This window comes from Vanessa atalanta, chromosome 7, assembly GCF_905147765.1.
Source record: "Vanessa atalanta chromosome 7, ilVanAtal1.2, whole genome shotgun sequence".
Taxonomy (NCBI): Eukaryota; Metazoa; Arthropoda; class Insecta; order Lepidoptera; family Nymphalidae; genus Vanessa; species Vanessa atalanta.
The window spans coordinates 10,200,744-10,321,507 of record NC_061877.1 but is presented as its reverse complement, the minus strand read 5'-3'; the positions used below and the strand labels follow the sequence as shown (position 1 = coordinate 10,321,507).

Below are 120,764 nucleotides of genomic sequence, written 5' to 3'. Positions count from 1 at the left end.
TAGTCAAAAAGCGTTCGAAAATAAATATCTTATAAGTATCTGTAAATATTTCTTGTTATTGCCTTAATACACAAATTATTTTAGTCATTTAAAATGCAAGAGACATTTAAACTTTACCACATTCACATTAACAGCCTGTAAATTTCCCACTGCTGGGATAAGGACTCCTCTCCCTTTGAGGAGAAGGTTTGGAGGAAATTCGCTCTCGCTGTTTCAATGCGAGTTGGTGGATACACATGTGGCAGAATTTCGTTGAAATTAGATACATGCGGGCTTCCTCGCGATCTTGCAATACGAGATGAATTATAAACACAAATTAAGCACATGAAAATTCAGTGACGCTTGCATGGACTTGAATCCGCATTCATCGGTTATGATGCAAGCGTCCTAACCACTGGGCCATCTCGGCTCTTAAAATTTACCGATGTATATTTATTTTAAATTTTATTTGCAACTTTTACCTTTTAAATTTTATCAATAATCTCGTAACGACGACAGGTGAAACTGTCGAAACGTTGGACAATATTAAAACCCGAAATAGAAATGGTTCTTAATTCAAATGTGTCGATGTATTTTGACTTTTTTTTATTATATTTTATATATTTTGATATTTATTTTTATACTAGCTAAATAAATTCACCAAACACAACACAACGGACTGAATAAATAAATTAATGTTCATTTATTTTTTCGGTTTTCGACGGATTCCTTATATGCGTGTTTTCTATGAACGCAGCGGATTAACAAGGTTTCTTGATCATATTTTACTCTTGTCTTGAGAGAGTAATTATTTTATCATTAAAACGAAATATTTTTGAGAATGTTAAACACTTTACGAGCGTTCGCAATTTCTCTCTGCTTACATATAACTTGGTGCATGTATTATTATCAACATAAAATTATTATCTTTTTTAACTACCTACTAAATACACTGTAAAGTAACTATTATTACAGATAAACTGTAGACAGACACAGACCCTACTCTACTCGGAACACAGACTTCTAGCGTGCTGTCAAATATAATAAATAAACTAATATAATGAGATTTAGACAAAGACAGGTAAATGTTATATTTCTACCAGTGATATGATGAATAATACAAACCACTGTTTATTTTTTATATTTAATATATAAGCAAAGATAAACTGTTAAATAAAAGATTCCTCTCATTTTCTTCCGCTAGTTCTTCTCGGATCAGGGTATTTTATTAAAGCAGGTGGTAGTTTTTAATTTGACAATCAATAAGTAAGTGTCATGCTTATATAATGAATAAAGGAATTTGATTTGATTTGATCGACTATGGTATACTTTCTTACTTATTATTATTCCAAAATTAACTAAGTATTGTGAACAGTTAAATAACACAGCTTTTGTTTAACCAACTGACAGCCTGTAAATTTTAGATTACTGAACCTACTAAGGCCTATTTGAAGAAGGTTAAGAGCTTATACCACGATGCTACTCTAATACAGATTGCTGGATACATGTGACAGTTTTGGTTTTAGCCGAACACGAGATAATTTATAAGCACAACATGTCTAGATTTATACCCAATATCATCGTTTAAGATTCACGTGTAGTAACCTCTGGACAATCTCGACCCTGTTTTCTTCCAATGTAATATCATTTGTTTGTTTTTTTTTTATTAATGTATGTAGACAACATCTTATTTCAAACATTACATGATTACATAAAATTAATTTCAGTTTACCTTTGGCCCTAATTAAACAATGTAGGTATATATTACTTATAATCTAAAACATGTGCAATAAAACTAGAAAATGAATAATTCAGATTATTAACGATTTTGTTTTTTAATAGCAAATATGCTACTCTGTGTATAATGGCTATTTTAATTTTATAAGCTGTTGTCATGTAATAGACCATTATTTCTTTAATAAGATAGATAAGCAAACTGACGAATAGGCCATCTGGTGATAAGTGGTTACTACCAACAATAGGCAGTGGCGCAATCAGAAATATTAAAACCACTAAAACAAATATGCGGTATTAAGATGTTTTATCTCTTACTCGTGCACCCTTCAAACTGCAACACAACAATCCTAATTACTGCTGTTTGACGGTAGAATTATCAGTGGGTGGTACCTACGCAGACGGGCCTTCACGAATCCCTACTATAAAGTTAAAGTTGTAAAGTATTACAGTAAATGTAACCGTAATTGTAAATATCCCACGGTTTAAGTCTGGCTTTGTAACTCCAATGCGGATTAGTCGATGTATCAAGATATCAAACGATGGTAATAACTTACGTCAGTTTTTACAACGGTTGATTCTTATTGATCATCGCTAACATAATTAATTTAGCTGTGAAACAACCGCAAGCAAAGTGAAAACTTTTGTTCTTGTAAAATGACAGCTATGCTGACATTAAATATATTACACTATTAAACACTAACATTCATTATTCAGGGAATCCTTATTAATAATAAAAATTAATTGAAAAAAATACATTCAATACTATCTCAAAAAAATACCGTTTAATTTTAAACGTTATTTATTGTACAATATATATTGTTATCTGAATTCATTATCCTGTTATATGCAAATTAAAAGAGAGTTAATAAAAAAAATATAATAATAAATAAAAAAAAAAAAAAACAAAATAAATATGAACAAAAATTATTTCCCGTACCGGGAATCGAACCCGAGCCTCCTGGGTGAAAGCCAGGTATCCTAGCCACTAGACCATACGGGATACAATGTACAATGTGAAATTTTAAAATATTTTATAAATTCAATATTTTGAGTCTACAAGTATATAATTTTATTTTGATATCAATTTATACATTTTATACGTCGTACCGATAATTTTAAGAAGTTAGAATTAAGCATATTATTCTTTTTTCAGAGGGATACATAAAGCGTACCTTTGTTAATATAAAAGTAAACATTGAGACATTCTCTTTTTAATCAAAGATCTTAGTAATCTGCTTTAAAGCTATGATGAATCCAATTTCTCTGACAATTTCTCAATGACGAATGAAGATAAAATAGTTATTTTCATTCATTCTATGAAAAAATGTACCGGCTTACCGTTAAATCCATCAGTTGTCCCAAATTCAGATCTTGCTTATTCAGCTTTTTGATACAACGACAATTAAATAAAACGACTCTATATTTATTAGACTAGTGACATTTGTTTCGTAAAAAAAAAGATTACAGACGTTAACTAAGAACTATTTAGAGCCGCACTTTTTTTTTGTTAAATCAAGCTGATTTCCAATTTTAATTTAAAAAAAAAACATTGTTTGACGTAATTTTATCGTTACGGCATCAAAAGAATGCTCGAATGAAAACAGATTGTCACATAACTGTACCGTAAAATTGCGAATAATTAACGAAAATATAATGCACGTCGAATCATATTCCACGAGGACATACTTTATAAAACTAATATCTGTTGTCAGTCATTCAATTAGAATTTTATATCAGCGATAGAACGAACAGCTGCGAAGTAGCCGTACAAGTACAAATGTTATGGATAAATTGATACCTGTTTATTCTTAGACAAATATAAATCAAATCTTGGAAACACACTCAATACAAATCATATGAGCACAATATATTGAACTCAGCCCGAAACAACGTTGAGAGAACTTTATTGAATTTGAAATCTTGCAGAATATATGCAGTAGGGTATAAACGTGTTTTCTGAAGTTGTTATATGTATGTTGTGATATTATTTATGGGTAGCATGAATTGTATTGAACCATCTGTTTAACTTTTTTTTTATCTTATATTTATTATATTATTTTTTTTTTTTTATTTCAAAGGTGGCAAACGAGCAGGAGGCTCACCTGATGGAAAGTGACTACCACCGCCCATGGACATCTGCATCACCAATCTATACCAGATTGGCAGACGAGGAGATGGGCCACCTGATGGCAAGTGGTCACGACCGCCCATAGACAATGGCGCCGTAAGATATATTAAAAATTCCTTATATCACCAATTTGCCACAAACCTTGGGAACTAAGATGTATTTTGTGCCTGTAGTTAAACTGTCTGAGTCACCCTTGAAACTAACAGAACTGAGTACTGCTTTTTGGCAGTAAAATATCTGATGAGTGGGTGGTACATACCCAGGCGAGCTTGTGAAAAGCCCTACCACTTAGGTATGAAACAGAGTCAGCATTTATATCGTACTGTTTTGTAATTGCTGTTTCTTTCATTATGTAACGAAAACATAAAAGCAGGCTTTTGAATAAGCAATTTTGAATCGTAATATTACAAAAGCTCATAGGTGAGTGAAATGTATTCGTTCTATTATTTCAAGGTTGTTTCAACTGCAAAAGTAGCTTGTTCTGTCTTGGCAGCTACCATTATGTGCCGACATTTTCATGTTATGTCAACTCAGTTTCTTAAATGAAAGTTTTTGGCCTCTAGTAAAGTCAATTTGGCGTCTTTTAGAGCCGTTACTGACATTAATAAGCCTGGCATCGCCCCTCGAGGAATTCGAAGAGGCAGGAATTTATAGACCAAGGACTCTTAGTGCAACTGCTGCAATACTAGGCTTTTCCTTAGCGATGAGAGTATGTTTTTCTGGATTGACAGAAATGCCACCAGATTTGTTTTGATGCGCATCGCTGTTCCAGATGAGTTATTCGTCGAAGGTTCTGACTTTCTGAGGTTGGAGGCCTTGATTACATTGTACGTCGATGCTCGCTGAGACATCTTGGTTTTCTTATCAACAAAATTGCAAGAGCCGCTCGCATAGTCCGCTATACATATCAGGGAAAAACCAGGAGTTACCCGTCCTGAACATGTCCACACAATTTTCATGTCAGGCGTTCGCCGTACTCAGCAAATACTACTAAAAAAAACCAAAGAAACTGCTTATGCCCAAGATGCACAGGTTTGAATTGTATGGCCGTTCTTAATTATCAATAAATATACATAGAATAAAATTGGAGTGTCTGTTTGTAATATTAAAATAACCCATTTTTACTAAATGCATACGTATGTATACACGGTACATATACCAAAATAACATTTTTTACAATTTTTGTCTGTCTGTTTGTTCCGGCTAATCTCTGGAACGGCTGAACCGACGGGACTTTCACTGGCAGATAGCGGATGTAATAAGGAGTAACTAAGGGTAATTTTATTTTAGAATTATATATAGAATAAAAATAAAATCACGCTACAATATCCAAATAACTTAAATTCAAACAACGCGCACGAAGTCGCGGGCACAGCTAGTTCTAAATAGATTTGTTAACATTGAGTGGCCGTTTTTAATTATTATAATTAGAGACTATATCAAAAGCCGACTGAGATATTATATATCTCATTTAAAACAGCTCATATTTTCCACTGAATCCGAAAGTCAGCTACTACACGGATTAATGTATTTTTTCGCTTTTCGACCAGCATTAAAAATAATTTACTTGGAAAAACCCAGTACACTTATATATAAATCTACAAACAACTTTTGTCGTAGTAACAATTCACCCGCAACTAATTTCGAAATAAACCTATTTCTATACCAAATATTTATTTCGTGTAAAAATATGTTTACCTTTTGTAATAATTAATTCAAGTCACGCCTCTATAAAACATTTACAAGAATGTATTTGAAAATTGGCATTTGTTTTGGAAAATAGACATTTTCCTTTGAAAAGATAGTATTTTAGGGACCTATCATGAATAGATGATTAATGGTTTAAAGAGACTATCCAAACAACATAGTCAACTAATTAGCATCGGTCCGATTTTTTTTCGTAACTGTCCTTAGTCCTTTTCAAGTCATGCAAGATTGGAATATATAATTTTATACTAATAATAATATAACGAGGAAAGATTTGTTTGTTTGTAATCGTAATTTTAAAACTATTTAACCGATTTAAGAAAAAATCTTTGACCATTAAAAAGTAGTACTTCATTCAGAAATAAAATGTACTTTATTCAGTAATAATACGTAAAACCTTCTCAAACCCAACCCCCTCGCGGAAGCATCGGGTTGAAACTAGCAAATGATATTTATCCCGACGACGTATGAATGTGCCAACGTCCATGTATTACCAAGTCTATGTAGATGGTTATAATTTATATTGTGCTACTGCGGCATATTTACCGCGCACTGCCCGACATTTACTTAGTCACGTTTATTGATGGCACACGTGCAATATATAACCTGGGTAATTTGCTCTACCACGAGAGGTATTTACTAAACTTTATGGAGGGCTGGTAACCCGGTTTACAACTGAGTATCGATTTAATATGTCATTTTATGATATACTTACACATTGTCATCTACATATATATATAATTATATATCTAACTGATTCTAGGTTCACGTAAGACATACATGTACTTAGAATCGATTACGATAAAGTGAAAATCTGTTAGTAGAATTGGCGCCCTCTACTGAAATGTTTTCTTACCTCAGTATTCCTACTGGCCAGAATAATTGGTAAAATTGTTCTCTATTTAGACAATTTACACGAAATAATATATCAATATAAAATGGCACTTTAATTGTTTTTTGCCCATTTTGGCGGCTTGATTAAGAAGTTGTTTTGAAGTACGTTGTTTTATACTAAGCCCCTTGAGTGACGCCCACCAAAATATACCTACACTTTCTTCGACTCTAATATACCTAACGATCATAACATCAATCGCTAGGAGAAGATAGATTACGGTTAAAAGGTTGGTAGTGCTAGTGCTACCACACCAATGGATCGATCAACCTTTAGTTTGATAAATGTAGCTTTTCAAGATCAACTGGCACTAAGTGATAAAAATTCGATTAAACATCGATCGACACGGGCTTTATCATCAGTATTACTTCAAAAAAAATCGATAATTTGTTTTATAAAAATAGTGGACCTATCAACGACACTGCCAATAAAACAGACAACATCCATCGATCGACAATTGATCAGTTGTCCTGTTAACAATCTTCTCTCCCATACCTATGAATTATAACCAATTTCAATACCTTAAACTGCCTTATAGTCATAGATATTTGGAAAAAGGATGTATTTTTTTATAAACATTGTCATTGGTCAGTAATTTCTTCGTTATATTATAATGCAACTTACACGCTCAATCACTGGTGTTCGCCCACTTCCGTCATTTTTCACAAAATAATTTGAATTAAATAAAATTTTAGGATTGAAACCTTTATATTTTACATTTTAAATGAATACTTTCGTACTAGTACTTTATAGAAGATTATTATATAGCTTTTAGTAAAGTGTTTAGTTATTAGTCCATAAAAATTTTATAAGAAAATTAAACTAGGCAGTTTTACGTTTGCACGCTTTTAATTAAACATTAATAACCAACGACAAAGTTAGTCTAATGGAAATTGAAGCAGATGGTGCAAGGGTTGGCTGGTGGCAAAATAGTTTGTGAGATAAAGAACTTTTTCAATATCTTTGAAACTCAACAAACTTCGTTGCTTCTTTAGCCAGTAAAACCAATCTCACGTTGATTTTATTGTTTGAAAACCTTTTAAAAAGCCTTTTAATTAATTCACAGTTACGAATATGCCTAATTAATTATAAATATATGTCTATTTTTAAATATATACACGGGTAGATTTTCTACCTTGGCTGCATATACCGCCTCATACTTCCTGTAAATCGTATGAAGATAGTAATGGAAAGCATTACTCGGCCTATAATACCTACGGCCTTGAATATATATATGTACCTACATAATGTCAATTTTATACACTACACCAGAAGGTTATGTATGGTGTAGGAGCTATGGAGATGCCCTGATACTGTTAAATACTTACAGGAATATGAAGTGATTAATATAATATAAATAATCGTGATAAGAGCCTTACTGTGACAAAACACACCACATAAGATTAATAAAATCCCAAAAGTGAAAAAAGACTTACGTCGCTAATTGTCATTCTTCTCTACATAAGCATGTTTCAGTTATTTATATAAAAACTATAGCATATTTTACTTTATGAATATGACGATATATGTAGGTATATAATGAGTTGGAGTAAAATCGGTAAGCCAATAGAAACAGTTTTCTTTGCTTCAGAAAATCAGTAAAAAAAGGTGGTCTAATAAATCGGAATTCATTCGAACACCTTATTTTACTTTTTGATAGTAAAAATAATACTAGTAAAGTCTTAAGAACATAATAGACAACGGTCTGTAGTAGGTAAATCAACTTATTTATAATTTCACGAATTTCGACTTTTTCCCATTTACATTTTTTTTTATAATACGCTTATGAGAAGTCTTATAGTAAGTGGACACAACGTCAAATCAAGATCATGATTTTAAAATTGTGTCCCTTATGCCTAGATACACTGGCTCACTTAGCCTTCAAATGGCAACACAACAATACTAAGTATTGCTATTTGGCAATAGAATATCGGTTGAATGGTTGATACTTATCCAAACGAGCTTGCACAAAGTCTTACGACCAAGTTCAAAATACAATGAAGTCATAAAAATGTCTTAGTAATGTTCAATAACATTTATTTATAAAAAAATAAATAATTAACCACCCTAAACATCATTAGTGATTGCTAATAATTATATATATATAAATATAGATATATATTTAGTTGCTATTCAAGGCAAACATTAGTATGAAAATTTTCAAATGACTGACTGACATACAAAGCACAAGCTAAGCCTATGAGTCTAACGGGATAAAATCTTGCACAACAATACATTAATTATACAACTAAACCTTCCTCAAGAATCACTTTGTCCATCAGTGAAAACCATATAAAAATCCGTTCGGTAGTTTTTAAGTATATCGCGCAAAAACGCGGCGGTCGGACTTTAAAATATGTAGTGAAGAATAACGTTAGTTGTCCCATGGGAATATCCCATTGGTTACATGACTAGTCCTTTATCATGTATAGAACCTATTTAATATTTAATATCAGTAGCGCTGTTAAATTATATAGTTTTAAAAATAAAAAAGCAAACTGATTTTTAATGAACCTGATTGATTACAATAAAATTTTAATGTTAACACTGAATTATAAACTTGCGTTAATTGTATGATGAGTCAGTTCAGAAACAGTTATACGTACACTTTATCGGATTACATTATAAAATATAAATAAAATGCGGCATCTAATTGAATGTACGAGTGTGTGAGTGTGTATTTATATAAAATGTGTTTGTGTTAGAGATCGCGTGCTATGTTGTAGTTAATGAGGATGTTACAAAAGAATATACGTATCAGTAATAAGTATAATGTTACGTATTATTACGTCTCAGTATCTTCGCAATTAAGGTATTTAAGCCATTCTTTATACAAACAAATAAATAAAATTGAAGTGTCTGTCTGTGATTTCAATATACCAGCATTTCCAAATTTAATATGTCATATTAACTTGATACTTGAACTGCATATAATATATAAAAATTGATAAAATCGATTGAATCTACCAAAAGCTCAATAAACTAAAAGCTTACGTAAATATATATTATGTACAAGAACAATAAAACATTTAACGCGGGTAAAACCGCTTGCTCATAATAAAATCGCAAAGCAGATCTAACAGGTTCTTTTCGATGTATGTAATTGCTGAATTATAATTTAACTGAAATTCGTCCGTGATATTGTACAAAGTTAAGAGGAAGATGTTTCAATGCAATTATAACTTCAGCGGTGAAATTGAAATATCATGACGTCGACCGAAACCCCTCGGCATAATGTATGTAAGGTTTCCATATAAAGTGTATTGAGTCAGAGTTATGTCTACAAACATGTTAAGATTAATGATGCGTAAGATTAAGGAATACAAACGAAAGCAAATAATCGCTTTCAAGTGAAGCTTTGCTTACTTTCACTTGATTTATATTCCTCGAATTTTAAAATTGATTAAATATTATCCCTTAGGACACGAAGAAATCATTGTGCAAGAATAAATACGAAGCTACGTGAGACGATAAGGCTGTAAGAAATTGCAGTTATCTGGCAGCAGCGTTATTAACTCTGACAGCAACGTTACAAATGACACTTCTTTAATTGTAGATTTTTTTTTTATAATTTTTTTTTTTATAAATAAATATAGGTTCCCACTTTTTGTAACCAAAATTGATAACTGAATACATATATCAAGACTTTAGAAATCAAATTCCTTAGGAATGGTTAATTTTACTGGTGGTTTCGGCTTTTACGGTCCTACGGATTAAAACAAATCTCACAATTTAAACTGTGGTTAAACTGTGGTAGTATACAGACAGAGTCTACGGGCAAATAGCTCGAGCAACTAATGTACCTATATGGTGTTTGTATTGCCAGTCCTTGACAATATTTATAGCCGTATATATATTCATTATAATGTGATTATTATGATTACAATACTAAATATGAACTTTTCAAATAAGATTGTTTATATCAAGCCCTTAAACCCGTTGAAGTTATTTCAAACACAAAAATTAAATTCGTATAATATAAGTATCTTTTGAAGACATTCATTTCCACTGTTAAGAGTCTTTTTCACCAATGCTTTTATTCAAAGCGACAACCTTAAAAAAACGTTCTCGATTACACGTAGAATAGGGTAAGGCTGTATTTACGTTCTATTCCATTAAATTGTTTGATGAGGCGACGCGGCGCGAATAACACGAGACTTGAAAGAAAAATAATTGCGAACCTCGACACGTCATCAAGATAAAAGGGAGAGTCTGATACAAAAAGTATTATCTACATATTCACAAAGTACTATTTACCTGTTTTATTTGTAATTATTACATGGGATCATTATTATAGTACATTTTAAAAAGAGGATAATATTAACTAAAACAAGGTGTGTTTTAATAATAAATATCTCGTTTCAGATTAATATCTTTGTCTATTTAGATCATAGTCATTTATTTTTCTGTTAACGGCGTCATCGTTCTAAATCTAGAGTCTTATAAGGCTACAGATCTAATAGTGCATGTTGCACTTGTCGTGCTAAGCTACTTAGTATAATGAACGACACTTAGTGTAATGAACTTGGTTATCGGGTTAATTAGTCCCTGTATAATAACCTAATGATTTATTAAGTAAGTCATATGAGACTAAATATTATGTACCTAATTAGTAAATTATTCCATCCGTTAATCAAATTGTGGTAAAATTTTATTAGTTTTGTTCGGCATTGGCCAGTATTTCATCATTTGTTAGAAAAGCGTAAAATATTGCCGAGAGAAATATACCTGTGCAAAAGTTTAAATACCTTCGTCCAACGTGAATAAAAACATTACTTTTAAGTTTTTCGATCTTGAAGTCTGGTAAAGATGGGATAAATAAGAGCACACAGAAAGTTTAAAGTATATCATAAGTATACGATGAGAAATGGAGGCAAGCCTCACTGATGTTTTAATTTTAGTTATTCGAGACTTAAAACTTCGCCGTTAGTACGCTTACATTAGACTTTAGTTTTCAGCTGGTTTTAAACTCAGACATCTTACTTATATTTAAATCTTTAGTAAGTTATGATAAAGAAAATTGTAAGGTTTGCGTTTGTACATTGGATTGGTTTCATATAACACGTATTAAATAAGATTACAAATCCAAGGTTTTTTGATACTTACATATACTACTAGAGGTATTGATTGTGATAAATTTCATTTTACCTAAATCTATATAAATATTATTCTATTATTTAATAGGCCCGAGACTCTATTTGTAGGTTTTTTAGCCTTCCCATAATAAAACAACCCTGAAATTAGCCAAACCATAATTGTAAACCTGTGTGTCAAATTTTCATCGTTCGTATTGAAAATACGCAACGAATTGTATACAATTATACGTAAAGCCTCTCTTTAAGAAATATGCGAAGATCTTCCGGATAATCAAAACTCTCTTTACAACTTAAAATTTACATAAATGAAACACGAACTCATTTAATCAACATGTATATATCGCAGATTATAAAACAGTTTTTTTACACACAAAATTAAAACACTATTATGTCCGAAATAGGTTCCTAGTAAAAAGTTATTATTACATTATTTAGTAGCAGTAAGCAGGCACCACAGCGAAAATTGCTTATAATGTGGTTATTTAGAACCGATACCTGTATGTTATTATTTCAATTTTAATTGTTACCAAGAAAGATATAACTTGTCTTTGATTGACCTCGTGAAGCGTGGTTACTTTGCTAAGCGCTAAAACTCAAAAGAACCGCGAGTTTTTATTTTTGTTTGTTGATTTTTATATATATTTTTTTAAACCATTCACAGTATTATTTATTCAGAAGGGCTGCATGATAGGACTGTATTATCTTGCGATATTTTAGGTCTGTGTTGTGAGTGCGAACTGAAACAACTATTGAAAATGATTTGGGATGAAACAGTGTAAAATACTCCCAGAATGAATCTCATAAAAATAGGTAAACTAATAACACCTAGTTCTCGACAGCGCAAAGTTAATACATCCTTCCTGGGGAACGGTATTCGTTTCTATAATAAAATTCCACAGTTATTTTTAAATGTAACTATTAAAGCTCATATAAAAAAAAAACCTTGATAAATAAGGCATATTGCTCAATACAAGATTATAATAAAGATAAAAAAGCGTGGACTCAGTGTTCATTACTAGGCAAGATATATAAAAAAAATATTGTTCTTTACTGGCATACACTGTAATTAAAATATTGGAAAAGAGTAACTACTGAGTTTCTTGCCGGTTCTTCTCGATCGTATCTACTTTCTGAAACGATGGTAGCTTTACATTTAATTCAAAACTGTAGAATGACGATTCAAAACTGCTGTTATGAGCGTTCTTGAATAAAGAATACTAGTGGGTCGCCCTCTTTATTTTTCTGCACGTCTACCGCTAGAGCTCTTCAAAATGAGACCATAACCGAAATAAAACAAATTATGTGCAGTTATCGACCCACAATCACTGGGACAAAAATCGGTTTACGCTATTAATATATAAGATTTTGATTTTGATTTCTTGAATAGACAGTGCCAAGTGCAAATAAGCATTGCCCTCTGCTTAGTGCTGCCATATGTTTGTTTGTTTGTTATTTGTCTGTCATGTGTGGATGTATATGTATATTTGCATCTTTGCCTGTACCAACATCATCATCATCATTTCGCCAATACCAACAAACACCCAATAGCTAACAATTAGTTATGTGAAGTTACACCATAACGTACGGTCTACTTATTATTAGGGTCAATAGAGATTATTTTTAATTATAAGTACTCAATATTTTTAAAAATATTTTCGGTTAGAGAAAAATGCCGAAAACCTAGTTTGGATTGAAAAAGTAAATAATTTTCGTTTTATCTATAAGTAGTTAGGTTGATGGTTAATTCTTTATTTTCACCATGAGCTTCTTATGACCATTATTTTATAATGCCCATAATATTTTGTAATAAATAACATTAAAGAATACTAAAAAATAACTTCAGTCAAGTACACATTTTTTTTATTAATAACGGAAGGTCGAATTAACACATTTTAATATTTAACATGAAATATAATAGTATGGACAATGTTTATTTATTTTAATTATTTAATATTCAATGGGCCTTCTGGTTTCTACACGTTAAAGGCACATCAAACCTATAATAATTTATTTTGTCTATGATTTACGCACACACGTAAACTGACATTACACAATAAAATTCAACATGGCTGTCTACCACGGATGGGTTTCTTCGCGGCTATTTTTTCTCAATTTCTGTTTAATCTAGACGTTATCGTTTATGGAAATACATTGTCTTATTATAAATAATGTAAGTCAATGTGTTTAATATAGTTTTCTGCGTAAGTATGCTGTATATCAAGATATTTGATTTGTTTTCTCTTGTATCCTTGACCGATCTGTAGAAGGCAATGTAGTTTATATTTTAGTGTTCATATAAGGTGTCTTTACAGGTATTCTGAAGATGCCAGTTAATTCGCTGTCGGAAACAAAACAGGGAGTTCAAAAAGCTAAATTTTCACTATCACTTAACAGAAATAATGCAAAAGAATTAAACAACGAAAATAAGAAAGCTACTAATTTAAAACAAACCTCTTCCCAAGAGTGTTTCGAAAATAAAGAAAATAAACCTTCGAAGAGGCCATTAAATAACACTTACTTTAATACATTGAATGCAGCCAAGAGATTAAAACCTCTGATAGAAGCAGTGAAACATACAGGTATTTTTGACATTTATTTCATTTGCTATTCAAGAATATCAATGTAATACTAATAACGTAGTTAATCTACACTAAGGGACCACTGGAATACTAACATTATTTTATTCAATAGTCTCACTAGAATAATATTTTTTTATTGTTATTACAGAAGTGTCAACCAAGTCCCAGCTGATTGTGCTTGAGCCGTCTCTAAGTAACTCTGCCATGTTGAATGGCCACCACCCATCAGATAACCAATATGGAGGGAGTACACAATGGAAGACCCCCATTGCCACTCTCTCCAATCTTGGAAACACTTGTTTTTTAAATAGTGTGCTCTATACTTTAAGGTAAATAATTTAAATAATATTAATGATTCTAATAAGAAACATATTGGTCGGTATATTTTATATGTTAAATTCTGTAGATATACCTGAGGTAAAATTTATTTGATTTAATAATCTATATACATGTAAAAGTCAGACATCCTTGTTTGATAAAGATTTAGAATATTTTGATAATATATCAGTAACAACTATCTAAATCCTAATACCATTTTTGATTGATTAAGATAAAATGATGTCTGCAAATTTTGAATAATCGAATTGATTTGTCTTTATTTTATATTAACAATAATTACAGATATGCCCCACAATTCGTCCACAACCTTCATCACCTGGTATCTGATCTTAGTAGAGTTGAGCAAAAACTAGGTAGTATCAGATTAAAAAGCTCCTCCCTGGGTCGAAGTGCAGCAGGTCTTGCTTCATCTGGAACAAGATCTTGGAGCAGCAAGGATTTACTTTCTTTGGGACAGTCTGATAGTAACGCTGGAAAGAGTAAAATACAGGTAACAACTTTTTTTTATTATTATTATTGGTGTTCAATTCATTGCCCTTATAATATGTGACACGTCTTATAATATAAAAAATTAGAGAATGAGTTCTATGAGCCCCAATAATAATATTTAAATATTTTATCTATCTACATGTGTTGTAATATATACTTATAAAAATGTTGAAAACTACTTTATTGATATATTTTTAAAATATTTCAATGTGACTATTTTATGTGTGTGGGTGTGGACAACTATATTAATATTAATTATTATCATTGTAATAAAAAAGGAAATGCCTAAAAGTTGCATTAAGCTTGTTTATTTTAAAAACAATCATAACTGCTTAAATTATAAAAGTATACTTCATTCTATTTTTTTTCACAGTTTTATTTAAATTTGTAATAGCATTATGTATTTATAAATCATGTGATGAAAAGAATTGTTTATTTCAAAATATTTATGGATTACTGGTTTTGTTGAGATAATGTCAATAATATGTCTCTTATAATCTGATAACATTTATTTATGTTTATAGAACAAATACAAATACATTTTTTTCTACCCAAATGATAATAATGCCTAATAAATATGATAAAACAATATTAAACATTGTTAAAATTATTATCGTCAAAAAGACCATACAATTTTCAAGAAATTGTATCTAGCCGACTACTACTAGGATGAAATATATTTATTTAGTATTATTAAACTAAGCCTGGAACACAATTGCAGTGAAACAATTCTCTCATCTAAACCATCCACTCTAACACAACAAAAATACATCAAAATAGGTGCAGTCAAAAGAACTATAAAGATAAAACGGAGACAGTATTTTTTCATATTCATTTTGATTATATGCCATACAACCTTTTGTTACATTCTTGATTTTATTGATGATTGTAATGATAGCTTATATATAAATAATGTAACTTTCATAGTAGGACGTTGAGTTGGCCCCGTCCATGTAGGTACCACTTACCACATATTCTATCGTCAAACAGCAATATTGACTACTTTTGTGTTCTATTTTAAAACCAATTTAAGTACAAGCACAATGGACATAATATCTTATTTCCCAAGGTGTGTGACACATAAGTAATGTAAGGTATAGTTAATATTTCTTACAGTGTGCAATACGGCGTATGGCAGTAGCTTTGCCAGCCTGCCTATCTATTTATAAAATAACGTAAATCAACAGATAGCAACAGAGAAACTTCATGAAACTTACTTAAGCTTGCGAGCAGCTGAAAGTAAATGTCTGAACAGCAGTGCAGCAGATGCAAGCCCTGAACCTTATGCTGCGGATGCCTTTCTTGCAGCACTGAGAGAAGTAAACTCAACTTTTGAAGGTACAACAAATATTTATAAACTAGCCATTAGTTGTAATTTTATTTTTAAACTCAGAGGTTTTTAAAAAACCCATAAAAGACAAGATTGTTGTTATGATGCCAACAATCATAAAAATTATTTCATATATTTGGATAAAATCAACTATTGAGATGATTATTTTATTGGTAGGTAACCGACAACAAGATGCGCATGAGCTACTGGTGTGTATTCTGGACAGCATCCGCGAAACGTGTCGCGCGCTTAGTCAACGAGCTTCACGACTACCCTTACAGGAGAATGGAGATAGGTATGAAGTAGCATGTTTCCCTGAGCTTACACACTTATTCGGATTTATAATAAGTTTATTTTTACTTTACTCTACATTATTTTTTTAAAATTATAACTAGAACTTCTTGAACTTGAAAGTCAGATGCATGTCTCAAATCAAGGATCTTGCCAATGTAATTAATTAATTGTAGAGAATTATAAATTTCACAAGAGGCCTAGTTTTCAAATATTACTACATAGTACTATATCTAAATTTTATTTGCGAGCCTTAAAAAACATCATATTTATAACGGCTTACAAACATTTTATTATTTTAACATTTTGTATGAAATCGACAGCAATGGGTTAGGTCGCCAGCCATGTCTAGATGGTGACGGTGGGAAGACGTTAGGAAACTTACGCAAGTCCTGGAAGAAACGCAAAGAAGTTAAAACAAACGATAAACGTAATTCACCTTCAGAAGAGCGAGCACCTTCACCTGATCCAGAAAAAGATGAAAGATCACGACCGGGTTGGGATTTTGTGGCAGATGATTTTGAAGGTTTACCAAAAACTTTTATATTTTTTGTTTTAAAATTTTCAATCACAAGATATCAAATGTACATCAATGGTACTGTACAAGAAACCTAAGAAATGCCAACTACAATTCATTACAAAGTTTCATTTCGATGAAAGAAACATACAGTTAATTTTATAAATTGGATAAATTACTATTTATGAAGTGGTTACTATATACCAGTATATATAAATGTTTAAGACTGAGAAAATAAAGTTTCACAAACGAAGTATCCCAAATTTTCAACATGGCCTATATTATTACCAGGTACAATGGTAGTGAGGACGATGTGTCTTGAATGCGAAGCTGTTACGGAAAAAGCGCAAGCGGTCTGCGAGCTGTGCGTGCCCGTCGGCGACGACGACGCACCCGACGAGCCCTTCCGTGCCGCATGCCTCTCCAGCGAATATTTGCGTGATCAGAACAAGGTGAAATTACTAACCTAAAATATAAGTCGTAAAAGAATTTAAAAAAATAAAACTGTTAATATTTTGCTTGCAAATTCTATTAGAACCTTTCAGATAAAGTGTTTACTCTATTTTTATTTATTAATTAATTAATTAAAAATATTTATATATATTTATTTTCAGTATTGGTGTGAACGTTGTCTACGTTACAATGAGGCGAGACGAAGTGTAGCATACTCGCGATTGCCCAGGCTATTGGTACTCCAACTAAAGCGGTTCAGCGGCGGCATGGAAAAAATCACTCGACACGCTCCCACTCCACTACTCATGCCATGCTTTTGCGAGCCCTGCGCTAAGCGACCACCAGAACACCCACCTACTCATAGGTAATACTTAATAATATAAATAATAGGTAATATGAAACATAAGTTGTTAATCTACTATAATCCATTATACGCTATGGCTTACAATAATACATATTTAAATTGTAGATACAAAATATTTAAATTATAAAGAAGTAGCAACTCTAGTGTTGCGATTTGAATTGCAATGCAAGTTATATCAGTATTGATTAGTGATTTTTCGCCGTTTTTAAAATATATCTGTCGTCTAAAGTAAGATCCATTATTGTAAATTATTTATTAAAAAGCCACAGACTTGTTTGTTTTAGAATTACCAAAGGCTTTTTTTATAATACATAACATTCGCATAACAGACCATTTAGTCAGCCCAAGCAGGTAAAGCCTTGATAGTGGTTTTTCTACAAAACTCGTTTCACAATACCTTAATTTCAGACAAAAAATATAAATTATTTTTAATATTACTGAAGAATTATATAGAGCATATGTTACTTCTTGATCACTCACCTTTCTGATTGACTATCTGAAGAATTATTAAATAATGTTCATATTTGCTATTTATTTTCGTTTTAGTAGTTTCAGACTTTAACGATTACAAAAAAATAAATCTTTCCCCTTTATACGTATTCCTATAGAAACCGTGCATTTTTCCGAGATAAATAGTAGCATACGTAATTCCCTTACCTCCTAAACTCACTTATGCTAAAAATCAGTTGATACCTTGTTTTGACTAGAAAAACAATTCAGGTCAAGGTCAATAAGTATTATAAATATATAAAATCCATAATTTCAGATACATTCTCTGGGCAGTTATAATGCACCTCGGCCAGACTCTCACCGGCGGTCACTACGTGGCGTACGCTCGCGACAGCTCGCACGGAGAGAGCAAATGCGAGCGCGAAGGCGGTGGCGACGCGACCAGCGCCAATAGCGGCTCCAGTTTCATGCGCACACTGTTCAACCGCCAACGGCCGCCACCTGCCGGCTGCACCGCCAACGAGTGCTGCGTGCCCCGCCCCCGACCTGAAGCCTGCTGGCTCGCCTGCGACGACGATCTCGTTAAGCCGATATCCAACGAAGAGTTCGAAGACCTCCTCTCTGCGGAGCCCAAGATGAGATCCGCCGCTACGCCCTACCTCCTGTTCTACGTCAAAAGCGAAGTCGGCTAGTCGTCCTCGTCCCGACTCGGTCGAGATTCCAACGACGTAGCAGCTTTAAACGAAATAGTCATTTAGTCGATTGGTACATTACCAATTGGTTACATCAGTCGAGTTGAGGAATAAGTGTTACGCGTATTTCTTGTAGATTTATTTCATCATTTTTTTTAATAAAAAGCGACTAAATATGAACATTATTGTAATGTTATGTTGGTTCAAAGTATTTTTGACGCTTAAAAAGACATTTGAAGGTTGACACAGATTATAATTAGTGTCAGCCTGACGTGATATTATGGATGTAGCAAAAATGTATTAAAATTAGGGTACTACAAAAATCTTATCAATAGATATATTGTAAAATATAGATATAAAAGGATTTCACGCTATTTTCAACTGTTACAATCAGACAATATAAACTAAAGTGTAAAGGTTTAAACTATATAATTTTATAAAATTTATACCTTTATGATTGTATCGACCTGTATCGATTACTTATATGCGAATGTATTACTGTTAAAATCAAATTATATAAAAGGTATACATTTCTATGCTCTTCTGATATAAAAGACAATATAGGCCTAAACAATAAACATATAATTGAATCATTAAAAGTGTTTAATATTTACTAATTAAAAAAGTAATCTCGTTAATCTAGTGACAGACTGACTGACCCTATATAGCTTGTTTGTTCAATATTACTTGGCCTTAATCTTTGTTTCTTATTGAAATCATAGTTCAAAAATAGAACAATATTTTAAGAATAAAGGAAATTTATATATTATAAGTACAGTATTACCACGAATATTGTAAGTGCACTTTGTGCTTAGAAAAAATAATTAGAAAGAAAATATATAAAAAAAGTTATTCAATACTTCATTTCAATAGAATTTATACAATCATTTTAAATAAATTGAAAGAACATTTTTTTAAGCAAGTATTAATATATTGATATAACTGATATATTATTGTGTTTAAAAATATACAACTTGGAAGTATATTTATTTTTATAATCTGTCTCATGTCTATTTTGTACAAATTCTTTTGAAATGAAATATACACAATGAAATGTCTAGCATTCTCTAATACCACTGATTTTCGTGGTAGCACTGTTTAGTCGAACACCAAAAATGTTCAATTTTCACCTTGTTAACATTTTACAATAAATTCTATCATTGAACTCATTTAGTTTCTCAATATGCTCATTATGTTAAAAACATCGATACTTAGATATAATGCTTGCTTGAAAAGGACTGCTTAATTTATACAATTTTAAACAATATAAGAATTACATATGGTTTAAGATGTTGCCTTTCATACAAACAACTATTTTTCTACTTGGTCTGTAAATATTTTCCATTTTCTATGAATCTTGAACACATATATTTGTTTTTATATATCTATGTATAAATATGTCTCGAGAACTTGAAGTAAGCAGAATAGAAGAAGCTTAGTTTGAACATCTGTTTTTATTTTGTGTAAGAAACCTGAAAAATCTTATGAATACTTAAATCTATGACAATATTGTTACAGTAACTCCATTTCGATAAAATACATGAACAAAATGAAGAGAATGTTGGATTTATATTATGTGTTTAAAGAATGAAATAACAGATTATATTAATTAAAAATTCATGGATTTCCATAAGTGTATAATTTAATTGTATAGCATGTAATACATCTCAGTTTATGAAAATTGCTTAAGAAGTTTGTATGTATCGAATGTACCCAAGTGTCATTATGTAAGTAACAGTCTTGAAACAAAAATCATTTTCAGGCAATGTTAAAATCTTTCAAAGAGATCTATTTTGTCAAACTTACATACAATGAATGTGTTTATCATTGAATTACTATAAATCACGCAATTAGCAATTTTGAATTATTAAATTTATTGTCTTAAAACAAGAAACAAGTTTCGCCAATTGAATAACTTCTATATTTATTAGGTGTATATTTTTGTGGATGCCATTCCTAAAACCTTTAAAAAAGGTAAAATTCTTGTCAGTAGTTATATATTATTGTGTTAATTTTAAACAAAAATGTGTTATGATTAGTTTTCATTGTAAATTGGATGGAATAAATTTAATTTCAATATACATTTTTTGTTCTAATTTACTACATCGATTTAAATTAATTAATAATCTCTTAATAACTTTAGTTGGTTACATAAAATTCCATAGTTAAAAACTTGAATAGTTGATTGTCTTGACTTGACCGCTTGATCCGAAAGGAATTAAAATAAAAATCCCTATGTAGTATTTTCCTCTTTACCTGAACTTATTCATTGTTACCTAATATCTACACATAGAGCAGTAAAGATAACTAATCAACGGCTTAGCTATACTAACTGATCGGCTAAGGGTAAAGTTTATTAACAACCAATGTAGATAAGCGGAGACTCATGAATTTATCAATAACGCCGGTCAAGTGAGGCGAATCACGCAGAAGACATCTTGCTGTGTTTTGATTTGGACGTTTAATTAATTCAGTGGATCAAAATGAAGGCAATTGAGAAGAGAAATATGTTAATGAAAGTAAGTATGTTTTTATTAAACAAAATACAGTTTAAAATGTTCTTTGTTACTATTGCTTTTAATACTATTTTTTGTATCTAAAACGACATTAGTTTATTAAATCAATGTCAGATATTTTAATATTAACTTCTTTTTTTTTTTGAAGAAATCTGTATTTCTTAAATGAGAAAATATTTAGGTACATATTATTATTTGTGTATAAACTCTAAGTGCATACTTATCACAAAATTACCTACCTTTATAATAATTAATATATTCTGTTGCAAATTATCAATGTGGCTAGCGTAAAAATGAAATTGTGCCTGTGACATTGTAATGACCTTAGAAGTCCTTCGTGAATATCGTGACTTGCTGTCAAACTACATATACGGCTAGATATCTCTATAACGAACTTTTATTCTAATTAATTGTACCTGGTATCTTCTTTCACAATGGCATTTGTAAGTGAATATGTTATACTAATAGTTTATAATTTTAAGAATGTAATTGTTAAATACGGTTTGTTGATTTAATAGGTTATATTTAAAAATATATGAGCCGACACAGTTTTAACACGTCAATAAAATGATATTATTGTTTTTTAATATATTTTGCTAGTGGCTATTACAAATATTTAATCTTTAGACAAAATTTACTCATATAATATCATTGGTATTACATAGTAAGTACTAACCTTTGTTTTTAATAATTAGCGGCTCAGTTTTTGCGATATCATTAAGAGCTCAAAAATACTAGGTACTAACTATCAGTGCATTATTAATAACAATGTATGTATAAAATATCTATATGGTAGCACAATGTTTTTAAATAATTTACGTGGTGTAAACGGGATATTTAGAAAATTGATCGTCAGTAATAAACTCTGTCAAAGTAACTTCAGATCAAAAATAATTTCCCGTGATGGCCTGTTTCATTTCTATTATTGAATAATTAGAAATTATTGATTTCACTTGTCATATTGATGCTTTTATTGGATCCAGTAACTAACTAGTACTGTTCAGATTTACTGTTTAAAATCATTCTATCTTTTCGGAAGATACGCCGGTAAATTATTTATCTAAATGCAAATATTTATTTATAATAAATTTGATGACGTAGGCTCATAAAAGCACATTTGAATCGCCATGTCACAATATTGAAATTAATATGTACTGATATAAAATAATTTACTTACAACCTTATTTTTTTTTAAATAGAATATATTTGTTTGCTAATCTACCTTAGCAAACACGAAAACTCCACTTGGTGCATATATTTTTAATATAAGTTCTAAGTTAGTGGTAACTAAAAGGAAGTTCATTGAAATATTATTGATTAACATTATTTTACTGTGATACCATCCTATTTATCATTTATATATTTTAATTTTATCGAAGGTTGACGGCATATGATCGGACATAGGAAGTTACGGAAGTGGAAAAGAAAATCCTTAAAATTACCGGAAGTCTATATGATTCTACATCTACAATAAAGATGCAATGATTAATATTTGAATATATTTAAATTAAGCGGGTAAAGAAAATCTTTCAGGCAAATAAATAAATAACAACATATGATTATACGCTCCCTGTATTGGCAACCGTGTTGGCACTTTTACAAACATTTAAAATTAGACTGGTTAAACGTGAAGATAAAATTATTAAATTATTCTTGTTTTGAATAGAACTTCTTTCGTTTAAAATTTTACAAAGGAGGGTGATTCTGGGAATATTTTTTGTAAAAGTTCCCCTCGATTATCGCCCTAAATATATTTGGGTGGGTTTGGTTGGCGGCTACGTTACTCACCCCGCGCGACGTCGATGCGCGCGCCGACGTTCGTGATTCGATATCCAATACGCAAGTCCGCATTATATTGCAGCCGAGAGAAGTTTTCCACATTAAAGGGCAGTTCAAGATCACGAATAGCGCCGGCTTTACCATTTTATTATATTTCTGAAAAAAATTATCGTAATACTTGTGTAAATATGGTTTGGCCAACAATCTACGATGGCAAAACTGAGGTAATAAGTTTCTATTTTCGTCCGATGCACAGTGTTACGTGATTATTTAGTCGCTTTTTTTTTATTTTTAATGATCTATATGCTTAGGTACTTATCATCCGCTTATTTGAGACAATTTAAGTAGGTACAGTAATCAGCATTAAAAAAAACAAAAAAAAAACAAACTGAACATATTGAAAGTGCTTTGAAATTAAACCTATCCATTTACATAAAATTAATTAATTTTTTACTCAGGTTGTTATTAAAAATATAAATAATACTTAAAAATAAGTTATGAATAATATTATGAAAATTGTTAATAAAAAAAACTAATGTAGCACTTGAATATTAACATGAGTATTTTCCATGGAGTGTTAATGATGTCATTATATTTATTTCAGTGCATTTAACATTATCAGTTTTCAATAGTAAATAAACATTTAATTTCCAACTTACATATTACACATGTAATATGATTGGACTTTCAGTTAATTTAACAACTATGTTCTACATTATTCTGCTGAAAGAAAAAATATAAATAATTATTTATAATTTAGGCATGGGTAATAAAATAAAACTATATGATAATAATCAATTATGTCTAAGTTTGATAAATAAATCAGGAAATGGCTTTGTTTCAAAACAAACAATTAAGTATATTATTTTAAGCATTTTTTTACATTATTTGTTTGAGTCAAATCTTGCAACTCAATTTTGAACCAGTTCTATTTTTATCCAACTTATTGTATTGAAATATGCACATAATTTATTGATGCTGGTGAAAAAATATCTGATAGCATAAATATTGTAATTACAAATCGATGCCAAATAAAAGCTTGTTTTTGGAAATATTTTTTATTTTTAGATTTTGCAATTTGAAATCAATATTTTATTTTTAGTTTAACTCATTGCCAAGTATATTAGCAGCTGTTATTGTATTGTAAGACCTTCACTGATAGTCATCCATTCTTACTGTTCACTTTAGCAGAACATTTTGCTTCTTTGTAGATAAATTAGTTGTAATTATGTGGATAGTTGCAAATACTTGCTTATTCACGCCGCCAATATTCCACTAATAGTATTGCATATTGTCCAAGCAATAACTTTTTAAACTGTTATCCATAGATATTATGTTAATGTTTTTGGCACTTATAATTTATGCACAATTTTTTTCCAGCTTTTTTCAACTCCAGCTTTTTACAATTTTCTTAATATTGCATGACACCTTTGAATTTCAAAGGAAATTGCAACAAGGATTGCTTTTAGTAATTAAAAATATTGAAATACAAACAAAAATCATTCAAGGGGAGGTATTAATAGAAATTTATCATTTAATAGATGGGGTCTGCAGACAAGCCCTGCATGCAGCTGGCTGCATCAGACGCGGGCTCGCACCTACAACACATGTGCTCACTCGACATCGATTCCAAGGCCTCGTACGTCCGTCTGTCGGGCATCATCTGTACTATTGGTATATTTATTTCTTTATGTTTATGAACTAAACACATACAATAGTCAGGTGTTTGTTTACTACGACGATACTAATATAAAATATGATAACACGATGACGATAATCTAAGTATGTTAATGCAATGTCTTCAGGTACAGTACAACCATAGGTACTGAATATATGACGATGACGTCATCCTGCCAATCTCGGTAATGGAGTAGGCAACTACGCTAGAAATACAGTAGTGTGCACCTACACTTATAAATTGATGGGATGGCAATCCGCATCGTCTGGACAGAGTTCAAGCACACCAACAGTTTTACGTGTTTTTCGAGGCACATTGTTAGTTTATGTTTCATGGACTGACAATGTTAGTTACCATTTGTCGTAAAACATATTTGCTCGTCTGCCTTAAACAAATATATAACTCAATATTTACAGGACCGGCCTCCCGAGATGTCGGTATGCTGGAGAAGATGATGGAGACCGGCATGAATGTCGCACGAATGAACTTTTCGCACGGCTCGCACGAGTACCACGCGGAGACCATCAGCAACTGTCGGCAGGCTGAGAAGAACTACAGCGCGAGGCTCAGCGCACCCTTCTCGCTGGCCATCGCTCTGGACACCAAAGGGCCTGAGATCAGAACCGGCTTATTAGAAGGCGTAAGTACATAATATTTAATATCGTAGTCGCTTTAAATTTATAGACGGTGTGTCTAACTAATACTACCTGAAGTTAATTTGTACTAAATGTCTATAAATATTGTATGATTACTGGCTGTTGTTGAGCCTAGTGCCAGTAAACAGTATTGGCCTTATGAGATGTCAGGTCAATAGTTCGCGCCTATTGGACGTCTGGTTCGCAAATTATTTGATTGAAAGTATGATATAACTCGTGGGTTCTATGTATGCAGCAAAATTTATTTAGTATTCTCTTTTGTCAGCCATATAAGTAGCCGATAAAAGTATATAGAATTGAATATATAATATAATAGCTTGAATAATTCTTAAAAGGAAATGTGTAAGGGCAGAAATGTAAAGTGACATCTCACGATCAAGTGGCCAACTTCCCTATAAACCTAATATCTTACGTATTAAGTAAAAGTAACAATTTGGTAGAGTAATATAATTATAAAAATGGAAATATTAAATAAGAGTCATTTACTTTAACAGGGAGGTTCCGCAGAAGTTGAGCTGAAGAAAGGAGGTGTTTTAACCTTAAGCACAGACCCAGCATATCAGGAAAAAGGAACTGCAGATGTGGTGTTTGTGGATTACAAGAACATTACTAATGTTGTTAAACCTGGCAATAGGATTTTCATTGACGATGGACTTATTTCAGTCATCTGCCAGTCCGTTACATCTGATAAATTGGTCTGCTCCATTGAAAATGGAGGTAAGGATATACTGTTACCAATCATTAATTTTTATAGTATTGAGTATTTAAACCCAAGCACAGTTGACATTCTAAGGTAATTTAACAAAATTAGATTAAATCCAAGTATAATATTTGTAGTATAGTTATAACCTAAATGACATATTTATAATTTTTCGATACCAGGTATGCTCGGATCAAGGAAGGGTGTGAACCTCCCAGGTTTACCAGTAGACCTGCCAGCTGTTTCAGAGAAAGACAAATCTGATTTACTCTTTGGTGTCGAACAGGGCGTGAGTATACTGATACTGATTATTAAAATACCGCTACGCAAAATATCTATTTAATATATTACATTCAACAATAGTGATAAGTCAAAATCGAAAGTCAAAAATCTTTTTTCAATATAAGGGCTACATTTGCTTATGTCATAAATCGATACCAATCGAGCCTTGACTTCTACCATTATACGATTCTAAATCATATATTGTTATCTAGAAACACAATCATAAGACTTATAAGCAATGTGTAAATGTTTGCTTTTATTATACATTATATGTTTTAATTGCAGCACTTGTTACAATATTACAATCAATAGTATAACAATGAACAGTAAGTAGTAATTTATAGTCAGAATTACAATATTTTTATAATTAAAACACACAAAATAAATTTATAGTTAAAAGTAAAGTAAAATTAGAACTCAGTTATTACTAATAAGTTATATATGTCTAGTCTGTCTAGTCTCTATAAGTATAATCATTGACCTTTATAATGCACGGACAGACAGGAATCCTTATAATACTATGTACATACATTTTATGTCATTTTGTAATAGTTTACCGACAATGTAATTATGTTATATGTTTCACATGTGGCATAATTTCGTTGAAATTATGCACATCAGGTACCCTGACGGTGTTTTCCTTCACTTCACAGATTAATTATAATATATAAATTATAATTCAATTAAGCCCATGAAATTCGGTAGTACTTGCCTGGAATTGAACCCGCATCGGTTAAGATGCACGCGTTCGTATGATATGATCTGATGACCCGATAATCATTGGGTTATATCATATTCACGCGAGACACAATCATGATAGAAATTACTAAACACAATACGATCACGTGATCTCATCACGTGATCATCATTATCTAATGTTTTATTTACTCTAACAAATCTAACTACTTAGTTGTATACCTACAAATTACAATGTTTAGAAATACTAACATTTTTATTAATTTTCTTTGGAGTAACACTACAATGTACGCTATTATAACATTATATATATATGTACATACATTTCTTTTTACATATAATTATATAACTACATGTCTGTCTTCGCTTAATAATATTAGTTCTTGACAAATTATGTAACTAGTGTGTAATAGACTTTATATGCATATAAATAGTGATTATTGTTATCAAATAGTGCTTAATAGTTATTATCAATAATTTGCAATTGTAATATTGCTAGGAAGTGTAACACTGACCTTGCACACATATTCTTTATACATACACGTATTCTATGTACATACATAAATGGTATTGATACATATGCGATTTATTTTTTATTTTAGCGCAAAAGTTTGTGGTTACTATATATTTGAAAATTATAAAAATACGAATTATTTTAACAAAATTAAAAGTATTAATAACATGAAATTAATAATTAATTATTTAATAAATAGATATATGTATATTGCTTTACGTTCAAATTAAATTATATATATATTTACCTAAAATTACATGCATTACTATTATAGCAATAAGTTTACAATTTACCAAGCTCAAGACAAATTATCGAATAAGACATGTCTTTTCCTCCTCCAGGTGGACATGATCTTCGCGTCGTTCATCCGCAACGGCGCCGCCCTGCAGGAGATCCGCGCCATCCTCGGGGAGAAGGGCAAAAACATCAAGATCATCTCCAAGATCGAGAACCACCAGGGTATGGTCAACCTCGACGAAATTATTGCTGTGAGTTATTTTAATTTTGCGATATAGACACATTAATTTTATTTTAAAGGATTTTTTTTTTAACAAATAACAAAACTAAATTTGTGTTACAAAGACGTGTAATTTAATAAAAATTATAAACAGTATCTTAATTTTTTTTTATATATTATACGAGGAAGGGTAACTAAGATATAACTTTTATAAATCACGTAAAATATATGACTGGTTTGTATATTGGTTTACGCGGCACATGCCAGTAATACTCCCAGTTGGTTTGATTTTCTTACATCCTCAACAATTTTCATCATATTTCAGCCAATTTATACTAAAACCTAATGAATTAAAGACCTATACCTCCCTCGAGAAACACTGTCTGTAGGTGAAAACGGTATAAAAATAAAATAGTTTTTGAGTTTATCATGTTCAGAGAGACGAAATGGTAGGACTTTATTTTATTTAATGATAAAATTGGTATCTCTACCTATTAAAGAGTCCATTATCATGTTCAGAGTGCTTCAACTTCAAACAAACTACTTTAATCTAGTTGCAACTGGTTTGCGAGTCTCCTGACATTACCTAGTCATTAAGGTTCGTTATTGAACTACGGATGAAGTCAATTTGCTAAACAAACCGATCATGTGTTGCTCGTTGAAACCTGGATTCAATTTCATACTGAGATTGTTCCTGAAGTTTTATTACAATAGGCAATAATACTTTTCATATAGATCTACATTATTAATTTTATTAAATCAATATGTTGTTATAATCTATGTATGAGGCTGATATAAAATAAATATCCATTCAAATGATATAAATGCAAAAATATATCTGCTTGTCTGTTTCGTTTCTAGTTAAATAATTATAAAGAATGCGCTAATATAACTAAAGATCTGTGGATAGACTCGCTTATTTTAAAAATCTATTTACCTAAGTTAGTCAGCAATAAGCTAAATAATCTACATTAACATGTTCAAGGCCCTGGTCTTGGTCTTGGCTGCTTGACATACCTTTTGAATTTAGGTTGTGTCATATTCTACTAGTGCGTAAACTCATCACTTTGATTTAATGCTTTATTCAGTATATATTTTTTATATCAGTTTATAAAATACAGCCAGTATAATATTATTATAGAAAAATAAGATGTTTGTTTTTATAGAGGCATTGATACATTAAAATATTTTGTTCTACTTTCAGGCATCCGATGGTATCATGGTCGCGCGTGGTGATTTGGGTATCGAGATACCACCAGAAAAAGTGTTCCTTGCTCAAAAGACTATGATCGCTCGTTGTAACAAGGTAAATGATTTATTAAAAATACTAACTTGGTTGGTTGGTTTCCGAAGCTTTCGGTAACAATGAATGTTTTGTTTAATTCTTTTTATAAAATTTCCTTATTCAGTTATTGTTTCAAAAAAACACTTCATAAATATGAATATGGTCACTCTATGGTCCAGGCACACTATAACGAGTGCGATAGACTTTAGAGGCAGATCCGACCATAGTATGTAAGCATCAGATGATCCCTGTCTCCAGGTCGGCAAACCAGTCATCTGCGCGACTCAAATGTTGGAGTCGATGGTGAAGAAGCCGCGGCCAACGCGCGCAGAGACCTCCGACGTCGCCAACGCCATCCTTGACGGCGCCGACTGCGTCATGCTGTCCGGGGAGACGGCCAAGGGCGACTACCCGCTCGAGTGCGTGCTCACCATGGCCAACATCTGCAAGGAGGCCGAGGCCGCCATCTGGCACAAGCAGCTCTTCAACGACTTGGCCCAACAGGTGGGACAGATATTATGTTTTTTTATTTATTTAAATGCTATTACTAAACAATAGTGGCAATTTTCTATTGTATATTCATTTATATGTCTAAGTCTATGTGAACGTCAATATTAATCTACTTATCGCTGAAGTGACCTATGTGTTTATTTTTTATATTAAAAACATATCGTTTTAGAATTAGATTTAATATATAACCCGTTGACACCAGGTTAAGGCTCCGATCGAGCCGGCGCACTCCGTCGCCATCGCAGCCGTGGAAGCGTCCACCAAGTGCATGGCGTCCGCCATCGTCGTCATCACCACCAGCGGCCGCTCCGCGCACTTGCTCAGCAAGTACCGGCCGCGCTGCCCCATCATCGCCGTCACGCGGCAGCCGCAGACCGCCCGCCAGGCGCATCTGTACCGCGGAGTGCTGCCCATCGTTTACAGCGGTGAGTAATCACCCAAACTTCGCCTAATATTAGAATTATTCAAAATTTATAATATGAATGAAAAAATCTGTTACCTTTTATTTTTTGCTACGGAAGTAAATTCAATATATATGTAATATAAAATATTAAAAAGAAATATTTGTAATCTATCTATTAGAAAGTACCGCCAGTGACTGGCTGAAGGACGTCGACAACCGCGTACAGTATGGGCTGAAGTTCGGTCGCGCGCGCGGTTTCGTCAATACAGGAGACAATGTCGTGGTCGTCACCGGCTGGAAACAGGGATCCGGCTTTACCAACACTATGCGCATCATGTGAGTTATCAATTAATTTGCCTTCTGGAACAAGAATTATATTCCTAATTTCTCTACCGAGAAATTTTTGATTATCGTTTGATTAGTAGAAATTAAAAAAGAACAAGCAAAATAAATCCAATCTTATATTATATATATAAGATATAAATATATAGTATATAAATATATATCGATCATTTAGAAATAGAGAAAGGCTATGATAGAGTAATTTCTATTAAAATAATATAATGTATATATTCTTTCAGCCAAGCTGAATAAGGAGAACGAGACGAGATGAAATATTCCTAACAAGTATTAGTGGAAAGTGCAGTGATGTAATTGTTATGAGATTGTATCGTCTAACAATGTCGGTGATATATGTATAAAAGTGTATCAGCTGTTAATGATTCTTAAAATTCTACACATAGTACTAGGATTATTGTTGTATTTATTTATGCTCTAACATAGATAACAAAATGTATTGAAAGTAAATAAATTATAAAATAATATTTTTCTTATATGTTTTATTTATACTTCATACATAACAAAAAAGTAAATATGCATATAAAATTATCACCTTGTCCTTAAATAAATTCCCTCGTTTGCTCTAGTGGTTATTATTAGGTTCCGCTGAGTTTCTTTCGCCGGTTCTTCTCAGGTCCGAGGTGCTAAATTCCGAACCGGTGGTAGATTTTTGACAATCAATAAGCAGTGCAAACACTTCTATATTGAATAAAGATCTTTGACTTTGATTATAAGGCCGCAGATATCGAAGTCTTGCGTTCAAAACGACTAAAAACTTAGAGAATTGGGTAAGGGCTTCTGAAAAAAATTCTCTGTAACAGCCCAGAGTCTGGAAGTTAGCAGTGTGTACAGACGTGTCGGATTTGCCGTCCCACTGGTGCTCCTGAGTTTGCGTATATTTTTACTTTATTATGACCCCATCAGATGGCTAAGCTCTTTTTAGAATGGTTGCCTTAGCCGTATTTTTGCATACATGTTTCATGCGAACATGCAAATTATTATCCTAGACAAGAGAGAAAGGCGTGGAGACTTCTAATTATTTTTCAAATGTATGGAATAATTATATAAAAAAAATTAAATTATTTTAACAATTTTTTTTAGCTATAACAAAAAACAATAATTATAAAATCTTAAATTAAATAGCGGTAACGGATGGTAAGCTTTTTACGATGAAAAATCGTTGATAATTTGTACAAGTAATCGAAAGTAGTGTGATGTTATTTTAAAAAACCTTTATTGAAGCTCTCTTCTAAAGGCCTCGGGTCTGTAGCGCCGTGTGTAGCCTCCCCTTAATCCGGCTTTCATCATTAAATAAAACTATTTACAGATAAATAATCTATACAAATATCTAAATTAAAATTGTATTTTAAACTACAGTTCATAATGATAAGCGTATATACCATCGGTATGTACGTTAACTAATTAATTCAATAATTTTATCGTTATTGAAATGTACCAAGGTGTTACCGTCACGTTATTCCACCGTGCTTATGCTTCACGACACCGCCGCGCAGCAATATCTTACAATCTCTATGGTTTGTGGTATCCACTTACCATAAGTTGGCCTATTTGCCAGTCCACCTACCTATAGCAGTTGTAGCAGTGTTTGCCGCCCCTTTTACTCCATTGTTAATCCGCCACTGCATAAAACATTAATTGCTTTTTTATTTACAACATGTAGGTAGAATTGCAAATGAGCTACCCATTTTTATCTTTAAAAACCTTTGTTTTTTTTTATTGTGACTCATTTGTGCCAATAGGGCAGTAATCAAGTTAACAAAAGGTAGCTTTAGAGTGCTCAAATGACTAACACTGACTACATTATAAGAGATAGGTACTTGTATTTTAAAATTAATATGCTTATCTACATTGCTTATGCTTATCTACATTATCGTAGCAAGGGGCATGGGGAGGCACGATCCCCAAAAAGAAAACGATGGGGACTATCCAGAAAAAAACTAGTAAAACATATTTATATCGAAGCCCAATTTTGTTGAAGCGTTGAAGCCTTTGAAGGTATAACAAAAACCTGGACAATGCCGTCTGTTAGTGAGTCGTAGGTAAGGTAAGGTGAAAAGGTAAGGTAAGGTAAAGGTTACAAGATATTTGAATAAATGTATGAAAAAAGATGCGGGGCGTACACGTATACGCTACAGTGATTAGATACCTAGCATATTTAGCGGGATCGATACTAACATTATTATAATAATCATATTATCATAATACATCTATATACTTCATAATTTTAAAGCATGTGACGAGGTAAACACGTATTTTATTCCATACGAAGCCGGGACAGTTAGATAGAGAATATCTAAATAGATAACTATCCTGGGCCCTGTCTTAATAAAATAATATAAAAAATAGATATATAGGCAATATATTTTGATGCTTTAGATCTTTAAAGTGTATGTGATTTACATTTATACATTGACGTTATAATTATTATGCTATGTTGAAAGTTTAGATAATGGTTACCGTGTACACTGTACACGTTAAATCAATAATGTTCCACTTTGTAAAGAATTTACAAAACTGTTAGCTTCAATATTTTCTCAAAATTTTTTTTCTAATGTGATCTTTTAAGTATAAATATAGTTAAATTTATTATCTCCTTTAAACTTAATTTATAACTGTAATTAGTAAATGAAAGAGATTATATAATTTTTAGCACTGGCAGTTCGCATAGCGAATCCCTTTGTCTAGAAATCAGGAATGTCACGTCGGCCATCTTGAATAAAATTTCATAATGGAAAAAAGTGATATCTAAATAAAAAGTAAATGCAACTATTTACACTCAATATCTAAATTATCCGAATATAAATTTTAGTGCATATTTTTTAAGTGCTAGTTTTTTAATTAATAAAATATAATCACTTAGACCACATAAAAAAGATCACCAATTAAAAAATATCACCAAATCAGCTGTTATCCGTCAATCGATGTCAACAAAATTACATAATTTTGTTTGGAAAAACAGTGAAGCTAATATTTTTGAGTGTCATTTTCAAATTTTTAAACATGTTTTTTGAATTTAATGCTTCCACAGTAAAATTGTTAAAGTAAATGTGTACACAGAAGCTAATCAGATTGGTGAATTTGAGTACTTTTTTTTAGAATGTAGCCAAACTACACTACTATGGATCATAATAATATAATTGAATGCGCTGGTTTTTATTTCATACATAATTTTGATTCTGGAAACCTGGGACATGTGGAACGAGTGCCTACGGAGTTCATTAGTAAGTCGATAAAATATAATTGACGGAACGTCTTATCAAGAAAAATGTCAATTTCAGATGAAATTTCACGTTTCTATTGTGTGCGTGTTTCTTGAAAGGGATTATTTACACGTTTTTACATACTGACTGATATTATTGTTTAAGCTCCATCTGTTAATCCGAAAACAAATGCAGCTGAAACCCCTGACTATGAATTCAATTTGTGGACTCGACCCGATTGCGCGGGTACTGAGTTTGAGAATGGAAACCGCACCTGGTTTTATTTTGGTATTCAAGCTAGTGAACCAAATGTACAGGTATTATTGACCATAGTATTGATAAAGATATTTTGTGCTTTATGAATGTAAAACTTTATTTCAAATACAGCTTTGTTCTTACACTATTCATATCGAGTCATTGAGTTTGACTAATTATAATACAAATAATAAATACAATTTTAATATATTATTAAATAACAAATAATTTAACAAAATTAGGTGCGGCTGAATCTTATAAACTTGAATAAACAAGGCAAGATGTACAACCAAGGGATGGCGCCTGTGACTAGAACTTTGCCAGGAAAACCACAATGGGAAAGAATAAGGGATCGTCCAGTTCATTCTGTAAGTGCATTTGTTTATCTACTTTATATATCTCCATCATACAATAAAAACATTTCTAAGATGTATAAATTGTTATTCATACAATTTCAGAAGTGAAGCTTGTGTATAATATAATAAGGCACTGAAAATTTAGTTTTTTGTTTTAAATCAATATAATTTTATAAAAAATATGTAAAAAAGACTAACGTCAATCAATTAATTTTTTTTTATAAGAAATCAAAAAATACTACAGGCTGTAATTATTTTTTTCCCAATTTATTGTTTTGAATTGTAATACACAAAAGTATATATTTATTTTTTAAGTATCCATGATTGTCTTAACATACATAACATAACATAACATGATTGTCTTAGGCATATCTAAAATAAAGTGGTTCTTGTTTCAGACGGATGACAACACTTTTACACTGAGCTTTAGATACCGTACATCAGAAAATCCAAAGGCAACAACATTCTTTGCTTTCACATATCCATATTCTTTTGCTGAACTGCAAATAGCTCTTAACTCCATTGACTTAAAAATGTTGCCATTGCCGCCGCCGCAGTCACCTGATGATATTTATTATTGCAGAGAATGTTTGATTTATTCTTTAGAAGGTATGTTAAATGATATTCTATTTATATTATCTTATTATGATATAGGTAATGTCGAGATCTCTAAATATATATTATGTATACCTTAGCAGTATATGGACGACAAACATCACTGTATATTCAATTCATCTCGACCTTGGTAGTAAAAAAAAACCCCATTAGTAAAGCTGTATGATAAAACTTTTTAGGGTTCCGTACTCACAGGGTAAAAACGGGACCCTATTACTAAGACTTTGCTGTCTGTCACCAGTATCACAAAAACCGCGATAGCTAGACAGTTGAAATTTTCACAAGTTATGTATTTCTGTTGCCAGCTATAACAACAAATACTAAAAACAAAAAAAAAATGTAAGGGGGTCCCATACAACAAAATCTACTTTTTTGCCCTTTTTGCTCTATATCAGTAAGTGGTAACAGGTAGGCACTTAAAATATTCACAAAATACTGAATTTTATGTTTAGCAATATTGAGTTAAATGCTGGCACATACAATGCACTATTTGGTTACCATAGCCCTTTATGGATACAATTTCAAATTGAGTAATCATTTTTATTACCTAAACTGCCTGAACAGTACGTAACTATGTAGGTACTAAAGTGAAAATCATAAACTAAACTGGGCGGTCCTACTACATACCTACCTATCTAGTAACCACTTACTTTTTACTACCTAATTACTTATTTCTCATGCCAAAAACCACGAAATGAGTCAAATTCTGCTTGCACGAATTGGTTACAGCCAGACTCCATGGTTACAGAGAGATATAAGGACAAGAGAGACTAAAAAAAAGTTTTTACATTTAAGAACCTTATGATGATTGCGATTCATGTGCTTAATTTGTGTATTTAATTCATCTCGTGCTCGGCGGTGAAGGTGAACATCGTGACCTGCATATGTCTAATTTCAACGGAATTCTGCCACATGTGTATCCACCAAGCCGCATTGGAGCAGCATGGTGGAATATGCTCCAATTTCTCCTCAAAAGGAGAGGAGGCCTTAGCCCAGCAGTGGGAAATTTACAGGCTGTTAAAAAAAAGGTTACAATATGAAATTTGTGTACCTTCTGTTGTGTACCTTCATTAATGCTACGGAACCCTTTGCGCGCGAGTGCGACTCGCACTTGGCCGGTTTTTTTTTATGATCTAAGTAGGTAGACTGGCTAATGGGTTACCTGATGTTCACTACCACTCACAGACTATTAGTGTCGTAAACAATATTAATCATTCCTTACATTGCGGATGTGCCACCAACTTTGGGAACTAAGATGTTATATCCCTTGTGCCTGTACTTACACTAGCTCACTCACCCTTCAAATTGAAACACAACAGTACTAAGTATTACTTTTAGCAGTAGAATATGTGACGACTAGGTGGGACCTATCCAGATGGGCTAGCACAAAGTCCTACCACCAAGTTATAATATTTCTGCAGCATATTGGAATAATCATCAAACCTTCATTTTAAGACGAGGTGTCCTTTGCGTTTCGCTATCCTATTGTGGTTGTGTGGGTAAAATTATTTCATGCAGTGCCTTTTGTCCTTAAAATCGTTTTGTTTAATACTTGACAACATAACTAAAATATGAAACTTTATTACAGGTCGGCGAGTAGATCTATTAACAATATCATCACACCACGGCATAACCACGGAGAGGGAAGACAGATTGAAGAACCTGTTCCCTGATAACCAAGAAAGACCTTTCAAGTTTCAAAACAAAAAGGTACAGCTTATACAACAATTTTATAGTTCTATCCTTTTAAAATAAAATATTGCGATGCTATTGCCTCTTGGTGTATCGGTTAACTTATAATGCTGCAGGTCTAGACTTCAAACTGCTGTTCGGGCCAATAATAGAGTTTATGAAATTATATGTAACTTGAGCTTTCTGAAGTTTTGAATTAAATATGTTAAGCCGATACATCAGAGTTTGAAGTCTATAGTCGGGTTTCGGTTCCACCGAGTTGTTCCATTTATTTATAGCTCCAATATATCTCCTGCGTAAATAATAAATGTAGACAAGACGGCTATTCATTTTCGAATATAGCCGCCTTGTCTATATTTGTAGTTAAGACATGGTTTTAGCTTTAATAATATACTAGTAATGTGAAACAATATAAAAACACATTAAGACTAACGTTAGCCGTTATAGGACATGTTATACAACAGAAACTAGCTTAAACAAACAAACAAACATATTACACCATTCACCATTGGTAATTCTCGTGTACGAGCATTACATTGGTTACACTATAAGTATTTTAATATAATGGTGTTTTTCTAGGTTATATTTGTGTCAGCTCGAGTTCACCCAGGAGAGACGCCTTCGAGTTTCGTCTTCAATGGCTTCCTCAATCTCCTCCTCATGAGGAACGATCCCATCGCGATACAATTGCGGAAGCTGTATGTGTTCAAACTGATCCCTTTCCTGAACCCCGACGGGGTGGCGAGGGGACACTACCGGACGGACACCCGGGGAGTCAACCTGAACAGGGTGTACCTTAACCCGTCGCTGACTCTCCATCCTACCGTGTACGCATCGAGGTCACTTATAAGGTATTACTAAACTTTTAACTAAGTTCGATTTCTTAATAAATGCATGGTGTCGAAACCCGTGATCTCATCGAAGCTTGATTGACCATACCAGACTTCTAGGCAATGCATGTCTCGGAGACCCTTAACATTTTTTAATTTCATAAAATATATATTTTCTACCACGTTTAAAAGTTGTTTGTAATAATGATGTTTTAGTATATAATGCTATTCAAATAGTAGGAATATTTACCTTCAACAATATCATTAAAAATGAATTTAAATGCGACGTGATATAGAGAGCTTGGATAATATTTGATATTCATTATGGATTGCAAAAAAAAAAAAAGCCAGTGATGCCAACGATATACCGGGGTTTGTTAAGAGGATGAGAAAGGAGTAAAAAAATTATATATATAAAAGTTAAAAAATGAAAATTGTTTAATTTCAACTTATATTTGAAATTATCTCTCAAACACTTTATGGGTGGTTTTTAAATGACCTCATTTTAATTATTTGAAGTTGGTCCGAGGGGGAAACTTTCGGTAGGAGTTAGCGTAACTAAAAAAGCTATGCTAAGACTTACGTAAATCTAATGTTTGTTTACCTTTATTCTTCCTTTGATTGGAATATGCCTTATATCAAAGGGTTCTACGTCTTATGTTCTTGTCAAATAATTAAATAAAACATATTAGTAATTCAACAATGAATTTTATTAATTTTTTGACATTTGTGTGTCTTTTGAACATAAATAGTACAAATAGTAATTATAATTTATGGACTCTTGTTTAATCTAGGTTTTAAACCATTTGTATTTTTTAAATTAACAATATGGATATTTTTTCAGATATTATCACTTTGGATGTGAAAAAGAGGACGATATATGCGAGGAAAGCAACAGCTTCACTGCGCGAAGTGTTCCAAATATTAGCGAAAGTGCCGAGGTAAGTGAATTTACCTTTAATATCATCATCCATTTTATTAATAACAATCCGTAAATGACTCGCTACTAGGCAAAGGCAAAGGCAAATATTTTATTTTAAAACGAGGTTTTAAGCTTGGTGCACCACTGCAGATTTAAATTTTTAAATCATAATAACGTTAAGTTTTTCTTACGGTACTTATACTATCATATTGACCGTAAGCTTAGGCTATTCTAGAGATAAAGTAAGTACGAGTTATGTAATGGCTGAATAGAGAGGGAGTTGTAAAGAAAATAATTAAAAAATAATTTCGGTATTCAGTTGTGGTGTTTAAAGGATAAGTCCTTTAACTTTAAGTCCTGGGAACGATTTTTTCCGTTACGATATGAGTACTGTGTTTGTATAACAGTAATATTACAAAAATAAATCTACAGTTGATCGAAACCAAGAAGAAGAGAAGCGTCACCTCCCCAACATACAAACGCGATAAGATCAAGACAACAAACAAATCTACCGGCGTGTTGAAACACGTCTCAGCTGATTGCTCAAAAGAGGTCCAGTCGTTGAGTAGCGAAGCTGGGAACCTCGCAGAACAGGTAACTTTGATTGTAAAATATTGGCACACGTCGCTTTCACGTCCTACATAATCAGCCAATTATTATGACATTTTGTATACATGTAAAAGAACAAATAGTACCTGACACCTTCCCCTCTGGTACAGGGTATAATTGAATGTGAAGATAGCACGAGTATATTATTTCTAAACGAATATACATATAAATTCCGAAATACGCTATATTTATGCTTTCTGGTTCGAAGGGTAAGCGAACCAGAAAATTAAAGGCAAAGCGTCATAACGTTACAGAGGCTTGTAAGGAATAGTTTATACGTCGTACAGATATGGCCACGTACACATTTTTTTACGAACTGCCTCATTGATCTTGTTGCTAATCTATACATGTATATCTTTAAATTCCGAAGCAAATCAATAAAAAAATATTTGTATTTACTACGAACGAATTATCATCGAGTATCATTAGTATCGGCTGCCCTTAAAAACGGCCGCCGTGGGGAAAAACGGTCAAGCGGACATATCTTTTAATTAATTAAGATGCGGTTATACGAATATATGAAATAATATTGTGTTTATGTAAATATAATCTAAATCGGAATTTAATGTGGAAATCGATATACTAGCGAAAGTATTGTCTAATTAAATAACCATAACACTTGTATACTTGCGTCATTCGCCTTATCAGAGAACTGTGTGTTTTAAGAGCCTGATGCTAACTTTCAGGAAAAAATATCATAGTACTAATTTTGTGAATGAGAAAATAATTATGGATAAGTCAATGTCCATATATATCAATAACAATCAATCGGTTTTGTTTATAATATACACCGAAATCAGTATTCTTATATAGTACTGCACTGTTTACCTATACCCCCTTCGTACGGGCAAGACTTATTAGATATATTAGAGGTCGTATATGGTGACTCATATTGTCGCGTGCCACGCATCTTTTTTCTCATGCAATTTGAACCAGTATTATTTATCATCTATACAACTATAGTGGTCATTTTGCTTCGTAGTTAGTTTTGCTACATAGTAAAAAATGATTTTTCAAGAGGTTGCTCGATTTCTTTTGTTTTTGTAATATTTTGTTGCTGTAGACTATGAGATAAGTGTATAATATTTTCTTGGTTGGTGTATCTCCAGTAGTTCATATAAAAAACCACCCTCAAATATGAATATTGATTTTTAAACTTCTAAAAATTAATCAAAAAATATAAAAAAATACTAAATATAGAGCTCATTGGTATATATTTTTTCGCGTTGGATTAATTTCTATATCTGTCATAACATCTCCCTTATAAGTGAAAGCAGAGATCTAAAATCACGAGTACAAGTACTGTGAGTGAAGAAGTAATATTTAAAAGGTTAAACTATGCCCAAAGGCGTCAGTGCAATTTCCTTATAATAAGTCTGCTAGACCCTTTAAAGAGTGAGTGTGTACTGAAGTACCTTAGAATGTTGATGATCGGCGAGTGAGTGACAAATTTAGAAAACTTTGAGTGGCAAGAAATCAAAAATAACTAGTCATTGTATGGCCCTTTAATTACTGATATTGCAATGCAGGCTTCTAGCTTTGTCCACAAAGAAGTTACAGGGTTTCGAAATTGCCCTGTTCGGCTTCAAAAAAGGATGTCACGGTTGTGCGAAATTTAGCAAGGGCACTACCGGCTCCCAGATATATCTATCGACTTGCAGTGGAGCAATGTCCTGAAATCGATGCTGAATATTTTCAATAATAGAGCATATCTTTGTCCATTATAGTATTTTTTATTATTTTAGGTATATGACATGAAACTCCAAGAGATGCCGTTACAAGCGAGCGAAGTTACTTCGAACGTTTCGAACTCAAATGTAGGAGATAGTTCGTCGCTACTCAACGAATCGGTTCTGAAGTCATGTCTGGGGTCCAGCGTCCACCTCAGCACGAGTGAAGAGCTGAACGTTCATGGCAATAACCCCCTGAAACCGTTGAGGGAGACGCTGAAGAATAGCATAAGTTTGCTAATGGAATCGTCATCCTTCATTACCGAGTACGTATATTTACTCAATTCTTAAACCTTACCGGTTATTTGCATCTTCGAATGTGATCGTTAAGAGAGCGAGTCACTGTTGCACCTAATCAAATCGAATTAACCGAGAACAGGACTTTAAAAGGGTCCTTTTATGCGTCAGTTATTCTGTCACTGAGCTCAATACTCTGTTCGTGTTTTGATTCGGAAGGCACAAGGAGTTTAATATCTTAGTGGTGTGAGTAATTATACAGTATTGTTATAGTACTGTTTGATCAGCCATGCGTAATACCGCTCGTAGTGCAGCAGTGATGAGGTGCCAACGAGTGAAGACGCTAATTATTATTTTATAAATTAATATGAACTGTTTTATTTCTGTCAGTCAAGTTTGTCAATAACATGTGTACTTTTAAAACTTATATTATTATAATTTGACTTTATAATAAATATCTAACTAAATATATATCAAAATAGTTAAATCACTACTGTGGAGGCCTCAGGGCAGCTGCCCCGGTTGCCCTCCCCTAAATCTGGGCCTGGGTGTCCACAGAGAGGCGGTGCGCGGTCGCGTGCGCGCGGGCTGGTGCGGCGAGTGCCGGCGGGCGGCCTCGCGCCTCGACACCACCTCGCCCGGCCTCGCCACGCTGCTGCCCGGATACTCCGCCGCGGTGCGACTACGGATACTCGCTCAGTCTTATTTACTTATATCATTCGATCGAAGCAATGATATGTTTTATAATAACTATTGCCTTATTGACTTATTTATTAGTCATTGGAATATATACCTGTTATTACTTCAGAGTCCTTCCTCCTCCGTCCTCTAGCATAGCCTTATGGCGAACGGTCAAATATAATACATAGATGCTAACTAAAGACAATGAGATTTGGACGTCGAGATCTAACAGAATTAACATTAAACACAGCTCATATTACCGTATTCCAAATACACTACAAACATTTCTTGATGAATATGTTTATTTATTAATTATTAATACAACACAATTCCACTTGAATACTTATATCCATTTTAATTTTACTTTCGAATTTCCGGAAACAGCTTCGTAGACTTTATTTTTTTCTCAAATCCATAATGAATATCACAGAGTATTCACGCTCTCGGCCAGTGATATCGCGTCAATTTGATGTCAAGTGTTATTTATTCAATTCGGTTTTTGTTCTCTTTTGGTTGGAATAGGCTATACACAGATGTGTACAGAATGTATTTTCTGATTCTATCTTGGGTCGTAAATATATTTCGTGATAATGTCACCATTAAAATTATACCCAATTGGCCCTTTAAATATTTTATGATATATTAAACACAGATGCGCCCCGAGTCCCCCACGTACCACAGCATAGAGGAGTACAGGGAGCACCAAAGACGACAAATAGATGATCAGGAGCGTAAGGTAATATCCATTACAATCACACGTCGTGTTTGTGTCGTATTCATATTTACAGTTTTTTTTTTTGTATTTGTTACAGCTGCACGACGCTGAATTTGTGGATAGTTCCGAAAGTCTCTATTTCTGTACAAATTGTTTTAAGAGATATATTATTACACAAGAGAATGAAGAAATAGTGAGTACAATACGACTAATGTTTTTTTTTCAATTAAAACTACGTTGGTAACTTTGGTTGCACCAGGTTGGTAACTTTAAGGATAAAAATTTGCATTATCGTTTAAATTTATAATATTCAAAAGTATAAAAAAGCAAGCTTTAGATAGCTTGTATTTGAGTAGGAAATTTAGGCACAAGTAGAAACAGGATGAAGAATCAAACTCCTGAAATTAGTAATTTAATATGACGAGTGTATAATGATTTCAGGTCACCTGAACGAAAACATTTTCTAACAAATAAATTCATGTAGATAGTGTTTTCTTGTAAATCGATTTTCCAAGTGACAGCTACTACGTGTGGCAAAACAACTAATCGGTGCTTCATTATAAATTTGAATCTGTAGAAAAACGTTCAGCACAATAAACTAGGAGCGATATGCGTGTCCTATAGCGGACTTATTTTGTCTCAATGCATGAGAATCTTCTGAGTTGACTAATTAGGTAACTTAGTCCAATTTAAAATAAATCGATTCCTCCATTGCTCCGCCGTCGGTGCAGAACGTGCAGGAGGGCGCGGCGCACGCGAGCACGGGCGTGTCGGCCGGCGACCACTGCTCGCTGCTCCCGCACTCGCCCGCGCACTCGCCTGCGCACTCGCCCGCGCACTCGGCCGCGCACTCGCCGGCACACTCGCCCGCCGGCAGCACAGGAGATGCCCTCGTACTGGTACTTACTGTCTTTATATGCAATTAAGGAATGATATTTCTGCAGATTATACTAGTGGACAAAATTAATTTTAATGTTATATTTTGTAACCGTTTTCTAACATTCTATAATATTTTAATCTTCTCTATAATTGTTAAGTAAACTAAGGTAACGTATTGAATAATAATTATAAGTAGGCATGTCTGAAGATTTCGTATTTCCGGGCACACTCATACGGAAACATGCCGACTTATATTTCTCGCTCAGCAGTACACTAGCATGTTAAGGGTAAACAACGATGACAATTTACAATTGAGCTGTCTACTCGTTTGTCCGCCTTCCTAATCTATTTATCTATTAACCAAATCTTTTGTAAAATTAAATCTTATAACATTTATTCCATTCCTAGCCCCCTCTCCAGCAGCCCACCCTGCCAAAGGAAGAGAAATCCAAGTCTATCTCGAACAAGCAGCCGAAGAAGAAACCCTTGCCCCCTCCCGTGCCCCCTGGGGCACCTACCGCGCCTCGCGTGCCCTACAAAGAGGTCGATTCTGGCCTCTACCTGTACATAGACTTACACGGACACGCCTCGAAAAAAGGTAGCCTGCCTCGTTTTTTTACTATTTATCTGTAACAAATACGTTCACTAAACACTTTAATCATAAAAGTTATCTGTTATTCGACATAATGATCATCTCATTCATCCACTATTTATATCGATGCCTCCAATCAACACGAGTTCGTCACGCCAGGCATATTCATGTACGGGAACCACTTCGAGGACCTCGAGAGCTGCGTCGAGTGCATGCTGCTGCCGCGCATCATGTCCCTCAACAACTTGCACTTCCACTTCTCCTCGTGCAACTTCACGGAGAGAAACATGTACCTCAAGTACGTACCTCGGCGCGACCGAGCGGCTCCCCGCGAGCCTCTCGCGCGGGCCGAGTAATGTAAGGCGTGCCGTTGTGCGCAGAGACCGGCGCGACGGCATGTCCCGCGAGGGCTCGGGCCGCGTGGCCGTGCTCAAGGCCACGGGGCTGGTGCGCTCCTACACGCTGGAGTGCAACTACAACACGGGCCGCCTCGTCAACGTGCTGCCGCCCGCCGCGCGCGACCCGCCCGCGCCCCCCGCCGCGCCGCCCGCCGCGCCGCCGCCGCCCAAGTACACGCCGCACATCTTCCAGGAGGTGAGCCACTCCGCGCCGCGCCGCAAGCGCCTTCTCTATTTTGACAACGAAGTGAACATTCTCACAGAAAACGCCCATAATATCATCATTCTGAGCCCTCAGTGTCTTCATATTATTGGGTCAGTTTCGGTACTCGGAATCTAACCAGGGTTATCCAACCGGGATACGGGATACTGATCCCGGTTGGATAACCCTGACAACATTTAGGAAAAAAATAGTTTACGTTTTGTTATTTTAAAGTAATAGTTTACACATTGTCATATACATGTTTACTTTGAATTCCTTCTTTAGTTTAACTTAAAGCTACAGCTGTCAGTAGTAATTGTTACTATTTTCTGTCTTGTTACCTCTGCAAAACACGTATAAACAGAAACCGAAATTAATAACCGTGTTTTTGAATCCCGTCCAGAAGAGACAGATAACACTTATAAAGCTGGAACTGTCCAAATCTTCCGGGACCGTAGTGCATCGTGTTCGTAATTGTTGTAAGCGTATAACATCGATGGACAAGAGATAATAGCTAACAATGCTTATCAAATTTAGCTACTTGTTAATTTTCCAGTACATTTTTTTAGGGAACATCTAGGTAAATAGGAAGATAGACGGAATCGAAGTATGAGTGCCGTATTCATACCTTTATTATTATTTTATTGATTTTATTCAATTGAATTTCGTCGTTCTGATGGAAGGCGTTGAGACCCTCGCGTCCTTATTCAAAAGAATATACCACACGTCAGTCTGCAGTACCAAACGAGTGCTTTCGTTGACAGACTCACGTAAAGGCGGCGTACTTCCTCCTACCTTCTCGATCATACGGAGAAGACAATCAAAATGTTCTTTGGAACCCATGAGTTTTAGCCTAGTAATAATTAGTTGTGTAATGGTGGAAGAAGTACGAATAGGTATAATTCGGAGTAATACCGAAGTTTGGGATGATAATGAACACTGGTGGAACTTTCTCCACGTGAACATATTGAGTATGACTGCTTTTCAGGTTCTGTAGGTAGGGTAATATTTAGAGGTAAAAAAGTTTTAAAGAGATTTCGTACTAAATCGTAAAATTTAAAGTGGATTAGTTTTCGATTATCATTTGCCGATTTCTCGACTAAAAAATCTGGATGAACTTTAGCAAATAAGATTAGTAAACAAACACGTTAAAATAGTTGTTGATGTAGAACTCATAACACTAACTAATTAAGGAAATCTCAGAAGACCTATCACCATTGCAGGTAAGACACTATCGCGCTAAGAATATGGAGTTTTTCGAAGAGATAGATCCACTGAAGGTTTGTCCGTTATGTATAGCATTAGTTAATATGGTAACAATAGAAATTATATTTTTACTATTTATGAATACCTAGATTGTATAGAAGATTTAATTTCAAGAGCTTCTTTTTGCCTACTTCACATTATCTCTTCAAAATTCTCCAAATGTAAAAACACTCACCGCTGCATTGTTAGCACTCATATCTATATCTAAAGCCGTGTTAACACACTCGCATTCGCCGCTCTCATGGAATAGCGTCAAGGTGTAATAGACATCTGGCATTTTTCCTTCAAATAAAATTTAAAAAGTGATTGCATGACGCGGCGGCGATTAGTGATTAATACTGAACATGATTTATGTACAAAATAAAATGGGTATCAACGTCCCGGTAGTCCACCGGCTCGTCTAGGTTGGTACCACCCACTCGACAGGTATTCTGCCGCCAAACAGCAATATTTTGTATTGTTTTGTTCCGGCTTGAAAGATGATGCCAGTGTAACTACTGGCATAAGGGCTTCTTTTAGTAGTTACGCCGCAATAACATCTTAGTTCCCAAGATTGGCGATGTAAGAATGGTTAATATTTCTAACTGTGCCAAAATTATGAGCCATGGTTGTGACCACTTACTATCAGGTGGTCCATTCGTCCGTACGCCTTCCTATTAAATAAAAATCTTTTGCTTCGTTTCTTACTATTTATGGTAAATCTGGTAGAAAAATATTGATTCAAATTTCAATTACTTTCATTGCGAGGCTACTTAAAAGGAAGACTTGGGTGCAAAGTGTATATAAAAAAATTATTAGTTACAGCTTTTTTATATATAAGTAGGTAAATAAACAGAGTATGCTGTCTTCGAAGCCACCAGCGGTAATGTAAAAAAATTTTTCGTCAGCATTCAAATAATGAATCTGTTCTGGTCGCACAGGTGGGGCGATCCCTCGGCGCGTCGATCCTGGATCTAACGGGACAACACCCCAACTCGCGCATCCCGTGCTCCGAGCACCGCAACCTGTCCGCCGTGCGCGACTGGCTGCGCGCGCACACGCGCACGCTGCGCCCGCAGGTACGTACGGGTCACACACGCGCGCACGTGCCCGATGTAGCACAATACCCACTCCACTCTTAGCCGTACACATTTTAATGTATCTATCAAATTACATATAACTATTATAATAGTTACATATAATACAGTGTCGTTTTTGAGAACATATATTATTGGTGGTTAAGTATTGCGTTACTTGCGCTGAGCTTAAAATTTGATGGTTTTACCGCACTTTAAAATTAATCTGTTATATATAATTATTATTAACATTTTGCACGAGCTGCCATGATGCACGCTAAGATTATGGGGGTAATTTAAATATTCTGAATGATACAGTAAATATCATACTTATATAATTATTTTGCATATGTTTTCCTTATTTAGTAACTATTATCTTTTATTGTATAATTTCAAATATTTACTTCGTTTACGTTTTTGTTCATACTAATCATTTTTAATATTTTCGTTTTAATTTACTTGTGTTCTTAACTAAAAATCTCTTTGGTTTTCAGTGCTAAGTCACTCCCAAAACTTCTATATAAAAATCAATCACCAGCCTAATACAAAATATTTTGGGTAAGGAACTAATTAGAGTGAAATGTGTTGTTTCGACTCGTGAAAATAACGCCACGCTTATCATTTACTAAAACATATGCTGTTAAAATTACTCACCTTAGTTAACAATCATATCATATTTATACCGTTTAGGATTAACATCATATATTTTTTCGTCGATTTCAGTTGACAACCTCTCGATTACGACCGAAAACGTCGTCACCCTCACGAATGCCGCTCTTCGCGCGCTCCAAAGCCAAGGTGACGGACGAAAGGAAGGAGAACGCGTTCGTCGCAGCCAAATCGGACTCCGAACGAAAACGAAGCCCACCGGTGCTCGCGCAGCGCTCCGGCCACGAACTGATCAACTCGAATATGAAATTTGCCAAGAAAAACGATCCCGTCAAGACCTCGTCGCGCACCCGATACCTCGCCGAAAACGAGCCGAAGCCGAAGACGCTGTCGACCAAGCGGCGGAACATACTCGCCATTCGCAAGCCGAACGCGAGCAAGACGCAGACGGGCGGCGTCGTCAAGGCCAAGTGCAGCCGCCGCGCCGCCGACGACGCCGACAGCGCCAAGCTGTGCAAGCGCAGCTACTCGCGCACGCTGCGCCGCCGCGGCGCCGCCTCCACCTCCGAGGAGGACTTCGTGACGCCCTCGCCCTCGCGCCTCAAGAAGATCCGCCTCAAGACGGGCTTGTAGCGCACGAGCGGCCCTCTCTGAACGTGCTCACCTCGGCTGCTGCTGTATAAAATTGTTCAATATCCTCATAGTCCAACGACGCTCCCGGTGGTTAAACGAGCATCCGAGTCGACGGTTATTATATATTTCCTTTCTTGTTTTCTTGAAATATGGACAAAACTTTGTAATTTTTTTTTCTCACAAGACGGTTAAATTCGTTGGTTTTTAGAAATATTTTTATTTGAATATAACCTATAAATAATCATACTTTTGTATTATATTCATATTAATACAATAATTTTTAATTCAAAGAATAGGATTATTTCAATTATTTTTTAGATTTTGTCCTTACACTAATTGTCATATGAACATTTGGAAAGGTATATTAATTAGAATCGTCTTTCTGTTACTTAATATTTGAATATAGGTTTTCCACCGACATGACCTTGAATCTTTTTTACAAATAAAATAATACACTTAATTCAGCAAAGATCAAGATCTCGATATAAGAAAGCTTCGATAAGTTTTTTTATACTCAAATAAATGTAAACTTGATTAGCTGAAATACTGTAATAAATTATGTAAATTGCTAGATTAGTTAGCTCCTGGAGCAAATTAAGAGCATACTGAATGATCTCATTATGATTTTTATTGCTTTAATTACAAATTATCTGTAATAATTCAAACATAACAATAACGATAAAACCGTACCTATACGAAAAGACACTGGGTTTCGAGTTTATTGCATATTTATTAACAAAATAAAAACAAATTTATTATGTATATTACTTAGAAATAAGATAGTAATTATTATCAATGTGTACCTACAGTGACAATGAAGTCTATTTCATAAATTACAAATATTTGGAGCCAGGTCACATTGGAATATTATGAATTCATTTAAGGACAAGCTCTGTGTAAGAGTATGCAGTGGTGCATGTTATATTGAAGTTGTTATAGCCAACCATAAATGTGCAATAATAATAATGTAGTTGTAAACATATTTTTTTTCTAAACTTTGTGTTGTTTATAATATGTACTAAAATTAAAGTTGTGTGTAAAATAAATTGTAATATCATAGAAAAATTAGTATGTATTTAAATAGTAACTATTTATCTGAAATATTAATATATTAATAAATAACATTTAATGTTATTATTATATTTTTTATTTCACTTTAAAGAACTGATTTAAAAAAAATCTTAATACCTAAATTAGTGTTCTTGTTGTATGAAGTAACATTTGCAAGTAGTTTGAAATTACTACAATACATTTATTCCTTATAAAATACCAAGAAATTAATTAATGGTAAGCATACATCAATGTGGAGCGGAGACAAAAAGAGCATATTTTTTTTAAATTAGAAGTGAAAGAATATTCCTCTTTTCTTTTAAATGTGATGTTTGGGTAATTTTTGTGTTTATTAAAGTGATTCAATTATTTTAGTAATAAAGATACTGCGATTGTATTCTTATTACAACAATGCATATAGGTGAGTTGTTAGATTATGTGGTAGATACAGTCACCGTTAGTTGTATTTCATCTATTAATTTCCCATTATGAACTTTCAGATTTCAAGTACCAATTGATAAAGGAACTTCTCAGGAATCATTAATTACTGTGAGTTATTAGTTATCTAAGTTTGGCATTTATGATACTTTAATTATATATAAATAAAACACACATAGACCGTAAACCTTTTATATTTCAGTCCACAGTTGCTTAAACTAAAAAATTACAGCCTGCGTCCACGTCTACCACCCTTCCTGCGTGTTGAGTCTGACGGTACAGGTGTGACATCCTCAATGCGGCCAATCTTCATGTTAGAACGAGCCAGGGCACGGAGTGCTGACTGAGCACCAGGTCCTGGGGTCTTAGTTTTGTTACCACCAGTTGCTCGGAGTTTGATGTGCAGGGCTGTGATACCAAGTGTCTTGCACTTCTCAGCTACATCCTAAATATATAAAAATTATAATAAACCAAGGGTATTCTAAAAAAATTGAATTTTAATTCTTTTAACAGTTAATTCTTCTAATTATTGTCCTAATGTAAATCCTGTCTTAACTTTAACGTTTAGTACCTAAAAACAATACCTGCTTAAATTTTTAATTTGGTTTTATATTTTCTAAGATAGTAAAAAAATTAAATAAATTGAATTATTTATAATAACAAATAATTTACAACATAATTGAAATGGTATTCCCTAAGGATTATTGAAAATATTTATGAACATATCAATAGATACAACATTTTAATACATTAACATTTAGCTAACAATTTTGGTTAAAGTTGAGGTTAGAAAGAAAACAACATTTGTTTTTTAAACAAAAATTAACAAACCTGAGCGGCTAACATAGCGGCGTAAGGAGAAGCTTCATCACGATCAGCCTTAACCTTCATGCCTCCTGTTACTCTGGCGATGGTTTCCCTGCCAGACAAGTCGGTAACATGGACGAAAGTGTCATTGAAAGAAGCGAAAATGTGAGCTACTCCAAAAACAGTTTCTCCAACCAAATGTTGAGGGCCAAGAGTCACTTGCACCTCCTCTTTCGCAACTTTGTTTTTCCTTGGTGCCATGGTTTAGCCTGCAAGTAACAACACTTCTATAGCACTTTTATAACCTTTAAAAATCTTAGCCATCCGCACACTGATTATTCCACAGTATTGTACACGTATTTTAAAAGAAGTAATTTACTATTTTATAGCAATATTCCATTAATATTTTGGTATTTTACGAACTTAAAACATAAAAATTGTCGGATACCTTAGGCTTTGAAAGCTGTCAAAACTAGAAAGACTTCCGTCAAACGGTGTTTCCATAAAGTGTATGTGAATTGTTTACGTCAAATAAAATTATTACACATATTATTTAAGAAACCCAACACTCATATTCGAAATAATATTTTATTTAGATTTGTTCCTTATCTTATTTGATGCTTTTTCAAATTGTATTACAGTTAATAATGATTTTAAAAGATGATATAAAAGAACCTTAATTTAAATTTATAAATTTTTTAACATAAAAAAAAATTGTTTCATTTGAGAAATGCGTTTAAAAAAGCTACTGGTATTCATAATTCAAGATAACTTTATTAAAAAATATAAAAAACAAACTGAAACAAACAAAATGTCGTTTTTATATAATACCTAATCGTCAAAAACTATAACAGATTTTTTAAATGTTGCTTTGGTATCGTCTTCGTATTTTATCATTTTTTATTATTAATTATGTTTTAAATCAATAATAATTTCAAAATATTAAGTTATTTTTTCTCAAAAGTTTAGATAACGAAATTTATTGCATATTTTAAATAATTTGGTATTCAATTTATACTATAATGTAAAAAAAAATACCCCTATAATGTGACAACTAAACTGAGTAACTTCCGGAAATAGTGTAGTGTACGTCATTGCCAACAGATTGATATTTCATCGTAATCGTATTCAACTATATAAGCTTTGAGAATATCGTCGGTTTTAGCGACGAAACATATTGTAAATAAGCGCGAAACATTGTGATAAACTTTCTTTAGTGTTAGTTAATCTAGTACAATTTTAATAAGTGAGTATTTCATTTTGGTATCAAAGGCTAGATAGATTTTATTGGAAGTTTCAACTACGCAAATGACGTCCTGTCATTCATATTACTCAATTCATTATCGCAATACTGGAATTTGCGATGGACTTAAATTATTATGACTGCATCTTACATTAAAGAAATTCTTTTATGTATAAATTCATTCTTCAAAGCTTAAATGTTCTCCATAATTACAGGATTTGCAAGTCATGATTAATATGAATATTCTTTGTGCAGAAGCATACGATGTTTTGAATTAAACATTTTTTTCTATATAATTATTTCAGATTCAAAATGTTTATTTGGGATTGGTTTACTGGTGTTTTGGGATTCTTGGGTAAGTTATAATGACTTTCTTCTAATGTTTAAATAATATGTAAATATGACACAAGACATAGCTTTTTATGAACAATATTAAAATATAACAATTATTAGAAACCATAATAACTACAAAAAATTGTTATTTCTTAACATCTGAAATCTACTGCTATCAATAATTATATTATGCAAAGTTCTACTATTATAGAACAAAGTTGTATAATAAACACTTTCACACATTTAATTTATTCTTAATAAATGTCGTAACAATGTGCTCGAATGTACAATTGACAATCTTAAATAATAATATTAAAAAAAAAAGATATATTAGGTTGAGATATCAGTGACGTTATTTATATCACTAGTATATTATCATTGTGCCAGATACAGAAGCATTCAGAAATAACTTTGTTTCTCATGGTTAAATCTAAAATTAGAGTAATTTATTGTTATTATGAACTAATATTTAGCTGTATTTATATATTTTATCTTATTTGGTTAAGTTATATTATTAAAGTACTGTTATATTTGTTCACTTGAACAAGTAAAGTCGTCAAGATCTATAAGTATTGATGAAATAAAAAATTAAGATCAACATATAACTACTATAATATGTAGTGAATATAATATAGGCTAAAGAAAATGAAATGTCAATTCTTAAACCAATATTTATCCAATTGTTGGGTATTATTATACATTATTAATAAATAAGATATAAATTTTCAATGTCTATCGATAGTGAAATTTAACATGTAACCTTTAAAGAGTGAATTACCATATATATCAGTGGGCTGGTACTAAAAGGGCCAATATCAGTAATTCTTACTAATAGTAATCAGAATATTGGTTACTTTATATTACATATGACATTTTGTACAATAGAAAATGGCAAAATATGGTTTAAATTGAATTAAAGATGTACTTTCGTCTTTTTAGCATCAGGCTACAAATATATTTAATTATGTAATAAATTATATACAAACCACAGAGTGTGTCATATTTTAATCTTATATAAACAATAATTCACATTATAATTTTAATAGGTTTGTATAAGAAATCTGGAAAATTATTGTTCCTGGGACTGGACAATGCCGGAAAGACCACATTACTGCACATGCTGAAGGATGATAGATTAGCGCAACATGTACCTACATTGCATCCCAGTAAGATTTTCTTACTATTTTAGATAATATATTAATTTTAATTAATTTTAAATACTTTTCAATGCAAATTTGTACTTTATCATTTTCAATATATGACATACGTAAACTTGTTTGTTTGAGATAGTGATTGTCATTGTGATCTATATAATATGAACATATAATACACAAGCCACATCAATGTAGGTCAAAAGTAAAGGAAGTAGGTCAGTGTATATAAAGATTTAAAAGAAGTCTGATGATTTAAGAGCATATACTCTATCAATTTACCAGGCATATTCATTTTAATCAAATTTTGTTGTAAAAATTAAATGGATTTGATGTTGATAAAATAATATTCTATAATTTTAGTAATGAGAAAGAAAATAATAATTGTTACCCAATGTTTTCAAACAACATATATACATATAAATAAAAACAAACTTTATAATGATATAGAGAATTAGAATGTGTATGATTTTAATCTAAGATAGTAAAATGTTAATGTGACCCACAGCATCGGAAGAGCTCTCGATAGGCAGTATGCGGTTCACGACATTCGACCTGGGCGGGCATCAACAGGCACGGCGCGTGTGGCGCGACTACTTCCCCGCCGTGGACGCGATCGTGTTCCTGGTAGACGCATGCGACCGCGTGCGCCTGCCCGAGTCCAAGAAGGAGCTGGACTCGCTGCTGACGGACGAGACGCTCAGCAATTGCCCCGTGCTCATCCTCGGAAACAAGATCGACAAACCCGGCGCAGCTAGTGAGGACGAGCTGCGGCAGTTCTTCAATCTCTACCAGCAGACCACCGGAAAGGTGATTACGCATACTATGCCAATGTCTCTATAAATGTAATTAAAGAATTGCAGGCAATTCTTAAAAAGTAAATTTACTTACATTATATATTATAGCATTTATTTTAATGTGATTTCAGGGCAAGGTGTCACGATCCGAGCTACCTGGTCGGCCGTTAGAACTATTCATGTGCTCGGTGCTGAAGCGCCAGGGCTACGGCGAGGGCTTCCGCTGGCTGGCGCAGTACATCGACTGAGCGCCTTTACACGCTCCGGCTCGCTTATATCCGTACGCTTTTCGTCACTACTCCCCCACGTAGCCTTCTTGTTTAATTAAGGCTTGCCTTATATGATGAGTCCAATGTTGTGTCAAGACATTGCTCTAAAATCATTTTTAATTTTTAAAGGTTTTATATTCCTATAGCTTTAAAAGTAACTACTTCCTGTAAACTCTGTTTAAGAAGAAGCTCTTTAAACTTTACTAGACATTTTTAACTAAAAACATGTTAATTTGAGGAACACTCATGATGACCAACATTGGCCTCAATATAAGTGGCCTCTTATACAAATGCTCTCAATTTTATTAAGTAACTGACAGAGCATTAATATTATTTATATTTTTATAGTATTTTTAGTGCCCAATTTTAAAGGAACATTAGTGATTTATCCCTAGTGACAACCACTAGCCTACATTTAATTTGTGTATGGAATTGCTCTCGTGTGTAAGCAGCCGATATCTCGCTCACTAGTAATGGAATATTATTGGCTCTGATTTCTATTATATCATAAAATAAACCGTTAACAATGAAATATCTCTAAATAGTTGATTTTCATGCAGGGATTTGAGATTAAAAGGAAACAGACATTTAATACAAGTTGCTATGGTGGTGGTGATGGGTGTTAATAAGGTGTAAGCAGACGAAGTGTTAATAATTTTCAAGTTGAAAACACAAATAAAAGTTTTCAAAATGTGTAATTGTTTTTATTTCGTAATTGAAACAGTCATATAAAATTTTAGTTTCTTTTGCATTATTTTTGCATTCGTTTTGTGGAGCATAAGCATTAATAATAATAATCTTTATTTTTCTCAAAAGGTTCCCCATTTACAAAATTTACTACATTCATTTGTTGAAAATTGCCATTTAAACTATAAAAACTACAGTAACATTACATGCGATGTACTTACGAACCATATTATAGTACAAAAATAATGATAATGACTTTTCTATACTGCGAGCCAGGCGTTACTAGTCAGCGAGCTAAAATATTAAAGCAATTTTTAAAAAAACTTCAATTCAAATAGCTTTCGTTTTATCATTGTGAGACGCTTTTCAGTTGTCTGGCAGATGGTTAAACTGAATTTGTGTTATGAACACCATGTAATCTGAGAAAAGGACTATATAAAATTGTTTTTTTTATTATAGATATTTTCAGAGGAAATATCTTTTTCACTATGTTATCCTGTATTAAATAATGCTAGAGAAATATTAATACTTAATTTCAGACTTTAAACATAAACAAATATACTTATTTTCCAATTAAAAAAATCACCAACGTTTATTGGTTTGTAAAACCTTTTAAGTTGTTTGGCCAACATATATAAAATTATATTTAGTTTTTGTAGGTTATTTTCTTCTTATATTTATCCTTATGATAATAGTAAATTTTACTATTTTTTCTGTACAGTTTTGAATGTCAGTGTATAACTTTGTCAATAATTATTCATTTTTTCTATATTTATTTTATTTTCATTCCATTTATTGAGTAATAATATGCTGTTACTTTGATAGTGCTCATTGTGTTGTATATTTGTAAAAGCGACATAACAATTATATTTTTGTAAATTACTTGTACTATTGTTTGGTTAATACAAAATTTTATTCCATGAGTTAACATAACGGCTTGTCTATGAATGTGCCCAATGTGTTAAAATGACTTTTTGTTATATAAAATGTATGTATGTGGTGCACAAAGGATTGTTTAATTATTGTTTGATTATCGAATATTAGTTGTCTTTCAAATAATATTTATAAAATTATTTATTGATATAATAGGCCTGAAATATGTATGAAATAAAATTGGTTAAAAAGTTTTGTTTAGACGAGCCGTTTCTGTGCTGCATAAAGGTTTGCTTTCTTCAGTATAACTTTGATTCTTGGTAAATAATTTGCAGTAAGTCCAAAAAGTTTGTAATAAAATTTATATGGAACAAAAACGTGTTTTTATAATTCTCTACATCCAGATATATTATGTTTTATAACTTTATTACTCTTAGTCTCAATGATAATTAATTTATCGAAATGTTACGTTTTATTTGTAAAAATAAAATAACCTGGCGGTCAAAATCAGTGCATATTAATAAAATATGAATAACAATTGATAAGAACTTATCCATCTGCCAACAGTGCGCAATACCTGTAACAGGCTTTTACTTCTGAATACAGATTGCATGTCTATAAATCTATTCACTCACAAAGGCGGTCCTAAGTAATCGACGTGAATTAGTATGAGTGAAGCTTGCTTACAAAGAATCTTAGTGTGCGTGAGATGACTAATATTAGTATAAAGACAAAATAAATAAGAACTAATTGATTTTTTTACTGGATTGTATTTTTTAATACACGCCGATAATTTAAGGTCTCATGCCTTCGAGAGTGATTCCTTGATTTGCAATTTGGTTATTTAAAATGTTTCAATCACTAATTTCTTGAATTATGAAGACTAACATTGACAGGCGTTTCCCCTAACGTAGTCAAGTAAATTTTCTTTACAGTCTACACTTTGTTTAAAACTAGAAAGTTTTAGCATTCAATGAAATTTACATGGTTGTGATATCATACTTTAACAACAGAAGCTTATTGCTCAGCATCAAACCCTGTAACAATAACATCTAAAGGCATCTTGGACCCCTTCTTTTCGTCGTGTTTATAAATGATCTAATTTAAATAGTCCCACTCTTTATGATGGGGATGACCTAAAATATTTGACTGTTGGAAGTTTCAACGATTTTATAGTTTTAAAATGCTGTCGTTCCATTCGAATTTCGAATCTAAGTTTAATAAAATTTGTTATTATAGCTTAGACTGTCAAACGGTAACGGAAAACTATGTCGTCGTCTATTTATTTTAATGAACAATTAAGTGGGCTAAATTAATAAAGTAAATTCACTGCACTTGTCAAAGGCAGTTTATTTCCAGAGCTAAAGAAACTATACATCCATTTTTCTGAGCGAAGAGCTGAACTATGCAAGTGTTTTAAAAAAAATAAACACATCCTGGAATTAATTACTTCTCTATTCATTGTAAGAGGTTGTATATGTTAACTCTAAAGTAAAATAAAAACACAAAATATGAAATAAAATGCTTTATGTTACTTATAAATTTTAATGAAAGAAAATAATGGGATAAAAATATTAAGTATAGAATATTTCTAAAAGATATAATTTCACTAGCACTCAAAAATATGTCTAGTGAATCAATAGTCAGTTCTATTAATGTGTAAACGAATGGGAATGCTTTTAAATAAATAAGTTGATGGGAAAGCGACGTAATATCACTTCAACAGCTTACAAAACATAAAACTAGTACATGATTATCAATTAAAATGATTCACTAAAACCTGCAGCAGAGTCGGTATTATTTACAATTGGTACTGACTTGATATTGCACATTAAAACTTATAATTACTAATTGCGTGAGAAAACGTTACAAGATGGCAACCTGGGCGTACATTAGATAATAATCTACCTTCAATAGGTTTCGTGTTCGCCATATGATTTCATTGCTTATACGAGATTGATTATAATAAAATTATATTTGTATTATTAAATTTGTTCTAAAAACGATTCGAGAATTTCAAAATGTTATGGTATTATACATATAATGAATAAATAATATTTCCCGGCGCTCACGATCCTAACCCAGACTGCACTAGCAATCAATCCTTTACCCTTGTCTCACTAATTCCTTATAGCCTACATCTGACCATTTACATTACAGTTTATGAATGATACACACAATTCAACTAGACATTTCCAAAATCGTCAAGATCATTCAAAATATTTTTCACATTTCGGTTCCATAAATGTTACATCCATTATTCTATCTATAAATCGCGCTTAGATTTACTAGTCGAAAACGTTACGCTTCACCTAGTCCTGCGAATATGTGAGAGGGATCTGCAGTGTTTTGCTCCATGAGATTCTGATCTGAATTAGCATTTTAAGCAGAAAATTAAATAAAAATTCTGTAATTTTAATTGAAAACGAGAAATCACGAGTTTTACGAACTAGTAAACAGTGATGGACGCAGAAGTACGTCACGTAAACACTCATACAAAACTGGTCAGGCACGATGTGGCATTATGTATTAAACAGCTAATAACACGTGCTATGCGATACTAAATGCAGACTTGTCTATTTGGTAACTTAACCTAAGTCATACTATTACACCGCTGTTGAGATTATCAAAGGTATAACAAAATATATTTTTTTATAAATTATTAATTTGATAATATAGTGAAAACATCGATATCAGTGCGAAATCTAAGATGAAATACAATACACCATTTACAAAAACATATACAATTTTACATAATTAATTGTGAAAATATAAAAATTGATACCAACGAGTAAATAAACTTTAGCGATTAACAAATTACGAGATAATAATATGTCAAAGAAATAAAGCAGCTATAAAGAACATTCATAGAATATGTCGAAATTAAATTAAATCTAAGCCTACGTATACTTCCGGACCATTCACATCTAAAACATTAAAATTCAATAACAACAATGATTTTATATCAATCAATATACTATGTACAAAGCGTTCCGCACGTTTTAATATTCGACGGTCGAACTACAAAATTGCCGTAAAACGAGCGTTATCTGTAAAATTCTGTCGATATTGTCTTATTTATAGTTAAGATCACACATCAGCTTAAAAAAGAGGAATCCATTGCTTTGAAAATATTCTATTGCTAGGATTGTAAAATCACTTTGGTACCTACAACTATTACAATCATAGCCTTTTAATGGAATCTATCCACTCGAGAAGACGCTCGTCCATCTCTCGAGGACTCAGTTCATCCACTTGCGGCAGTTGGGCGCCCCGCACATGCACATGATCTTATGTGCGTCGTCTTCTATGTCGAACTTGTAATCGTATGCCAGCTGTAAAATGATATAATATTAATGAATATGACTACTCGGGGGCAACTGAATACGGGTACGTCGGTAACGACGTCGTCACCTCCTCCCCCCGCGCGATGCGGCGCTTGGCGAAGATGATGATGCGCACGTGGCGGTCCACCTCCACGGTCTCGGCCACGCAGTTGGGCTGGCACGAGTGGTTGATGTAGCGCGCCAGGCCGCCGCTTAGCGTCGCGTCCACCACGCGCCGCTCGTCCAGCCGGAACATGTAGATGCCGCGGTTCTGCGAAGCGACGACTCTTTAGCGCGGGAAGCGATACTCGGTGCGGTTAAGCGAGACGTAATATAATCGTATGAATATATGATAGTTTAAGACCGATCGATTACCTTAGCTTCGTATTGTTTCTCACGAATCTCAGACAGTTCCGAACGAATGATTTCGCCGATGTATTCTATGACCATCGTGTGTTTTTCCAAGTCTCGTGCAGCATATAGACCCAATCCCTGAATTTTGGATCTGCAATATGAAAATTTTACGACGGTTATATCGCGAGGGCAGCTAAAACAACAGTAGTCGATATCAACACGACCGATTATAAGATGTATAAAAAAGGAAAGTAGACATCAAAATGTACCTTGCGAGGTAGACGTTGTTGCGCCACTCGAGCTTCATCTTCTTGTACTGGCTGCTCTTGGTGTGCACGAACTGCTTGGAGTAGGGGCAGGCGGGGTGCGCGGCGTGCTCCAGCGCGGGCGGCGCGGGCGGCGCGGGCAGCAGCGAGCGCGCGGGCCGGCGCCACACGCGCGCGCACCGCGCCTCGCAGCGCGCGCAGCCCGACGGGTTCACGGCCAGCCCGCCCTCCAGCAGCGCCGAGCGCCCGAACTTGAAGCGGTAGTCGGTCAGTGTTTCGATGCCTGCGGTGCGATGCGAACGGTCCTTACATTGCTCGTTTAGTTCATTTTTACACATACCTAATTTACATTTAGACATAAAAGTCGTTAAGAGGATTTACGAAAGTTTGTATTAAATTAATTCAATCGAACCCGGCAAACTTTCAAGAACTCGAACGACGGCCGGTTCGGTTAGTCCGAAGAGGTCCTCTCCGGTGACGTAGTTGGGCCACAGCTTTAAAACCCCCTCCTCGCCCCTTCCTTCTCGTAGAGCGGCTACGGCATCTAGTACCTAAAGGGAAGATGGTTTGTATGTAAACATTGGATTAATACAAGCGTGTGAGGTAAGCGTAGTTTTCATAGTATATATAAAGATTATATAGGTATAGGATCGCGTATGTTAAGAGGCGGTACGCACAGCGGCCCAGGCGGCGCGCGGCGTGGGCGCGCTCATCTCCTGGCGCTCGTCCTGCGCGCGCACGTGGAAGCGCGGGCGGCCCTCCTCCTCAGAAATCCAGCAAACGTAGCGGCAGCGGCTGTTGGCTCGCCGCATTGACCAGTAAAACCGCACCTGAGAAGATTGGGGTTTGAACACGCTTCTTAAATTATAAACACACACGATATCATTTTGAAATAATATTACATTTTTAGTTTAGCTATAGGGTATGTAAAGAAACAGAAGAAATATATTCATTTACCCCCACTGAAAAATTTATAATAATAATTGCACTATATTTTATGATATTATACTTACTTCATTTTTTAAATTACGAAAAGGATAGTGAACTTACAATTTTATAACCGATTGGGTATATGTAGTTGGGGGTGTGGAAGGCGGCCAGCTGGTGTGGCAGCAGGTGTCCGGGGCTCAGGAAGATGAGACCACCCACGCGGATGAGGTGGTTGGTGTCGGAGTGCAACATGACAGACGCAACCTGCCGCTGCTCGTCGCGACACACGAACACGCGCCGTCCCACGCTCAGTGTGGTCAGCTCGTTGTCTTTCTCATTCTGCAACATCGTTTTATAACACAGTTTCAAAAGTTAGTAAAGTCATTGAATTTGGTTACTATCAACGAATTTTGTTACCTTTGGTGCATGTGAGGCGCAGAAGGCAGTTTTATTTTTGTAAAACACGCAGTTGTCCTTTACGGCACATCCCAGATGGTAGACACTCCCGCAACGTACTTTGAAACATCTCACTGTTGCACCTAGCCTTCGACAAACAGCGCAAGTTGCATTCGAACCGGCCACCAAGGCTGTATCCACGTTCATTAAAGCACCGCTTACTGTTTCGTATACGCCTTCCGACCAAAGAGCACAATTGAGATGTACCCACCTATCTACGTCACAATTCAGTAACCTCGACACGCCATCTGCGACACCATCTCCTTGAATGCCACATAGTTCACATTTACGAGTGTCCTCATTAGTGACAGGCATTATAGCGACGCCAGTACGAAAAACGAGTTCAGTAAGCTCTCGGTCCGTCGGGCGTTTATATTTTATTGGGGGTCCGATGCAACCAGGTGACCATGACTTGTAACGAATACCTCTATATTTTTCCTTTTCCACGCTTTGATTGCTCTTGTCATCCTGTTCCATGCTTTTTAGGTCTTCGTCGAGAGCACTGACGTCGTCACCTACTTCTTTCATTAACTCATCGTTATCCAACGAATCGATAAAAGACAGGTCCATTTTCTCATCCTTAATATCAGGTTTTATGTCGAGATCATCTGTTTCCATACTTTCCGTCGACGCAGTGTCAAAGTCATCTCGGTCTTTCGATAGGTTCGTTTCAATATCTGACTTACTGTCCTCTTTAACCGTCGTCTTCGATTTACCGTCTAAGATTATATTTGTTGGACGCCAAGCAAATCGCTCGTAGCATTGAGTGCTACAGAAATATAGCTCAGAATCACTGTCGCACAAAATTTCCTCAGCATTACCTTTATTAGCAGACAGAAGAGGAAATTCTGAGGCTTTGGCTCGAACAACAGAATCTAGTATTACTACGTCACAATGTCGACAAAATTTGGCTGCACCATTTAGAATGCTTTGAATGTCAATTGGAGTCCCCTCTTTACCATCTTTACCCTTAGACCTATACAATCCAAGTTTATGAGATGGCGGTGTGGCTGTGCGTTCTATAATTTGATATGAAGTAGGTGGTGGTATATGCAATATCCCTGCAAGTTCTTTTAATACACCAAGTATATCCTCGGCAGCTCCAGATGTGAGAGTAAGGGTAACTGTAACATTTTCATTGCTTTCTGTACTACCAGGAGAATCTTCCAGTTTTGTTTTGAGTGGAGTTTCAGTATCCAAACATTTCAAAGATTTTTGATTATCTTCTTCATCCTTAAGTTGATAAAGTGATAAGGGCTTAACTCTAATTGGTATCGGTGCAATAAGTGCTATTACAGGTGAGACTTTACCAGAGTGAGAAATTTCTTCATCTTCTTCATCGTCATCATCATCAATAGGTTTAAGATAAGGGAATCTATCATCAGGATCGATTTCATAGCCCTCAGGACTAGAACAGCTGACGATAGTATCAGGAGTATCAGTATCTCGCTCTTTGCAAATGAAATCAAGTTTTTTATCCTCCGGATCTTCGTCGAATATAATAGGTTGAAATTCTTGGTCGTAAAAACCTCGTTGTGTTGATGCCGTCGGCTTTTCAGGTAATGGTTCTTCATCGCCGAATGGTTTGGTATTATAATAATCGGCAACACTGGGTATTTTTGCGTTACCAAACTCTCCTAATAAATCACCTTTTAAAATGTCATAATCTTTATTTTTAAGTTTTGTAAGATCGCCAGAACCAAAAAGAGGACACACCGCAAAATTAGTAGTCAAAGCAGGTTCTTGTATCTGCATTGGTGGCAACAGTCTTAGCTGACCCATTAAGTTGTCTATAAATGTATCATAGTCTTCCTCGTATCTAGATCCCTTGCGTGGTCGCTTTTTAGCATTTACTGCATTCATACTGTTTTCAGCAGCGGCTTTCATGTTCATTTGTATTTGTTTCCGTTTCTTTTGTTGATATTCTCGCCTTTTTCGTTTTTTAGCCTCTGATGGCGTTTCCGAAGGATTTATGTCAGAGGAGGTTTCCATATTAACACTTTCAGGGAATTCCTCTTTCATTGGTTGATCTAACTTTCCTTGATCTGATGCTGTTGAGACACCAGATGTTGCAGACTGTTGAGAACTTTCATCTAAGAGTTCTTTTTTTACATCTAATGGCGTAAAAGGTCGGTGTACAGGACTCTGTTGAGGTGGTGCTACCTCTTTCTTAATAGTTTGCTGCAATTGTTGGTTTTCTATTGTTAAAGGATACATTGGTAATGTTTTCATCGTAGGCGAACATTCTGGTATTGGGGTCGTTTCTTCTTTATTTAATAATTTCATCGGGGGTTTTCTTACGTCCATTAAAGATTGTGTTGAATTTTGTATCAAAGGTGAAATTGACGATGTTGGTATAGAAGTTTGCATAGGACGATTTGTGAACGGAGAAGTTGCTGATGTCATATGTCGTGGAGAGTTTTTGGGTATTTCTACTTCTTGAGTTAAGCCCAATGTTGGTGGCGGTATTGATGGTCGTGCTAATTGCGCTTCTAATGAAGGTATAGTTCCTAGAGCAGGAGCAGTTCTTTGTATTGTCATGGTTCTTTGAGGAACTACATTTGATGAGGTTGTTGTTGTTTGTAAAAGTTGTTTTAATAACACATTTTGCGACTCATCGTGAATTCTCTGGTTTTGTGTATTTTGATGAATATTTTTTGTCCCTGAATTGTCAGTTACAGTTGGCATTGAATTATTTGTTTCGTCAGTTTCCATGGGTTCAGATTTTACTATTACCGATTCTACACTATGCCTTTTTGTTGGCTGGATATGACCAACTATAATTTCACTTTTTGGTTCGTCAGTTGACTTTGATCGTTTTAAAGGAGAAGTTAATTGAGTGTGTAGCAATTTTGAAGACGTGATAAAGTTTATTGAACCTTGTGTTGGCTTTGTTTGCATTTGGCCAATATTAGGACTTACAATACTGTGTGTACGCACCGTAACATTAGGAGCTGGTTCTTTATGTCCACCAATTGTCCTTGAAGTCATAACCAAAGCTGGAGGTTGACTTGAACTGATATTTTGCGGATTAAATTGTAAATTACTTGTATTAATTTGTCTTGTAGGTTGCAGTAAAGTATGACCTAATATACTAGTAGGCAAAGATTGAGACTTTTGGTAACCACTTATACTCGTCGTAGTTATATTATTCGGATGTATCATCGAGGTTGGTGTTGAAGAATTACTATGTATCTTAGACAAAGCTGGCATTTGCAATATTTGTGACGACATGGAAGTTGAGCATTGTGGTTCTTCACTTAAATTGAAAGTTTGATGACTAATTAAAGGCGACTGTGCTGGTGATTTCATGAGAGGATTTTGTATACCAACAGGGGAGTTAATTGGTGATACTGTAGGTGATTTTCTTATCTGACCCATTGTAGATAGTGTATTAACTCGTGAACCGATAACTTGTGCGGCACTCATTGCAACAGATTCTGAGCACGCACTAGAAACTTGAGGCTTTTCGATTCTTTGAACAGGAGATGGTCGCGATGTTGCTATTTCTACCTTTGAAGAGGGAAGCAAGTTTTCGAAGTTAACTTGGGTTGGGGTTGTTGAATCGCTGTTTCTTCTAATTATTGTTTGAGATTCTACCTTGGATGAGTTGCTATTCAAGGAAGACATTATAGTTCGTAGTTGTTGTGAAACGTTCGCCATATTGGACGTTAATTCTGCTGGTTGAGACAGTGGCGACAACTGTGGTACTGTTGCTGACTGCAAAGCAAGCCTCTCAGCTTCCCTAGTCGGAAATATTGGCTGTTCTTGTGTATCCTTATTTTCTGATTTCGAAACATTACTTGCACTTACACTAGAGTTTTGTGAAGTTGGAGGATTATTTTTGGTGTTTTGTTTCATACCATAAGTTTTAGTGTCGTCAGTGATGTTCTCAAGCATACATAACATATCTTCGAAAGATTCCACATGTTTAGGATTACCTTCAACTGTTTCAGAATGTTCACGCATAGTTATGTCATTAAGGTATCTCTCTTGAGATGGCGTAGGTGACGGTATAGAAATTTGTACTGAGTCTTGTGTCAAATCTGATGTTATTTGCATATTTGAGTCTATTACCATTTCTTTAGTTTGATTTGCAATAGCCTTTATTGTTTTTACTACGTTTTCATCAGAGTTACTTTCAGATGTAGCAGGATTTGACATAGGTTGTTCTTGTAATGTTTTATTATATGACAGTAATAAATGGCTCTGTAAGTTATCTTCCGGCTTGTCTTCGTCGTCACCTTCCATGATATTATCGGGGATTTTTTCAGGTATGGGGTCAGGACTTTTTATATCAGCCTTACCTAATAAAAGTGGCGTTCTATCAGACAAACATAATGTATGAGGCAATTCTGTTTGTTGACTGATCTCGTTTTCAATATCAATATCTCTACTGTCTTTAAGAATAGAAGGCTTTTGATCTTTTTGCTCTTGTGATGAAATTGAAAGTAAATGTTGAGATCCAGAAGGATTATGCATATCCGAGTTACTTTCAGAAGTTACAGTGCTGTCCGGAGATGCTGCTTCGTCTTGAAATATTTTAGCAGGTAGTGTAGCATCGTGAGTTACTGATAAACTCGACAACTTAGTGTTTGACAAAGAAAGTGCCATGGGTTTTTCGATAGTTTTAACAATTTTTTGCTTCACTTGGTGCTGTGTTAAAATTGAAACAGGAACTCTCGATGGTCCAGAGCCGGTATTAGAAGTTGCGAGTGTTATAACTGGATTCATACTCGCACTTTTTGCAACATTCGAAGATATTACACTTATTACAGAACTTATCGGTTTTGATAAAGATTGAGATGACATATTCACTGTCAATGGTGAGTTAGTTAAATTAAGAGGAACTTTTTTAATTTGTGGCTTTGACATACCACCAGCATGTCCAGTGACATTTGCAATAGGGACCGATAGACTTTTTAATACTGGTACTGAAATAGTCTGATTAGCAATAGAAACAGAAGCAACTGTTGCCTGGGAAACTTCATTAAGAATCTTTGTGTTAGTATGTGGGGAAAGCACTGCAGCGCTCAAGACTGGCAATCGGGAAAGTGTCGCATTTTGTGATGGGTTTACTATTTTATATTGCTGCACATTACTAGAAGGTTGTTTCGCAGGAGCTAAACTTATAACCGCAACTGTTTTTGTTGTAGTTTCTGTCCTTGTGAGTTTATCTTGAGGCAATTCATCTTCAACCTCATCTTCTGGTTTACCACTATCAATTAACTCTTCAAAATCCTCTTCAGTTGCAATGCGTTCTTCTGGAGATATAGCTCCAGGTTCAACAACGACAATATCGTCATCATCTAAATGATCTACAAACTGTTGTATATCTTCATCGTCATCATCTTTAGCGAAACTCATTCTAGCAGAATCATCAGATGTGCTTGCATATTCAACACTATCAGAAGAGTATAAAACATATTTTCTGGGTTCACTCGACTCGCTTATGCTATCAGATCGATTATCTGAACATGGTGCCGCAGTTTTTCCTGTAAACCTCGGACGAGGAGGCGTCCTGCGCTTCAATATTGATACTTTATTAATATGTGTTGTCCTTCGACGATCGTCATCTTTGTTAGGCCACACGGGGGCACCTCCAAATAGACCAGGTTTAAAATATCTATATCCAGGAGGTATTGGTGCCATGTGGTGATGATGTGCACCTCCACCGTGCTCGTGGTGCGGAGCAGGCGACGCTGCCGGTGATGCTGAGGGAGTTGGCGTTCGTGCTACGTGAGGGGATCTGGATAATGAAGGAGAGGATGGCGCCCCTCCCATAGGGCTGTATTGTTGCCGTTGAAGTATTTGTTGGCGCTGTAACAAGCCAAACATTGATCATTTAACAATATGAAATTTATATTCATTAAAAATATTTCACTTCAAATAAGTTATAACTTACAGTCATCTCATTATTTGTGTTTCCAGGTGAAGGAAGAGGCTGTGGGCTGCCGAGAGGCGAAGTTTGTTGGCGGTTAACAAAAGGTACACCAACTCTCATGCCTATAAAAAAAACAATATTAAGACAGGCTAAGTTTTTACTTACTTCATTGTTGAATTATTTAATGATAGTATAAAATTATTATATGCAATAATTTATATAAAATATATTAGTTTTATCCTGAATACATATAGTCTATTCCAACCATAAGAGGATTAAAGCCAAATTGACACGATATAATTGGGGCGAGAGCTAGATTAATTAATTAATCTATGCTATTCACTTTAGTTTTGCGAAAAAATGGCGTTTTGAACGTCAACGAAAGTGTTACCGTAATTTTGGAAATAAAATTAAAGTAATTAATAATAAAAGATACATTAATCATAAGCTCTTAGTAGTGCTAAGAGCTTATGATTAATGTATCTTTTTATTATTTTTCGCCGGTTCTCCTCAGGTCCGAGGTGCTAAATTCCGAACCGGTGGTAGATTTTTGACAATCAATAAGCAAGTGTAGACACTTCTATATTGAATAAAGATTTTTGACTTTGACTTGAGTGCACAATATAGCTGAGTTATTAACAAATCGCATGAAATACATAAATTTAAGGTTTATTAATCTGTATTCTTTCTTCGATTGGAATAGCCTATATATGTATCTATTTATGAAGGAAGTTTTTATATTATCTATTTTGTTGAAACTTAATGGTGCTGCAGCATTTCAAGTTCTATACCGTTCAGTCGATCGCTATGACAATTGGTATAGCTTCATTCAAGCCCATCTGGGTACATACCCGTAATAGTAAAGTCAAAGTCAAAGTCAAAAATCTTTATTCAATATAGAAGTGTATACATTTGCTTATTGATTGTCAAAAATCTTCCACCGGTTCGGAATTTAGCACCTCAGACCTGAGAAGAACCGGCGAAAGAAACTCAGCGGGATATATTTTTTTATTTTTTTTTCACCATTTTCCGTGTACAATGAAAATTATATTTTAGTTATTTGAAACAGCCTGGAGGCGATCATTTCATTCCCAAGGTGTGCAGTCAACTAAAAAGTCATTAGTGTTGTAATATCCTTTAGCACACAAACGCTCTTTAACGATTCTTTTAAATTTTATAATTGAATAATTTTGAACGTTTTCTGGGATCCTGTTGTAAAAACGTATACATTGCCCCAAAAAAGAGTTACTAACCCTGGGTAATCGGGTACTTGGAGTAACAAGTTTATTCTTGTTCCTAGTGTTAACAGAATGTACGTCACAATTTCTGGGAAAATCATTTATGTTTTTGCGTACATACATAACATTATCAAAAACAAATTGAGAAGCGACAGTCATTATTTTAATTTCTTTAAATTTACCTCTTAACGAATCTTTTGGGCCCAGGTTATAAATTGCACGAATAGCCCTCTTCTGCAGTACAAAAATAGTATTAATGTCAGCTGCATTACCCCAGAGTAGGATGCCATACGACATTATACTATGGAAATTTGAAGTACACTGAAGTACACAAGGCGATCCGTATCCACATCAGTCATCACATATTCTACCGACATAGTGCTGATTGTCGGTAGAATATTAGTATTGTTGTGTTCTAGTTGGAAGGTTGAATGATTCAGTTTAACTCCAGGCACAAGAGACATAACATGTTAGGTTGGTGCATAAGCTAAGTAAGAAGTGTTGAATATCTTTTACAGCACCAATGTCTGTAGGCTTTAGTGACCAGTTTTTATGAGGTGGCCCAACCGTCTATCTATTTAATAAAACATAGTGATTGTTTTTGAGAAGGTTTCTGACATAGTACCATCAACGTACAACTTGTCATCTACAAGGGTATCGAACGGATAGTTTTACGATAAACTAAAGGTATTTCCCAACACACTTCTCACAAACCCAATAAGTAATAATAATTGTTTGTACTTTTACCTTGTTGATGGTGTGGTGGTCGAGCAAAACGTGTGGGTAGAGGAGAACATCCAGGAGCTGGTCGTGGGAATCTCCCCGTTGTATAATCGTTCTGCTATAAAAAAATATATTTTACATTTACATTACGGACAGTACTTCCACGATAGGTTTCTGACTTTATAATAATTAAAATATAATATATTTACATTTTGCAATTGCGGTGAATGAGATGCAACCGGACTTTGTATCTGAGACTGTTGGTATATCTGTAGGAATAAAGAGAAAACGTATTTTAGAATATCAAAAAGAAGATAATAGTTCTAAATCTTACCTATCAATATTATACAATAAGTCTATATATATACCTGCGGGCTTCGACTAGGTGTAGGCAATTGCGGGCTCGTTCTTTGAGCTTGCAACTGCTGCAAGAAATGTTGCGGCGACATCGATGACTGCATTGGTGATTGTTGTGTATGCATCGGAGACTGTTGTAAATGCATCGGAGATTGCTGAGAGTGCATCGGACTTTGTTGAGGATGCATCGGACTCTGTTGTGGATGCATTGGACTCTGTTGGGGATGCATCGGACTTTGTTGTGGATGCATCGAAGTCTGTTGAGGATGCATTGGACTCTGCTGTGGATGCATTGGAGAATGTTGCGTTGACATTTGATTCTGTGGGTGCATAGGCGACTGTTGATGTATTGGCGACTGTTGCGGATGCATTGGACTTTGTTGTGGATGCATCGGACTCTGTTGGGTCATACTAGATGTTTGTTGAACGTGCATCGGTGACTGCTGGGAATGCATCGGCGATTGTTGAGTATGAAGTGGAGATTGAGTAGATGGATGTAAAGGAGATTGCGAAGTGTGATGTAACGGAGACTGTTGGGAATGCAAAGGTGATTGCATTGGACTTTGCATAGGGTGTAAGGGTGATTGAGGAGCAATCGAATGATGGGGAGATTGAGAATGAGGAGATTGTACATGTAGCGGAGACATAGCTGGTCGCGTTCCTCCTGGGCGAGGCGTCTGACCTCCCGCCGGCATTGAGTTTCTCACGCCAGATAGCTGTTGCTGCCCAAACTGTACTATCCCGCCGACAGACTGCGGCCTATCCTGTACACCTGACAACTGACGAACTAATTGTTGTTGCGGCGCTCCGGCCTGCTCTATGACCAACGTACGTCCGCCTTGCAGGATCCTGCTTTGAGCGTTGAGCGGAGAGGTCACCAAGCCTATTCTTTGTTGAGACAATGGTTGACCATCGGAACCCAGAATCGTTTGCTGGGTTCGAATTAATGTTTGTTGTTGAATTGTAGATCCCTGAAGGCCTATTTGCATAGGCCGATTAATTGTCTGTTGTTGCAGTTGTTGCGTTTGGTTAATATTCTGATTCTGTGCAAATACAGTCTGATTATTCAACTGTTGTTGGTTTATCACCGTCTGCTGGGCTAGTTGAGGGTTTTGTTGACGTTGCTTTGTTTCATATTCCTAAGAACAGATTTGAATTTATGTACCAACACTTAATTCATAAAATGAGTAAACAACTTTTTTTAAGAACTTACCTGAATAAGCATGCTATGCTGTCTAGCCTGTTTTCTAGCAGCTTCTAAGTGTTTTTGAAGCGCCTGTTGCTCGGTCGAAACTCTTTGTAATTCGGCGGCATCATTCGGCATTAATTCATTTCCGGATTTTCTCAATTGACGCTGCTTACTATTCAGCGACTGAAATCAGAACATATGAAGTGTAACGGAAGAAAACCAAAACTCTCTACTCTAGCACCCCGTTAGTACACATAGACATTCGGTTAGCACAGGTGCCCGCTCCCGAAGAGATACCTGAAATAAAAAGATTAACCGCGGACTGGAGGACGCAAACACGCGACTACGAAGCGCACGAACACAGAAGCTCACTACGGGCACTCACCTTGCGGATCTTGCGAAGTTTCTGCACCTCCTGCTCGTAGTACCGCAGTTGGTCGGCCGCGAACGTGTTGTACTGCTTGAGCCACTGTTCGTACAGCAGGCGCGCATGGTGGTCGGCCTCAGAGGCGGCGCGCTCGGGCGGCAGCGGCGGCGCAGGCGGCGGCGCGGCCGAGAACAGCGGCACCGACGGCGGCGGCGCGGGGGGCGGCGCGGGCGGCCCGGCCCCGCCCACCGCCATGCCCCCCACGCCCGCCGAGCTGCCCCATTCTCCACCTTCGCGCTCCTGCTCGCGCTTTTCTTGCTCCAACAGCTCCTCCAGAAGCAACGGTTGCTCCTGGTTTACGTTCTGACGGTTAAATGTCTGTTTTCACATCGCTCCTCGACGCACGCCGACCATCGATTTTACTATCGTCGGTCGCGATCTTATGCGCGTCTCTTTTATCTCATCCGTTTAATGGAAGGTAACTCGTTGAGTGAGCGATGCATTAATTGTATAACGTTTCAATGACGGTTACAAAAGCAAATGTATAAATTTTAATTTTATCCCATTCGAAATATATATTTAAAAAATAATTTAATACGATAAATAATTGGACGCCACGTAAATCACATAAAATGTAATCAAAACTAAGGGGTAAGTGCAATTTAATAGATAAAGGCTGACAAGGTCTAATACTACACACGGTGCCAAGTTTACGTAATAAATTTATCTATGGCAAAATAATAAAAAGTAAATTAAGGCTGTGTGAATGTTCGTGTTATATAAAACTAAAATTATTCATTTTACAATGTTACATAGAATATAAATAGTGAAGTATAAAATATTTTCCTTCTAAGTATAAAATCACTTTGATAAAATATCGTATTCGTGTACAACAAACTTACTAGCTTCGGTAAATAGGCAGATATTAATTACGTATCCAAAATACAGTTACGTGTTACATTACAATTGAAATGACAAGTTTTCCTAGTAAACGCGTGACAAATTTTTATATACAATTTCAATAAATGAATTTAAAATTCACATTAAAATGTATTCTGTTAATGCTTTTTCTTATTACATGATTCGATATATGGACATTCACTATGACCCAAACCGTACAAAAATGTCCTCCACCTCCTTTGACTTAAGCAAAGTAGTAAAAAATAATATTGTATAAATCTGTGTAACATTTTAGTTTTTATTTTAGTAATACATTTTTTTCTTATATTAGTGATATGTTAGGATGCTGAAAAGGAACAAAGGTTAGTCAGTACGCATGCGTGTAGCGAGCAAGCAAAGAAAAAGCACTAACTACGAGGTGATTAGTGGTGACAAGGCCCTCTAAGTGGAATTATTTTATCATACTTAGACATAGGCTTTTTTCCGGAACATTGAACCATAGGTTGCAGGAACTTTCTAGAATAACTTTGCTGTGGTAAGAGGAATCCTACAAACTCAGACGCTATAGAATCGAGTCACAAATAAAGTCTCGTTTCGTGAGATAATACTTGCTTTACGAAGAAAGGTATAATAATGGGAATTCGATCATGCGTGTTACATGAAAGTAATCTAAAGTCGTATCACAAGTGATACTTCAATTAGTAGGCTAGGTGTTCTGGAAGAGTGCAAAGTGCAGATAGAGGGGCAGTGGGAGCGCCGGTACCTGCAGTAGCAGCGGGCGGCGGTGCAGCCAGTCGCCCCACGCGTCCGCGTCAAAGGGCGCCTGCCGGACAACCAATCACCCACATGCAACAACACGCCGTATCGACATCGCCGCACATCCTCCGCTCTACGCGTCACCTCGCTTTCGTACTACCCTCGTACTAATTACGGTACTTGGCACATTCAGTGCTGGCACGGTGATCTCGATATAACTACGTCTCGATTACGCGATGCGAGCGAATCGAAACGGTTACCTTGTATGAGAACGAGGCTCGTGGTATGTACCCATGCAATATTAGTTTCTGAAGCTTGTTATGAATTAACAAGCTACTTTTTATTCGTACAATTTTTACTGAACCATCACCTTGTGGACGCATGAATGGATGAATTAATATTGCTCAGATACGTCCGATTAACTTTAGATACAAATAACATTATGTTGCAATGCGGTCATAATCGAAGCGATAATACGATCGGTTACTCGTTCATATTTAAATATTTTTATATAAAAATAAATAAATATGACCCACAGCTTCAATAGCATACATTTAAAGCCGCGAATTCGTTTCGTTCCACGATCAATCTAAAATACTTCAAGTCGAAACGAATTCATATCGAAAACATTTAGAGGAGAAATATTACAACATGCAAAAAAAATATCCAAAATCCTCCAATGCAGATTAATTTAGTACTTTATAATAATGCATTATTAGTTCAATATAAACTAAAAGAAATTAAATCGATTAACTTCTAGGAAAATGTTAAAAGATAGCTTTCGGTCGAATCCGAATCGAATAAGATATCGGTTAAGTTTTCGATTCAAATATTGATCTCGTATCGACCGAGGGCGGGAGGGTACGCACCTGCAGCTGCGGGTAGGGCGGCGGCGGCGGCGCGCGCAGGCCGGGGTACGGCGGCGGCGCGCTGCGCACCGCGCCCGCCGCGCCCGCCGCGCCCGCCGGGCCCGCTGCAACGCAATGCCAGCACGTTACTTCGCATTCGGGTAGGATATCGGACGGCGCCGTGCATAATAGGGTTAATGTCGTTACCGGCGAGAGAGGAGACCGCGAGGGGCGTGTCGGGGCGCATCGTGGGCGGCGCGAGTTGCCGAGCGCCCGCCGCACCCGATACCATGTTGCGAGCTATGCCGACATACACGTTTACATATTGTTAATGTTATGTTGAGTGGTATTGTTTGTTTGTATTTTCGTGCTCGAAACATTGCAGAATGCAATTAAAAAAAATAAAACAACAGATTTTACACCTCTCACAATTTGGAGATTATTCGACACATGGCAGAATTTCATCTGATACATGCATAGGGGTTCTCCATCACCGCCAAGAATGAATTTATTTAAATATAAATTAAGTACCACAAAACGCGGTGATTTTTAATATTTGAAATCGATAAATATTTTTATTTAGACCATTTGGAGCAGTACTGATGAATAAATATTTAAAGTAGCGCACCCGAGTGCGGCAGCGCGGTGAGCGCCACGGAGCGGTCGTGGCGCACGACGCCCACGGCGCCGTCGGCCCCCAGCAGGCGCGTGCCGGGCGCGATGGCGCGGCCCGCCGCCAGCGCCGCCGCCACCTGCGCCGTCATGGCGCTCACGATGCTCTGTGCGCCGCCCTGCACACAGCCGCGCTCGTAACCACTCGCAAACGTACCGCCTCGCCTCGCCTCGCCGGGAGCGGCGCCTACCTGCGCGAACTGCACGTGTTGTCCGAGGAACTGCGGCCGCTGCACGACCGGTGCGTTCTGCGGGCTCGGGCGAACCGCTTGGGCTTGTTGCTAGAAAATTGCAAAAAAATAATTATCATGATAATAACAAAAAATATATATTATCAAAAACAAAATGGAGACACTAAAAAATCGCGTTTTGATATAGCGATAAATGTGGATGTAGGTAGTTAAGTGGAATTATGTTACACTATAAATAAAATAGAATTGAAGTTTATTTATCTTTACCCTTTAGTTTTGGAAAATATAGGCTATATGAATTAATATAAAATCACTACCTGTTGTTGAAGTTGCAAGCCGAACATATTGGAGAAAACGGGACGCGGCCAATCATTTTCCGTCTTGACTTCATCGCCTTCCGCTTTCACCTCTGCTTTCACGGCCTGCATCGCCGACTATAGACAACCAAACGGATTGTATTGATTCAATTACAAATAAACTATGTATACTGTATACAATGTGTATATTTCGATAAAGTAATGATCAGATATAAAAAGTAACTATTAATCATATAAATAATTTCGAAAGTAAATATAATTTCACCTTTCATTCGCATCTAACCTGTAAAGACATCTGATGATTCTGCGAGATAACTCTCTGAATACCGTCCTGGAACATCTGCCCAACGCTCGTCACCGGCGCTTCGGGTTTGGTATCTTGAAATTCGGATTTCACTTTAGTCAATTCCGGTTTAACCTCCGAATTCGTGGATTCTATATTTTTCACCGCCTTCTGCAACTCGCTGTCCATCTTATTATCCGTCTTGTGATCGGATTCATCCCTGTAGGTTTAACGTTAGTGTGACAATAAATACTGAGTGTAAGAAAATGAATGTCTCGGAGTAGGGGCGAGATAGCGGATGAGCACGTACTCGGGCGTGCGCTTGGCGTGTCGCTCGAGGCGCTCGGGCACGTCGTCGGGCAGGTCGAGCCCGTCCAGCAGGTGCTCGTCGCCCAGCGCCGCCAGCTCGGGGTCGGCGTACTCCAGGATGTTGAACTGCTCGCCGATCTCCGCCGTCAGCGACTCCAGCAGCTCCTCGTCGTCCTCGCCGCCCAGCCCCGTCAGGATGTCCACCTGCGGACGTATCCCACTTTATGCCATATCCATTCAAATATTTTTCTAGCCTACGTATCATCGAGTACAAGAGAATAATTTATTTGAATAGTATTAAGTAATACTCTACCTCCCCTATGTTTCCCGTGTCTTGTTCGAGTTTATCCATATCACCGATATCCATTTCATCGGTTCCTTGATCGGCTCCAGTCTCTTGCTTATCCATATTCGATACTACAAATATATTACGCATTATTAGATACACATAACATCGATCCCGTTTAAAAAAAAAATTCTTAGTGAATGCATTTGTTGGTAAATTATTTAATACATTTAGCCTTTAAAATAAACAAAGAATTTACTTTGTTAAGCGAGCCAAATGATTCATAAAATTGGATACCTATTACTATTCTCCACAATAAAATCAAGTCGATTATGTCTCGAGTCAACTTGAAGAACGAATGAGGAGGTAGAATAAATTAGTCAGTCAATTATAATTAAATTAAAGAATATAAGCCAAACAAAAATTTAACCAATATAATAGTTTTTATTCGAACCGTTTCCATGTGACGCAGTCATTTGTTTTTGCTCCATCATTTGTGTGGCGTTGGGAGTTCCAATGATCTGTTGCATCTGAGCGTTATCGGCGGTCACGAGGCGATTTTGAATTATCACTATAATGAAAAGTTTCACAAAATTTATTAATGGTGCGTAACACGTATCAATGCAACCGGTGACGAAAAACTACGTAACAAACAACGAGCGACTGAAGAGAATACACAAAATCGATGAGTACTGACCGTGATCCGTGCGATGCTGCGGCGGAACGGGCGCGCCGGCCGGCACGCGCGCGCGCACCGACACCGGCAGCGGCGACCGGAACGCGCCGCCCTCCGCGCCCTCCTCGCCCGACGACTCTGCGGGACGAGAGACGCCGTCAGCGGTCGGCACGGCACACGAGTCGAAGCACGAGACGGGGGACTCACGCGGCGGCCACATCTTGTCGGGGTGCCTCTGCAGCAGGTCGCGCAGCTGGCGGTTGATGTCGTCGCTGGTGGCGTAGAGCGGGAAGCGCTGCGCGGGGAAGGCGGCGCGCGGCGCGTCGGGCGCGGCGGCGGGCGCGGGCGCGGGCGGCGGGGAGCCCTCCGCGCCGCGCATGCGCTGCATCGCTGCTTCAACGGTACACGCTACATGCTGATTATATTACAACTTGTGGACTCGACACTCGCTCTACTCGACTTTCACACTTTTTTACTTTTTATATTTTATTCGAACTTGAATCGTTAACGTTACTCGTCATATGATATTATTTAATCGTCGAGACGGCTCGTAATGTAGAGATACCTTGTATCCTCTGGTCGTGTATGATCTGCTGCTGCTGCTGCGTCTGCTGCTGGCGCATCTGCTGCAGCTGCTTCCACTGGCGCTCCTGCTCGGCCTCGCGCGCGCTGCGCTGCTGGCTGCACGCGCGCTCCTGCTCCTGCAGCCGACACCGAAGCGTTAGTCCCGTGCGAGCTCTCGGAAAACGAGGCAACCGCCACCTCGAAGATGAGGTACTGCTTAAATTTTAGTAAAGTTTATTTAGAACCTCCACTGAACTGAGTCTGCGGAAAGGCTAATTTCAATTTAACTAGTAGTTTGTATATTACATATCTAAAGCATTAATGTTAGTTTAACATGATATGCAAAATAATTTATTTCCAATCATAACAAAAATACATCTAAAGGACATTCAAATAATAAAATACATTTTTAAATCGAAACTCAATGCTAAAGAATTGCCGTGCCAAATCTTAAAACTTATTTAAAATAAATTTGCTACCAACAATTACATGCAAAATAATTACAAAACTGTACATCTTTGTAGTGCGATAAAGTTCTAGATTTACATATTTATGAATCTCTTTAAATAATATATCATGACGGTTAATATGAACAAATTATTTTTTATATTTAGAACTGTATTAACATGCTAGTTAATTCTTCATTTTAAGTTACATTATCTGTGAATTAGTAATATAAATAATTAATATATTATTCAAATTAAGGTTACGCAGTTAATGAATTATTAAACTAAATATGAAATATTGTTTTTTTTTTTATAAAAAAAAAATATACAACTTATAAACTACGAAAAAGAAATCTTCATTAGTCTTATCATTTACGTTACGCTATTACCTGTAAACTTAGGTCTAATTTACAAAATTTCATGAGCATAAAAATTGCAACAAAATGTTGGTCTACATATAAAAATAGGTTAGAATTGTTAGCACACCAGTACCAGCCACCAAAATCCAATGTTAAAGCCAACACTACCAAGACAAAGCGTAAATTAAAATAAACAACGTTACGGATACAGAGGACGCGAGTCCGGGAGGCGTTTTGAGAGTTTTGTCCTCGAATTAAAAAAAAATAAGCTAAAAGAAAATTTAAAAAAATAATCACACAGCTTACAACGCCATTAAACAGCCAAAGTTTGTTGGGTGAAATCAAAATTTAGAAATGAATTAACTAATATTATAACGAATAACGAAGATAGCGCGAAGGATCACCCAACAATGTCCGGAAAGCAACTCGCATACACACTTAAATGGTATTGTGTGTGACAGTACATGTGGTAGTGTAGTGTTCTAGGAGACTAGTGAGGTTAAGAAATAACAACCATAAGTGATATTTCTTTACACATAAATAAATATTTTAATGTTTGTAGTTTTAGTAAATAATGTGGAGTCTGTTTATATAATTAAAAGATAACCTTCATGTTATATAAGGGTTATAAAATTGCTTATTAAAGGTGTCGTTCACTAGGCTCACTTCCTTAACAATGAAAACAGAAGCAAAAGAAATAAAAATGTACTTAATAATCTTTAAATTGAAAACAAATTATAGTGTCGCGTTAAGTAGGATTCGACAGATCATCATCCAGGCATAGAAAGAGCGGAACGGTGTACGGGTGCGTGCATATGCGAGCGCTCGTAGTGAGTACCGTGTATGGCGCGAGGTGGGCGAGGTGCGGGAGGTGCGCGAGGTGCGCGAGGTGCGCGGGTGGGGGCGCGAGGCGCGGCAGCGTGCGCATGATCTCGGAGGGGGTGAGCACGCGGATGTGCGCGTCCGCCTCCAGGAGCCCGCCCGCCGTCACCGTCACGTTGGGCGCGCGAACCGTGCCGCTCGGCGCGCCGCTCGCCGCGCCGACGGCCGCGGGCGCGCTGGCGGCCGGCGGGGCGCTGGTGGCGGGCGCGGCGACCGCGACGGGCGAGGCGCTGGGGGTGCTTGGCGCGGCCGGCGGCGGCGCCCCCGCGGGGGAGCGCCCGCCCTCCGTGTCCGCAGCGCCGCTCGAGCTCTGCCGCCCCAACCAACGCTTAGTACGTCCCGTCTTAGACTCCTACCATGACGACTTCGAAAATTTTTACGCTTGTGCAACGAGCGCTCTGAATTTTGTGCCTTTCGTGTACGGAGACGGTCATCATAGAATGCTAAGCGAGAAACGTATGAGATATTGTCGACTTCGATGATGAGATTGAAATTTTATATGTTGAAAATAAAATCGACAATATTTTACAACAGGGTTAACATCAAAAGTTGAATCTCCAGAGATTACATAGTCGAACTGTATTCTCATTAATTTAACAATAAACAATTCAGTTACTGCAGATTTAGAAAATTTTTTGCTTATTATGATTATTTTTACAGAGAAATAACAAAATGCAAGTGCAATACTGGCACTTATAATAAAATATATATGATTACAATATAATGATTATCATATACTAATTACAATTAGTGTGCTGTAGATCTCATTTGATCTAATTTTTTGTTAGGAAATATTACCAATTACATATTAAGAAGTTGTTAGGAATTAGTAGAAAAATTTTGAAGATCTATGTTGTTCTAAAAACTTATTTTTAACCCCATATGACCAGTATTAAGTCGGTTCAAAGAAAATGTTTGTATTCTAATTAATATTTTAATTATTGACTATTTAAATTATTGTTATTCGATACAATGTTTACCGGTAAATAGTAATTTTAAATATCAAGAGCTTTATATTTACAGCTTGTCTAGTTTCGCAAGCGACAGAGTCTACAGCCCACTATACAATCATAAGTTCGTGATGCATATAAAGCATTTTGTGCTCATAATACTATTAATATTACATAGCACAGACTTCTATAACATACATTATATATAGTAGTAAGTCAAGTAATATATTTCAAATTTATTTAGTCATGGGAACATTGTCAACAATTATAATCTTTTCTATTACTAAGATTTTTAAACAAGAGATACTATTCAATTAATTATATGTCATATAAAATCCCCATTAAGTTACGATAACAGTGAGTCCAACCAATAAATATTTGCCAGCGAAATGTAAATTATTAAACTAGAAGAAAATATGCGCCATTTTCTAAAAGACAGATTAGGTAGATTTACCTATCTACGATTATAGGACGCCTATCATCGTCATCGGCTGTCGTCGACCAATGACTGTTTAGATAAAAAGTAAAATTAGTTCATTTGACTTCTCAAAATGTATCAAATATTAAAATTAGTAATAGAACAGACAAGTATTTATAAGCTCGGTGGCAGTTGGGGGCGGGGAGCGGGGAGCGGGGAGCGGGGTGGGAGGTCCGAGCCGGAGCAGCACACGGCACACGGCGGTGAGTACAACACAGTGAGTAGTGGTTAGCACACACGCGGGCGGAGCGGCACGTACCTGCTGCGCCTTCTTCATGCGAATGGCGCTGCGGTTGTCTCTGGCGCGCTGCAAGTACGGCGCCTTCTGCTCGGAGGGCAGGGCGCGCCATTTCTTGAGAATCTGCTTGCAGCGATCCACCCAGTTCGGGAACTCGGTCTTCCACTCGGGATGGTTAGTGTTGGCATAGAGAACGGCAGAAATCGTCGCCGCGGAGCCGAGACCTGACATAGCATATTTTTAAGGCGATGCGAGGAGGGACAGAGTTCCGAGTCAAGAAATCAACGAATGACGTCGAAAGAATGTGGGACGCGGTGATGGAGACTCACTCTCGTCGGCGCGCATCTTGTCGGCGCTGCGCTGGTTGTAGGAGGGCGGCGGCGCGGGCTGCTCGGCCCACGCGCCCGCCGCGCCCTCGCCGTACAGCGGGCTCAGCGAGCTGCTGCGGGCCGACACGGTCGTGTATTACGCATACGTTTGTGTTTGTAACGGTTACTGGATTACTCATATGAACAACTCGGACATTTATTATTCTGATACAACTTCAACCACACTCACTTGCTTCCGAATTCGGTATGATAAGGTGAGGTATACTCCATGGGACTCTGTAGCTGTTGTCGCTGTTGCGAGTACGGCGTACCCGCCATGGAGTTGACGTAGGATACTGATGATTCCTGTGATTCCTGGACAAAAAATAGTTACAACAGTGCTCGAACTACGCTCGAAGCAGCATGGTGGAATAATACCTTCCCATACTCATGCTGTTCATATAAATTACCTGCGAGTCGTCGGTGAGCACACCCTTGAAGATCTCGTCGACGTCGTTACTGTCCATGTCGGGTAGCGAGTCGCGCACCATCGCATCCAGGTTCACGCCCAGTAGAGACAGCTCGTCCTTCGGAGAGATGGTCGATGACTGCGACGAGCCGCCCGTATCTGTGTTCATAATTATTAGTAGCAATAACTCCTTCATTTTTCACATCAAATATAATGGGTAGTCAAATATAATGTAGATGAATGAGTGCAGTTCGTAGCCCTTTTAATTGTAACATTGCTTATCGAGTAACATGAAAAATATGTTAAACATAATTTACCAGTACTAATAGTTTCAGTCTTGGGAACGTGCGCAGGATTTTCGGGTGGAGCCTGCTCGGGCTCATTCGACTGCGGGCCCAAAATAGCGTTTTTGAGAGCCGTGGAGTCCTCCGTGTGCTTCAGATGCCCCTCCTCCGAGGCCTCCGATTTTATCTTCACGCAATCCGAACTCGCCGCGTTCGGGCCGTCCTCCTTCTCCTCCTTCGGTTTCAGCGTCCGCAAGAGGTCCGACTCCTCCTACGGTATAACGAATAGTAACCATGAGCCAACCGGCGACCAGACAACGGGAGAGCACTGGCTGCTGTCGGCGCGCCGGGCGTACCGCGTTGAGCGTGATGAAGACGGTGCAGTCGTGGTCGTTGAAGGCGCAGAGCGCGGCCAGCACGTCGTCGGCGTCGCTGTCGGAGTTGTCGAGCTCGCGCGCGTCGCGGCACGCGTCGGGCGTGGCGCGCGCCGCCTCGCCCTCGCCCAGCGACACTGTGGCGGTGGAGGTAGCGATGTCACTTCTTCTTTATATCACATAATCTTAAGTATCTTTAAACATTAACATTATATGTCGGTAACTTGCCTGTCGAACTGACGGCGGGCTTGGTCGGTTCGAGAAGATCCTTGCCGAAAAACGCTTCTTGCATGTAAGAAGGAAATTGCTCCATCAGTTTTGAACGAGGTTTGCGACGTGGTTTACGTTTATTACTTGGTGACTCTAAAAAAACACAGTGAAAATTATATACTTATATGTAGCCCACAGCTTTTATTATGCCCACACGAATATTACCTCCGGAGCCTTGCGTTCCGTCTCCTTCTTTGTCATCATCGGCTTGTGCTTTAGCGTTCGTGTGTCTTTGTCGCACAACGAAACCGCCGATGCCGAGCTTGTTCAAATTTCTCTGTCGTTTTCTGCGCAGCACAGTGAGGCCTGAATCCGTGGTATAAATGGTGAAACCTTCAGGCACTGGGCCATCATTTGCAACATTCCATAAAATGCCTTCTTTCAGATTCGTGTTCGATAATAAGCCTGTTAGAAAAAGGTATTGAATTAAGTCATTTGATTTAATTAATGACGATATTATCTGAATTATATTTTGCTTATAAAATATACTTAAACGAAATCTTACCAGGTTCCTCTTTCACTTCAGCAGTGCTGTCAGGCTTGGTGTCGTCTCCCATCTCTCCTTCTGCATTCTGAACCACTGTTTCAATAGATGCCATTATTTCTAATCCATATGCCAGCGTCCAACATATAAAAGTCGACGTTAGATACTTGCTTCTATTATAATTTATTAATTTTACAAGAAATCTTCCTCAATAAAATTTCTCCGAAGCGATAGGTAGATCGATAGATAGATCGATACAAAAATCTCAAAGCATAAAAAATCAAGTAATTCTAACAGAGATATGACCTAGTTAGTGATATAATCTCACCGGCGTCTTTCTCAGTGTTCTCGTTCTTGAACCTCCTCTTGCGGCGCGTGTGCGTGATGCCCATCTCCGCCTCCAGCTGCTTCATGTGGTGAGCGCCGCGTTGCGACAGGCACACGTCGTCCACGTAGTACTCGCCCGCCAGCCCCAGCGCCAGCGGCGTGAGGCGCGGCCGAGCCGGCGCGCGCTCCTCGCCCTCCGCGCCCGCCGCGCCCGCCGCCGGCAGCACCGCGCGCGCCACGTGCGGCGGCGGCACCTCGCGCCCGCGGCACAGCACGCACTTGTACCTGGCGCCGGCACGAACCATCATTTTTATGATAGATTTGTCAATTACATTTATTATTATATTAGATTAGAGCGATCTCTAATCCTCTAGAAGTATAGAATAAAATTCGGAGATCGTACCCGGCCCGACAGCAGGTTTCGGCATCGGCCTCGCCGCGGATAGAGTCACAGGCGGCATGCAGCCACCGCGAGCACGCGGTGCACTGGATGATGAGCTCGCCGTCGGAGTAGGGCTCGGAGCACACGCAGCACATCACGAGCGACGCGCACGGCGAGCACTCTGCGGAGGCAACAGTCATGAGCGCGCGGCTGAGAGGGGGCAGGCGGCGGGGGGGGCGCGACTCGCTGTACCGACCTGTGTAGTTGTCGCACCAGAGCGGCGTGTCGCGCGTGCCGCACACGAGACAGCGGCGACACCGCGCACAGCGCCAGGCGCCGCGCGGCACCTCCGGCAGCGCGGGCCGCGCGCAGTACGTATGCCAGGCCGTGTCGCAGTCGTCGCACAGCACCAGCAGCGGCTCGTCGCCGCGCGATCCGCAGCCCTCGCACACCGTGCAGTCCAGACAGCGCCAGCCGAGACTGACGATCACTTGCGACACCTGTCGACAGACGGACACTGTGTAGTCGGAACTTCGGCCGCGTACTATGTACCGATTTAACGAGATCGAATACCTTAATGTTGACACAGTAGGGGTGATACGTTTGGCCGCACTGCGAGCACGCTATGAGGCAACCTTCCGAGTCCGTACCGATAGCCCCGCACATGACGCATAAGTCTTGAGTCAGTACAAATTTATCTTTACTTGAACACAAGACTAGTTTGTTTTCCACTCCTGAAAAAACATCACATGTTATAACATTTCGTAATGTGCCTAGCAAAATATATTCTTACAGTTACAAATATTACAGTTTGACAATGTTGATTCCACATTTCCATGAAAAGAAAAAACAAACAAATTACTCCATTCAATAATTACCTGGGTCATCTTCAGATGTTTTATTATCAGGAGCTTGTGGCCTTTGTAAGCCAAGTCCAGGAACACCAAACACTCCCCGCATTTTTGGTTTAGATCCTCGTTTTCGACCAAAGTCCAAAACAGACCTTTGACGCTTTTGGAAACCCAATTTGCCAGCAGGTGGAAACCCACCCTTGAGTTTATATCCACCTATCTTTTTTTTCGCTACTTTCGAGGAAACGGTGTAAGGTTTGCCTTTTCCAAGACCTACATCTGCCTGAGAAAAAATAATAAACTTTATTAATAATACAGTAGAAAAAAGCTATATATATCTTAAACATTATATACCTTTGGTTCAATTGCCAGTGGATCCTGATCTTGCGCATTATCATCGCCGAAAGAGGAGTCCTGTGATGTCGATGCCATATTGTCTTCTTCAAATGCTTTAAATAAACATTATTGTTATCAATATAGTGCAATAATAGATAGTATCAAATAAAGTCTATAAAAGTAATACAATATTTATACTAACATCCGGACTTAGAGCCTGCCAACATATTAGATTTACATATAGGGCAACTATATTCATATCCAGGATTCTGTTCCTTCTTCTGCCTATACTGCTGTGGGTCCGCTTCCGGGTCGCACATTCCGTGTACATATCTAAAAAATACATTTTTTTAAGTCACAACAGACATCATTTAAATACCTTAATTAATCAACATGGCAGGATAACGAACCTGCGGCAAGTCGAGCAGCGGATCATGTCGCGGTAGGCTGCGGCACGGTAAGCACGGCGACACAACGGACAGCACGAGCCCTTGTTACGCTGCTGGTAGCACGAGTCGCACACCGTGTAGTGCGCGTGCCAGCGGGACGAGGGGCCGGCGCCGGGCGAGCGCGCGCCGCAGTCGGAGCACACGCGGCAGCACTTGCACTTCCAACCGTATTTAGGCACCGTTGCCATGACGGGGCGCAGGCACATGGCGTGGTACAGCTTGTCGCAGTGCTCGCATGCCACGGCCCGCGCCTCACCCGCGCCCACGCCCGCGCCTCCCTCGCCGCGGCACACCTGGCACACGCGGCACGCGCGACACGACCAGCCCGCTCGTACACCTGTGGAGCCACAACATCGTGCTACACTGTCAGCCACCTAGGATCAATTTTAATTTATACCACATATGTTGCAATAGTGCAATAAAATTACTAGTTTTATTAAACTTTGTACAATGTAATATATGAATAAATATGTTTTAAATATATTTATACTTATACTATATTTATATATTTTACCAGGCAGTTGCTTGAGTCCTACACAAGTGCCATGATAATGTGCTCCACAAGTAACGCATGTCATAAGATTGGACATATCCCCGATGGTTCGACAAGTTCTGCAGTCTATATCTGCTGTGCCTGAAATACAAAAAAAAATTAAGTAAATAAGGAAATACGACACAAGGCAAGTAATGACATCAAGGGAAAATTGTTGCATAACATACTCACATACAAGTGGTGCTTGGTACAAATGATCCTTACAAAAAGATGACTTTGTTTGAAAATCCATAAAGCCTCCAGATGCCAGAACACAAGGCAGATGAAAATATTTACTACAACTCATCTGAAAAAAAAAAATTAAGTATGTTTAAAAATATTTTATGAAACATCTTATTCCGTTTGTATAAATAATCAAAAAATTTTACCTTGCATGGTATGCTTGCCCCATATCTCTGACAGAAGGCACATTTTCTAGCAAGAGCTGTAGTAACAATTCCTCTAATCCTAGCTTCTTCTAATTGGTCCTTTTCCTCATCAGATGTACATGCAGCAGCAACTTGATCTTGAAATGGAGGACTGAACTCAAGGCAACAACGATGGACATAAAACATTCCTGAGGATACCACTGCAGGTAACTCTAGTGTCTCAGAAAATCCAATGATTGAGAGTTCATCGGTATGCTCCATGTTGTAAAGTGGGGTCCTAAAAATTTTATGAATTACATTAATGTTTTATAAAAAATAAACTATACTTTCATTCATTATTATTTATTGATACTTACTTGCACTTGTTAAATGCCTTTTGACGCCTGCTTAGAGGAAGAACTTGATGCTGCTGATTAATATCTAGCAATTCGGGTGGCGGTGAAGCCAACCCTGCAGGGAGAGGAAGAGTGGGTGTGTTAGGAGTTGTAATACTGGTGGGTGTAGCACCTCCAGAATTACTTATACTTGGTGTAGAACTCCCTTCCCCTTCTATGTTACATACTGTCTGCCTCATTTCTCCTTGTCCGAGTTGACTGCGCTCACTTAGATTACATAAGGCACAAACTTTACCAGGCCTAAAAATATAATGTAAATAAAAATATTTGTAAAATTCTATATTATTCTATATACATTGCTATTTAATTGAAAATAGTAGTTTACCATTTTTCTGGAGTATATGGTGGTTCCTCAGGTGCAGGCATGGTAAAGTCATCTTCATCCAACATGTCATCAAGAGCTTCATCACGGCTGCTTCTGTGGCGTTTAGCTCCTCTTACTGAACCTGGATTTCCTCTATAGCTATAACGAAAAAAGTGTATTTTTAAGTAAATCATAGCTTTTTATATTATTAAGATTTAAAAAATTAATTTATACACTTCCTATTACCGTCTCACTATCTTTCCCTCACGCGCTAACTTGGCTCCTTCTTTACGAGGTCTTCCAGGTCCTCTTCTGCCTGATGTAAAGAATGGACGAGTGTATGTTTGATGGTGAAAGAACGCTGGCTGTGATACCACAGCAAGGGGAGAGGCCGGCTCTTCGCCGCGAGGTGATGATGCACATGACGTCGGTGTGGAAGCTGGGCCTGCATAAAAGTCTATCAAAATTTTACTTTATTTAATTTATAGCATTTTAAAACATTTCTTCAATGTTTTAAGGACTTTTCAAAAAAAGAAATTCTTATAATATTTTCAACTTCAATCCTAATGACTAGTTTAGAAAGATGTAATTATAAATTAACTAATTCAAAAAAAAACTATAATGTCAAATTAACCACAAGTACCTGAAGACGGCGGGGCTTCACATTCGTCGTCAGACCCATCGTCAGCTAATAAATCCACATCTAAAACTCCTTCGTCTGGTCCGTCCATCTAAAACATGTACCACTAATAACATTCACTGTCAAATAAGATCACCAGAGTATAGTATTTCTTATCGAAACTTTTTCATGTTTTAAAGTCCAAACATAAAACTCAATGTAATCAGACCGCCATAATGAACGACAAGTGGATACTTTTAAAGTAAGCTATAAACACTTACCGCAACTCGTTGCGATGGACTTGAAAAGAACCGAACTTATGAAAATGATTTAAAATACGATAACAAAAACATTTTTAATTTATTTCAAGCAAATACAAATAAATGATATTACGAAAGTAGAAATACAACATTCGCTGCGATTGCGAATGCGAACGATGCAAAACAGATAATAAATAAAACAGTATAGAATACAGATATAATAAAGTAAAAATATATATAGATTACACATATAATTAATGTTAATAATAAATAAAGTAATTCTACACTTTTGCAGAATTATTTACTTTTCTATAGTTTCGGTACTATAATCGACGGAGAAAACAATTTTTTTAAAGGGTCGGTCACTAATATTTTCAATCATCACTGCGCTTTTTGATTTCATTTGACTTAGCCTTCAAGTGTTAATTTACTTTAATATGAAACGTAAAAAAGTAAATGTATGTAATATATATAGAATAAAAAGCACTGTACCGTTCAACTTTAACAAATAAAAAAATTGCAATTCGTGTTATTATTTAAGCAACAATTTCATTTTTAAGGGGTAGGGACCACACACTCATCAGATATTCCACCGTCAAACAACAATACTCAGTATTGCTGTGTTCCGGTTTGAAGGGTGAGTGAGCTAGTGTAACTACAGGCACAAGAGACATAACACCTTAGTTCCTAAGGTTGGTGACGCATTGGCGATGTAAGAATTGGTTATTATTTTTTCAGTACCATTGTGTATGGGCGGTTGTGACCACTCACCATCAGGTGGCCCATTTGCTCGTACCGATAGCAATCAAAACTATAGTAATTTAGTTTTCGATTTCTATCGGTTGATTTTATTTAAAGCGACTTTTATCTGCGTTTTTATTATTTTGAAAATAATAACCTGTGATATAAATTAAGTTAACTCTAAAATGTTTTCTATTATATTGTTAATTTATCCCAGTATATTATTTGTAATATAAAACTATACATATTTAGTTTTTTTTTTTAATATATTTAAGTATGTACATAGCTTAATCCGGCGTTAATAATTTATCGTTATCAGTATATTGGTATCAGTCCAGCTTTAGTTTTCTTATCATAAAAAACCACAGACGTGTCATATACATTAAATATTTGACATTTCCACAGCCCACTAGATTTAAAAGTAGTTGCTGTGTTAGTTTTCGTATTTAAAATAATTACTAAAACGTTTTAAAATATTTTATAATGAATAAAATAATCACAAATTTAATTCTATTAATATTTTATATATCAACATGTAACTCAACTATATTTGAAAGTGATTCGTGTTATACTTTCGGAAGCGGCAATGTTTTTCCCGGTGGAGCAAGAAAGATTGATCATAAATTACAATTTACTAAAGCTATGAGTAAGTTTCCAGAAGAAACTCGATAATATTACGAATTCATATTTATTTATAATAAGCGCGTTACTATCGCTAATGTTTTAGTCTCAAAACCGGCTCCTGAGTGGGAGGCGACGGCGATTGTAAACGGAGAAGTAACACAGCTTTCGTTGTCAAGTTTTAGAGGAAAATATTTAGTATTTTTCTTTTATCCATTGGATTTGTAAGTATTAATAAATGTTATTATAAATTATTTTTTGTTTATAAACATATATTTATCTTACCAGCAAGTTTGTATTTATTATTAATAGTATTACAAAAGTTGTATTATTTTTATTTTCAGCACATTCGTTTGTCCCACTGAAATTTTAGCATTCTCTGAAAGGATAGAGGAATTTAAAAAAATTAATACTGAGGTAGTGGCTTGCTCTGTAGACTCCCATTTTACACACCTTGCATGGATCAATACTCCTCGTAAAGAGGGTGGACTGGGAAAAATTAACATACCTCTCCTTAGCGATCTTACGCATTCTATTGCTAAAGATTATGGAGTATATTTAGAAGATTTGGGGCACACTTTGAGAGGCTTATTTATAATTGATGATAAAGGAATTCTGAGACAGATTACAATGAATGATTTGCCAGTGGGAAGATCAGTAGATGAGACATTGAGATTGGTTCAAGCTTTCCAGTATACTGACAACCATGGTGAGGTATGCCCTGCAGGCTGGAAACCAGGGCAGGATACTGTAAGTACTATTTTTATTGTTGTATAGTAGTAATTTTTTTTAGTTTCTCATTTTGATAAAGGTTTATGAGGCCTATTGGAAAAACTCTCAACTTGGCTCTTTGTGTAAATTTAAGAAATAGTTCCTCGTATTAGCCTAGACTACAAAAATTAATTCATATAAATATCAAATGATGCATTAATCTTACAAACAGTTTTATAAAAATATCTGTTCTTTTTCAGATCATACCAAATCCAGCTGAAAAGAGGAAATATTTTGAAAAAGTAGCAGACTAATTAATAAAATTAGAAATGAACTTTTACTTTTATTATTAATGATAATGAAAAAAAAACAATTAATAATTTCAAGGTTCTGATAAAATGTTTAAATCAGAAGATAAACTTTACTTAAATGCTGATAATGCAACATTTTACCAATTATGTATTATTATATTTTATATTACATACATATAAGAACAATATAGTAAATTAATGATAATTTAGATGTAAGTGAATTATGTATAAATATATATATTTTTTATTATAACATTTTTTATAAGATAGTACAATAGATTTCCAGAAAATACTCAAAACACACAATTTTCTACAGTAAAACAATTATAGCCAGTGTTAAGACTGATATGAAATTTCGCATTTTATTATTATTAAGGTAAGTTTGGGAATGGTATGACTAAATAAAATTATTTTTAAAGTGCTGTGTTTAATTTATTTAAATCTATGCCCTTAGATTCTAGTATTATTTTTATTTATTTACTTATTTAAATATATAAAAATAGCAATATCTTTTTCAGCATATGCAGAGAGTTAACTCTCTCTTATTATTTGTTTAATATATATTGTTTGTTTATAATTTACAAGAATATGAAGTTCATGCTTGTCCTGTGGTTAATTTCAATTTAAAGCAGGCAGGCGGGAGTTTTTTCAGTAAGCCATTACAACAAAAAAACCGTCTCATATAAACCATTTATAAATATATAAATATACCACCGTAGAATTGTAAATACCTTTAGATTATAATCTACCTCGCGAGATAAACTGAAAATTTCGATAGTTTATGATATTTCGTTTAGGTTAGAGTTTTGTGTTGACATAGTTGAAGAAAAATATCTATTAAGAAAATTGTATGTAATCGTAGTTAAATTCTGAGCGACTGGGTATGAGCTTTGCCAATCGACTGGTAGTTATTTACTTGAAAAGCTATTTATTTGCATTGAAAAATCGTAAAAGCGGGCAATTCTAGCCGGTGACACTATCGATTTTAGCCGACAACTTCGTAGATTTACAAAAACTAGCGAACAAACATTTTTTAAATGTATAAAATAAACAGAATTTTTATTTTAAAGCTATAATTAAAATAAAAAAGTTTCCAAGTTATGGGAGCTGTTTTTAAAGTCTTTTCTGAAGTTAACAATATGCGATTCAGGCCGCTAATTAGTAGTAAAGTAACAATTTAACAAACTTTTGTTTGTGCAGTGTTGCCGTAATTACAGAATCACGTTACAGACGATATTTTATGTGCATCATTTGTCATGCAATTCGCTCTCCTGCGATCAGAGGGGGTGATTTAGTGAAAAGGGACGGAAGAGTGTAACAGTAAGTCGGGAAAGTACATGCTATTTGATTTGAGCAATGAGCGCGCCCGTTACTCGTTATGGCCGTCTGAATTCAGATCATGATTCATGGTACCGACCTTTATTAGTAAGGTGTGTAAAAATAGCAATTCGACAACCTAGTCTAATGCCTATAAAGTCATAGATCACGAATTTCAAGCCCCAGGTCGGGGCAATAAAAATTTATTCGATTTATCCGTCGAAAAAATCTCAGTAACAGCCCGTGGTCTAGAAGTTGGAAGTGTTTACACCATAGATAATACACTTATACTAGCTACACTCCCGTGAATCGGAATCGGTGTCCTTTTCTGTCGTGTCGGATTTGCTGCCCCTTCGGACTATGAGAGTGCACATATATTTGTACACACACTTGTGCATTAAAATAAGTTCTGCGTAGGCTAGTCCATGCCATTGGCCGCATTGACTGAAATCGGTCAAGCTGGAATCCGAAGTGAAAGTCAATAAATCCTTTTTGGGGATAGTTATCAATTTTTATAATAAAATTCCGCCGATATTTTGAACTTTGCCAATTCATAAATTCAAAGCATTTGTAAAAAATACATCTATAATAAAAGCATTATTTAATGCAGAATTATATAGGTGACAGAAACTAATACTTGCTAACTTTCAGGTAAGATAAATGTTATATAACACAATTAATTGTATTTAGCTAACATAACTTTGTATTTTTAATTTTCAAAAAGATTAACTATTGCGTTTCTTGCCGGTTCGTCTCGGCAGAACCTACATTCCGAACCGGTGGCAGCTTACTTAATATAGTGTGTAAAATTCGATTCAAAAGTGCTTGTAAAAGCCTACTTGAATAAAGTTTATTTTGATTTGATTTGATTTGCGACAACCACACCATTACCAAGATGAAATGTCAGATGCCACATATCATATGTGACTACAGTCACACAGTGAGCCGTGAGGCTCCCGTGTTTTTTGAAGTTATATTTTACTTTTGGCGCGTCATGAAAAAATAATTGAGTGAATTTTTATTTGAAGCGTTAAGTCACTCGAAATAGCCAGCTTCCTACATTATCTTATTTTACAATGTTCATTTTATTACAAATTTAAATTGAAGTGAAAAAAAGAATTTACTTTATATTATAATTATTAATATTTTATTATTAAGGAGGCTTATTATTTTTCGATTGTAATTATTTTAATGCAATAAAAAACTATTATTATTTACGCCGAAGAATTAGATCTTCAAACACGATACATAAGTACAGGCATATTTATTTTTAATGATATTGTTTAATTTTACTTCTTTGTTGATATTGTATGCTTTATAATATATGGAAAAAACTACAGGCCTACTGTAGATTTATTTAGTTATAATAAATTAAGATTGTGGTTACTTTGGTTTTTTAACATAGAGTATTTAGTATATACTGTGCCGTTTTGGTTTTATATACTACATATTACAATATTACTATTTACTATACTCTATGGTTTACTTACCGCTTACAAAGGGATTGTTTTTCTTTATTTTTTATTTGAAAATTTAGTGAAAACTTAAGTACTGATTATAGATAACTTAAAATTTAATCGAAGTATTAACCTAATAATTAAACAGGTAATGATTAAATAAGTTTGTATGTATTTTAAAAGCAACTAGCAATTATTATTACTACGAAAAGTACAAACTTAAAAATAAATTAGTGTAAAAATAAAGTAGTTGATTTATTTACAGAGTACATCAATGTTAAAGAATATTAAGTTATGCAACTGTAAGCTTTCTTTAACAAATTATAATGTCACTTCCACTATCATCCTCATTTATTATTAGACATTTCGGAATAAATATTTGTAACTTGGCAATAAGTGTGTTTTTCTCTTATTTTTTTGTGTAGGATCGTAAAGTAGAAGTATTTATTAACAAACTTTTATTATTTATAATTAATATATCTCAAACTTAATAAAAAAGTTTCTTTTACATTGTTTTAGTAATTTAAATTTAATTATTTTTTAAATTTCTAAAATCATAAAACTTAACACAATCCAATGTCATAATATTTTGTGTAAAATTACAGACAGAAAATTTTACACCAGTTGTTTACTTGCAAAAGCAGGTCATTCAAATATGGTTGATCCTAAAAGGGTTCTCAGCTATGAGGATATGCTAAAAATAATTCATCAACCTGAGAAGGTGATTATTGATGTCCGCAGTCCAGAAGAGGTGAAATCAACTGGCAAAATACCTTCTAGCATCAACATACCATGTACTCTCAATATTAATAACAAGATACCTCATATTTATAATGAATATTATTTTAAATTAACAATTATATCTTTTTAGTAAACAATGTACAAGATGCATTAATAACTATGTCGGAAGAAGAGTTCAAGAAGCAATTTCAAAGGCCTAAGCCATCTTCTTCAGATGAGCTTATATTTTATTGTCAATCTGGTAGACGTTCCAGTGAAGCTCTTGACAAAGCACTTAAGCTTGGATATACAAAGTATACACATAAAATTGTGTCCAATTTTTTTAGTCATATTACTATAACATAAACCCAACTTTAAATCTTAACATATTTCAATTGTAGAAGGCATATAGTTAAATAAACCTTAAATTTACATATTCTATGCGATTTTGTAAAAGCTCTTTTATTGTGCACTATAAACAATTCTTGAATAATATAGCTTTATTTATGATACAAGTTTTAACTAACTTTCTTTTGTAATATGACTTTAAATGATGCCATCTTTAGCCTATTCTAATCTAAGTATGAATAAAGATAAACAAACCTTAAATTTACATAGTTCATGTGAATCACTAATAGATCAACTATATTGTGCACTACTAAAAGTCTTCATATTATGGTTGAATTAGGCTAAAGATAATTTATACTTATTAGTTATTATACCAAGTAAGATGCATGTATTAATCATTTGATTGTTTTAACAGATCCAAAACCTACCTGGGCAGTTGGAATGATTGGTCAAGTAAACAAAAATAAATGTGTTATAATCATAAATACATATAATAATGCAATGAAATAAATTAATTAAAACATAGAAGACTAGTTTTATTAAAAAAAAATACAATATAGATAACAAAAAAGTATAATTTGGATGTGGGACTAGCTGTTAATATTCTATCTTGCTGCAGCTCGTTTACTGCATTTTGCTAGACCATTCTATCCAACTTCCAAGATAATTTTTCACACTGTAAAGAAAAGATACATATTTCATTTAAAAAAGAGTACTTTTTTATCTTTGTGTTTGAATAGAAAACTGGGAAATTTAAAACAAAAGACCTTGAAAGCCTTGCTAAACAATTATATTTTTTTGCAGCATGGCTTACACACAATGTAAATATGGTTTTGACTCGAGTCCCAAATATGTTGACTGAGTTGTGGAACTAGTTGCTTTCTCTTCACTGCATATGTTCTATAGCATGATTCATAATGCAAAATAAAATTTTTAAAGTACTCACTTCTTATATCCCAGATTAAAAGCATTCTGTTGTGCCATACCAGACCTCTTTCCAGACATACAATAAAAGATTATTTCAGCATCTTCAGAAGGTTTCTTAATCTGGTACAATTTTTGAAATTCTTTTTCTGTCATGGTGCCTAGTGCTGTAGATACATTTCCCACTAAAAGTTCAAAATAAAAAAAGTTATTTGTAATTATAATGTTACTAAAACATTTTCAATACTTTGTGATTCAATATTTTTACTATATTTTATACTTAACATAAAAGTACGTACATGGAATGTTGACGCTGTTTGGAATTTTTCCTAGTTCTTTTATTTCGTCAGGTTCTCTCACATCAATGAGTAAAATGTTTTCATTAGTTGTGGCCTTTTTTACATAATCATAATCTACTATTACTTCTTCAAAACGGGGTTGTTTTGTTGAAAATTGCCGGAAAACATCCACATGTATTATCTCGCGACGAATTTTACCTGTTACAGTTAATTTGTTTTGTAAATTGTAACAAGTAAATTTATAACAGATTTCAGCTACAAGAGGCACTTACAGTTGGCGTTATATTTATTCCTTATTGGTTTTTCTGTTTGTATTGACAAAAACTTAAATAATTGTATAGCAGAATTGTAAATGGGTCTCTTCAAAATACTGCGTAACATTTTAAAGCGCTAATGATATTATTAAATGGAAACTTATGAAACTGTAAACAATATAAAGTTATCTGAAAAGAATAACCAAAATTATTTATTAAGCCTATTTAAATATTAAGTAACCGATATGTAAAATTTACCTTTCTGATTTTTCTGCGTTTAGTTTAAATTTTCAATTGTCATATGTCATTGTCAATATTTTGAAAGTATTGTCATTACACATTGCAATCTTGGTTTATCTAGTGGCTAGGTATAAAGATGTAGATTCCAAGGTCGTGGGTTCAATTCCCAGGTCGGGCCGATAAAACATTATTGAGTTACTGGTTTGAAAATTTCTCATTAAAAATCCAGAGTTTGGAAGTTGGAAGTGTGCACACCGAAGCGTGCCTCGGAACCCCGGTACTCTCTTTCCGGTCGTGTCGAATTTGCCATCGCATCGGATTATGAGAATGAGGGAATAGAGAGTTCACTTGTATTTGTGTACTATAATATGCATGCCCTGTGCAGTTGGCTAGACTTCCATGAGATTGGCCGCCGTAACCAAAATCGGTCAGGAGGACATCATCATATCTCTGGTACTAATTAAAATACAGTATTCAAAAGAAACAAAGATAATTATGTCTTTTTATTATAGATGAAATAGTATTCTCATTTAACAAATTAAAAAGTTGTGACAATCTTTCCTTTCTGTGTTACTTCTGCGCGAACACCAAGGATATAAGTAAGTAATATAATATAATAAAGTAATAAACCTAATTATTATTGTTACTTAATAGGTGACAGGATCGAGGATTCGAAGAGCAGCTGAAATGGCTATCTCAAAGAGCAATAAGTGGGTAGCAAGTAGCGAATATTAATTATCTATGTTAAAAAATATATTCTAGGGTCTTGTTTAAGGTTGTATATTACTCGAATTACGAATGTATTATGGTTTACATTTAAATTAAAGGATAAGATCATTTTAATCTTTGTAAAATTAGGACTAAATAGCATAAACTTCCCTTACTAGCATATAGTAATCTCGTCATACTAATGGAAATGGGTTTATTATTCCGTCGTGAATTTTTATATTAATAAGAGTATACATAATGATATTAAAAAGTACATGCATAATAAGTTATTTTACATATATTTTTATAAAATAATTTTGCTTTTGGTATTGACAGGCTATTAATTTTGACAAATAGATATTTGTATAATAGACAATAAGACAAAATTAAAAACATACTTCTTAGTTGACAGCTGGCTGACCCTTTAAACAATTTGATTCCCTTAAATGTGTGTAAAGGACGTAATACGATTTTGTTTTGCTGTTTTTCATTTATACTTCAAGTGATAAAAGCTCATTGATAATCTGATTAAAGAAATGAACTTGTATACTTAGGTAAAACGTGTTGTTTTTAGTCACGTTACATGGCTGCGATATTCACATCGTAATGAGTCTATTCCTCGTTTTTCTTATTGCAATCTATTTCTATCTATAAGAGTGATGTTAATAAACACGGTGGTATTAATTTATTTGCAGATGGGGAAATCATAGTATTATATACGTATGATATAATATTTGTTAAAGTCGTGTGAAATGATTTCTAGTTGAGATTTTAAGGTCAGAATACAAAAATGGGATCTATGCGACCAACAGGTCGTTTTCTCTCATTCGCTAATAACATTCAGAGAACACAGAAACAGACTGGTGAGTCTTGATTGTTGTCTATTTAAATTGGAAGAAACATCATACCTCTTTTATGAATCATTGCTGTTGTTATGTGAATGCCCTTGTTTATTTTATTTAGCACTACTGAATTACCAAATATTGTATTGGTTGGAACTATTTAACTAACATATTTGTTAAACAGTATGTCTTTTATGATATTTTCATCTTTCCTAGTTAAACATAAATATTTGAATAATTTTTGAATAAATTATAGTATTATTGTTATTTCAGAAAATTATTAATGCAATAATTTTACTTGAGTGTTTAAAAATATAGTTATTCTGGTTATTATGCCTGATAATTTAGGTGATAATGTATATGGCAATCCTGTTAGTATAAAACTAATACATATATGCTTCATATATCACTTCAACATATACTTTTCATATTGCTTTTGGTAAGTTAAAATATTTCTTGACTATTTCAAGATATATTTTAATTAATATCACCAAAGGGTTAAAAATGAACTAAAACAATTGTACTATAAATATGAATTACTCCACAGTGCCGAGTGGATTTCCTCAGAGCTTGTCCGGTAGTGAAACAGATGTATCAACATCAAATGAAAATTTGTCCAGAGAAGAAAGGTATGTCGTTAGACACACTGCTCGCGTAGAGCCACAAGGCCAAGAGAATCAGAGTCAATCAAACAACAATAACAATAATAGGAATTCCCTTAAGGTAATAATACACTTTACATATCTACTATCATTTTTATTCTTAAAATAAACTTACGAGTGAAATGTTTTAATTAAAAATAATACTGTTATTACTGCACAAGCTTATGATGAAATTACTTCATTGATGAAGAATATTTTAGTAAATATAAAGTTTATACATAATTAAATAAAATGAAGTTGTGATTAATAGTTTATTCTTATTGTTGTTGGTGGTGGAATTGTTACTAAGGGAACGATGGGACTGACATTTAGCTTTGTCGCTAAAAAGTCCCAAAAAAAAATAGATTAAAAAAATAAAATAAAATGAATTGAAAACAATTACATATTTATTTTTATTATTCTTAAATTTGTTTTATTCTTAGATTGCATTGTTAACAGTAACAAAATTGTTGTGGTGGTGTGGAGCTGGATTTGACAGAATTTGAACACTTAAAAGCTTGTAATAAAACAGCAAACTGATTCTTTATTAGTACACCGCTGTAACTCTATTTTGTATTCTTTCTCTATGGAAGATAGGAATTGCAACTAAAGTTCTTTGTTATTGTTAATATAAATTTGTATGTTCTTGTAACAGGATAATGTGTCAGGCAGCAATCGAAATTCACTGAAAGATTCAGTGGGTGGTGGCAACAGCAACCGTAGTTCACTCGATGTATCATCTTCCTCTTACAACACTCTTATAATACATAACCAAGATGACTCATGGTCTTCACGACCAACACCTATTCGGTAAGCAAAGTGTTAACATGGAGCCAGTTTTAATTAATTAATTATAACAAATATATGAAATTCACGCTAGTAACATCATTAGTCTAAATTTAAAGCACTTGCTTTAAAGAAATTGTAAAACACAGCTTCTTATATAATAATGTTTTATATAGAAACCTCCAAAATGCATAGAATCTTCTGGTATGAGATAGATACTAATAGACAATAATGATTGTTTTTTTTAATTGATAGAGAACACGAACGAACCACTAGTGAAGTTAAGCATTCAAATACCCAATCATCTCCGTACCACACATTAAAAAAGTCAGAGATGGGTAAGAAGCCCAGCGGTATACCTCTACCTAAAATGCATAAAGAACAAACAGTAACGGCAAGTGCTAATTATATAGACGTCGGAGGTCAGAGGATTTACACTAGCCCACCAGATCATGGTGTACAGGTACGTTCTATTGATATTATTTGATTTGAACCAAATATTTGGTGTATAGTTATTATTTATTTTAATCATGACAAGATTGAATTTATTATGTCCAATTTCTAATCAACTATGCCTTGATATTGGGCAGGAGATAACCGAGATACCAGATGACTTCCTAAACCAGTCGTCTGTACTAAAGCACCTCGCTAAGGAGGTGGCGCAGTCTCCTCCTCCCGCCTCTCCGCGACCTCGCGCGCCCTCCAAGCCACGCGACGAACGGAAAGGGAAATCATCCAAGGCCAAGCTGAGCAAGGAGAAACTTAACCTGTCGCGGTCGCAGCCCGATTTGACCAGGTATGTCACTGCGAGCGATCGAGAGTTGGGGCCGGAGTAGGGCCGACTCACGTGACATATTTACTGGCACGATATCATAGGCCTTAATCTGTGCCTTTTTGGCACAAATACAAGCCAGAGAAAAAAAAAATCATAGTCCTCACCTTATCCGTCTCCTTTGTTTATCATCCCGCTGCTGTTGCACCCGGGATGCTGTTAGAGTTATTCGACTGGATGGGAGATCGAATCCCGGTCGGGCTAATAGAATTGATTAGATTATATGACTTGATCATTATATCGGAGTTAGAGAATTAGCTGTGCCTCCGAAATCTCGTAAGTGTGCGTGTGTCAGCGTGGGCGTGCGCGCGGCGCCGGGCGGCTCGGAGTCCAGCGGCTGGTGCAGCGGCGGGGAGGGCTCGCTGGCGGAGCCCGACGACGCCTTCGCCGCCGTGCTGGACGCGCTGGCGGCGGAGAATCACCAGCTCAAGCGCCAGCTGGCCGACGCCTGCGAGCGCGTCGCCAAGACCGACAAGGTGAGCCATCCCCTCCCGCAAGGCCTTGGCCGACTCCTCGTGACATCACTTGCGATCTTGGATTTAACGGTAAATACGTAATGATCAATTGAAAACATGAGGCATACTGTTTAGTATTACGATGCGAGTAGAGAAAGAGAAGTAATCATTTCAACAGTTTAGCAATGCTGGGATAGTAAACGAAACGAAGTCGTATATGGAGGTTTTTTAAATACGAACTTTATTTCATCACAGTAACTTTTTACCGTGAAAGTAAATGCGAGTAGAAATTATTTTCCGTCTCGAAGGCCTCGTGTGTAATCACGGTTAAAATGTGAAAGTGAAATTGACGTTGGTCGAATTTTATTTCAAAACAAGGTTAGCGCCGAGCTCTCAGCAGAAACATTAAGCGGGCTGCTGCCAGTGACACATGCATCATGTATGTTTGGGAATAATTAAAAAAAGGTCAATTTACATCAACTTTCACTGTGGATATATTTTTAAATACCTAGGCTACTACTTTTATCAAAGTCAATGTTTTTATCTTATTTCATTTATATTTGGTTTTGCGAAATGATATGGCATTTGTTATATTATTTCAGGTTGGATAGCTTTTCTGATGCGCGACAAGATGTTTGATTCTGTATCCTAATTAATATGATAACACAAGGGAGGGGTGAGGGAGGGGAGGGACGGTTTATTTATTTGTTTCACGTCTTAATTACTCAAACCGATAGGCACAAATTGCATTCACATTATCAAGTACAGAAAAGAACATAGGATATCATACATCTGCTAGAATTAATACACCCCCCCCCCTTTCCCTTTAAGCAAACAGATAACCTTATAATAAAATAATAAAATTAAATAATAATAAAATATATGTTATTTTGAATTTCTCTCTTACAAATGGATTTTTTTTTAAATTAAATTATGTGTATATCTTTTTACAACCAAGCAGTTTTGTGTTTACTTTTAGAGTGATTATTTATCTGTGAATGCAAATTTGCTGTTTATAAAATGTCATTACTTGAAAATCGAAATTGAAAGCCGTCTATAATGTTAGGAACGTATAAATTGCAAAAAAATTAGGTCACCCCGAGATATACGGATGATCGTACGATTCTCCGTAAATCTAATTCAGATGATGAGCAATGTTTATTTTCGCGCTTTCTGTATCGTCGCTCATCGGATTTGAATGAAAATCGGTGTTAAAGTGCGTTGCACTTACTTCTGCTATTTTTTGCTGTGATTCACAAAATCGTAACCTTGTGTTTGTATTATTATGCCTCGAGCGACCATTCGTGTATTGTATACGAACGATGTTGTTTTGATTCGAAAAGGCAGTATTTTAATAGATATAAGACGCTTTAAATTTCTATTTAATGAAATTTGATGAGTATTAAGTATTATCTTGTTTTTTTGTAAATCATGATAATGGCTTAGTATTTATTTCTAGGCAGGATATATAAAAGTTTAATTGTACGTTACTGATATACTCTATTATTAAAATGTTGGAAAAGGGTAACTATGTACTGAGTTACTTGCCGGTTTTTCGCGGTGAAATCTACTTTCCGAACCTATGGTAGCTCTACATTTAATTCGACAGTGTAACATGACGATTCAAAAGTGCTTTTATGAGCCCACTTGAATAAAGATTTTTTTTTATTTTAATTTACCGTTTTTTATAAACAATATGCAACATATTACTATAACATATAGCACTTTTTTATTATTAAGTATACGTATAAATCGGTTTTATATTTTGTTGTATGAATCTGCAATGAAAGAAACAAAACGAACAAACAATAGGTATTATTTTTTAAAATTATTCTTTAACTTCTGTGCACACCCTACTGACTACTCTCCTACACTATTCTGGGTTGGCTGGCAGAAAATGCTGTTATACCGTTAAGTCCGCCCTCTGTACATGTTTTATTTGTACAATAAAGAATAATAAAAAAAAAAAAAATAGGTTAAAGTTACTGCCTTTATATTTTAGTGATATTTGTTTAGACGATACTAGATTAAAATTTTATTAAAAGTATGAATATTTAATTATACTGACACAGGAATTCTTTTTTGTAGTTTTAATAGAATTATATTTCGTATTAATTAAATTGAAACTGCAACTGTAAACGTTCTTTCAGATTAGAGTCGATTCCGCTCTATACTCTTGCGATATATTTCTTTACCTTTTCTGGTTAATAATTTATTTCCAATTTAATATATACGTTTTTATGTTAGTAGATTGCTTCTGCTTATTGAATGCTTGTAAAAATATCTTGAATCATTTCGTCGCCTCATCACCCAAATACCAAATACCCATTCTCAACGGAAATCAAATCTCGAGTGACATCGAGGTATATCACAGTATAACCGACGGTCGTGTATTCTACTATAGATGTTTGTAGCAATCCCAAATGATTCAGTGAAATAAAGAGTATCAAGTCTTTCCTGCTATACAAGTTGGAGGAGGAGGTGGAAAAGGTGCGCTCGGCGCACGAAGAGCTGGTGGGCTCGTGCGAGCGCCGCGAGCGCCTCGAGCGCGCCGCGCGCGTGCGTCTGCAGGCCGACTGCCGCCGTCTGCACGACCTCAACCGCGCGCTCAAGCAGCAGGCGAGTTGCTCACTACTTAACCGTAATCATCCAGTGGCACAAGAGACATGCCCTATAACTTAGGGGCCTAGAGGCCCCGCCCTTAGAGATAAAGTACGGCACGATGTACCGACATTGTCTTTGATGTTGGGGACATCCAGAATAGTTATTATATTTAATCCTTCCCCTAAATAACGTCACGTTTATGAACAAATTTTGACTTTGATGTTTAATGTCACCCGGAAATATATGTTTGGTATACATACTCACAGGGGTATCGTGATTTTACAAAGTATTTTATGATCTCAGGTGGAGCTGCTGTCCCAAGGCGTGCGCGCAGAGGGAGATAGCAGCAGCGAGGCGCTGCGTAAGGAGCTGCAGAGTAGGGAAATGCTGATCGCGCAACTAATTACGCAGAGTAAGATAATAAATAATTAAATCGCGATGGAGTATATTTTCGTACTTATAATTTAATAAATTTAAAGCTAGATATTATAAATGTAAACAGAACGGAAATTTTAGACAGGGCTAGCTATTTTACTATAGTCAGTTCGATAGTAAGCGTCTTTAAAAGCCATCAATAAATTTTAAAGATAGTTGATATTACTCTTTGTATTGATGATGTTGATGACTATTGATTTGTAGAACATAGAAGTTTAAAAATGAAATTGTAAGAAAAACTACATTTTTATTCCATTATTTAATACTCTTGACTCCTGTTGCTGATAATGCTTAAAAATATCTATATATATAACTTCTCTCAGTAAGTTTGTGTTCTAGCGGTTGATTTAAAATGAGAATAATGATATTATTAATAAATGTAAAAATTAATACCACAGTGACTATTCAAGGTGTTTTATGGTTAATAATATAATAATTTTCGCTAAGTGTGTATAGCGCGTGAAAGAAAGTTAATCTAATATTATAAATCTCATTTGTATAATGCAATATTTGTACGCGACTGTAATGTAAGTGTTTTTGTGGCCGACGGCGCGTGCGCAGACAAGGAGCTGGCGTGCGCGAAGGAGCGGCAGGAGATCGAGATGGCGGCGCAGCGCGCCACGCTGCAGGAGCAGCGCACGCACATCGACATACTCGACACCGCGCTCACCAACGCGCAGGCCAACGTCGTGCGCCTCGAGGACGAGGTAGCTCTCGCTCGCGTCATGCTTTACAAACGATTTGGTACAACAGACGTTACGAATCAATCAAGCGTATGTATTACGAGCCTTCAGCTCATTGTATTGCGTGACTTCAATTTGCTTAAAAGTATTTAGAATTCATATAATGAAAATTTTACGATATTTATCGTAAACAGTAAGTATTGTAAACAGTAAGAGTAAACATATTTAACGTATATAAAGTTTCATGTTCACTGTTCTGTGTAACCACCCACATTACGGTTTGACTCGCGCGAGTCCAACCGAAATGTGTCCGTGTGCGGCAGTGCCGGCACGCGGGCGGGTACGTGGAGCGCGTGCTGGGCCTGCAGCGCGCGCTGGGCTCGCTGCAGCAGGCCTCCGACCGGCGCGAGCACACGGAGCGCAAGCTGCGCGCGCAGCTGGAGACCGAGCTGCAGGCGCTTCGGTACGCGCTTCCTCCGTATAAAGTTTTCTTACGTGCCTTATTCGCGTCTCGCGTTCGCTAGTCGGCGACTCCGTGATACTGATGGCGCGTGCGACAGGTCGCGCGAGTGCGCGTGCGCGGGCGCCGCGGGGGCCGGCGCGTGCGGCGAGGCGGGCGCGGAGCCCGAGCTGCGGCGCGCGCTCCGCGAGCGGGACGAGCGCCTGCTGGCGCTGGAGGGCGAGTGCGCCAAGTGGGAGCAGCGCTACCTCGAGGAGGCGGCGCTGCGCCAGGCCGCCGTGTCCGCCGCCTCCATACCCAAGTGAGTCCGCGGATGAACCGAGTCCGTCACCCAAACTTGTTGCTCATTTATCTCAACAAAATCTCTACACACACCCGAGCTAGAGAGTCGTAGTGTCGATCGTGCGCCTCTGAAGCATGTCAAGCCGTCGACGGCCTGATATATGTTTACGCAGAGATGTTACGTAAGTTCTCGTAAATCACATGGACAGATTTGGCGTGCCTGAAATTTGGTCAGAAAACTTAGGAGGACTTGATTCAGTCCTCCGAACGTCGCAAGTCCTGTAATTCTCGATAATTTGAAAATAACGCATAGCAATGCGTTTCTATAATTATTTAAGCGGTCCCATGCAGCTAGTGATGATCCGTATTTATATTTGCAGAGATGCTAAAATAGCTGCGCTCGAAAAGACGTCGGCTGAGTCGGAGAGGTTGATGGCGGAGGCGCGCAGCGAGAAGATTCGACACATGGACGAGCTGCACTCTGCGCAAAAGAAAGTGGCCGACCTCGAGAGCAGGTTAGTGTTTACGAGCTACCAAAAAAAAGAGAAACTCTAGTAAAAGACATTACTAACGTTTTTGTTCTTATGATCGCATTTAAAAATGACTTATCTTGATTTCAGAGTCAAGGAGCTCGAATCGAAAGTGGCCGAGCGCGATGCGATGATAAAGGTGCTACAGAAACACACGAGCGCGGCGTCCCTGCGAAACAACTCCAGTCGCGAAGAACTCGGTATGTTTTATATATACATTATACATATTACAAAATATTTTTCTCTCCATAATATAAAGTAAATGAAAAAAAACTTTTGAAGTAGAATTTGTTCGATCACTTCTTGTTGCTGTAGAACTCGTATCCTATAAATAGCTTTAATTTAGCTGGTGATATTAGTATGTCCGTCCACAAGTGTATGTGTGTGTGTGTGTGTGTCTATCGACGTGTTCTCGGGATCTAAAATTTGGGGGCCCGTTGGAGAATTTCTTACGGCGTCAATGTATATGGGCAGCAGGGACACAGGCCCAGAGTATTTATGTAAGCGCGTGTGTCCGCAGTGGGGCTGTCGTCGGGCGCGTCGTTCTCGTCGGCGGAGGGCGTGTCGGCGGGCGCGGCGGCCGTGGCGGGGCGCTACCGCCACCTCGCGCGCCGGAACTACTCGCCGCACAACGACAGCGCCAGCGGTACTGCTGCCTTTCTTTATTTTCGGGACGTGTCTCTGCGTCGGGCCCCGCGAGCTAAAATACTCGAGCCGCACGGGCACTGCAGCCGGCCTCCCGTCACCATATATTGCGCCGCAGCTAGAGACTACATTTAGAAATTAGCATGTTTCACATGTTGACGGAAATAAATATTCATGTCGACTATTTAAATTTTCTTGTCTATTTTGAATCGTCGGCATGCGATATTATTACATTATACCCGATACGTCGACTTATTTACCCAGCAAATAGCCGTATCAAGGCAAAGTTCAGGCGCCCTCTGTTTGTGGACATAGTACTTAATATGTTTTACATTAAAGTTCCATTTGTCAATGTGTCATTGTCTACTACACCATATTTTACTAGTCTTATGTAGTCTTTGGGCGTATGTCATCGAACCTGCAACTTTTGTTAAGTAGTCTGCACACACTGTGCTTTTCGCAATAAGATGTGGTAATAGGATTTGAATTAGAATTATTTGCACAGGTTGCGGATTCGACAGTTCGTCGCTCCGACTGGAGGAGCAGTTGGCGGCACTGGAGTCACGGCTGGAGCGGCCGCCCGTGCCCGCCGTGAGTTTCCTCCCCGACGCTCCCCACGTGCACTCTCCGCACTCCTCGCATTCCTCGCACTCATCGCACTCCTCGCACTCCCGCCCGCATGCCAACTACTACTGACGCATATACAATCTGATGTACCATTACCCATATGGCCCTGCTACATTTCCCAATACGTGAGTTCGGGCGATATTCAAATAAGATAAAGCATACGTACTATGTAAGCACACTAATGAAAAAATCAGAAGAACTTAATTTCACTTCATATCCTTGCTAAATATAGTGTTTCTTGAATTATTAATCGCTGCGTTCTCTAATGGTTAGAAAACACCGAACAGAAAATTGTTAAAAATACGTTATATTGGATTATGATATTGTCTCATTTAAATCTGTACAAGGACAAAATATTCAAAACGAGAATGTTCTTTATAATTTATCAAAGCTCCGGGTTTAATCCTTGTTTGTAATATCGTATACTACTTTGTACAAATTTATTTGAAACTTATGTCCATGTTGCAATTATGTATTTTGTTTATAGACTAGATCAATATTATGAAAGTAATTCATTAGAGACAAATCCAAAAATTATATGATTCGATTGTTAAACAAAATAGATTCTCGAAGTAAATATTCATGTATTTCGTGTAAGCTGTTACGATATTTTTATTAATAATCCTTGAATTGTAACATAAATTAAAAAAATATATATATTTTATTTTTGTCTTTGATAACAACTGCATAGACGCCATATTATAAATAGTTCTAATAAAGTGAAATCAGCATCTTAGGTACGCGGTAAAATGCCAGGACAGCTGTTCTGGCATTTTGCAGACCCACATCCTGTAGGCATCACAAACATGCCAACACGAATAAAATAAAATTGAAACTTAACTAGGAAGCTCCCAGAATTACAAACAGCTCCTCTACCTTAATAAACAGATTTTTTTTTAAGACAAAAATAGATTTGTCATTCGTACGTAAACAATATATCACTTATGATCTACGACGCTCTGTTATGTTTTGTATGCGAAGTTCAATGAATTTGTCAGTACAGCAAAAATATACGAATAAACCAGACATTCCAATAGTTTTGCAGCGTTGCATTAACATTCCTGATTATACTGTTAATAGTGTGTAGCTTTTGTGTTGTGTGGTTTTAGATTGTTTTGATTTACTTTGTCTAACAATAAGCTTCTAACCGTAATATTATAAAAATCAACTACTAAGAATTTGGGTTCTTAGAATCTTATTCGGCCAGTAATTAATACAAAATTTTTATAATAAATATCATGTCTATCGTATAATACTTTATGGATTTAATTTAACTATTATATAATTTATATACTTTCTGAAAATCCACTATTTTTTTACGCGTAATATTTTGTACTATTGTATTCTATCGCGACTTAATTGTTCGCTGTTTCCTATTTAGATGTGAATGTGTACTTGAGGTCCTTATATAAGCATGAAATGTCTGCCAAGTCTGTTTTATATAATAATCATGCAGTTCTATTAAAGAATTTATCGAAAATAGTCAGTAATAAAAATATATTGCACAGATTAAAAATATAAATAAATCATTTGACCATGTGCCTTAATCGCAAGCCTTACAATATGAACACAAAATACAAAAATATCGGTGCCAATATGAATTATGTAGATTTTTAAGAATCTCTGTGGTATGCAAATGGAATTAACTCCACTAGTCGTTGTAATTGATTATTAATATGATCCTAGATATATTTAAAAGATTATTAATTTTATATTTAATTTATACTTTAGAGAAGTCCAAGGATTATGCTTGTCTTGTATGACTGGAGGACATCTGTTGTTATAAAGGATTGGTCACAAAGCACGCCAAAGTTAGAATAAAAATAACTTGTTTGCTCGTCTGTTGTAAAATATTACTATTTGTTAGTAATTCTGTAATGTGATGGATTTTCTATATAACTATTCGTATTTATTTTAGTCGTAATTTTACTTAAGATTGTATCTACTGCTGTAGATTATCTATATAAGTCTTTGAAGATAATTATTAATAATAAGATGTTAGAAAAAGGTTTGCTAATCTTTTTTATCTTTTTTAACGAAAGATAAAACTATGGTGTAAACAATCCGTCTTTACTGATTACTCGTATATATGTGTATGGTATAGTTCGGTGCATTATATATCGTGTTTGCCGAAACAGCCGACTGAAGGAGGCTTTACGAATAGCGAGTTTATACAATGGACATTTTGGGATAGTTTTGTACTCGATATATTTTTAGAAGGAGCATGTTTATTAATAAAAAATCATGTTTTGTTTGTTGTAGTTTTAATAAAAAATCCTAATATTAGAGGCTTTTTGAGTTTATTAAATATTAACATTTACACTGTTTTTTTTCAACCTGTTGGAATCCCGAAAATGTGACGAACGAATTTTATTTATTAATTGTTTATTTAAGAAAATTACAAGGTATCACAGGTACAGGTCCTGAGGCTTATTAGTTTTCATTTCGGGAATCTAACGCCGAAATGTTTTGCTTTTATAATGATACATGATTGTGTGACGCGACGCTCACTGATACGACTGATGTAACCGCGCTGTTCATAATCAGCTGATTTTTAATGCGAGCGCTAAATAAAGGATACCATTAAACAGTACGTTATTACAAATCATATTTAGTATGCTCTGAAATCGGTAAAACTAATCGTTTCGAGGAAAAAGAGTAAGGCAGACCTTCTGTATAAGATCGCCAGTGATGCGTGACGAGTGCTCGTATTAAAGTGGTGATGTTACAACTTTCTTCAGCGCTGCTTCCGTAATGAGGTAAGAGTTACTAATTGTATTCACGTTTGTTTGTATCGCTCCATTGTGTCAGTTCGTTAACTTAATAACAGACCTGTTATTGTTTAGTACTAAGGTTTTTGTTTCTATTTAACTAAGTACATAATATGCTTTATAACCACAATTATCAGTTATAATATACAGCATACTTTTTAAAACTTTTCAAGTGTTATTTCTTCAGAATCGTTGTGATTAGAAAACGATAGTTATAAATAATAAAATTAAATTATTGAGTTTCACTTCTACCATGTGTGAACCCACACACATTTACTATAACCAATGTGTTACTGTAGGTTATGTATAGTTACTAATCTAGTCGCTAAGCTCAGGAACGTCAGTCTGATTTAAAAAAAAAAAGTATTCATGTACTATTTATTGAAAAGGCTAGATCAGTGTTTTTCAATCTGTGGGTCGCGAAGCCTTGTTCGACTTTGTCGCAGAAATTAATCTTATAATTTGATCCATAACCTATCAGAATACTTTTTCTCTCCATTGAAGGCTCTTATAAAATATTCAAATGAAACAAAAGACCAGCGAGACATAAATGACACTAATAATTCGCATGTTCGCAGACTTAGCATTTCTTGCGAGAACATAAACAATGTAAAAGGTATTGACCAGCTATTAAAACTTAATAGCTGGTCTGGTCATAGCTATTAAAACTTAATAGCTTCTCAATATTTTTTTTGTATAGGCAACTGATTTTCAAAAAGGAGCTTTTGATATAGTTAATTCTCACGTGTGCAGACCATTCTGAACAGTCGTGATTGCAAGGCTATACCTTTAATAAAGTTCAAACTTTGATCTCAAAGTACATACTTTAGATCAGAAGTTAAAAGCTTGGCTACTAGAGCTGGTTCATTATCAATATGGGTCTCGATAGAAAGAAAATAAAATACGTAGCTTTTCAAATCAGTGACATAATCAACACGTCACAGGCTTGGGGTTCGCTAGACTTTTTTAAATGTTAAGAGGTCGCGTATTCATTAAGGTTGAAAAAGTGGGTTTTTAACTTATTATCATATAAGTACATTCAATAAATGAAGAAAACTGTAGGCAAGTTTGTTGACATGACTATAACATGGTCCCAATACGAAATATACCGCAGGGTAGAGCTAGCAGTAAATGTGATTAAAAATGGTAGATGGATATATTTTTCATCAGGTTAGTTCTAAACAATGGGTCGTAGGTAAAATGTAGAATAGTTATTTAAAATTATTTATAACAGAAATTTTCTTATCGCCTTTTACGTGACCTTCATAATCTGTAGCGAGGTCTGTGCTGCTTCCCCGGGCTCACGGCAGTGGGAGGTCGCGGGAACGGGCGCGGCGAGGAGGCATTGTTGCTGGAGCGGCAGGGACGAGCCTCACAGCAAACGCGCTCCTCTAGTCTGCCGCCACCGCCCTCCGCCCTGCCGCGCCCTCCGCGTAAGCCCTCTGCCAGGAATACAAGATATGACCGACTCGAACACAGAGATGCTAGAAAGGTTAGTTTTTCAACATATATATTTCAATATTACAACAAATCAGGGAAAATATTGGATCCTTTTGAATATTGACGAAACTGTTGCAAACTAGCGATGTTCTTTCAGGACTCGGACGGATCAGGTTCAATAGCGTCTACAGCGTCACGTAGTTCCCCTTTACCGTATGACACGGTCCGGAAGTTGCCTTCCGTGCCTACGTCGGCGTCCCTGCCAGCGGCGGAGTCCCGTGAGTCGCTGGTACGGCCGCGCGACTCGAGTCTCCCCTCACCTTCCAAGCTGGCGGTGTACGCTGCCGCCCGCCGTCGCTCAGCCGAATCTGCTAAAGATAACAATAAAAGGACACACCATTATCGTATACAATTTTAATAAATATAAAGAATATGATTTTGATTAATATAAAGCACAATGAAAGAATTTCATGCACTTTAACTATGTATAATGTTACTTACAAATATCAACACGCATTTTCTAATGAACTATATTTTATAATGAAACCGACATTGCAGGCAAGTGAGTTATAAAAGATCGAAAACAAAAAATATAACATATATGCACTGTGTAAGATACGATCCAAAAGAGGTAACTGAGGATACGAGGATACTCTGTGATAAATATGAATGGAAGACAAATACTCTTCGCCGACCTTCGGGATCATATCGACGGCTTAAAACGTAATTAGTATAATTTTAAATCGAAGTCAGAATTTTCCTACTAAAGTCGAAGAAGTCGACCTTACATGAGCACTCATAAGTATATTTTAATCGTCGTTATGTTATAATTCATACTAAATAAAAAAGAAATCAGTTTTTAATGCGTAGAACATTTCAAATTAACAGTATCTACCAGATTTCACTTTGTCATTTCAAATATCAAACGCATACATTTTAATCAAGGATGTCAATAATAGTGAGGCGTGTGATGTTATTTTAATTGAATATTTAATGATTATTGGTTATTAATAATATTATATTTATGAAGAAGTTAAAATATCCTTTACTAATATATTTATATTATTACAACATAATAATGATGAAATTAAGAGTTATATCATGAAATCTGTTCTCATACAAAATAGTCTGCTATACTTTTTAATTTAAATGTGATTAAAGACTGACTCTATACTATTAAAGTACAGGGTTCTCACTGTCAGTATCGTAATAATTTGGATAATATAGGGAAATATCGTGTATTTCCCTTATTCAATATCAGAATACAAGCAATATTTTTAATTTGCATTTACTAAAACTAAATATATATATATATAACGGACAACAAAGACAAACCGAAGCAGTGATTACATTACTTGTATAAGACGCTAAGAAAAGAGAAATATGCATTGAAATTTTAAATGGGTATCCGTAATAATAATTCCTTCGATTATACCAATTTGCATATAAAAAATAAAATATCTAGGTAATTAGTTCGAGTAACCATCGTAATATATTAGCAGTTTAATTATTATTCGATGATAATAATTAATACTGGTAGGTATAATTATTTCGATTGTTTATAAACTTATATAATACTCGAAAATCGTTGCATCTATTTCTGTATGAAATTGTTTGTATGACGATGGCGTCGGGTTGATGGGTTACAGCATAGGAGGTGGAGATGCATCATTTTCATTATCTCTAATAGAATTAATCTGATATAAAATTTATTCATTTTTAATTCTTAAACAAAATTATATCATGTATTCAAAATCAAAGAAGATACTTCTTTCTTATTTAATTAATAAGAATGTTAATATTTTTTCTAAATCATAGAATAATTTTGACGATGGACTATTCGCAATGAGAGAAGAATGATTGTGGGGATTTTTTACTAATTCTGAATCTAACCACAGGCAATGGAGTACGTACATAGTACGGAGACTTTCTAAAAGTGTGTGTGATTTGGCAGTTAAGTAATAACTACTTAATTTCGGAAATTATCACGTAGGAACCCTTCTGTCAATGTTAGACAAAGATTACACATTACAATTGAGATTAAAATTTGTGTTCATTTTTTTTAGTTAATTAAATAATCTATGTGTTGGTTTTAATTGTGTGGTGCAGGTTGTGTTAGTTAGGTATATAATATGAACGAATATTTAAAAATAAGTTAGTTTCTGCTCATTTCATTATTTAGGTGTTTAAACTCGGGAAGTAAATTTTTAATTATTAAATAGTTCTATTAGTTATTTAATACTTCTATTAGAGTAGGAAGTTCAAAGGTCTTCATTATGTATCATATTTTGTATCGTGCAATTCTTACATATGTAGTAATTCATGTAAATTTGTTTTTTTTTCTATGTTATTTATTTCGAAATAAAAAAAGGAATCTGAACATTGTTATCTAATTTCGTTTAGGATCTTTTTATCATATATTTATTTACAGATTGTTGAAGTGTTTAAAAATGATATTAAAAACTACACTCTGAAGAAAGTTCTTGTTGATGGATTTTGTTAATAACTCGTGATGTAGAAAAATGTTAAAAATCGACTTGTAAATAATTAAAGAATTAAATGTACTAATTTTTCAACCTATAATTTCCTTTGATTCACTTTTATCAAATCATAATATACCTCTTTTATTGTACAACACAAATATAATATAATACTGAAAAATTTAGGAATAAGAAAAATTGATGTGTTGTACAACGGGCGGTCTGACTGAAATTGAGAGAGATTTTGAAAAACATAATCTGGGTAGTTTATGCAACCATAAACCTACATACAAATGTTAACAAATTAATACTTATACTTAAAACATATTATTATTGAACGAACGAACTGCGTGACGTGCTTAAGGAAGAAGACATCAATCTTGGCTGATCACGGTGGTCAAAATTTAACCGTCAGTTGCGTTCTTGACGCATTTCGTAATATTTTTTTGTATATAACTAAAACTTAGTTCATAAGTGCCTGTCAATATTTAAGTAAATGGTCGATTATAATTTATATATATATATATACATATATTATAACACCAACATCACAATCATCTCAGTCGGAATACGTCCACTGCTGGACAAAGCCTGCATCGACTACGATTACTTTAGGTTTCGTAGGAGGGAAATCTTCCTTCTCCCCAAAAATCTAACTTGAAAAACCTTTACACATTCTGGGGTCATCTACTTACCGTCCCCTCTCCCACACCCCCGAAAATGTACATACATACATCATATATTTTACAGTTTTTTTTTAAAGTACTTTTAAATATTGATTTTATGAACAGAAATTTTAAGCTTAAAGTTCCGCGTATATCTTAATAAGGAAGGCTCCCCAAGAAATCTAATTTTATTTCTGAATAAAGGGTTGACAATTGAGTGATTGTAAATACCGAAGAGTTAGAACTCTTCGGTTATTTACATATAACTAAATCTAGAGATTTAGCTATAGGAGGAAACATTTTATATGAAATAAAGATCAGGTCGTGATTAGAAAATGCATCAGCAGGGCACAGACATTATTTAGGTAATAGGGTAACGAGTAAGAAGTTGAAGGTAAACTAGGCTATGAATTGAACTGAATATGAATTGGAGATGAGGGCATAATTATTGCGGAAGTCAAATGATGCAAGCATTTTAGGATAATAAACCCGACCACTTTAGGCATCGCAGTGCATAAAATTGAAAAAAAAAGCAATCAGTTCGAGACATATTCAAGAGTGACAGTCACTGAAGTGAAGGAGAAGATGTTTCTACCAAACGGCTTATCACAGAAAAGAAAGGAGTAAGTATAAATAAAGGTCATGAAGACTTTTTTCGATTAGGTTATAAAAGAGAAAAAAATCTATGTAATGGTAAAGCGAAGTTGTACTTATACACAAAAGGGAATAATAAATAACATAACGCAAAGGAAAAAGTTATACAGTTATCCCAAACTAAGAAAGGATACATTGCCTATATCGTGAATAGTAATATTAGCAGCCCGTAAATGTCCCACTGCTGGGATAAAGGCCTCCTCTCCCTTTGAGGAGAAGGTTTTGGAGCATATTCCACCACGCTGCTCCAATGCGGGTTGGCGGAATACACATGTATGTATGTAAGTATGGAATATAGTAATAGGAAATAGTAATAAACATAACAAAATTCTAAAGACATATTTTTTACAAACTTGATATATTTCAACGGAGAACTATACATCCGAGATATACTATGTAAATTGTATTTTAAAGCAAGCACCACTGAATTTTCATATGCTTAATTTGTGTTCGTAATTCATGTCGTGCTCAGCGGTAAAGAAGACATCGTGAGGAAACCTGCATGTATCTAATTTTAACGAAATTGTGCCACAAGTGGATCCACCAATCCGCATTGGAGCAGCGTGGTGGAATAAGCTTCAATCCCTGTCCTCAAAGGAGTGGAGTCATTCAGTGGCACATTTACAGGCCATTACTTTAATTAGAGCACAAGTTCATAATCAGATAGTAAGTATTAATCATAGAATATTTGCATAATTTTCTATTAAGCTTTTGAATTACGATAAATCTGACAAACGTGATAATTATCTCGAAGTGTCTATCGTCAATATAATATGTCTTAATAAAGCAAAGTAAAATCAATAACCTTGATCCTGACATTAGGCTGAGAAAATGAGAGCGTGCGGCCTCGAGTGCGTTTGCGCAATGGCCCGAGTAGGTACCCACATCATACATGCGCAAGATTGTCAAAACGAGGTCACCGAGAAAATATTTATGTATTTTCGAATCTGAGAATATTTAAAAGAGAAAAGTAAGACAGTTTTTAAGAAATTGGTTGTAACCGAGAAATTAATCTCTAATCTCAGCTTCGTAACAAGGTCGATTTAATTATACTTAAATAAAATACAAATAAATTGTCACCAGACCAACGAGACAAATAACGTTGGCGAATGAAAAATAAAAATGGTAAGTGGAACTTAAAATTTAAGCTAGTTCGAAGATTTTACAGTTAGTGAGCAGTACAATGGTCTAATTCTTTGATTTGCGATTTGATTGTGACATTACGCTACTCTGCATAGTGTATAGTTACAAAGTTAATATAAATGTCGTGATAAAGTTAAGTAAGAAAAATTAAAAATATAATTTAAAATTTAAGTAAAAAGAATACCAAGAATATGGACTGTTATAGACGCAACTCATTTATCTGTGTTCAACTTATGCATTGCAGTACTAAAATCGAATTAGTAAACCTACATATTTAAACAAACTATATACTTATAATTTTCATTATCGCTTATTATTTGTTGTCCCGGGTCCGAATAAATAAATTTATTGATTAATTTGTCAAGAAATCAGCAATTCTCAGATCATGAAGTTAGCAATATAAAGAACATTGCCGTAACAGGAAAAAAACAGTCAAATTGCCGCCCCATCGAGCTAAAGACTACCTCAATGTCTACCTACTACGGATATGTACTTAATTACTAATGTATATGTATATATATTATATTGAATGCTTTTCTTTATATACTGCTTACATATTGTTTATTAAATTAATTATTCAATAATGACCTAATATTTATAAATAAGGTATGTATTCCAGTAAGTATACGATAAAATAAATCTAGTACTTTATTGAGCTTCTTACAGGCTACGTAAAGCCAAACTTAGAGTAGGATGTAAGATTCCTATATCATCATTTAAGTAAAAGGCCAAAGGTGGTATTAATAACCGATCCGCCCACTATTCACGATCTCATTATTTTACACAAATTTATTTCGACATCGAATGACTGCCTACCTCGTAGCCTTCATACTGATTACTCACCACTTCACTTCTAGAAAGAATTATCGATTTAAAATGTAATTATCGTCAATAACAACGATTTCCTTGCACGTCCTTACTAATGTAACACCTATTATGAAAGCTTAATAGACGATATAAAGTCAATTATACATTATAATAAGATAATTCTGTTGTACATCATATTAAGTTCCGAGCTCTTTATTATATATCTGCCAGACGACCGACATATAAGTACTCCTATGTCTCCTCCTAGTCAAGTAAATTTAAATAGGATTAAGAATTATTTACGCGGCAAGACCATAAATCGATTCCTCTTGACCTAAATATCCTCAGGTCAAAGCCATGTCGCAGCTGGAATGACAATGTAGGTGGTCGGTTAGCATTAAAATAAACAAATGTCTACTGATACAATCATTTGAGAATCAGAGAGGATGAACTGATTGAATAAAATATCACTTAAACTGCTAAAATAAGTCAATTTAAGAAAAAATGGTGCGGAACACATCGTTCAACCCAGATATTAAATTAAAAGCGGTCTAGGGTTTACGCATTTTTAATTATTATAAAAAACCTTGGCTACATCATATTACAAGATGTAAGTTTATTACGAATTATACGTTACTTACAATTGAATTTATATATTAATGGTTAGTAAGCATATTTACCAAGAAGGGTTACAGACTAACAGTGTGGATAAGCTAAACACGGAAGCCTTTTTAGGTGAGCCGTTGAACTACGCACTTGTTCGGCTTTATTCAATAAACGGGTAAACGTGCCAAGATATTGAATAATATGTGTAGTTTGGTAGGACATGTTTAACTGACTGAATAGTTTTACAGTTTGACATTGACTTTGATTATGTCAATCAATTTAAATAAGGTATTACCATTTGTTATAATATATATTGTTGTGTTCTAAAAAATTGTGCTGTGTTCATATTATTAAATTTTAACCGTTTTTATTGTTAGTCTCGTTATTATTACGTCCACGTGTACGGGTTACTTTATATACATACTTTGAAAACATATTTTTTTTTAATATATATCTGTGTGGTATGGGTAACTGTCGTATTTTAAAAAATAATTTGACGTCCTACTAAATTCACAATTCTTTTTTATCGCCATCTTCATATGTACATATGTATTAGAGAAGTGTCTCCTTGGGCTATCACGCGTAGTCGAGTCACTTTCCAACAACGTCGTCGTGTGATATCGCTATTAGCTGGCCTGCTGGCGTGCACGTGTCTCTATTTACACGATACAACTCGCCAAATGATACTATATTAACTTTAAATACCAAGAAGTCACAACACGAGTTGAATCATTGTGCTTTAAAATTCAATGAAACATCTAAATAGATAATCATTATATACATTTGCCTCTACCCTTAATATAAGTAAATATATATGTAGTTATCTTTATTATCATAAATAATTTTCTAAGTGAAAATTTTATGGTCAACTATAGGGTTCAATCAATATTAATTTGTCTATAGATTAATAGGTAATAGGAAAGGACTATTTTATTTCCGTTGCCATTCTGGCGGTTATAAATGTTAAAAAAGTGAAACAATGAAGCAGATAACCGTAACGTAACAGTAAAATCGAGTTGAACAAAAATAAATGGGCAAAGACAGCAAGCAGCGCGCGCGCAGTCGCGCGGTCGCACGCTAACCCAATTCCTGCGCTATCAGCTTTCACGGCGTTGCGTCACGCGAGCACTGCTCACTCGTCGAGATGCGAACTGTTACTTATAATATTATGTAATTAACTATAGTTTCTATCTACGACACTTTAAAACTATTCGCTCGATAGTTCCGTTACGTTTCTTAATTGTAGTATTTAACAATATATTCTGGTAGGATAATGGTCTTTTAAATCAAGCTTTTCGTCAGCTGGTATCCTCTAGTTGTGTATATTATAAGGTCGTAATAAGAAGTAAACAATAATTTTGGCTTAACACTATATTATTATATCATAGCCTATAGGAGCGTATCGTATGTTGGTTTAGAGAGTGTTTGACATACTAAGAAGTAACTTTTACAATATAATTGTCGTATTAATTCATCACAAAATGGAATCTCTTCGATTCTAATACATTTAGTGCGCATAAATAGCGTGAGTTACAATATTAAGCGAATCGCCTTCCGCGACTTGTTTTCTAGGTCAAGATAAGTCGTCATTATGAAGTCAAAACGAGCGTACACAGTACACTTGCCAAGCGTTTGTGAGATATAAAGGTTGTACACATCAGTAGACATTGACCGCGGCACGTGCGGAAATATTTCGGGACTGTAGTTGAATAAAAAAACGTATTGCCAAGTTTTGAAAATGTTGATCACGAACGTTGTTATTTGTCTTTAATTTTTGAAACAAACAATAATACTTGTGATGTGGTATATACTAGAGAATTAAATTGTCCTATCTCCCTTTTTTTAAATCTCATTAAATAGCGCAACATAGTAACATTGAAAGTATAAATAACTGAGATGTTTTATCATAATATGACAACATTTTTTGGTAACTGAAGCAAAAAAGTGAGTAATGCCGTGACTTTTGAGAAGATTATATACAAAAAAATATTTTAAAATACAAAGTACTTTGAGATTAGAAAGTCTTTTGTTTTCTATTGACGTAACACATATGTAATACCGACGTATAAAATTTAAACTTTCAAAACTAGAAATTTTAGAAAAATGAGTTATGAAGAAATATCTCGAAGAGGATAGTGTGATAGAAAAATGTCTTGGAGTGTGAGAGTGTGGGTAAGACAGTAATTACTGACCGATTTACATCAATGTGACATCTATGTATATACTTCATCAAATGTATATTATATTTTGTAAAACTCAATCATATATTTACATGTTTATCTTACTTTATAATATGTTGTTATTAATTACGTCAATAATTATACCGTATTGAAAAACAGAACATCTGCGTTTTATTTTATATTTATATAAAAATCTCACATCCATTTTCTATTTAATCTAATTAAAACAACTATTAACACAATCTGTAGTAGCTTTTTTATCTCGCTGGAAAAACACGTTAACCATTCCCCCACATTAAGCACTATCTAAGGCCCCCTACATGTGCATATGTGTAGGATTCACCGGTATCTAGTACGTCCTAGGAGGGTGCATGGCCGTCTCTTAGTGAGATGTCACGGTATCGCTCGCGCATGCTACCGTGACATTATATAAAGTACCTACATATACGCATATTGTCTTATTAACGTAACTATGTATATAAGATGCATAGACAGTAGTGGAAAGAATGTTTATAGCTGTGTTTATGGATCCTTAAATAATTAAATGACCATTTCAAATTAGAGAATTAATTTTTAGCAAAAATAGTCAGACTACGTTGATGTCAATGTAATAATAATCTAAGATGACATATGTGGTACATAGGTATATACACAACCTCAGAGTTTATGCGAGATGTTGAGTGGCTGGATTATAATACATTTTTTAAATCCAACAAAGAGTTAAGTCACGAATAGACAAATTAGTTATGTAATAAACGGAACTTATCCGGTGATAATTGTGAGATTAATTTATGGTTCTGGTAATGTAGACGTAATTAGTCCCCAATTACCGAGCGTCTATATCTCAAGCGTGCAAAGTGCATAATAGTCGATCAAAAATTTTAAAAATATGATTATACGATGCTATTGTAAACTTGTATTTAGTAGAACAACAAAGCTAATGTAATTTCAGTAGTATAAGATGACAAAATAAAATCACGTTTTATAATAATGCTCCAATATCTATATTTTATAATGGCAATCATGTAAATATTTTTAGTGACAGCTCATACTTTTTAAAAAACTTACTTACTTACTTTTATCTATATACCTATATACCTAAAGTACTAAAGAACTAGACACTTAAAGGAGGATACTTTTGTCCAGTTGAACATTAGCAGGGGGACAAATCTACTAACAAATAGCGGTTATGATACAAAGATATTATATTATAAGAAAAAATAAAATAAAATATATATTATAGTGATAATAATTTAATTTGTTTATAGTGGTAGTTTATCTACCTACGATTGTATTTGTACATTTATATAATTTCCGTATTTCGTGGCTTTGTATCTATAGAATTGTCACGTTTCTGTCGGTTAATTGAAACGTAGTCACGATTACCTCGTCAATCACTAAATATTTTCGATAACTCGCCATTCTTTAGAGCAGGCTTGTTAGAAAATTGCTTAGAAAGATAAAGTAAAAACATACTTCTCACGTGCTTGAAACAATGTCTCGGAAAGTTATGCGAGCGGGTTGACGGGAAAAGTCGAACGGGTCCATACGCATAGCAATTAAATACGGGAGCGAATAACTCAAGTATCATATTTAACGCGACACCATGCGGCGAAATTAAATGGAATCCAATTTTTTTTTATTATTCTTCGAATTCGGTAGGCAGACTGGCAAGTACGAGTTCGGAGCGGATTGATCAACTGTTGACGCCCTAAGCGCCCTGAAGCCTGAGCACGGAGTTCGGGAGGTTTTGTCCTGGCAGTATTGTTGGATCGCTGACGATCAGGAGGGCATTCCGATATCATGGGGTGCTGTCCTATTGTACGAGGTTGTTGAAGGCATACCTACAGCACTCAGAGATTCTCTGGAATCACGGTGATGGGGATAATCCAGGAGGCGGTCAACCTGTTCAATGTCGGAGCATTGTTCATGGTAGACCGGGTCGAGATGCTTGGCATGAGGGCCTCTGTCAGAAAAAACGGTAGCACTCTTATTCCACGGGCTGAGGGTTCACTATCGAGTGACCGGTAATTAAGTTACAGATGAGGTATCTAAGTCTGATACTGGACGGAAGATGGAGCTTCGGACAGCATTTTGTCAAACAAGGTCCGAGACTTATCTACGCCGCGGCGTAACCAACTGAAGGACCGGAAACGATGTGCTGGTATTTATCGAGAGGTGCTGGAAAGAGATGGTTTTTTTCTACCAAAATGTTATGACACAAAAGGAGGCCAGACACGTAGCGGGGGGTTGACGAAATAAAC

At 35.4% G+C, this 120,764-nt stretch overlaps 10 protein-coding genes, 1 long non-coding RNA gene and 1 other non-coding gene across 22 annotated transcripts; 7 read left to right on the top strand and 5 right to left on the bottom strand.

The window, feature by feature from the left end:
• Window positions 1–2,644: 2,644 nt before the first annotated feature.
• On the bottom strand, window positions 2,645–2,716 carry Trnae-uuc. Its single transcript has one exon. It is a non-coding gene; the product is annotated as a tRNA-Glu (tRNA).
• A 10,858-nt stretch (window positions 2,717–13,574) lies between these two features.
• LOC125065407 (ubiquitin carboxyl-terminal hydrolase 1) lies at window positions 13,575–21,116 on the top strand. Of its 2 annotated transcripts, none has more exons than XM_047672983.1 (10): window positions 13,575–13,709; window positions 13,852–14,118; window positions 14,267–14,447; window positions 14,740–14,947; window positions 16,134–16,284; window positions 16,454–16,571; window positions 16,891–17,093; window positions 17,376–17,536; window positions 17,699–17,901; window positions 18,668–21,116. In XM_047672983.1, the coding sequence occupies exons 2-10, from the start codon at window positions 13,863–13,865 to the stop codon at window positions 19,041–19,043; spliced, it is 1,857 nt and encodes a 618-aa protein (XP_047528939.1). In that variant the 5' UTR covers window positions 13,575–13,709; window positions 13,852–13,862; the 3' UTR covers window positions 19,044–21,116. The 2 variants fall into 2 exon arrangements, with proteins under 2 accessions (XP_047528939.1, XP_047528938.1); XM_047672982.1 differs by having other exon boundaries at window positions 13,588–13,740.
• A 372-nt stretch (window positions 21,117–21,488) lies between these two features.
• LOC125065408 (pyruvate kinase-like) lies at window positions 21,489–31,348 on the top strand. 4 transcript variants are annotated; one of them, XM_047672986.1, is made up of 11 exons: window positions 21,489–21,562; window positions 24,880–25,012; window positions 25,433–25,656; window positions 26,167–26,389; window positions 26,555–26,661; window positions 28,206–28,352; window positions 29,526–29,627; window positions 29,865–30,110; window positions 30,319–30,541; window positions 30,699–30,855; window positions 31,101–31,348. In XM_047672986.1, the coding sequence occupies exons 1-11, from the start codon at window positions 21,527–21,529 to the stop codon at window positions 31,111–31,113; spliced, it is 1,611 nt and encodes a 536-aa protein (XP_047528942.1). In that variant the 5' UTR covers window positions 21,489–21,526; the 3' UTR covers window positions 31,114–31,348. The 4 variants fall into 4 exon arrangements, with proteins under 4 accessions (XP_047528942.1, XP_047528943.1, XP_047528941.1 ...); XM_047672987.1 differs by lacking the exon at window positions 21,489–21,562 and adding an exon at window positions 21,879–22,002; XM_047672984.1 differs by lacking the exon at window positions 21,489–21,562 and adding an exon at window positions 23,405–23,562.
• Window positions 31,349–33,685: 2,337 nt separating this feature from the next.
• LOC125065487 (cytosolic carboxypeptidase-like protein 5) lies at window positions 33,686–47,913 on the top strand. Its single transcript, XM_047673116.1, has 20 exons — window positions 33,686–34,100; window positions 34,245–34,396; window positions 34,577–34,702; window positions 35,089–35,299; window positions 36,894–37,015; window positions 37,577–37,848; window positions 38,672–38,768; window positions 39,182–39,343; window positions 41,104–41,354; window positions 41,884–42,001; window positions 42,659–42,742; window positions 42,819–42,914; window positions 43,453–43,620; window positions 44,009–44,198; window positions 44,352–44,490; window positions 44,573–44,786; window positions 46,016–46,072; window positions 46,979–47,116; window positions 47,608–47,671; window positions 47,837–47,913. Exons 1-19 carry the CDS (start codon window positions 33,998–34,000, stop codon window positions 47,611–47,613), a joined length of 2,706 nt encoding a protein of 901 aa, XP_047529072.1. The 5' UTR covers window positions 33,686–33,997; the 3' UTR covers window positions 47,614–47,671; window positions 47,837–47,913.
• A 2,108-nt stretch (window positions 47,914–50,021) lies between these two features.
• On the bottom strand, window positions 50,022–51,181 carry LOC125065489 (40S ribosomal protein S14). The gene is made up of 3 exons (XM_047673118.1): window positions 51,099–51,181; window positions 50,675–50,919; window positions 50,022–50,288 (listed from the first exon to the last, which is right to left on the bottom strand). The coding sequence occupies exons 2-3, from the start codon at window positions 50,909–50,911 to the stop codon at window positions 50,070–50,072; spliced, it is 456 nt and encodes a 151-aa protein (XP_047529074.1). The 5' UTR covers window positions 50,912–50,919; window positions 51,099–51,181; the 3' UTR covers window positions 50,022–50,069.
• Window positions 51,182–51,740: 559 nt separating this feature from the next.
• LOC125065488 (GTP-binding protein SAR1b) lies at window positions 51,741–55,136 on the top strand. The gene is made up of 5 exons (XM_047673117.1): window positions 51,741–51,896; window positions 52,199–52,248; window positions 53,273–53,392; window positions 53,886–54,187; window positions 54,306–55,136. Exons 2-5 carry the CDS (start codon window positions 52,206–52,208, stop codon window positions 54,420–54,422), a joined length of 582 nt encoding a protein of 193 aa, XP_047529073.1. The 5' UTR covers window positions 51,741–51,896; window positions 52,199–52,205; the 3' UTR covers window positions 54,423–55,136.
• A 2,420-nt stretch (window positions 55,137–57,556) lies between these two features.
• LOC125065219 (histone-lysine N-methyltransferase 2C-like) lies at window positions 57,557–87,450 on the bottom strand. Its single transcript, XM_047672722.1, has 51 exons — window positions 87,303–87,450; window positions 87,046–87,133; window positions 86,649–86,859; window positions 86,424–86,561; window positions 86,060–86,338; window positions 85,704–85,980; window positions 85,507–85,621; window positions 85,297–85,416; window positions 84,744–85,119; window positions 84,536–84,666; window positions 84,352–84,446; window positions 84,025–84,280; window positions 83,720–83,880; window positions 83,403–83,646; window positions 83,168–83,327; window positions 82,766–83,049; window positions 82,459–82,533; window positions 82,119–82,358; window positions 81,912–82,046; window positions 81,666–81,820; window positions 81,343–81,580; window positions 81,027–81,184; window positions 80,807–80,931; window positions 80,578–80,690; window positions 80,270–80,472; window positions 76,897–77,032; window positions 76,353–76,724; window positions 76,110–76,226; window positions 75,683–75,786; window positions 75,371–75,573; window positions 75,061–75,280; window positions 74,778–74,894; window positions 74,461–74,550; window positions 74,226–74,388; window positions 73,805–73,897; window positions 73,619–73,722; window positions 72,757–72,816; window positions 71,112–71,456; window positions 70,751–70,909; window positions 69,549–70,676; window positions 69,390–69,449; window positions 69,205–69,295; window positions 67,241–67,341; window positions 61,297–67,155; window positions 61,000–61,218; window positions 60,627–60,779; window positions 60,362–60,500; window positions 59,953–60,232; window positions 59,705–59,834; window positions 59,418–59,600; window positions 57,557–59,338 (listed from the first exon to the last, which is right to left on the bottom strand). The coding sequence occupies exons 2-51, from the start codon at window positions 87,131–87,133 to the stop codon at window positions 59,246–59,248; spliced, it is 15,096 nt and encodes a 5,031-aa protein (XP_047528678.1). The 5' UTR covers window positions 87,303–87,450; the 3' UTR covers window positions 57,557–59,245.
• A 926-nt stretch (window positions 87,451–88,376) lies between these two features.
• LOC125065153 (peroxiredoxin-4) lies at window positions 88,377–90,083 on the top strand. The gene is made up of 4 exons (XM_047672622.1): window positions 88,377–88,668; window positions 88,750–88,867; window positions 88,988–89,393; window positions 89,615–90,083. The coding sequence occupies exons 1-4, from the start codon at window positions 88,506–88,508 to the stop codon at window positions 89,666–89,668; spliced, it is 741 nt and encodes a 246-aa protein (XP_047528578.1). The 5' UTR covers window positions 88,377–88,505; the 3' UTR covers window positions 89,669–90,083.
• Window positions 90,084–92,453: 2,370 nt separating this feature from the next.
• On the top strand, window positions 92,454–94,047 carry LOC125065170 (thiosulfate sulfurtransferase/rhodanese-like domain-containing protein 3). The gene is made up of 4 exons (XM_047672647.1): window positions 92,454–92,587; window positions 93,045–93,233; window positions 93,311–93,473; window positions 93,923–94,047. The coding sequence occupies exons 2-4, from the start codon at window positions 93,095–93,097 to the stop codon at window positions 93,972–93,974; spliced, it is 354 nt and encodes a 117-aa protein (XP_047528603.1). The 5' UTR covers window positions 92,454–92,587; window positions 93,045–93,094; the 3' UTR covers window positions 93,975–94,047.
• Window positions 94,048–94,064: 17 nt separating this feature from the next.
• Window positions 94,065–95,352, bottom strand: LOC125065169 (putative thiosulfate sulfurtransferase, mitochondrial). The gene is made up of 5 exons (XM_047672646.1): window positions 95,243–95,352; window positions 95,003–95,173; window positions 94,731–94,928; window positions 94,454–94,616; window positions 94,065–94,183 (listed from the first exon to the last, which is right to left on the bottom strand). The coding sequence occupies exons 2-5, from the start codon at window positions 95,109–95,111 to the stop codon at window positions 94,132–94,134; spliced, it is 522 nt and encodes a 173-aa protein (XP_047528602.1). The 5' UTR covers window positions 95,112–95,173; window positions 95,243–95,352; the 3' UTR covers window positions 94,065–94,131.
• Window positions 95,353–96,337: 985 nt separating this feature from the next.
• LOC125065088 (angiomotin-like protein 2) lies at window positions 96,338–110,970 on the top strand. Of its 5 annotated transcripts, none has more exons than XM_047672514.1 (18): window positions 96,338–96,486; window positions 96,628–96,795; window positions 97,322–97,497; window positions 98,071–98,225; window positions 98,457–98,664; window positions 98,792–98,997; window positions 99,329–99,509; window positions 101,958–102,107; window positions 102,396–102,504; window positions 103,077–103,234; window positions 103,534–103,673; window positions 103,771–103,971; window positions 104,333–104,467; window positions 104,573–104,682; window positions 105,003–105,128; window positions 105,633–105,718; window positions 109,802–110,017; window positions 110,123–110,970. In XM_047672514.1, the coding sequence occupies exons 2-18, from the start codon at window positions 96,723–96,725 to the stop codon at window positions 110,381–110,383; spliced, it is 2,691 nt and encodes an 896-aa protein (XP_047528470.1). In that variant the 5' UTR covers window positions 96,338–96,486; window positions 96,628–96,722; the 3' UTR covers window positions 110,384–110,970. The 5 variants fall into 5 exon arrangements, with proteins under 5 accessions (XP_047528470.1, XP_047528467.1, XP_047528468.1 ...); XM_047672511.1 differs by having other exon boundaries at window positions 101,940–102,107; XM_047672512.1 differs by having other exon boundaries at window positions 96,338–96,535; window positions 101,940–102,107.
• On the bottom strand, window positions 109,910–116,527 carry LOC125065089. 3 transcript variants are annotated; one of them, XR_007119602.1, is made up of 3 exons: window positions 116,395–116,527; window positions 110,178–110,336; window positions 109,910–109,967 (listed from the first exon to the last, which is right to left on the bottom strand). It is a non-coding gene; the product is annotated as an uncharacterized LOC125065089 (long non-coding RNA). The 3 variants fall into 3 exon arrangements; XR_007119604.1 differs by having other exon boundaries at window positions 110,286–110,336; XR_007119603.1 differs by having other exon boundaries at window positions 110,178–110,333.
• Between the last annotated feature and the right edge of the window lie 4,237 nt (window positions 116,528–120,764).

Coding starts and splice junctions, on each gene's coding strand:
- LOC125065488 (XM_047673117.1), top strand. CDS start 52,206: ATGTTTATTTGGGATTGGTTTACTGGTGTTTTGGGATTCTTGG. Junction 52,249..53,272: donor TGGTGTTTTGGGATTCTTGG/GTAAGTTATAAT, acceptor TAATTTTAATAG/GTTTGTATAAGAAATCTGGA. Junction 54,188..54,305: donor ACCAGCAGACCACCGGAAAG/GTGATTACGCAT, acceptor ATGTGATTTCAG/GGCAAGGTGTCACGATCCGA.
- LOC125065169 (XM_047672646.1), bottom strand. CDS start 95,111: ATGTTACGCAGTATTTTGAAGAGACCCATTTACAATTCTGCTATACAA. Junction 94,929..95,002: donor GAATAAATATAACGCCAACT/GTAAGTGCCTCT, acceptor TAACTGTAACAG/GTAAAATTCGTCGCGAGATA. Junction 94,184..94,453: donor TTTAATCTGGGATATAAGAA/GTGAGTACTTTA, acceptor TTTTCTTTACAG/TGTGAAAAATTATCTTGGAA.
- LOC125065088 (XM_047672511.1), top strand. CDS start 96,723: ATGGGATCTATGCGACCAACAGGTCGTTTTCTCTCATTCGCTAATAAC. Junction 102,108..102,395: donor ACCGCGCGCTCAAGCAGCAG/GCGAGTTGCTCA, acceptor TTATGATCTCAG/GTGGAGCTGCTGTCCCAAGG. Junction 103,972..104,332: donor TCCGCCGCCTCCATACCCAA/GTGAGTCCGCGG, acceptor TTATATTTGCAG/AGATGCTAAAATAGCTGCGC.
- LOC125065408 (XM_047672986.1), top strand. CDS start 21,527: ATGAAGGCAATTGAGAAGAGAAATATGTTAATGAAA. Junction 26,662..28,205: donor TCTTTGGTGTCGAACAGGGC/GTGAGTATACTG, acceptor TTCCTCCTCCAG/GTGGACATGATCTTCGCGTC. Junction 28,353..29,525: donor ACCTCGACGAAATTATTGCT/GTGAGTTATTTT, acceptor TTCTACTTTCAG/GCATCCGATGGTATCATGGT.
- LOC125065487 (XM_047673116.1), top strand. CDS start 33,998: ATGGATCATAATAATATAATTGAATGCGCTGGTTTTTATTTCATACAT. Junction 43,621..44,008: donor CAGGAGATGCCCTCGTACTG/GTACTTACTGTC, acceptor TTCCATTCCTAG/CCCCCTCTCCAGCAGCCCAC. Junction 44,199..44,351: donor CGGACACGCCTCGAAAAAAG/GTAGCCTGCCTC, acceptor TCGTCACGCCAG/GCATATTCATGTACGGGAAC.
- LOC125065407 (XM_047672983.1), top strand. CDS start 13,863: ATGCCAGTTAATTCGCTGTCGGAAACAAAACAGGGAGTTCAAAAAGCT. Junction 14,948..16,133: donor CTGGAAAGAGTAAAATACAG/GTAACAACTTTT, acceptor GTAAATCAACAG/ATAGCAACAGAGAAACTTCA. Junction 16,285..16,453: donor AGTAAACTCAACTTTTGAAG/GTACAACAAATA, acceptor TTTTATTGGTAG/GTAACCGACAACAAGATGCG.
- LOC125065153 (XM_047672622.1), top strand. CDS start 88,506: ATGAATAAAATAATCACAAATTTAATTCTATTAATATTTTATATATCA. Junction 88,669..88,749: donor ACAATTTACTAAAGCTATGA/GTAAGTTTCCAG, acceptor CTAATGTTTTAG/TCTCAAAACCGGCTCCTGAG. Junction 89,394..89,614: donor GGAAACCAGGGCAGGATACT/GTAAGTACTATT, acceptor GTTCTTTTTCAG/ATCATACCAAATCCAGCTGA.
- LOC125065489 (XM_047673118.1), bottom strand. CDS start 50,911: ATGGCACCAAGGAAAAACAAAGTTGCGAAAGAGGAGGTGCAAGTGACT. Junction 50,289..50,674: donor CCGCTATGTTAGCCGCTCAG/GTTTGTTAATTT, acceptor TTATATATTTAG/GATGTAGCTGAGAAGTGCAA.
- LOC125065219 (XM_047672722.1), bottom strand. CDS start 87,133: ATGGACGGACCAGACGAAGGAGTTTTAGATGTGGATTTATTAGCTGAC. Junction 84,667..84,743: donor CGCTGCTCGACTTGCCGCAG/GTTCGTTATCCT, acceptor TGTATTTTTTAG/ATATGTACACGGAATGTGCG. Junction 74,551..74,777: donor GCTTGCAACTTCAACAACAG/GTAGTGATTTTA, acceptor GCAATTTTCTAG/CAACAAGCCCAAGCGGTTCG.
- LOC125065170 (XM_047672647.1), top strand. CDS start 93,095: ATGGTTGATCCTAAAAGGGTTCTCAGCTATGAGGATATGCTAAAAATA. Junction 93,234..93,310: donor TTCTAGCATCAACATACCAT/GTACTCTCAATA, acceptor ATATCTTTTTAG/TAAACAATGTACAAGATGCA. Junction 93,474..93,922: donor CTTAAGCTTGGATATACAAA/GTATACACATAA, acceptor TTGTTTTAACAG/ATCCAAAACCTACCTGGGCA.